Source organism: Hemitrygon akajei, unplaced genomic scaffold, assembly GCF_048418815.1.
Source record: "Hemitrygon akajei unplaced genomic scaffold, sHemAka1.3 Scf000046, whole genome shotgun sequence".
NCBI classification, from domain to species: Eukaryota; Metazoa; Chordata; class Chondrichthyes; order Myliobatiformes; family Dasyatidae; genus Hemitrygon; species Hemitrygon akajei.
In genome coordinates, this window is record NW_027331932.1 from 6,447,787 (window position 1) to 6,580,100 (window position 132,314).

General features: G+C 48.6%; 4 protein-coding genes across 4 annotated transcripts in view; 1 reads left to right on the forward strand and 3 right to left on the reverse strand.

The window, feature by feature from the left end:
- The window catches only part of LOC140720706 (oxidized low-density lipoprotein receptor 1-like), a 36,376-nt gene extending 4,983 nt beyond the window's left edge, over positions 1-31,393 (forward strand). Inside the window, exons 4-9 of the mRNA XM_073035537.1 lie at positions 17,535-17,648; positions 21,676-21,891; positions 23,412-23,554; positions 24,043-24,107; positions 30,488-30,581; positions 31,248-31,393. Coding sequence (XP_072891638.1) covers positions 17,540-17,648; positions 21,676-21,891; positions 23,412-23,554; positions 24,043-24,107; positions 30,488-30,581; positions 31,248-31,367 — 747 coding nt within the window. The 5' untranslated portion in view covers positions 17,535-17,539 and the 3' untranslated portion in view covers positions 31,368-31,393. The remainder of the gene's footprint in view (positions 1-17,534; positions 17,649-21,675; positions 21,892-23,411; positions 23,555-24,042; positions 24,108-30,487; positions 30,582-31,247) is intronic.
- An 18,049-nt stretch (positions 31,394-49,442) lies between these two features.
- On the reverse strand, positions 49,443-59,873 carry LOC140720742 (C-type lectin domain family 17, member A-like). Its single transcript, XM_073035571.1, has 6 exons — positions 59,807-59,873; positions 59,623-59,694; positions 53,750-53,866; positions 52,377-52,538; positions 50,023-50,165; positions 49,443-49,615 (listed from the first exon to the last, which is right to left on the reverse strand). The coding sequence occupies exons 1-6, from the start codon at positions 59,871-59,873 to the stop codon at positions 49,547-49,549; spliced, it is 630 nt and encodes a 209-aa protein (XP_072891672.1). The 3' UTR covers positions 49,443-49,546.
- An 8,339-nt stretch (positions 59,874-68,212) lies between these two features.
- On the reverse strand, positions 68,213-99,748 carry LOC140720743 (uncharacterized). The gene is made up of 9 exons (XM_073035572.1): positions 99,682-99,748; positions 96,300-96,419; positions 88,373-88,492; positions 86,177-86,296; positions 85,235-85,351; positions 84,372-84,470; positions 70,283-70,425; positions 69,776-69,840; positions 68,213-68,675 (listed from the first exon to the last, which is right to left on the reverse strand). Exons 1-9 carry the CDS (start codon positions 99,746-99,748, stop codon positions 68,480-68,482), a joined length of 1,047 nt encoding a protein of 348 aa, XP_072891673.1. The 3' UTR covers positions 68,213-68,479.
- Positions 99,749-124,632: 24,884 nt separating this feature from the next.
- On the reverse strand, positions 124,633-132,180 carry LOC140720770 (early activation antigen CD69-like). Its single transcript, XM_073035605.1, has 7 exons — positions 132,065-132,180; positions 128,672-128,788; positions 127,475-127,681; positions 126,929-127,071; positions 126,211-126,275; positions 125,529-125,723; positions 124,633-124,863 (listed from the first exon to the last, which is right to left on the reverse strand). The coding sequence occupies exons 3-6, from the start codon at positions 127,647-127,649 to the stop codon at positions 125,534-125,536; spliced, it is 573 nt and encodes a 190-aa protein (XP_072891706.1). The 5' UTR covers positions 127,650-127,681; positions 128,672-128,788; positions 132,065-132,180; the 3' UTR covers positions 124,633-124,863; positions 125,529-125,533.
- Positions 132,181-132,314: the final 134 nt, after the last annotated feature.

Here is a 132,314-nt window from a genome sequence, read left to right on the forward strand (position 1 = left end):
ACTAGTGGGGTACCGCAAGGCTTGGGTACTGGGACCGCAGCTATATTCAATAAACATTAATGATTCAGGTGAAGGGATTAAAAGTAGCATTAGCAAATTTGCAGATGACACAAAGCAGGGTGGCAGTGTGAAATATGAGGATGTTAGGAGAATGCAGGGTGATTTGGACAGGTTGGTTGAGTGGGCAGATGCATGGCAGATGCAGTTTAACGTGGATAAATATGAGGTTATCCATTTTAATGGCAAGAACAGGAAGGCAGATTACTATCTGTATGTTGTCAAGTTAGGAAAAGGGGAAGTAAATCGAGATCTAGGTGTCCTTGTTTATCAGACATTGAAAGTAAGCATTCAGGTACAGCAGAGAGTGAAGAAAGCTAATGGCATGTTGGCCTTCATACCAAGAGGAATTGAGTAGAGGAGCAAAGAGATCCTTCTGCAGTTGCCCAGGGCCCGGGTGAGAACACACCGAGAGTATTGTGTTCAGTTTTCGTCTCGAAATTTGAGGAAGGACTTTCTTGCTATTGAGGGAGCGTAGGTTCACGAGGTTGATACCCGGGTTTGCGGGACTGTCAGGTGTTGAAAGATTGGAGTGACTGGGCTTGTATACACAGGAAATTAGAAGGATGAGAGGGGATTTATTGAAACATATAAGATTATTAAGGGATTGGACACGCTTGATGCGGGAAACATGTTCCCGATGATGGGGGAGTGCAGAACCAAGGCCACAGTTTAAAAATAAGGAGTCGGCCATTTAGAACGGAGTTGAGGAAAAACTTTTTCACCCAGCGAGTTGTGGATCTATGCAGTGCTCTGCCTCAGAAGGCAGTGTAGGCCAATTCTCTGGATGCTTTCAAGAAAGAGTTAAATTGAAGTCTTAAAAATAGCTGAGGCAAGGGATATGGGAAGAAGGCAGGAACGAGGTACTGATTGTGGATGATCAGCCACGATCACAGTGAATGGCGGTGCTGTCTCGAAGGGACGAATGGCCTACTCCGGCACCTGTTGTCTATTGACTATTGTCTGTTTCTAAAGGAATAGATTATAGGAGCAGGGATGTGATGTTGAGGCTCTATAAGGCACTGGTAATACTCACTTGGAGTACTGTGTTCAGTTTTAAACTCTTATTTAAGAAAGGATGCGCTGACGTTGGAGAGAGTTCAGAAAAAAATGACTAGAATGAGCCCGGGAATGAGAGGGTTAACGTATGAAGAACAGTTGATCGCTCTTGGACTGTACTCCTGGGAGTTTAGAAGAATGAGGGGGGACCTCACAGAAACATTTCGACTGTTGAAAGGCATGGACAGAGAGGATGTGGCAAAGTGGTTTCCCAAGGTGGGGGGGGGGGTTCTTATTTTGTTTTTCAGCCAGAGGGTGGTGAACCTCTGGAATTTGTTATCACGGGCGGCAGTGCAGGGCAAGCCATTGGGTGTATTTAAGGCAGAGATTGATAAGTATCTGAGTAGCCAGGGCATCAAAGGTTATGGTGAGAAGGCGGGGGAAGTGGGACGAAATGGATGAATGGATCAGATCATGTAAAATAAATCGCGGAGCAGACACGAAAGGCCGAATGGCCCACCTCTGCTACTTTGTCTTATGGTCTTATGGTCTTAAGTGCATCCAGCTGCAGCTTCTAACACTCCGCGTTGAGGAGTTAGAGATGGAACTGGATGAACTCAGGGTCATTCGGGAAGCCGAGGGTGTGATAGAGAGGACATATTTGGAGAAGGTTAACCTGCACTGTAATTCGAAAACAATCGAAAACATCACCCCGTATGCATAACACCCTCCTTCGGCAAAATGTCTGCCCAACTCCGTCAAACTCTCTGTTTCCTGCACTACTCCCCGTCTCCAGTACACCACTCCCGTCTCCGTCAACCATCCCTGCGTTCCAAGAAACCCCGTCTCCGTGACCCAAACCCCCTCCTGTACACTTCGCCGTCTCCATCATCCCGTACGTACATATACGCCCCTTCTCCATCTCGGTGATACACTCCACCCGCTAAACGCTCCCCAGCTACGTCGTCCCTCCACTCTCCTCCCACTCTGTGACACAGGCAATTGTGCGGAGTATGATGGAGAGATGATGGCTGGTGTTTCACCTCCCACCGTCCCATGGATATCGATCGCCAGGATCTGAATCTCTCCACAACTCTGCATGCACAGGCCGGTCATGTGCTTCCGCACCACTTGCATCAGTGTCTGCATTCTCACCACCCTTTCCCTGGCCTCCTCTCTCCTCCCCTTCCTTCCTCTAACGGCAGCACACAATCCGCTCACACACACACACCATCTCCGAGAGACTCACACAGTTCAAGACTACTGGAAAGCCGAAAATCTAGGTATTGGTGAGTGGGGAGAACGGAGGAGGGAGAGGGTTTCGTACTTTTGCTGACTCCGGTAGGGTGTGCTGTGATGGTGCGGGAGGTACTTCACATGTCTGACCCCGGGAGAGATATGGGATAATATTTAGAGAGCTTCGCTGTTATCTGACCTTGGGAGTGTGTGTTGGGACGGTGTGGACGGAGCTTCACTCCGTGTAAGATTTCCGAGTGTCTGTTGGGACAATGTGGAGGGAGCTACACTCTGTGTTTGACCACGGCAGTGTGCCATGGATCGTTGCGGAGGGAGCGTTCATCAGTGTATGTTTCCAGGAGTGTGCAATGGGATTGTATGGAGGAATTCTTGCTCTGTCTCTGAGTACTAGTCGTGGGTCAATGGATTTCGGCGTTTAAGCAGACTCCAATCCTAGATAGGGAGCAAAATATGGTAACTCACATGTTCAGCTCCAACGGCTGCAATCTGAACACCCTTTCTGTGGCCACAATCTCCTCCCCTTCCTTTCCCTTTTCTCAGCACACCATTCCTTCTCTATGATTCTTAAGTGAGTATGTGAGCAGCATATATGTACAAATGGGAAGCTGGTTTTGCAAAGTGAGGTCAGGGATTTAGCTATTAAATTAAAGGAGAGGTCCACTACCCGCCCCAGTGTGCCCAGATATATGACAACCATACAGTTTAGCACGAGCTGTGGGTGGGAGGGCTCCGAAAATTGGAATCATAGAATTTTTCTCCATGGAAGTTGGGATTTGTATAGAAGAGATGGAAAACGGTTTACACATAAACTAGAGGAGAACTGATATCCCAGCGGGAAGGTTTGTCAGGACTGTGCATGAGAGTTTTTTGGAGAGTTGCTGAACTTGAGTTGTGGACATTACTGAGAATTGGGTGTAGGAGGAGCAAGCAGGACAGCACGATCTTTCGGGTTTCCCTATTTTTAGTCGTGAGAAAGAGGAAGAAATTGAAGGATGAGGGGTGACATTACTAGTTTGAGAAATTTTTACTGCAGTGGACAGTCAGGGCAGGCGAGAAAATTCGACTAAGTGAGGCTTTACGGGTGGAAATGATGAATAAGAAATTTATGGCAATGTTGCAACATAGAACATAGAATAGAACGACCCATTACAGGCCCTTCAGCCCACAATGCTGTGCCGACCCTTAAACAATGCCCCCCCCCATATAAACCCCACCTTAAATTCTCCCATACACCTGTCTAGTAGTCTCTTAACTTTCACTAGTGTATCTGCCTGCACCACTGACTCAGGCAGTGCATTCCACGCACCAACCACTCAATGAGTGAAAAAAAAATACCTTCCTCTAATATCCCCCTTGAACTTCCCACCCATTGCCTTAAAGCCATGTCCTCTTGTATTGAGCAGTGGTGCCCTGGGGAAGAGGCGCTGGCTGTCCACTCTGTCTATTCCTCTTAATATCTTGTGCACCTCTATTATGTCTCCTCTCATCCTCCTTCTCTCCAGAGAGTAAAACCCTAGCTCCCTTAATCTCTGATCAAATTGCATACTCTGTAAACCAGGCAGCATCCTGGTAAATCTCCTCCGTACCCTCTTCAATGCTTCCACATCCCTCCTATACTGAGGCGACCAGACTGGACTCAATAATCCAAGTGTGGCCTAACCAGGGTTTTATAGAGCTGCATCTCCACATCGCGACTCTAAAACTCTACCTCTCGACGTATGAAAGCTTACACCCATAGGCTTTCTTATCTACCCTATCTATCTGTGAGGCAACTTTCAGGGATCTGTGGACACGTACCCACAGATCCCTCTGCTCCTCTCCACTACCAAGTATCCTCCCATTTGTACTCTGCCTTTGAGTTTGTCCTTCCAAATTATACCACCTCACACTTCCCCGAGGTGAACGTATCTGCCACTTTTCACTGGGAAATGAATAATCAAGCGTAAACGTCCAATCGGAAGGACAGACAGGTGGGCAGAGGGGGTGGGGTGGCTCTGCTGGTGAGGATTGAAATTCAGTCCCTTGCGAGATGTGACATAGAAACAGGCGATGTAGAGTCAGTATGGATAGAACTGAGAAATTGTAAGGGCAATTTGTCATCACCTTTGTTCCTGATGTTTCTTACATTGTCGTACACGCACTTTAGCCCTTCTACCTAACTACCTTTACAACCTTTATTCTGTTTCTCTTTCCTCAAATGCCAGATCTGGATTTACTCCATGCACTGTACTTGCAGCTCTCGCATGACCTCTATCCTTCTCCACCTCACCATCTGCGCGAACACTCTGGTTCCCATCCCCCTGCAAATCTAGTTTAAATCCCCGGTGCAGTACTAGCAAACATTCGCGCAAAGATGTTAGCCCCCACCAGTTCAGGTGCAACCCGTCCCGTCGGTACAAGCCCCACCTTCCCTGGAACTGGGCCCAATTGTCCAGAAACATGAAGCCATCTTTCTTCCACAAACTCCTTAGCCACGTATTCAGCTGCATTAGCTTCCTGTTTTTGGCCTTACTAGTACGTGGCACGGGTTGCAATACTGAGATTGCAACCATGGAGGTCCTGTCCTTCATCTTTGCACCCAACTCCCTAAACGGCCGCAGGGGTAATTTACTCATTCTGTCTATTCCCTTTCCCCCTGCTAACAGTCACCCAGCTACCTGCCTCCTGACATTTCGGGGTAAATGTCTCCCTGTAACTCCTGTTTATTTCTGCCTTTGCCTCCCGAATGATCCGAAGTTTATCGAGCTCCAGCTCCAGTTCCATAACTCGGTTTGTCAGGAGCTGCAGCTGGATGCACCTTTGCAGGGGTGGTCATCAGGCACATTTGTGCTCGCCCGGACTTCCCATATCCTGCTAACGGAGCACTCGACTGCCCTAACTGCTGCCTCCATTACCTACTCCTAAAATAATTAGATTAATTAAAGGAGATTATCCGGCCTTACCTCACTGGGAGCAAGCTAGTCCTCAGCATCTGCTCGCCAAAGCCTCTGGAGCCAATGCCTTCCTACCCTGTCTCCCTCCACTACGTCCCCCGCTCTGTTAATCTGCTCGCTTTTTAAACTCTCCCGCTGCCTCACGGGCAGACTTTCACGCGCTTGCGCAGTCGTGCCCCGTTCAAGCAGCCGAAGTCATGCTTTGGAGATATGATGTGGTGGCCATTACAGAGACTTGGATGGCTCAGAGACAGGAATGGATACTTCAATTGCCGACCTTTAGATTTTTCAGAAAGGACGGGGGGGGGGGGCAAAAGAGGTGTGGGCGTGGCACTGTTGATCAGAGATAGTGACACAGCTGCAGGAAAGGTGGACGCCATTTAGGAATTATCTCGGAGATTCTTAGGGTGAAGATTGGGAACAGGAAAGGTTCAATACCTTTACTGGGTGTTTATATATATATATATATATATATATATATATATATAGGCCGCCAAATTGTAACAAGAATATCGAGGAGCAGATGAGGAATCAAATCCTGTAAAGGTATGATAATAACAGAGTAGTCCCGATGGGAGATATGAATTTCCAAAATATCGATAGGCATCTCCCTAGAGCAAGAGGTTTAGAAGGGATGGAGTCTGTTAGGTGTGTTCAGGAAGGTTTCTTGACACAATATGTAGATAAGCCTGCAGGACGAGAAGCTTCTTGATTTGTTATTGGAAAATTAACTGGTCAGGTGCTAGATCTCAGTGAGATCTCGCTATGGAAAATGATTTTGGTGATCATTGTGATGACTTGCAGCAGACTGAAAAGCTTGAGCACGTAGATATTAAAAAAGAGGATGTGCTGGAGATTTTGGAAAGCATCATTTGGAAATGTCGTTGGGCCCCTATGAGATGTTCCCAAGGATACTCTGGGAAGTAAGGCAGGAGGTTACTGAGACTTTGGCGATGATCTTTGCATCATCAATGCGGACGGGCGAGGGTCCGGAGGATTGGTGGGTTGCGGATATTATTCCTTTATTCCAGAAAGGGGGTAGATGCAGCCCAGGAAATTCCAGACCAGCGATTCCTACCTCAGTGGTTGGTAAGTTGATGGAGAAGATCCTAAGAGGCAGTGTTTTTGCACATTTGGGGAGCTATAATATGTTTAGCAATAGACAGCATAACTTTGTGAAGGGCAGGACGTGCCTTATGAGCTTGACAGGAGCCCATGGAATTACGGGAAAGTTACATACTTGGATAGAGCGTTGGCTGATTGGCAGGAAACACAGAGTGTGAATAAAGGGATCCCATTCTGGTATGCTGCTGCTTACCTTTGGCGTTCAACAGGGCTCTGTGCTGTGGCCGCTACTTTTTACGTTGTATAGCACCGATTTGGATTAGGTAATAGATTGCTATCTGGCAAAGTTTGCTCATGATTCAAAATGGGTGGAGGGGCAGGTAGTGTTGAGGAAACAGAGAGTCTGCAGACAGACGGATAGATTGGGAGAATGAAATACAATGTTGGAAAGTGCACGGTCATGCACTTTGGTAGAAGAAAGCTTGCACAGAGATTTGGGCCAGTTAGAAGAGGGTGCTGAACGATGGCAGATGGAGTTTAATGCTGATAAATTTGCGGAGCTACATTTTGGTAGGAATAATCCAAATAGGACAGACATGGGAAATGGTAGGGCATTGAAGAATGCAGTAGAACAGAGTGATCTAGGAATAATGGTGTATAGCTCCCTGAAGGTGGAATCTCATGTGTATAGGGTGGTGAAGAATGCTTTTGGTATGATGACCTTTATAAATCAGACCATTGAGTATAGGAGTTGGGATGTAATGTTAAAATTGTACAAGGCATTGGTAAGGCCGAATTTGGAGTATTGTGTACAGTTCTGGTTACCGAATTATAGGAAAGGTATCAACAAAATAGAGAGAGTACAGAGAAGGTTTACTAGAATGTTACCTGGGTTTCAGCACCTAAGTTACAGGGAAAGGCTGATCAAGTTAGGTCTTTATTCTTTGGAGCGTAGAAGGTTGAGGGGGGACTTGATAGAGGTATTTAAAATTATGAGGGGGATAGATCGAGTTGACGTGGATAGGCTTTTTCCATTGAGAGTAGGGGAGATCCAAACAAGAGGAAATGAGTTGAAAGTTAAGGGGCAAAAGTTTAAGGGTAACACGAGGGGAATTTCTTTACTCAGAGAGTGGTAGCTGTGTGGAAAGAGCTTCTAGTAGAAGTGGTAGAGGTAGGTTCGGTATTGTCATTTAAATTAAAATTCCATATGTATATAGACAGGAAAGGAAGGGAGGCTTATGGGCTGAGTGTGAGCCAGTGGGATAGGTGTGTGTAAGCGTCAGCACGGACTAGAAGGGCCGAGATGGCCTTTTTCTCTGCTGTAATTGTTATGTGGTTATATGGTTAAATAAACGTGCAGAATATAATTTAAATAAGGAGAGAATTCAATATTCTGAGATTTAACTGGACTTGGGGGTCCTCGTGCTGGATACCCTTAATGTTAACCTTCAGGTTGAATCGTTGGTGATGAATGCGAATGCAATGTTGACATTTATTTCTAGAGGAATAGAGTACAGGATCAAGGATGCTATGTTGAAGCTCTATAAGGCACCGGTAACACCTCACCTGGAGCACTGTGTGCAGTTTTGGGCTCCTTATTTAAGAAAGGATGTTTGGACGTTGGAGAGGGTTCAGAGAGGATTCACTAGAATGATTCCGGGAATGAGAGGGTTAACATATGAGGAACGTTTGACCGCTTTGGACTGTACTCATCGCAGTTTAAAAGAATGAGGGGGGGGGGGGAACTGATAGAAACATTTCTAATGTTAAAAGGCATGGACAGAGTTGATGTGGCAAAGTCGTTTCCCATGGTGGGGGAGTCCAGTACGAAAAGACATGACTTAAGGATTGAAGGGCGCCCATTCAGAACAGAGATGCGAAGATTTTATTTCATCATCCAGAGGGTGGTGAATCTGTGGAATTTGTTGCCACGGACGGCAGTGGATTTCAAGTAATTGGGTGTATTTAAGGCAGAGATTGATAGTTATCTAAGTTGCCAGAGCATCAAAGCATAACGTGAGAATGCGGGGGAGTGGGACTAAATGAGAGAATGGATCAGCTCATGATAAAATGGCGGAGCAGATTCGATGGGCCGAATGGCCGACTTCTGCTCCTTTGTCTTATGGATGCAAAACTGGGCTGAGAAGTGGCAGATTGCGTTCAACCCAGGTCAGTGGGAGGTGGTTCATTTGTGTAGGTTTAATATAACGGCAGAATATATTACTAATGGTAAACCTTGCAGTGTGGACGATCAGAGGGATGTTGGAGTCCGAGTCCATCAGACACTCAGAGCGGCTGCGCAGTTTGACTCTGTGTTTAAGAATACGATGCAGTGGTAATCATCAACCGTGCAATTGAGTTCAAAAGCGAGAGGTAATGTTACAGCCCTATAGTAAACCGGTCAGACATTCCCCCCCCCCCTCCCTTTGGAGAACTGTTCTCAGTTCTGGTCAACACACTACAAGGATAATGTGGAATCTATAGAAATGGTGCAAGGGAGCTTTACAAGGATTTTGCCTGGGTTAGGGAGGGTGCCGTTTAGTAATAGTTTCAGTGAACTCACAGTTCTCTCCTTGCAGCGACGGAGGATGTGAGGTGACCTGACAGAGGTGTATAAATGATGAGAGGCATTGATCGTGTGGATCGTTAGAGACAACGCCACCAACATTACTCTCTTCGGCAAGGTTATTCACAACTCCTTGTACATTATCATGCAAACCGCCATATAGCTGAACGCAATCAAACTGCTCAGAGGTGTTCGCGGGTTCCACATCATCCTCCAGTGTAGTCTGCAAACTGGACTTGTCAAAAGCCTTGTTAAATTCCATGAAAGTCGCATCTACTATCCGTGCGTGACCTACCTTCCCCGGTCAAATCAGACCGACAACTCTCCCTGGGTCTCACGCCATCTGATAACTCCCTCCCCTTCGATGTTCCACGCTCCCAATCTCCTCCGCTGTTTCCCTCTCTCACCACTCCAGTTCATGTCCGTCTCTCCCAACCTTCCATCTCTCAGGGTGTCTACCATCTGGGATATTCTTAATGGACATGTCTATGTTTATTACACATACCAATGCAAAAAATAGCTCATACACAATCAAATCAGCCGGTCATCTCTCCCTGGGTCCCACATCATTACTCCCGAAGGATTTACCCTGTTTTACCGATTTGGACTGTAAAAGAATCCATCCCGGGGTCAAACAGAAATAAAGACACAGACATCGGTGTACGGTTAAACCTTGAATAGGTGATCACGTTGTCTCACGACTCCGCCAGTGTCAGGTTATGTCTTAAATTTATACAGTGAATTTTGGGCAATAGCCAACAGCCAGAAATATTCAGTGAGCGATTTCAAGAAGCACTTGTTAGATATCAGACAGTCTACGAATGCTTCTGGTCGGTGTACAAAATTAGAACTGCACGTCTGCAGTCAGTTCCTCTTTTACCAAAACAGTGTTGGACAAAAGTTAACATTACCTCATTCTTGGTATGAAATGCTGCTAGCTTTTGTCAGCTCGCACAAGCAAGGCAGCCTCTGCATCTTATCATGTGACCTTCATTAACTCAATCTTCAGCCAGTACAGCTTGGTAAAAGCATTTGCTTTTTTCACTTTCAGACAAAGTAACTTATCATGAGAACGTAGGATTTCGAAGCAAAACTAGACCATTTGTCTCATTTAGTCTGCTGCACCATTTCATAGTGCCTGATGCGATTTACCTCTCAGCCTCAATCCCCTCCCTTCTTCAAGTATTCCTTCAAGCCCTGACCAATCTAGTCTTTGCCCTCTGGTCTTCGACTCCCCCACCATATAATCTATCCGCTCCACACCCACTCGATCAAGAAATTTAAAGATTCAATAGATTTCAATGGATTCTCCCTTCTTCCTTCTAAATTCCAGTGAGTGCAGGCCTAGAGATATCTACCACTTCTCATATGACGCCCTTCAATCATGGAATCATGTTTGTGAACCTCGTTTGAACCCTCTCCACTTTGAGCAACATATGTCTAAGATAAGAGGCCCAAAACTGTTCACAATACTCCACGTGAGGCCTCTCCAGTGCTTTATAAAGTCTCAGCATCACACCTTTCCTTTTATAATCGAGTCGAAATGCTGACGTGCATTTGCCCTCCTCACGACAGACTCAACCTGAGAAGGTTACATCATCGGCACAACATTGTGGGCTGAGGGGCCGGGAATGTGCTGTAGATTTCTATGTTCAACCTGCAAATTAAACTTTGGGGAATCCCCACAAGAACTTTAAAGTCCACTTGAATCTCTGATTTGTTTTGTGTTTTCTCTCCATTTATAAAATATTCAATGCTTATAATTTGTCCTTAAGATTGACCAAACATCTTTCAACACAGCGGTACATCTGCCATTTCTTTGCCTTGTCTAAGCACTTCTGTAGCCCGTCTACTTCCTCAAACCTACCTGCCCCTCCACTTACCCTCATACCGTCTGTAAACTGTGGAGCCATGTTCATGGAGCTACATACACGGACAGTAAGCTCCCTCTGCTCATCGACACTGTATTGTCTTTAATAGTGTGCTATATCTTTCTATTTGCCCGGGTTCAACTCATCTGCCATTTCTCCAACCACATCTGCAAGAGATTTCAGCAGAGCAGCAATTGATTTCGTTTCTGGGAAAAGATGAGGAAGGTGCAGGACATGCGTATTCCAAAAAATGAAGAAGTACTCAGTAGTCAAGAAGTATTCGATTTTGGACGAAAAGGGAACTCAAAGGACTTGTAAAAGCTAAAGAAAGGGCTTACAAGAAAATAAAAAATAGTGGGAATGCAGTCATCGGTTCGGCTCGCGGCTTCATCCGGGTGATGGTAGCCCCCGGACCGAGAAACTTTCGAAATCTCGTTTGGGTGGATGCTGTACGATGTTTAAAAACTGTACACAATATGAGAGTAAACGATTGAGCTTTAAATTTGTATTTTAACTATATGGTTAGTAAAGCAACATAAGAAAATAAGGAAGGGGCACGTTCTCATGAAACAGTCTAATATTCCAACGGTGGGGCTCACAGTGTCGTCCATTTGTTCCCTTCGACCTCTCCCGAGCGTAGGCGACCCTCTGATCCACTCTCCTCAGACCGCTCCGTCCAGCGGTCATAGAAACATAGAAACTCAGAATGCCTAGATCACATTACAGGCCCTTCGGCCGACAAACTGTGTGAACATGTCCTTACCTCCGAACCATCCAGCCCTTTTACAGAATGGACTTCCAAATTACCTAGGCTGACCAATAGTTCTCTATTTTCCTGAGCTCCATGTACCTGTCCAGGAGACTGTTAAAAGTGTTTGTCGTGTCGGGCTCCACCACCGTGTACGGCAGCGCATTACGCGCACTCACCACTCTCTCCGAACAAAAATAAAAATACCCCTGACATCCCCTCTGTACCTGCTTCTAAGCAGCTTAAAACTGTGCTCTCTCGTGCCATCCATTTCACCGCAGGGAAAAAAGGCCTCTGACTATCCACACGATCAATGCCTCTCATCATCTTATACACCTTATCAGGTCATCTGTCATTCTCCGTCGCTCCACGGAAAAGATGGCTGTGTTTACTCAACTTATTCTCATAGGGCAGGCTCTGCAATCCAGACAACATCCTTGTAAATCTCCTCTGTACCCTCTCCACGTCTTTCCTGTATAGAGGCGGCCAGGACTGAGCACAGTATTTCCGATGGGGTCTGACCAAGGTCCTTTATAGCTGCAACATTACCTCTCGGCTCCTAAACTCCATCTTACGCTTGATGAAGACCCCATATGCTACCTTAACCAAAGAGACAACCTGCGCCGAAGCGTTGAGTGCCCTATGGACTCGGACCCCAAGATCCCTCCGATCCGCACACTGTCGAGAACATTACCATTACTACTATATTCTGTCATCTTATTTTGACCTACCAATATGAACAAACTCCCACTTACCTGGGTTGAACTCCATCTGCCACTTCTCAGCCGACTTTTGCATCCTATGAATGTCCTGCAGTGAGCTCTGACTGACGTCAAAATTGGGGGTATCTACAACAGCCCCAACCCTTCTATCAACCGAATTTTAAGAAACCACACTTCCACATTCTCATCCAGGTCATTTATAAAATCAGGAAGAGTATGGGTCCCAGAACAGATCCCTGAGGAACTCCACTGTTCACCGGCCTCCATGCCGAATATGACCCGTCCACAACCTCTCTTTGCCTTCTGTGGGCAATCCAGTTCTGGATCCACCAAGCAATGTCTCCTTGGGCCATCTTTCTCCTTACATGGGATAAATTACCATATGCTCGGTGAAATCAATATACACTACATCTACTGCGCTACCTTCATTATTTCTTTTCAGTCACATCCCGATAAATATTCAATCAGTCTCGGAAGGCACGACCTGCCTTTTACAAATCCTTATGACTTACTGATCAGATTAATCATATTATGCCTCTACAATTGTTCATAAATCCAGCCTCTCAGGATCTTTTCCGTCAACTTACCAACCACTGAAGTACGATTCATTGGTCTGTAAGTTCCTGGGCTATCTCTCCTCCCTTTCAAAAATAAAGGAACAGCATCCGCAACCCTCCAATCCTCCGGAATCTCTCCCGTCCCCATTGATGGTACAAATATCATCGTCAGAGGCTCAGCAATCTCCTCGCTCGGATCGCGCAGTAGCCTGGTCGTCCTTTCCAGGTGACCCACGCAACCTGATGCTTTCTAAAAGCGACAACATATCGTCTTTATTAATATCTACATGGTCATGCTTTTCACTCCGCTCTATGTCACCCTGACAATCGGCAGAATCCTTTACCCTAGTGAATACTGAAGCAAAGTATTCATTATGTACCTCTGCTATCTCCTCCGGTTCCATACACATTCTTCCACTTTCACACTTGATTCGTCCTAATCGCTCAAGACTTATCCACTTGTTCTTCACATACTTATAGAATGACCTGAGATTTACATTAATCCTATCCTCCAAAGTATTCTTATAGTCCCTTCTGGCTCTCGTAATTTCTTTCTTAAGCTCCTTCCTGCTAGCTGTATAATCTTTTAGATCTTTGTCATCAAGTAGTGTTTTGAACCTCTCGTAAAGCCTTCTTTTCTTCTTCATTAGATGTATAGCAGCCTTTGCACGCCACGGTTCCTGTAGCATACCATCCTTTCCCTTTCTCATAGGAACGTACCTATGCAGAACTCTACGCAAATACACCCTGAACAGACAAGTGTGAGGCATTGCACTTTGGAAGGAAAAAACGAGTTAGAACTTACAAGGTAAATGGTAGGGTACTGAGGAATGCAGTAGAACAGAGGGATCCAGGAATGCAGACAGAAAATTTCCTATAAGTGGCAACAAATGTCGATAGGTTAGTATAGAGAGTTTTTGGTATATAAAACTTTATAAATCAAAGTTTTGATATAGGGCCTTTATAAATCAATGTATTGAGTATCGGAGTTGGAATGTGATGATGATGTTGTATAAGACATTGGCGAGGCCGAATTTGGAGTGTTGTGTGCAGCATTCGTCACCGAATTACATCAACGATATTAAATAAGGTTGAAAAAGTGCAGAGAAGGTTTACAAGGATATTGCCGGGACTTGAGAAACAGAGTTACAGAGAAAGGTTGAATAGGTTAATACTTCATTCCGTGGAGCGTAGGGGAATGAGGGGAGACTTGATAGAGATGTATAAAATTATCATGGGTATAGATAGAGTGAATGCAAGCAGGCTTTTTCCACTGAGGCGAGGGGAGAAGAAAAACAGAGGGCATGGGTTAAGGGTGAAGGGGGGAAAATTCAAAGGGAACATTGGGGGGGACTTCTTCATACAGAGAGTGGTGGGTGTGCGGAATGAGCTGCCAGATGAAGTGGTAAATGCGGGCTCACTTTTAACATTTAAGAAAAACTTGGACAGGTACATGGATGAGAGGTGTATGGAGGGATGTGGCCCAGTTGCTGGTCAGAGGGACTAGGCAGAAAAATGGTTCGGCACAGCGAAGAAGAACCAGAAGGCCTGTTTCTGTGCTGTAATGTTCTGTGGTTCTATGATTCTATTAGTCCCCCTCCAGTTCAGCTGCAACCCGTCCCCTCTGAACAGGTTCCACATTCCCTGGAACAATGCCCAATTTTCCAGAAACATGAAGCCCTTCCTCCTGCACTAACTCCTTAGGCATGTATTTAGCTGCATTATCTTCCTATTTATAGCCTCACTAGCACGTGGCACGGTTCACAATATTGAGATTGCCACCGTAGATTTTCTGTCCCTCAACGTTGCACTAAACTCCTTAGACTATCTTTGCAGGACCTCGCCCTCCTTCCTATTCACTTCTTTGGTCCAAACATGGTCCACGACATGTCCAGCACACAGGCTTGCTCTACTTCGAGCTCATCCTGATCAAGATCCTTTTCACTTGTGAACACTGAAGCGAAGTATTCATTTAGGAATTCCCCAACCTCCTCCGCTTCAAGGCACATGTTTCCCTATTTATCCTTTAGTTTATCCTTCGTTCTTGTCATCCTCCTATTCTTCACGTACGCATAGTACGTCTTGGGGTTCTCCTTAATCCTACATGCCAAGGCTTCATGCCCCCTTCGAGCTGTCCTAAGTCCTTTCTTTAGGCTCCTTGCTGGCGACCCTATATTTCTCATAAGCCTGGCTTATATCTTATATCTCACATATGCTTCCTTTTACCTCATGACGAGTTGCTTCACGTGTTTCGTCGCCACGGTTCCCTTTTCCTACCATTTTTCCCTTGCTTCAGTGGGAAAAACCTATCCTGAACTCAGCTCAAGTGGTCCCTAAACTTCTCCCACATTACTTTTGTGCTTTCCACTTTGAACATCTGGTTCCAATTTACTCTCGCTAGATCCTGCCTCATCACTTCAAAGTTAGCCCTTCCACAGATAAGCACTTTACCATTTCGTCTGATTTTATCCCTCTCCATAGCAATGCTGAATTTAAAGGGGTTGTGGTCACTCTCACCAAAATGCTACCCCACCAAGTGGTCTGTCACCTGACCAGGTTCATTAACCAGAACTAGATCCAGTATAGCCTCTCCTCTCGTCGACAGGTCCACATACTGTGTCAGGAATCCTCTTGAACACACCTGACCAATTCAGCTCCATCTATCCCCCTGCATTCAGGAGGTGCCAGTCAATATGAGGGAAGTTGAAATCACCCATAACTGCTACCCCGTATTTCCTGTTCCAATCTAAAATCTGCCTATCTATCTGTCATCGGTGTCCCGAGGACTATTTGGGGGCCTATAGACTACTCCCAGCATAGTGATTGATCCCTTCCTATTTCTGACTTCCACCCAGACTGACTCCGTGGACACTCCTTCTGCAGCGTCCTCACCTTCTATAGCCGTGATACTATCCCTGACCAGCAATGCCACTCCCCAACCTTTTTCTGCTCCCATCCTATTCTTTTTAAAACACCTGAACCCCGGGACCTGCACCATCAAATCCTGCCCTTCCTCCAACCAAGTTTCAGTAACGGCCACAACATCGTAGTTCCACGTACGACTCCATGCTCCAGGTTCATTCTCCTTGTTCCTAATAATCCTAACATTGAAATAGACAAATTTGAACCCCTTTAACTGGCTACAATTATGTTTTGTCCCCTGTCTATCCTTCCTCATCAACTCAGAAGTCATAGCATCATGCCCTTGTCCTTCTACCTTAATCCCTGCACTCACATTCTGATTCCCACTCCCATGCCAAAGTAGTTTAAACCCTCCCTAACAGCTCTAACAAACCTGCCCGCCAGGATATTGGTCCCCCTGGGATTCAAATGCAACCGTCCTTTTTGTATAGATCACACCCGCCACAAAAGAGGTCCCAATGATCCAGAAATCTGAATCCCTGCCCCCTGCTCCATTCCCTCAGCCACGCAGTTATCCTCCACTTCATTCTATTCCTATTCTCACTGTCGCGTGGCACAGCTAGCAATCCCGAAATTACCACCTTTGAGGTCCTGCTTTTCAACTTCCTTCCTAACTCCCTGTAGTCTTCTTTCTAGATCTCTTCCCTTTTTCTACCTATGCCATTGATACCAATATGTACCACGACCTCTGGCTGTTTTCGCTTCCACTGCAGGATACCTAGGACGCGATCAGAAACATCACGGACCCTGGCAGCAGGGAGGCAAACTACCACCTGGGTTTCTTTCCTGCGTCCACAGAATCGCTTGTCTGATCCCCTGACTACAGAGTACCCTATCACTACTACCTTCCTCTTTTTTTTCCCTACCTTTCTGAACCACAGGGTCAGACTCTTTGTCAGAGTCACGACCAATGTCGCTTCCCCCAGGTAGGCTGTTCCCCCCCCCCACCCCGCAACAGTACTCAAACAGGTGTTCTCATTGTCAAGTGGTACATATGCAGGGGTACTCTCTAGTACCTTACCATTCCCCTTTTCTCTCCTGATTGTGACCCATTTCTCAGTCCCCCGTGGCCCCGGCGTATCCACCTGTCTGTAACTCCTCTCTATCACCTCCACACTCTCCCTGACCAGACGTAGGTCATCGAGCTGGATCTCCAGTTCCCTAACACGGTCCCTTAGGAGTTGCATCTCGATGCACCGGGTGCAGATGTGGCCTTCCGGGACGCCGGGAGACTCCAGGACTTCCCACATATGACACCGACCACAGAAAACTGGCATCACACACATACTACCCCCTTTTGCAATGAACAACTGCCTCACCTCGTCCCGTTACCGCCGGGGCCCGTGGACCCAAAGCCCTTTCATTCTTCTGCCCTATATTATATTATATTATATTATATTATATTATATTATATTATATTATATTATATTATATTATATTATATTATATTATATTATATCATATCGTTACGAGAGACACAGGGAGACCAGTCAGACGGTGTATTAGTCTAGAGCGGCGGAGACTGAGGGTGGAGGAAATACAGGTCGATATCATTATGAGAGATACAAGGAGACCAGACAGACGGTGTATTAGTCCAGAGCGGTGACAGGCAGGAGCGTGTACAGGGATTGGAGGGAGATGGATATTGCTTAGGCAGAAAGGATTTCACTGGTTTAGCACAAAATTGTGGCCGAAGGGCCTGTTCTTTACTGTGATTTACGTTCATTGCTCTTCAGGAGGGGAGATACTGATTTGAACTCAGGGAGTGGGAAAAGCAGGGGTGGATTTGATCAGGGAAAAGGACGATTAACAAAGTCAAGGAACGATTTTTCCACAGACGACATGGGAAGCGATCAACCCGCAAGGAGAGACCGATCAGACTCAAGCATCTGGTTAATCTGCGTTTTAACAGCGGCCCTCATTATCACGGGTATCTGCTGGAGGATTCATGGTGAGTTTCACTAAGGTCGCAACGACCAATCCGCAGAGAATAAAAATGGCCACTGTAACAGCGACACATTCCTAACATTACACCGAAACACCTTCACTCTGATACCAAGACACCCCTCACTGTAGTACTGAAGGGCCGCTTACAATGACTACGACACATCCCTCACCGTGACCTCGACAGAACACTCATCAGCACATCGCTCAACGTGATACCGGCACACAACTGACAGCCATAGTGCCATAGAACGTTACAGCACAGAAACAGGCTTTTCGGCTCTTCTTGGCTGTGCGGAAACATTTTTACTGCCTAGTCCCACTGTCCTGCCCCAGACCATATCCTTGTATGCTCCTTTCATCCAGGTACCTGTCCAAGTTTTTCTTAAATGATAAAAGAGCGACTGCATTCACCACTTCAAATGGCCGCTCATTCCAGACTCCCACCACTCTCTGTGTGAAGAAGCCCCAATAATGTGCCCTTTAAATGTTTCCCCCTTCACCCTTAACCCACGCCCTTTGTTTCTTTTGTTCTCCCTTAACCTCAGTGGGAAAAAAGCCTGCTTGCATTCACTATACACACCGTAATTTTATAAACCTCTTCCAAATCTCCCCTCTTTCTTCTGTGCTCCAGAGAATAAAGTCCGAAAGTATCCAACCTTTCTCTGTAACTCAGTTTCTCAAGTCCTGGTAACATCCTTGAAAACATTCTCTGCACTCTTTAAACCTTATTAATATCCTTCCTCTAATTACGTGAACATAAATGCACCCAATACTCCAAATTCGGCCTCATCAATGTCTTATAAAACGTCGCCATAACAGTCCTTTGATTCATCAAGGACAATGTGCCGAAAGCTCTGTCTGTGACGCAAATTTTAGGGAATCATGTATCTCTATTCCCGGGATCCCTCTGTTCCACTGCACTCCTCAGTGCCCTACCATTTAACTTGTATGTTCTACCTTGGTTTATCCATCCGAGGTGCAATACCTCACACTTGTCTGCAGTAAACTCCATCTTCCATTTGCCATATCATTCTTCCAGCTGGTCCAAATCACTCTGCAAATGTGCTGATCCAATTCAGCACATTATCATCCAGATTATTGTTATAGATGACAAATAACATTGGACACAGCACTGTTCCCTGTGGAACACCACTAGTCACAAGCCTCCACTCAGAGAAGCAATCCTCCACTACCAGTATCTGACTTCCCCCATTGAGCCAATGTCTAATCCAATTTACTACCTCACCATGTATACCTAGCGACTGAAACTTCCTAACTAACCGCTCACGTGGGACCTTGTCAAAGGCCTTACTGAAGTCCATGTAGACAACATCCACTGCCTTCCCTTCATCCACTTTCCTGGTAATCTCCTCGAAAAACTCTAATAGATTGGTTAAACCTGATCCACCACGCACAGGACCATGTTGACTCTCCCTGATAAGTTCCTGTCTGTTGATCCTATCTCTTAGTACTCCTTCCAATAAGTTACATCCGACTGACGTCAAACATACCGGCCTATAATTTCCCGGATTTCATTTAGAACTGTTTCTAAATAACGGAACAGCATGAGCTACCCTCCAATCCTCCGGCACTCACCCGTGGATGCCAACATTTTCAATATATCTGCCACGGCCCCTGCAATTCTAACAATAGTCTCTTTCAAGGTCAGAGGGAATACTTTGTCCAGTCATGGGGATTTATCGACTCTGATTGCCTCAAGACAGCAAGCACATCCTCCTCTGCATCTTTGTTGGCTCCGTGACCTCACTACTTGTTTGCCTTATTTCCATGTACTCCTTGCTAGTTCCTTAGTAAATAGAGTTGCTAAAAAAAAATCTTCCCCATTTCTTTTGGTTCCATACATTGCCGACAACTCCGTTCATCAAGAGGACCAATTTTATCTCTTACTATCCTTTAGCTCTTAATATACCTGCAGAAGCTCTTTGGAGTGTCCTTCATCCTGACTGCCAAAGCAACCTCGTGTCTTCTTTTAGCCCTCCAGATTTCTTAAGTATTTTCTTGCACTTTTCATACTCCTAAAGCACCTTATATGCTGGGTTTCCCATAACTCTCTTATCTCTCTCTCTCTTCTCCTTTATCAGGTTTCCAATATCCCTCAAAAAACAAATTCCCTTTATCAAATTCACTTTGCCTTTAATCCTGACATGAAGTCACAAACTCTGCACTGTCAAAATTGCTCCTTTGAAGGCCTTAGTGCTGTCCCACAAGGATCGGTTCCGGCACCCCTACTTTTCGTGAATTTTATTAACGACCTGGATGTGGGGGTAGAAGTCTGCGCTGGGAAGTTTTCAAGCAACACGAAGTTTTCGTGGTGTTGTGGATCACGTGGAGGATTGTCGAAGATTGCAGAGAGACATTGATAAGATGCAGAAGTGGGCTGAGAAGTGGCAGATGTTCAACCCGGAGAAGTGTGAGGTGGTACACTTTGCAAGGACAAGCTCTAAGGCAGAGTACACTGTAAATGGCAGGATACCTGTTACTGCGGAGGAACAGAGGGATCTGGGGGTATATTTCCACAGATCCATGAACGTTTCCTCACAGGTAGATAGGGTAGTTAAGAAAGCTTATGGAGAGTTAGCTTTCATAAGTCGAGGGATAGAATTTAAGAGTCGCGAGGTAATCATGCAGCTCTATAAAACTCTGGTTAGGCCACACTTGGAGTACTGTGTCCTCTCTGGTCGCCTCAGTATAGGAGGGATGTGCATAGGTAACTGTACAGAGGAGATTTACCAGGATGCTGCCTGGTTTTGAGAGTATTCATTATGATCAGAGATTAAGGGAGCTAGGGCTTTACTCTCTGGAGAGAAGGAGGATGAGAGGAGACATGATAGAGGTGCACAAGATATTAAGAGGAATAGATAGAGTGGACAGCCAGCGCCTCTTCCCCAGGGCACCACTGCTCAGTACAAGAGGACATGGCTTTAAGGTAAGGGGAGGGAAGTTCAAAGGGGATATTAGAGAAAGGTTTTTTACTCAGAGAGTGGTTGGTGCGTGGAATGCACTACCTGAGTCTGTGGTGGAGGGAGATACACTAGTGAAATTTAAGAGACTACTAGACAGGTATATAGGGGAACCTGAATAGGGCGGTTATATGGGATGCAGGGTTTAAGGGTCGGCACAGCATTTTGGGCCGAAGGGCATTGACGTGCTGAAATATTCCATGTTCTAGGTTCTGTAAAACAGACACACACCTAACCGTGATAAAAACACGGACCCTACCGTAAGAAAATCAAGACTTGTCCTGACACCGACACGCCGTTCACCATAACATCAGCAATCCTGTCGCTTCAGCACGTTCACGACCTTCAACGAGACATATTTACACTGCTAACCGCGAAAAGGACACACACATGGCAATCACACTGACCGCAACGCACCCCTCACTAACATCGACATGTCCCTGACCGTGTTATTGATAAACTCCTCAAGGCGATCTGAAACACACTCTTCAGAATGACACCGGCACGCTCTTCACCGTGACACTGAGTTGCCGTATACCGGGACAACTTCACGCTCCTCAGCGTGAACCGCTCTGCACCGCATCGTGACAAAGACTCACGCGTCACTTTAACACCCTTTAGCAAGACAGTATCACCCTCAAAATAACACCGATGCACCTCTCACCGAGGAAATTTCCCGCACCTCGCCCTGACATAGGAAAACCCCTGAACGTGATACCGACTCCTAAATTCACACTGACTCCAACATAGTACTCTCCGTGACACCGTCTAACAGCTCAGCGTGACCCTCTCATACACAGCGTGGCCACGACATGTCTCTCACCGTGACAGAGACAAAACCAGACAAGAACGGACACATATACTCTACCACCGTGAAACCACTGGACATTGATATACCCTTCAGCGTGACACAGAAACGCCTCTCACTGTGACCCCAGCACATCCTTCACTGTGACACCCTTCACCGTGACACTGACACAACACTCTCTGTGACCCGTTCGGTAGCGTGACGCTGACTCACGTGTAAACATCCTTTACCATGTCTCTCAGTATCACAGATTCGTCAGTCTAAGATCACCACCGACCGAAACTACCATGAGTTAAACTCATCCCTTCAGTCCAAGCTTTCTGCGCTCAACTCTAATCTGTCCGATCTTAAAAGAATGCACAGAGATCTCCGTCACCAGTTCACTGAGGTGGAGACGAAGTACAGATCTGTCAACGAAACCAAGGCTCAAATCTGTAAATTGTTGACCAGCAGAAGAGGTGAGGCATCATCCCCCTCTTTCACCCGTTCCTCATCACAGGGCAGGCATGGAGAGAGGAAGCGTCACTCTGTGCTTGACATCGGGAGTGGGTGAAGAGATGGTATGGAGGGTGATTCACTCTGTGTTTGACCCGGTGAGTGTGTGATGGGGCTGCGTGAAGACAGTTTCATTCTATCACTGAATCCAGGAGAGTCTGACGAGACGTTGTGGAGGTGGATTCACTCTGTGTCTAACAGCGGGATCGTGTGTTGGGACATTGCTTAGAGCGGTTCACCCCATGTCTGACCCCTGAAGTGTGTTATGGCACCATGGAGACTGACTTCAGTTTGAATCCATGAGTGTGTGACGGGACAGTACTGCGGGGGCCTCACTCTCTGTCTGATTCCGACAGTGTGTGCTTCTGTCTATGTCCGAATCCCAGAGAGAGGAATGGGAGGGAACAGACGGAGCATCACTCTGTGTCTGAATCCGGAAGTGAGCGATGGGACGGTGTGGAGGGAGTTTCACTGTGTCTCTGGCCCCGGGAGTGTGCGATGAGAAGGTATTGAGGGTGCAACACTCTGTGCCTGATTCCCGGTGTGCGTCATGGGATGCTAGAGAGAGAGGGCATCTGTGTATGACTCCGGGACTGTGTGACAGGACAGTGCAGAGGGACGTTCATTCTATGTGACACCGGATTGTGTGAATGGATGTTGTGGAGCGAGTCTGAACCCGTCAGTGTGCCATGGGAGAGCGTTTGCGGAACCTCACTTTGTGTGAGAGCACAGCTGAGCGTGATCGGACGGTTGAGAGAGAGCTTCACTCTGTGACTCGCCAGGAGGTGTGTGATGTAAGGAGAGCGTAAGGAGGGAGATTTAGACTATGTTAGGCTCGGGAACGTGTGATGAGAAGGTGTGGAGGGAGATTCACTCTGTGTCTGACACCGGGAGTGTGTGATAGGACGATGTGGAGGGTGCCTCACTCTATGTCTGACCCCGGGAGTGTGTGATGGGACGGTGTGGAGGGAGCTTCACTCTGTGATGGACTCCGGGTGTGTGTGATGTGAGGGTTTGGAGGGAGATTCACTCGGTGTCTGTCCAAGGGAGTGTTTGATGGGAAGGTATGGAGGTAGATACACTCTGTGTCTGACCCCGGGAGTGTGTGATGGGAGGGTGTGGAGGGAGATTCACTCGGTGTCTATCCCCGGGAGTGTGTGATGGGAGGGTGTGGAGGGAGATTCACTCTGTGTCTGACCCCGGGAGTGTGAGATTGGACGGTGTGGAGGGAGCTTCAGTCTGTGTCTGACCCCGGGATTATTTGATTGGACGGCGTCTGTCTCCTGGCGGATTCACTGCTACTTGTTCGGAAATTCCTGAGCCAATTTGTCAAGGGACCGGTGGGGAGGGTGTTTCATTCTATACTTGACCAGGTGTGTGTGATGGGTCTGTGAGGATGGATCGTCTTTCGGAGTCTGACTCACAATGGATGTAATGGACGGTACGCAGTGAGATTCACTGTTTCTTTTTTCCCAATTTCCAGAGCAAGCGTTTTCCCAGAACTGGATCAGAAATGAAGGCCCCTGTTATTATATATCCACGGTTAGCACTTCCTACGATGAAGCGAAGCAGTATTGTTCGAAATCTGATTCTAAACTTCTTGAAATAAATTCAGCAGAAGAAGAGGTACGTGTCAGATCGACGGAAGATATATCCACACTAGAGGGAAGCTCCCTCCATACCGTTTGATGTCATACTTCCGTGGTCAGACGCAGAGTGAAGCTCCCACCTTCTCGTACCAGCACATACTCCTGCTGTCAGAAACGGATCGAATCTCCTTCACACCGTTCCATCACACTTGTCCGGTGTCAGACACATAGTGAGATTCATTCTACACCGTCCCATCACACACTCTCGGGGTCTGACACAGAGTGAAGCTCCCTCCTCATCGTCCCATCACACACCCCCGGGGTCAGACACAGAGTGAATCTCCCTCCTCATCGTCCCATCACACACTCCTGCTGTGAGGCTCATTCCACACCGTCACATCATACACTTCCGTGCCATTCTCTTTCAACACCATCCCTTCACCCTCTCCTGGGTGCAGACATAAAGGGACGCACCGTAAATATATTTTGAATTCAATCATTAATGATAGCAATTTAATTTCACAGAATTTTGTTACTAAAACTGTCCGCGACCAAGGCAATTCATACTGGATTGGAAAATGCAAAGACTGGTGAGATTTGGGATCTTGCAAGTTTCTGAGAAGAAAGTGGGTCGTCTGTTTGATACACGCTGCGAGAAGCGAGTGGGCAGTGGATTTAATTTGAGGACTTGCACAGGCTGCGGGAAGGTTGTGTGCAGTGGGATTAGTTTGTGGTCAGACACGGGTTGCTAAAGGGAGTCGACAGTGGTATGCGTTTGCGGACAAACAAGGGCTGTGGGTTGAGAGTGGGCATTCGGGGCGTTTTGGAGACAGAGAAAGTTCTGCGGTGAGAGAATGAGCAATTGGATTTGAGGATCGACAAGGGCTGTTGGTACTGAGTGTGCAGTAAAATTAATATAACCATATCACTACATAACAATTACAGCATGGAAACAGGCCATCTCGGCCCTTCTGGTACGTGACGAACGCTTACTCTCACCTAGTCCCATCTAACTGCACTCCATAACCCTCCATCCCTTTCCTATCCATATGCCTATCCATTTGTTTAAATGACAAAATGGAACCTGCCACTACCACTTCTACTGGAAGCTCGTTTCACACAGCTACCACTCTCTGAGTAAAGAAGATCCCCCTCGAGTCGCCACTGTACTTTTGCCCCCTTAACTCTCAACTCATGTCCTCTTGTTTGAATTACCCCTCCTCTCAATGAGAAAGCCTAACTGTGTCAACTCTATCTAACTCCCTCAAAATTTTAAATACCTCTATCAAGATCCCAATCAACCTTCTCCGCTTAAAGGAATAAAAATCTAACTTGTTCAACCTTTCTGTGTAACTCAGGTGCTGAAACCCAGGTAACATTCTAGTAAATCTACTCTGTACTCTCTCTATTTTGTTGACATCCTTCCGATAATTCAATGACCAGAACTGCACAGAATACTCCAAATTTGGTCACACCAATGTTTTGTACAATTTTACCATAACATCCCAACTCCAAAACTCAATGCTCTGATTTATAAAGACCAGGATACAAAAAGCTTTCTTCACCACCCTATCCACATGAGATTCCACCTTCAGGGAACTATGCACCATTATTCCTAGATCACTCTGTTATACAGAATTCCACAATGCCCTGCCATTTACCATGTATTTCTTATTTTGATGAGTCCTACCAAAATGTTGCAACTCACAGTTAACAGCATTAAACTCTATCGGCCATCTTCCAGCACACTCTTCAGGCTGGGCTAAATATCTCTGCAAGCTTTGAAAGCCTACTTCATTATCAACAACGGCATCTATCTTAGCATTATCTACATTCTTACTAATCCAGTTTACCACCCCATCAACCAGATCATTAATGTGTATGACAAGCAACATTGGACCCAGTACAGATCCCTGAGGCATATCTCTAGTCAGCGGGCTCCAACCTGACAAACAGTTATCTACCACTACTCTGCAGCATCTCCCATCCAGCCACTGTTGAATCCATTTTACTACTTCAATATTAATAACCTTTCGTGCGGAACGTTGTCAAAAGCCTGACTGAAGTCCATATAGACAACATCCACTGCTTTACCCTCATCAACCTTCCTCGTAACCTCTTCAAAAAATTCGATAATATTTGTCAAACATGACCTTCCACGCACAAATTCATATTAACTCCTTCTAATCAGACCCTGCCTATCCAGCTAATTATATATTCCATCCCTGAGAGTAATTTCCATTAATTTACACACCACTGACGTCAGACTTGCAGGCCGATAACTGTTAGGTTTTCTCTTAGTAACTTCCGTCAAGGTCCTAGGGGAGACTCTGTCAAGACCTGAAGACTTATCCACTTTTATATTTTTTAAAAACTCCAGTACTTCTTCTTCTTCAATCATCATATTTCCCTTAACTACCCTGCTTGTTTGCCTCACCTTACACAATTCAATATCCTTCTCCTCAGTGAATACCGATGTAAAGTAATTGTTCAAAATCTTCCCCATCTCGTTTGATTCCACACATGGCTATTCCCTCTGATTCTCTAAGAGACCCATTTTATATTTCACTATCATTTTCCTATTAATATAACTGCAAAAATCCTTTGGATTTATTTTCACCCTATTTGCCAAAGCAACCTCATATCTTGTTTCAGCTTTTCTAATTTCTTTCTTAAGATTCTTTTTACATTCTTTACATTCCTTGAGCACCTCATTTACTCTATGCTGCCTGTATTTATTGTAGATCTCTCTCTTTTTCCGAACCATCAATATCCCTTCAAAATGATGGATGTCTCAAACTTTTAAACTTTCCTTTCAACCTAACAGGAACATAATCATTCTGTACCCACAGAATTTCAACGTTAAATGATCTCTATTTCTTTATTACATCCTTCCCATAAAACAAATTGTCCCAATCCACTCCTTCTAAATCCATTCGCATCTCCTCAAAGTTAGCCTTTCTCCAATCAAAAATTTCTACCCTGTGTCCAGTCATTTCCTTCTCCATAATTATATTGAAACTAATGATATTGTGATAACTGGACCTGAAGAGTTCCCCAAATCTTACCTCCGTCACCTGACCTATGTCATGCCCTAACAGGAGATCCAGAACTGCCCTTTCTCTAGTTGGTACCTCTATGTATTGCTGCAAAAAACTATACTGCATAGATTCTACAAACTCCAAACCATCCAGCACTTTTACAGAATTGGCTTCCCAGTCCATGTGTGGAAAATTAAAATCTCCCGCAATCACAACCTTGTGCTTACTACAAATATCTGCTATCTCCTTACAAATTTGCCATCCAATTCTCGCTCCACATTAGGTGGTCTAGAATTGTTACAACACCTTTCCCATTCCTCAATTCCCCCCAAATAGCATCACTAGACGAGCCCTCTAATCTATCCTGAATTCACACCGCTGCAATATTTTCTCTGACAAACAAGGAAATCAACGAATACTTATTTGCCAATCACACCCATCCTGCAACCATAATTCACTAATTGCTACAGCATCATATTTCCAGGTATCAATCCATGCTCTAAGCTCATCCACATTTCTTACAATGCTCCTAACATTAATATAGATGCATTTAAGAAACTCTCCACCTTTCCTCTATGTTTTTCCCAAACGGTACAAACAAATTTATTATCTTTTTCTTCCTTCTCTCCTACATCTTCTGTCTGAGCGTACCCCTTCTCTATCACCTGCCTATCCTCACTCGCACACTGTCGACAAGCTTTCTCTATTTGTGAAATAACTCTCTCCTAGTTTCTTCAAATTGATTCACACCCCAACCATTCTAGTTTAAAGACGCCCCAGTAGCCTTAGCAAATCTTCCCGCCTGGTGGTATGTCCCCTTAGAATTCAAATGTAACCCGTACTTTTTGTGCGGGTCACACCTGCCATAATGATGATCCCAGAAATTTGAATCACTGCCCCCTGCTCCAATTCCTCAGCCACGCAGTTATCCTCCATCTCATTCCATTCCTACTGTCACTGTCGCGTGGCACAGTCGGTAATCCCGAGATTACTAACATTGCGGTCCTTCTTCTGAACTTCCTTGCTAACTCCCTATGGGAACTGACATGGGCTGTGGGAAGAGAATGCGAAGTGGGAGTCTTTTGGTGGTTAACTCAGATCTTTATGGGAAGGCTAGGCATTGGGATTATTTTGGGGACTCGCACTTGGTCTTGTGGTGAGAGTGGGAATCGCAAGTATTTTGGGGACCAGCACGGGGCCGTGGGGAGAGAGTGGACCTATGGAGCTCTTCTGGGAATTGACCCTGGTTATGGTAGAGAGTGAGGAGTGGGAGCACTTTGGGGCCTGGCACATGTCTGTGGGGAGAAAATGAGGGAGGGGTGTACTTTGGGGACAGACACAGATCTGTGGGGAGAGAATGGTTCAGTGGGAGTACTCTGGGGACTGAGACACGTCCGTGGGGAGAGCATGGGAAGCGGGAGATGTTTTGGTGACTGACACAGGCCTCAAAGAAGAGGGTTGTGGGATTATTTCGATGACCGGCACGGGGCTCTGGGGAGAGAGTCAGGCAGTGGGTGTAGTTTGGACTGACACTGATCTGTGGGGTGGGAGTGGTGAGTGTGAGTACTTAGGCAGAAAACACAGGCCTGTGGGGAGACAGTAAAGAAGTGGGAGCATTTTGAGGACTGACATGGGGCCTTGTAAGACACTGGCGCTGTGGGAATATTTTGGGGACTGACATGGACCTGTGAGGAGAAGGTTGGGTACTGTTATTATTCTGGACACGGACACCGATCTGTGGGTAGAGAGTTGGGCTGGGATTACTTTGGTGACTGACGCAGGGCTGCAGGGAGAGAGTGGGTGCCACAGGTCCATGGTGTCCACAGGTCACAAAAGAGGTCCCAATGATCCACAAACTTGATTCACTCCTCCCTGCTCCAATCCTTCAGCCATGCATTTATCCTCCACCTCATTCAATTCCTACTCTCACTGTCGTATGCCACAGGCATTGATACCAAGATTCCTACCTTTGCGGTCCTTCTTCTCAATTCCCTTCCCAAACTCCCGACATTAACCATTCAGGACCACTTCCCTTTTCCTACATGTGTCATTGGTACCGATATGTATCACGACCTCCGGTTCCTCACCCTCCCAGTTCAGGATATCCTGGACGCGATCGGATACATCCCGGACCCTGGCACCAGGGAGGCAAAGTAACATCCGGATCTCTTGACTGCGTCCACAGAATTGCCTATCTGACCCCTAACTATCGAGTCCCCGATTACTACTGCCTTCCTCTTCCTTTCCCTACCCTTCTGAGCTACAGGGCAGGACACTGTGCCATTGGCACGGCCACTGTCTTTTACCCCAGGTAGGTTGCCCCCCCAACAGTTTTCAAGCAGGAGTATTTATTGTCAAGGGATACAGTCACTGGGGTACTCTCTAGTAGCTAACTCTTGCACTTCACTCTCCTAACCGTGACCCACTTGTCTGCCTCCCGTGGCCCTGGTGTGACCACCTGCCTGTAACTCCTCTCTGTTATCTCCTCACTCTCCCTGACCAGACGAAGGTCATCGAGCTGCATCTCCAGTTCCCTAACACGGTCCCTTAGGAGCTGCAGCTCTGCGTACCTGGTGCAGCTGTACACGTCCGGGAGGCTGACAGACTCCAGGACCTTGCACATCCGACACCGAGAGCAGCAACCTGCCCTCACACTCATAATTTCCCCTTTTTAAAATTAAAAACTAAACCTACCTTGCCACGCCCTTTTCCGCCTAAGCCCGTTGAGCCAAAGCCCTTAAGCCTTCACTCTGCTCCCGGCTCACACCGCTGCCCGCAAAACGACGCTGCCCGCTGAGGCTGTGTTCCTTTTAAATCTTCCCCGCTTCACTGCCCAACGTCACACGCCTGCGCAGTCCCGCCTCTCTTAACTCCGATGAGAAGAAGAAAAAATCAAAATGGCTCCCGCCGCACTCCCGTTCGGATCCTCAGACATCCTTCTCCAAATGTGGGAACTGACATGGGCTGTGGGGAGAGAGTGCGAGAGTGAGTCTTTTGGTGATTGACACAAATCTTTAGGGAGAAGGCGAGGCATTGATATTATTTTGGGGACCCGCACGGGGCCTTGGGGTGAGAGTGGATCTATAGAGCTCTGTTGGGAACTGACCCAGGTTGTGGGAGAGAGTGAGGCAGTGGGGGCACTTTGGGGCCTGGCACATGTCTGTGGGGAGAGAATGACGGAGGGGTGTACTTTGGGGACAGTCACTGATCTGTGGGGAGAGAATGGTTCAGTGGGAGTACTCTGGGGACAGAGACACGTCCGTGGGGAGAGCATGGGAAGCGGGAGATGTTTTGGTGATTGACACAGGTCACGAAGAAGAGGGTTGAGCAGTGGGATTATTTCCGGGACCGGCACGGGGCTGTGGGGAGAGAGACAGGCAGTGAGTGTAGTTTGGACTGACACTGATATGTGGGGTGGGAGTGGTGACAGTGAGTACTTAGGCAACAAACACAGACCTGTCGGGAGACAGTAGAGGAGTGGGACATTTTGAGGACTGAGATGGGGCCTTCGAAGACAATAGCGCTGTGGGAATATTTTGGGGACTGACACGGGCCTGTGAGGCGAAGGTTGGGTATTGCTATTATTCTGATCTCTGATACCAATCTGTGCGTAGAGAGTGGGGCAATGTATTACTTTAATGACTGACACATGGCTGCAGGGAGAGAGTGGGTCAGTGGGAGTATTCCGGAGACTGACACAGGGCTGCAGGGAGAGAGTGGGTCAGTGGGAGTATTCTGGAGACTGACACAGGGCTGCAGGGAGAGAGTGGGTCAGTGGGAGTATTCTGGAGACTGACACAGGGCTGTGCTGCGAAAGTGGGGTTGTGGGGCATGTTGGGGTGCCAAGGGTCGATGGCGAGGGACAGTATCAGTGCTTTTGGGGACTGACAGCTGGAGGTGCGTTGAAATTGTTTACCCCTCCTTGACAGGGAAGTGGCTTCGAATGTCATGTTCCGGATGTACGGTGGATTCCCCGAGTGTGGTGTATGTAGATCGTACACTGAGCGTAAACCTTGCGATCAGGTTCGTTATCTCTTCATCTGTGAGAGGTCTGCACCGTTGTGCCCGGTTATTTCTGAAAAGATCCAGGATCTCTGTCAACAACCAGTGAGACCGACTTGAATATAACGATAAAACCCTCTTTCTCCTCCATTTCTCTTAACCACTTACACTACCCCTTCCGCCGCGCTGCCCCTCACCCTTTCCCTATTCTCCTCTTTCCTTCAAATGCAATCTTGCTCAACATCTCGAACTCTCTTTACCGTCGTCGATCTAAAGTCTCTCTCCCATCCCTCTCTACTCCTGCCTCCTGTGTTTCATCCCCATTTTCCTCACCCCGCTTTCTTGCCTCCCCTTCCCCCCATTCCCCCTTCTATTCCCGGACTCTCCCTCGATTCTCTACTCCGTCTCTACCACTCTCCCCATCCCACTGTATCCCTTTAATCTAACCCAACTCGTTCCCCGCTTCTGTCTTTAGCTACTCTCACCTCAATCATGTGCGTTAATTCTCTCGATACCCTAGTCCTGGGGAAATAGAGTGCACGCATTCGCCTGATATGTGTCCCTCGTGGTTTTCTACACCTCTGTAATGTCACGGTAAAAAGTCTCAGCATTTCCAGCCTCGCTCCATAACTCAGTCCCTCCTGTCCCGGCAGCATCCTCGCAAATCTCCCTCTGTAATCTTTCCAGTTCGTTGAGATTTCTCTTAGAGCAAGGCAAGCAGAACTGAACTCCATACTCCAAGTGCGGCCTGACCGACGTCATCTGCAACTGCAACGTGACCTCCGACCCCCGTACTCAGTGTCCTGACTGATGAAGGCCAGCGTGTCAAATGTCCTGTCCTCCTGTATCGCATCTTTTCTGCCGGATTCACGGTCTGTTTTATTATCTGTGACGTAGACTACCTGAGTTTTTTTTTGAAGTATCAGTAGGTCTCAAATATGTAAAATTAATGTCAAATGCAAAAAGCTAATAAATGCCGCAAAATGTGGAGGTGGTGCTGATGCGTTCAAGAATATGCTGGCGGAGGGGAAGAAGGTGTTCCTGGTTCATTGAGTTTTCAGACTCCAGTTCGTCGTCAACCCTCCTTCCCAGCCGACCATCCTCGTCACCGTCATCCACGACTTCCCCTACAGCCTTCCCCGTTTCCGCCAGCGCCATCTTCTTCCACACACCCTGTCTCCATCACCCCTCCGTCCACTACACTCCGTACCGTCTCCTTTATCTCCTACTGCCCCAACTCCTCTCCCCGTCTCCCTAACCCGCTCCATCCCCTGCAGATCCTCCACGATTCCATTAACCCTCTCCCTCCTCCACACGTCTCCCTCTGTCTCTGTTTAGATGGAATAATGGGGAGAAAGGGGGAGAGGTGACGTCTGGTGTTACAATACACAGCTCCCTTCCACCGGTTATCGATTTCTCGTTTCTGGGCCGCTGCACTGTTCTTTGTGAGCAGTTGGTTTGGTTCGCCAAAACATCATCCCACTGAAGGCTATCTCCGCACCGCGTCAGTGCTCCCACCACCCCCTACTCCATTTCGCTCCTGTTCCCTGCACACCCTCTGAACACAAACACACGCACTTTCTCCGAGCCGGAGTCACAATTCAAGACTGCACGAACGGCCGAGTTCTGGGAATTGGTGAGAGGGAAGGAGCTTCTGAACATAGGAGTTTCTGAAGGGAGCCGAGGGAGTAAGCTTCAGATTGTGTCTGAACCCGTGTGTGTGGAAGTTTATCTCTTTGAAACTTCAAGGAGGAGTCTTGTGGAGAGATAACGGCCGTTGGTGTTTGTTCAGTTTAATTATTCTTTCTTTCTTTATAATCCCACCATCAGAGCAGAAGCAATCTCTGGCAGGAGAGTTGAATGCTCGCCTTGTGGGTTGTGGGAAGGCAGGGAGACCTCAAGAGTTCCTGACAACTTCGTCTGTAAAAAGTTCATCCAGCTGAACCTTCTAACACACTGCGTTACAGGGTTGGAACTGGAACTGGATGAACTCGGGATCATTCGGGAAGCTGAGGGGGTGATAGGGAGGACATATAGAGAGGTATTTACACTCAAGGTGTAGGGTTCAGGAAACTGAGTGACGGACAGGAAGGTGAAAGGGGTTAAACAGTCAGCGAGAGTGCAGAGACCCCTAGTGGCCAACCCGCTCAAAAAGAGGTACGCCACATTGGATATTTCTGAATGGGAGGAGGGACCAAGCAGGGGAACTCTGGCAGTGAGAATGGTTCTGTGCCTCGGTAGGGAGTGGGTGAAATATTGCGAGCTGTCTCGTAAGGGTTGTCTTTGTTAGGGGACTGGGAAAAAGGTACTGCGGACGAGAACGAGATTCCTCGATGGTGGGCGGTGGTTATCATCACCATTATATAGGTAGGGAAAGGGAGCCGGTTCTCCAAACTTATGTATGTGCAGGTGTGGACGAAATTAGAAAGAATATTCATTCTTGGTATTGACTGTGAGCCTCATACTGTGAAAGGACCACTGGCATAGTCTTCTTAATCAGTTAAGAAAGTTTCCTGAATCAGTGGATAGAAAGTCCCAATGAGAGAGTGCAATACTTGATCTCATCCTATCGAATAGGACACGCCAGGGGACAGAAGTTTGTGTCGGGGACCACTTTGCATCTAGTGATGGTAATTCCATTAGATACAAAGTAATTATGGAAAAGAATAGGTGTAACCTAGAGTTAAGTTTCTTTTTGAAGTTTCTAACAATACGAGACGCAAATAGACTTGATAGCTTGTATCTTTTACCCCCAGGGTGGAAATATCTAATACCAGAGGACCTGCATTAAGATGAGAGGGGGTAGGTTCAAAGGAGATGAGTTCGGCAAGTTTTAGTTGTCACAGATATTGGCGGGTGATTGGAAAGTGCTCGCAACGCTGGTGGTGGAGGGAGATCTATAGAGGCGTTTAAGTGACTCTTCAACAGGCATATGGGTGTGCAGGGAATGGAGGGTGGCGGATGTTGTGTCGGCAGCAGAAATTCAGTTTAATTGGTATATCACAACTCTTGGACAGAAGGTTCTGCTCTGTTGTGTGATTTACGTTCTTTTCTCTGTAGAAAGAGCCGAGTGATTTGAGCTCATCTGGCGGGAAGAGCAGAGGGTAGGGTACAAAAAGGAATTTCACCGATGGCATAGGCCGTGAAAAAGACACACACCGACACCATCTTCAAAGGGACACTGAAAAACCCCTTACAGTGTTTCTGTGTCACCGACACAACCCTCGTCGTGATACTAACACGCCCCTCATCGTAACACCCACACACTGACAGACCCTGCACTGCAACTACGAATCTTCCTCGCTGTGTGCATTACACACACCCCCTTCACAAAACCCCTCCCCGAATATATCAAACACTCCATCTCCATTACTGCTTCTCGTCCCTCACACATTCCCTCCACTACACCACTACCGTCTCCGTCACCCGTACCTCCCTTACAAGCTGCCCCGTCTCCGTGACACAGTCCCTACCCTGCACACATTCTCCGTCTGGGTCATCCCTAACATTCACTACGCCCCTCCCCGTCCGCGTGACCCATCCCATCACTTAAACCCGGACCCGTCTTCGTCAACCTCTCCTTCTCCTGCACTACTCCCTGTCTCTGTCACACACTCCTTACACAACACAGATCACTTTCAGTCAGCAGTTTTTCCCTTACAGGCTACCACGTCTCCGTGTCCTATTCCCTCCCCTGCACACGTCCCGTCTCCCTGATCCACTGCTTTTCCTACAGCTCCGTTACCTCCACAGTCCCCTGAAGCTATTCCCATCTCCGTTTCAGTCCCATTCGCCTCTTTTACTGTGTTCACAGGCAATTGTGGGGATTATGAGGGAGAGATGACGTCTGTTGATACACCTCCCGCCTTCCGCCGGATATCTCTCAGCAGCTCCTGAGCGCCTCCACAACTATGCATGCACAAGCTGGTCGTGTGATTCCAGCACTAGTTGAATCAGTGACTGCAATCTCACCACACATTCCCTGCCCCCCGCTCCTCCCTTTCTTTCCTCTTCCCTCAGCATACAATCCAGTCACACAAACCCCATCTCCGAGAGTCACACACAATTCGAGTCTGCTGGAACGCCGAAGAGCTCGGTATTTGTGAGAGAGGAAAACGGAGGAGGGAGAGGGCTCCGTACTTTTGCTGACTCCGGTAGGGTGTGCTGCGATGGTGCTGGAGGTTCTTCACATGTTTGACCCCGGGAGTGTGACGCGATAATATTTAGGCTTTTGACAGGCTGCGTTCTGACAAAGATGTACGTGGCAATTTGGAGCTCAAGTGCTGCATAACCTCATTGGAAAAGGTTATGTGATGCGAATATGAGAAGTTCTGAAGGAGAGAGGGACTTTGGTGTACAAGGCTTGGGTCCACACACTGTGAATGGGACCGAAGGCGCCAGTGCTCTCAATGGGACACTGAAAAACGCTTCAGGTGACACTGCCACATGCCCCACCGTGACGGCGACACGTCTTTCATCGTGACACCAGTGCAAAGACATGCTCCGCCTCGTAGCACTGACACACTCCTCCCCGTCTCCATTATGCCCTTCCCTCTATAAACACTTCCGATCTCCCTGACTCACGCCCTTGCCTGCACAACTGCCATTCTCCGTCATCCCTTAACTCCATCCTCTAAGCCCCCCCTACCCCCCGCCGGCTCAGTGATCAACTCTATCCCCTAGAGAACTCCACATCGTAGAGTTTACACCTGCCCCCTTTCACAGGTTATTAAATTCTCGGTTCTGAGTTTCTCCACAGATCTGAATGCACAGGCTGATCGTGTGGATCGACACCACTCGCTCCAGAGTCTGCAATCTGAGCACTCTGTCTGTTGGCTTCACACTCCGGCCTCCCCGCCTCTTTCCTCAGCAAACCATCGGGTCACACGCATACACAGTTCCCGAGAGGCACACACAATTCGGGACGAATGAAAGCCGAAGTGCTGGGTATTGATGAGAGGGGTGAGTGGGGGACGGAGGGAGTTTCACCTGTTTTTGACTCCGTTAGAGTATGAGGCGATGGTTCGTCGTTTAATCAGACTCCAGACAGCGGCAGGGAACTAGAAAATGGGAACTCCCGCATTCTGCGGAGCGCATGGAAAACTGTACTTTACCGAAGTGATGGGGTTTGAGCAGCGAACAATCACGGAACGGGATGCATCAGCAAGTGGAAACAAACACAAGGCAGCGGCAAGCGGAGCGGCCATTGTTGGAGAGGACAGTATCGGACTGGTCATTTGAGCCTTTATCATTTCGATGCATCAGCGAGGAGAGGCTTGAGCGAAAACTGGCATCAAAATGAGGAAATATATATATATTTATATTTGCCGTTTACTCATAGTTTCCTTCTCGATTATACTTAAGTTGGTGTGTGGGCAACCGTAGGTCATTGTCCATATAGGTACCAATGACATCGGTATGAATAGGGATGTGGTTCTAGAAAGTGAGGTCAGGAATTTACCTGTAAATTTGATGTCCCGGACCACCACCCATTCCACTGAGGCCAGACTAGCGCTAGGGTTTTCTTTGTTAGGGGGAACAGAGAAAAGGTACTGCGGACGAGAACAAGGTCACTCAATGGTATGCGACCGTTAAAGGTACCTGCAGGAAGAAGGAGACGGTTCTGTATGTGCTGGCGTAGTCAAAAAAGTAGAAAGAACATACAGTTTAACAGGTGGATGAAGCGTTAGGGTCGGAAACAGGGCTTCAGATATGTGGATAATTGGGCTGTCTTCCAAGGAAGGTGCGACCTCTACAGGCGAGAGTATTTCATTTCATTTCAATTCAATTCAATTTCAGTTTATGACTTCAAAAAGTGGAACAAATTAAAGGAGGAGGGGTGACATGTCACCGCAGTGCTCTGTCAGGATAGGACATGAGAACTCGTCAACATCAGGCCCTTATGGGTGGAAATGAGGGATAAGAAATTAATGACCATGTTCTTGGGGGTAATTTCTATATAATTACGAGAGACACAGGTAGACCAGACTGCCGGTATTTTTTTTACTGGACCGGAGTAGGCTGAGAGGAGAATAGATAGAGGTCTACATCATTTAGAGAGACAGAGATAGACGAGAGAACCTTTCTTACCTGGGATGGAAATGTCGAATACCGCAGAGTTTAAGGAGAGATGGGGTATGCTTATAGGAGCTGTGATGGGCAACGTCTTGCTTACACAGAGAGCGTGTGTGACTGGAATGTGCTGCCAGGGTTTGTGGGTGAGACAGATCGATAGAGTTGTTTAAGTGCTCCTTTGACAGACGCGTGGATGTACAGGGAATGGAGGGAGATCGACTTTGCGTAGACAGAAAAGATTTAGTTATTTGGTTTAGCACATGATTGCGGGCAGAAGGGTCTCCTTTGTTCTGTTGTCTCATTTCACTGCTCTGCGGGAGGGGAAGAGAGAGAGATCTGAACTCAGAGGGCGGGAAGAGAAGGTGTGGGGTGGATCAGGGAATATGACGATGGATTGATAAAGACAAGGAACGAATTTTCACAGACGACATGGGCAGTGAACGACGCACAGGGAGAGGCTGATCAGACTCAAGCATATGGCTAATCTGCGTTTTATCAGATACCTCAGTATCACGAGTATCTGCTGGAGGATTCATGAAGAGTTCAACACCGGTCACACGACTAAACAACAGAGGGAAAATACAGTCACAATAACAGCGACACATTCCCAACAATACCCCGAGCCACCCTGCACCGTGATACCAACACTCCCCTCGTTTAAGAAAAGGACAGTAAAAACGCTTTATAATTATATAAAGCGGAAACGGAGACCGGAGGTGTTTATGGAGGGAAGGGGATAATGGAGACGCGGAGGAGTGTGTCAGTTCTACGAGAAAGGGCGTGCCGGTAAATTGGTGTCACGGTGAAAGACGTGTCACCGTCACGGTGGGGCGTGCGGCAGTGTCACCGTAAGCGTTGTGCAGAGTCCAATTGAGGGCGCTGGCGTTCTGTTCCATTCACAGTGTGTGTTACCAAGCCTTGTACACTAAAGTCCCTCTCTCCTTCAAAACCACACTATTCACAACACAATCCGTTCCCTTTTCCAATGAGGTTAAACAGCGCTTGGGCTCCAAATTACCAAGTACATCTTTGCCAGATCACAGCTTGTCCAAAGCCTAAGTATTATCTCATCACACTCCCGGCGTCAGACATGTGAAGTACCTCCCTCAGCGTCGCAGTACACTCTATTGGACTCACAGTGCGAAGCTCCCTCCCTCCCCCGGTCTCCCCACTCCACCAATAGCCAGCACATCGGCCTTGCGGTACTCTCGAATTGTGTGTGAATCTCGGAGTTAGTGAGTGTGTGTGTGTGTGTGTGTGTGTGTGTGTGTGTGTGTGTGTGTGTGTGTGTGTGTGTGTGTGTGTGTGTGTGTGTGTGTGTGTGTGTGTACATAATGCGTGAATGTATTTTCTTCATATTCTACATATGCTTGCTGTCTTTCTATTTTATACATATTGTGTGTGCTTTGTGCCACGTGGAGCTGTCGGTATTGCAATTAACAGCCAGGTCCTGGCTGTATTCTGGGCACATCTGAATTTCTCATTCCAACCCTACTGTTAAACTGAAATTTCTTTTTTATTTTTGGCCACACCTGCACATACATAAGTTTGCAGAAACGGCTCCCTCTTCGTCCCTATGTACTGGTGTCTATAACATAGGCAACATAGAAACATAGAAAAATCTACAGCACAATGCAGGCCCTTAGGCCCAGAAATCTATGCCGAACATGTCCCTAACTTAGAACGACCCAGGGTTTACCCATAGGCCTCTATTTTTCCAAGCTCCATGCAGCCAGCCTGGAGTCTCTCAAAAGACCCTATCGTATCCGCCTCCGCCACCGCCGCCGGCATCCCATTCCACGCACTCACCACTCTACGTAAAAAAAACTTATCCTGGCGACTCCTCTGTACATACTTCCAAGCACCATAAATAAATGCGCTTTTGTGCCATCCAGTTCTGCTCTGACAAAATGGGTCTGACTGTCCACGCGATAAGTACCTCTCGTTATCTTGTACACATCTATCTGTTCACCGCTCATCATTCCTAGCGACATCCTTGTACTTTGGGGACCACATACCATTGAGAAATCTCGTTCTCGTCCACAGTATCACTTTTCTGTTCCTCTAACAAGGAACACTGTATCGATACAGCTCGCCACATCTCACCCCATTCCTTTCTGAGCCATAGAACCATAGTCAGTGCCAGAGACCTGACCGTGAGACTTTCCTCTGCTTGGTCATTTGCACCTCTCTCCTCCCATCCAGAAGTATCCAACGTGGTCTACCTATTATTGATCGGTTTGGCCACAAGGGGTCTCTGCATTGGTTCTGGCTGTTCATCCCCTTTCACCTTCCTGTCTGACACCCAGATTCCTGTATCCTACACCTTGGCTGTAAGTACATACATCTCTATATGTCCTCCCTATCACCCGCTCAGCTTCCCGAATGATCCCGAGTTCATCCAGTTCTAGTTCCAACTCTGTAACGCAGAGTGACAGAAGGTGCAGCTGGATTACCTTCTTACAGGTGAAGAGGTCAGCGACTCCAGAGGTCTCCATGCCCTCCCACATCCCGCAAGGAAAGCAGTCAACTCTTCTGTCAGGCATGCTTATTGCTCTTTCTAACTGTAATTATAAACGAAACAATTAATAAAATGAAAAACACATTTGCCAACAGTTTTGTGCCTTCTCTCACCGGGGACTCTCCTCCTTACAGCATCAAATTGATAAGCCCTCCATCTTTCACTTCAAATACTGTTTACTCTAACAATGGCTGCTGCGATTGCCCACCTCTTTACTCCGAGGTACGCCTCCTCTGCTCCGGTTCATCACACGGATACAGATTCAAACAATGAACGAAATTCACCCCACACCGTCCCATCACCCAGACAAGGGGACAGGCACAGATTGAAGCTCCCTCCCCCGGTTCCGTCATACCCTCCGGGTTCAGAAGCTGCTTTCCTCTCACCACGCCCAGCACTCCGTCGTTCCAGTAGTCCTTCATTGTGTGTCTGTCTCGGAGACTATGCGTGTGTTTGTGTTCAGATGGTGAGCAGGGAAGAGCAGAGAAGTGGGGGAAGTTGAGAGGAGAGTGAGTAGGGACGTGGTGTTGAGACAGTGGTCACTGGAAGAAAGTGGTGTGGAACCGCATGACAGGCTTCTCCACACAGAGCAGTGAAAAGGATCAGAACCGAGAGATCGACATCCGGAGGAGGGGGTTGGGTTTTGTAACACCAGATGTCACTTCTCCCCCTTCCTCCTCAGAATTCCAGACGAACCGAGGGGTGTTGAGGAGCAAGAGGGTTGATGGAACCGTGGAGAGTGTAGGGGACAGAGCGGGTCAGGGGGACGGGGCGAGGAGATTGAAAGGAGGAGATAACGGAGACGACAAGGAGTGTAGGGGATAGACTGTTGATGGAGACGGGATTGGTAAAAGAAGATGGCGGTGATAAAAATGAATGTAGAGAAGATCGTTATCGGGTTTAGGGTGTGAGGGTGTGGTAGTGTAACACCAGACGTCTCCTCTCCGTCATACTCCCACAATTGCCTGTAAACCCAGAGAGGGAGGAGAGCGGAGGGACGACGTATTTGTTAGGGGATTGAGGAGGTAACGGAGCCAGGAAGGTGGGAGATACGGGAGAAAGGGCGTGTGCGAGGTGGGGGAAGAGGGCCAATGTGTCACGGAGACGTGGTAGCCTGTAGCGGAGGGAAGGATGACTGAAAGTGAATTTGTTTTGGGTAAGGAGTGTGTGACAGAGACAGGGAGTAGTGCAGGAGAAGGAGAGGTTGACGAAGACGGGATCGGGTTTAAGCGATGGGGTGGGTCAGGCGGACGGGGACGGGTGTAGTGAATGTTGTGGATGACCCAGACGGAGAATGTGTGCAGGGCAGGGGCTGAGTCCCGGAGACGGGGTAGCTTCTAAGGGAGAAACGGGTAACGGTGACGGGAGTGGTGTAGTGGAGGGAATGTGTGACGGGGACGATGAGTAGTGAAGGAGAGGGAGTGTTTTACGGATACGGGGAGGGGTATTGTGGAGGGAGGGTGTTATGAACACAGCGAGGATGTTTCCCTGTTGCAGTGCAGGGTCTGTCAGTGAGTGGGTGTGACCATGAGGGGCGTGTTGGTATCACGAAGAGGGTTGTGTCGGTGACACAGAAACACTGTAAGGGGTTTTCCAGTGTTCCTTTGAAGATTGTGTCGCTGTGTGTCTTTTCCACGGCCTTTGCCTTCAGCGAATTGGGCGTTCCCTCTGATTGCCGATAATTCGTCAAGTTCCTTGTTCTACCCAACCCCCTGCTCTTCCCACCCGATCAGCTGAAATCACTCTGCTCTTTCTGCACAGCAGAGAACGTAAATCACACGACAGAGCAAACCCTTCGGCCCGAGAGTTGTGATATACCACTTAAACTGATTTCCTTCTGCCGACACAACATCCGACTCCCACCATTCTCTGCCCACCCGCGTGCCTGATAAAGAGGCACTTAAACTCCTCTATGGATTTCCCTCCACCGCCAGCGCTGCCAGCAGCACGTTCCAGTCACCCCCCAATCTCTGTGACAACAAAAACTTGCCAAACTCATCTCCCTTGAACATACCCTCTCTCACCTTAATGCAGGACCTCTGATATTAGAGATTTCCATCCTGGGGGAAAAAGATACAAGCTATCTGGTCTACTGGCGTCTCGTATTGTTATAAACCTCAAAACGAAACTTAACTCGACGTTACACCTTTCCTTTTACATAATTACCTTGTATCTAATGGCACTCTCATCACTAGATGCAAAGTGATCACCGACACAAACTTCTGTCACCTGGCGTGTCCTATTCGATAGGATGAGATCACGTCTTGCACTCTCTAATTGGGACTTTCTATCTACTGATTAAGGAACGTTTCCTAACTGATTAAGAAAACTATCCCAGTGGTCCTTCCACAGTATGAGTCTCACAGTCAATATCAAGAATGTTAAAATCACCCAATGTCACAACCTGATGTCTCTTACAGCAGACTCCGAACACTCCACAGGTTTGTTCCTCTAAATCCCCAGGACTGTTCGGTGGTCGATAATGAAGCCCCATGAACGAGTTCATACCTTTCTCATTCCTCACTTCCACCTTTACAACCTCTGACTTCCACTCAAATCAAATTTCCCGCCACTTTCCCTTTTATTTGGCTCATCTCACACACACACACACACACACACACACAGAGAGAGAGAGAGAGAGAGAGAGAGAGAGAGAGAGAGAGAGAGAGAGAGAGAGAGAGAGAGAGAGAGAGAGAGAGAGAGAGAGAAACAGTGAGTGAAAATCTCTGCACAGCGTCCCATCCAACACTCCTGGGTTCAAACACAGACTGAATATCCCTCCGCCCCACATCATAGACTCCCGGGGACTGAAACAGAGTGCATCTCCCTCCGTGCCTTCATAGCACACACTTCCGGGGTCAGACTGAATAAAGCTCCCTCCACACCATCCCATCACACACTCTCGGGTTCAGACACCGTGAAGCTCCTTCCACACTGATCCATCACAAAATCCCGGGGTCAGGCACAGAGTGAAACTCCCTCCACACAGTCGCATCACGTGCTCCTGAAGTTAGACACTGGGTGACGCATTCTCCGGACCGCCCTATCGCACACAACCGGGTTCAGAAACAAATTGCAACTTACTCCCCCGGATCCCTTCAGAAACTCCGATTTTCCGAAGCTCCTTCCCGATCACCAATCCCCAGAACTCCGCCGTTCAGGTCGTCTTGAATTGTGTGTAGGCTCGGAGAATGTGCGTGTGTTCGTGTTCAGAGGGTATTGCGGGAACAGGAGGGAATTGCAAGAGGCTGTGGTTTTGGTGGGAACACGGACATGGTGGTGAGATAGCAATCACTGGGATGAAGTTTTATCGAACCAAACGATCGGCCTGTTCACATAGAACAAGGCAGAGGCTAAGAACCGTGAGATCGATATCCGTTGGAAGGAGACTGGTGTAACACCGGACGTCACCTCATTCCGTCCTCCTCGGAATTCCATATGAACAGAGAGACGGAGACGTGTACAGGAGGGAGAGGGTTAATGGAACCGTGGAGGACTTGCAGGGCATGGAGCGGGTCAGAGAGACAGTGAGTGGAGTTGGGGAAGGAGGAGAGTACGGAGACGGCCGGAGTGTAGGGGACGGAGGGGTGATGGAGACAGGGCGTGCAGAAGAAAATGGCTGTGGCGGAATCGGGGAGGGCTGTAGGGACGTCCTGGCTGACGGTGACGAGGATGGTCGGCTGGGAAGGAGGGTTGATGACGGACAGGAGACTGAAAACTCAATGAACCAGGAACACCTTCTTCCCCTCCGCCAGCATTTTCGTGAACGCATCAGCAACACCTCCACATTTTTGCGGCATTTATTAGCTTTTCGCTTTTGACATTAATCTTACATATTTGCGCCCTACTTATTCTTCAAAAGAACAAATCTCAGGTGGTCTAAGTCACAGATAATAAAACAGACCGTGAATCCGGTAGAAAAGATGCGATACAGGTGGACAGGACATTTGACACGCTGGCCTTCATCAGTCAGGACACTGAGTACGGGAGTCGGAGGTCACGTTGAAGTTGCAGATGACGTCGGTCAGGCCGCAGTTGGAGTATGGAGTTCAGTTCTGCTTGCCTTGCTCTAAGAAAAATCTCAACGAACTGGAAAGATTGCAGAGGGAGATTTCCGAGGATGCTGTCCGGACAGGAGGGACCGAGTTATGGAGCGAGGATGGGAATTCTGTGACTTTTTTCGGTGACCTTACAGAGGTGTAGAAAACCACGAGGGACACAGATCAGGCGAATGCGTGCACTCTATTTCCCCAGGACTGGGGTATCGAGAAGATTAACACACATGATTGAGGTGAGAGTAGCTACAGGCAGAAGCGGTGAGCGAGTTGGTTTAGATAAAAGGGACACAGTGCGATGGGGAGAGTGGGTAGAGAAGGAGTAGAGAATCGAGGGAGAGACCGGGAAGAGAAGTGGGAATTGGGGGAGAGGGAGGCAAGAAAGCAGGATGAGGAAAATGGGGATGAAACAGAGGAGGCGGGATTGGAGAGGGTTGAGAGAAAGACTGTACACGGACGAGGGTAAAGCGTGGGAAAGGTGGTGAGACAGATTGCCATAGACGAAAAGAGTAACGCTAAGGGTAAGGGTGAGGGGCAACGGCGCGGAAAGAGTAGTGTGAGAGGTTGAGAAATGGGGGAGAAAGAGTGTTTTATCATTATTTTCAAGTCAGTCGCACTGGTCGTTGACAGAGATCCCGGATCTTTTCAGAAATATCCGGGCACAAAGGTGCAGACTTCTCACAGATGAAGAGCGTACGAACCTGATCGCAAGGTTTAAGCTCACTGTAATATGTACATACACCGCATTCGGGGTCTCCACCTGACATTCGGAACATGACATTCGAAGCCACCATCCTGTCAAAGAGGGGTAAACAATTTCAACGCACCTCCAGCAGTCAGTCCCCGAAACCACTGATAACTCCCTCGCCATTGACTTGTATCACCCCAACATCTCCCATAACCCCACTTTCCCAGCACAGCTCAGTGTCAGTCTCCAGAATACTGCCACTGACCCACTGTCTCCCTACAACAGTGTGTCAGTCACCAAAGTAATCCCTTGCCCCATGCTCTACCCACAGATCGGTGTCAGTGTCCAGAATAATAACAGTACCCAACCTTCTTCTTACAGGCCCGTGTCAGTCCCAAAAATGTTCCCACAGCGCCAGTGCCCCCAACGCCCCGTGTCAGCCCTCAAAGTGCACCCGCTCCTTTACTGTCTCCCCATAGGCCTGTGTTTTCTGCCTAAGTACTCACACTCACCACTCCCACCCCACAGATCAGTGTCAGTCCGAACCACACTCACTGCCTGACTCTCTCCCCACAGCCCCGTGCCGGTCCCTGAAATAATCCCACTGCTCAACCCTCTTCTTAGAGACCTGTGTCAATCACCAAAGCATCTCCCGCTTCCCATGCTCTCCCCACGGACGTGTCTCAGTCCCCAGAGTACTCCCACTGAATCATTCTCTCCCCACAGATCTGTGACTGTCCCGAAAGCGCACCCAACCCTCATTCTCTTCCCACAGACATGTGCCAGGCCCCAAAGTGCTCCCACTGCCTCACTCTCTCCCCCAACCTGGGTCAGTTCCCAAAAGAGCTCCATAGCTCCACTCTAACCCCTAGGCCCCGTGATAGTCGCCAGAATAATCCCACTGCCTAGCCTTCTCCGTAAAGATCAGTGTCAACAATCAAAAGACTCCCACATCACACTCCCTTCCCACATCCCATGTCAGTTCCCACATTTGGAGAAGGAAGTCTGATGATCAGGACGGGAGCCATTTTGATTTTTTTCTTCTTCTCATCGGATTTATGAGAGGTGGGACTGCGCAGGCGTGTGACGTCAGGCAGTGAAGCGGGGAAGATTTAAAAAGAACACAACCTTACACAGCGTGCAGCGTCATTTTCCCGGAGTGAGCCGGGAGCAGAGTGAAGGCATAAGGGCTTTGGCTCAATGGGATTTGGCGGAAACGGGCGAGGCAAGGTAGGTTTAGCTTTCAATTTTTCCTGTTATTCCAGGAAAGGGGGAATTATGAGTCTGAGGGCAACTTGTTGTTCGTCTTGTCGGATGTGGGAGTTCCTGGAGACTCCTAGCCTCCCGGACGTACACATCTGCGTCAGGTACGCCGATCTGCAGCTCCATAGGGACCGTGTTAGGGAACTGGAGCTGTAGCTCGATTACCTTCGTCTGGTCAGGGAGAGGGAGGAGATGATAGAGATGAGTTACAGGCAGATGGACACACCGGAGCCACGGGAGGCTGACAGGTGGGTCACGGGTAGGAGAGGGAAGGGGAATAGTCAGGTAGTAGAGAGTTCTCCAGTGGCTGGACACCTTGTCAATACGTACTCCTGTTTGAGTACTGTTGGCGGGGACGACATTTGCCATGCTACCGGCACAATGAGTCCGGCCCTGTAACTCAGAAGGGTAGGGAAAGGAAGAGGAAGACAGTAGTAATAAGGTACTCGATAGGTAGCGGGTCAAATAGGCCATTCTGTGGACGCAGTCAGGAGACCCGGATGGTAGTTGGCCTCCCTGTTGCCAGGGTCCGGGATGTTTCTGATCTCGTCCAGGATATCCTGAAGTGGGAGGGTGAGGAACCAGAGGGCGTGGTACATACAGGTACCAATGACATACGTAGGGAAAGGGAAGTGGTCCTGAAAGGAGAATATAGGGAGACAGGAAGGGGTTGAAAAGAAGGACCGCAAAGGTAGGAATCTCGGGATTACTGACTGTGCCACGCGACAGTGAGAGAAGGAATAGAATGAGGATGAGAATGAGGTGGAGGATAAATGCGTGGCTGAAGGATTGGAGCGGGGTGTAGTGATTGAAGAATCTGGATTACTGGGACCTATTTTGTGGCTGGTGTGACCTGTATAACAAGGACGGGTTACACTTGAATCCTAAGGGGACAAATATCCTGGCGGGGATATTTGCTAAGGCTACTAGGGAGACTTTAAACTCGAATGGTTGGGGTTGGGAATCAATTTGAAGAGACTAGGAGAGAGGAGGTTAGTTCATAAAAGAGAAAGCTAGTAGACAGTGTGTGAGGGAGGATAGGCAGGTTATAGAGAAGGGGTGCGCTCAGAACCAAGATGTAGGGGAGAAACAAAAAAAATAATAAAGGTGTTTGCACCGTTAGGGATAAGCAGAGAGGAAGAGGTGGAGAGTTTCTGAAATGCATCTATTTTAATGCTGGGAGCTTTGTAAGAAAGGTGGATGAGCTTAGAACATGGATTGATACCTGGAAATATGATGTTGCGGCAATTAGTGAAACATTGTTGCAGGAGGGGTGTGATTCGCAAATAAATATTCATGGATTTCGTTGCTTCAAGTGCAATAGAATCAGAGGGGCAAGAGGGGGAGGTGTTGCATTGCTTGTCGGAGAAAATATTACAGTGGTGGTTAGGCAGTATGATTAGTCGGCTCGTCTAGGGAGGGTATCTGGGTGGAACTGAGGAATGGGAAAGGTGTAGTAACATTTATAGACCACCTAATGGGGAGCGAGAATTGGAGGAGCACATTTGTACGGAAATAGCATATATTTGCAGTAAGCACAAGGATGTGACTGTGGAAGATTTTAATTTTCCACACAAAAAGTCTGGATGGTTTGGATTTTGTTGGCTGTATGCAGGATAGGTTTTTTTGCCGCAATACAGAGAGGTATCAACGACAGATGGGGCGATGTTGGATCTGTTGTTAGGGAATGAGATAGGTTAGATGACGGAGGTATGTGTTGAGGAGCACTTCGGGTCCAGTAATCACAATACCATTAGTTTCAATATAATTATGCGGGAGGATAAGTCTGGACACTGGGTTGAGATTTTTGATTGGAGAAAGGATAACTTTGAGGAAATGCGAAAGGATATAGAAGGAGTGGATTGGGACAATTCAGTAATCACAATACCATTAGTTTCAATATAATTATGGGGGAGGGTAAGTCTAGACACTGGGTTGAGATTTTTGATTGGAGAAAGGATAACTTTGAGGAAATGCGGAAGGATATAGAAGGAGTGGATTGGGACAATTTGTTTTATGGGAAGGATGTATTAGAGAAATGGAGGTCATTTAAAGTTGAACATTTGAGGGTACAGAATCTTTATATTCCTGTTAGGTTGAAAGGAAAGGTTAAACGCTTAGAGAGCCATGGTTTTCAACTGATATTGGAAGCTTGGTTCGGAAAAAAGAAAGAGATCTACACTAAATATAGGCAACATGGTGCAAATGAGGTGTTCATTTATAAATATAAAGAATGTTAAAGAATCTTAAGAAATAAATTAGTAAGCTATAAGAAGATATGAGGTTGCTTTGGCACGTAAGCTGAAAATAAATCCAAAGGGTTTCTACAGTTATATTAATAGCAAAAGGATAGTGCAGGATAACAGTGGTCCCTTAGATAATCAGAGTAGACAGCTATATGTGGAGCTGAAAGAGATGGGGGAGATTTTAAACAATTTCTTTTTATCGTTATTCACTGAAGAGAAGGATATTGAATTGTATAAGGTAAGGCAAACAAGTAGGGTAGTTATGGAAACTATGATGATTAAACTAGGGGAAGTACTGGAGTTTTTAAAGAATAAAAAAGTTGATAAGTCTCCGGCTCCTGACAAGATATTCCCTAGGACCTTGAGGGAAGTTAATGTAGAAATATCAGGGTCTCTGACAGAAATACTTCAAATGTCATGAGAAATGGTGATGGTGCCGGAGGATCAGCGTTTAGCTTTTTGGTTCCATTGTTTATAAGTGGTTCTAAGAGTAAACCTGGCAACTATCGGCCTGCAAGTTTGACGTCACTGATGGGAAAATTGATGGAAAGTAGTCTTAGAGATGGTACATATAATTATCTGGATAAACAGGGTCTGATTAGGAGCAGTAAACATGGATTTGTGCGTGGAATATCATGTTTGGCAATTCTTATTGAGTTTTTTTGAAGAAGTTACTAGGAGAGTTAACGAGGGTAATTCAGTGGATGCTCTCTATATGGACTTCAGTAAGGCCTTTGATAAGGTTCCGCACGGAACGTTAGTTAGGAAGGATCAATCGTTCGGTATTAATATTGAACTCGTAAAATGGATTCAGCAGTGGCTGGATGGGAGATACCAGAGAGTAGTGGTGGATAGCTGTTTGTCAGGTTGGAGGCCGGTGACTAGTGGTGTGCCTCTGGGCTCTGTACTGGGTCCAATGCTGTTTGTCATATCCATTAACCATCTGAATGGTGGGGTGGTAAATTGGATTAGTAAGTATGCAAATAATGCTAAGATAGGTGCCGTTGTGGATAATGAAGTAGGTTTTCAAAGCTTGCAGAGAGATTTAGGCCAGCAGGAAGAGTGTGCTGGAAGATGGCAGATTGAGTTTAATGTTGATAAGTCTGAGGTGCTACATTTTGGTAGGACTCATCAAAATAGGGCATACATGGTACATGGTAAATGGTATGGCCTTGAAGAACGCAGCACAACAGTGATCTAGGAATAATGGTGCATAATTCCCTGAAGGTGGAATTTCATGTAGATAGGGTAGTGAAGAAAGCGTCTGGTATGCTGGACTTGATAAATCAGAGCAATGATTATAGGAGTTGGGATGTTATGTCAAAATTGTACAAGGAATTGGTGAGGCCAAATTTGGAGTTTTATGTCCAGTTCTGTCACCGATTTATAGGAAAGAGGTCAACATAATAGATAGAGTACAGAGGAGAATTACTAGAATGTTACCTGAGTTTCAGCACCTAAGTTACAGATAAAGATTGAACAAGTTAGGTCTTTATTCTTTGGAGCGTTGAAGGCTGAGGGGGGAATTGATAGAGGTATTTAGAATTGCGAGGGGGATAGATGGAGTTGACGTAGATAGGCTTTTTCCATTGAGCGTAGGAGAGATTCAAACAAGAGGACAGGAGTTGAGAGTTAAAAGGCAAAAGTTTAAGGGCAACACGAGTGGGAACTTTTTTACTCAGAGAGTGGTAGCTGTGTGGAACGAGCTTCCAGTAGAAGTAGTAGAGGCAGGTTCGATTTTGTCATTTAAAGTAAATCGGATAGGTATATGGACAGGAAAGGAATTGAGGGTTATGGGCTGAGTGCAGGTTGGTGGGACGAGGTGAGAGGTAGCTTTCGGTACGGACTAGAAGGGCCGGAATGTCCTGTTTGTTTCCGTGCTGAAATTGATATATAGTTATATGGTTATATTAATTTTACTGCAAACTCTCTCCCCACAGCACTTGTCAGTCCGCAAACTCATACCAATACCCACTCCCTTTAGCAACCCGTGTCTGACCACAAACTTATCCCACTGCTCACAACCTTCCCGCAGCCTGTGCCAGTCCCCAAAATAAATCCACTGCCCACTCGCTTCTCGCAGCCTGTAACAATCCGACGACCCACTTTCTTTTCAGGAACTTGCAAGATCCCAAATCTCACCCGTCTTTGCATTTTCGAATCCAGTATGAACTACCTTGATCGCGGACAGCTTTGTCAACAAAGTTCTGTGAAATTAAGTTGCTATCATTAGTGATTGAATTCGAGCAAAATTTAAGGAGCGTCCCTATATGTCTGACCCCAGGAGAGTGTGAAGGGATGGTGTTGAAGGAGCTTAATTCTGTGTCTCAGCACAGAAGAATGTGATGGCACGGTGTGGAGGGAGCCTTATTCTGTGTCTGACCCCGGGAGTGTGTGATGGGACCTTATGGAGGGAGCCTCACTCTCTGCCCGAACACGGAAGTGCGTGATGTGACGGTGTGGAAGGACCTTTACTCTGCGTCTGACCCCGGGAATGTATAATGGGACCGTGTGGAGGGAGCTCTATGTGTCTGACCACGTGAGTGTGTGATGTGACGGTGTGGAGGGAGCTTCACTCTGGTGTGGATATATCTTCTGTCGATCTGACACGTACCTCTTCTTCTGCTGAATTTATTTCAAGAAGTTTAGAATCAGAGTTCGAACAATACTGCTTCGCCTCATCGTAGGAAATGTTAAACGTGGATATAAAATAAGACCGGTTTTCATTTCTGATCCAGTTCTGGTAACACACTTGCTCTGGAAATTAGGAACAAGGAACAGTGAATATCCCTGCCAAAGTCCATTACATCCGCTTTGCGTCAGGCACAGAAAGAGGATCCCACCTCACCATCCCATCACACACAACTGGTCAAATTGAGAATGAAATACACTCCTCACCGGTCCCTTGACAAATTTGCTCTGGAAATTCCGAACAAGTAACAGCGATTCCCTTACATCCGTCCATTGCATCCATCTGAAAAGAGACATATAATAGGGATCCCTACACACCGTCCAATCACACAATCCTGGGGATAGATACAGAGCGAATCTCCCTCCACACCGTTCCAGCACACACTCCCGGAGGTCGGACACGGCATCACACACTTCCGCGGTCAGAAACAGAGTGAATCTGCCTCCATACCGAACCATCACACACTCCTGGGTTCACACAGAGCATGCAACTCCCTTCCACACCGTCGCATCACACACTCCCGGCTTCAGACATTGAGTGAAGCTCCCTCTTCCCCCGTCACATGGCATACTCAAGGGGTCAGACACTTCCTGAATCTCCCTCCACACTGTCCCATCACACATTTCCTGGATCAGACAGAGTGAACCTACCTACACACCGTCCCATCACACACTCCCGCGATCAGACATAGTGTGAAATTCCCTTCATACCGTACCATCACACATTCCTGGGATCTGACACATAGTGAATCTCCCTCCGCACAATCCCATCACACACTCCCGGGGATCGGACAGAATGTATCTCCCTCCACATTGCCCCTCCACACACTCCCGAGATCAGACTCGCAATGAAACTACCTCGGCACCGTCCCATCACAGGCATCTGGAGTCAGTTATAGAGTGAAGGTCCCTACAGGCCATCCAATCACACACTTCCTGACTGGTCAGGCACAAATTGAGGTTCTATCCACCATGTCCCGTCACACATTCTCGGGGACAGACGAAGAATGAAGCTCTTCTCTCACGGTCTCATTATACTCTCGGGGTGTCAGACACAGAGTCCTTCCACACTGTCTCATCACACACGACCGTTGTCAGCCTCAGACTGAAGCTTTGTTCCCACACTTTCCCAACACTCCCGACCTCCGTGATTAGGTAGGAAATGGAACACTCTCTGCACCATCCCGCCGCATACTCCCATCGTCAGACACAGTGTTATCGTCACCAAGTGACATCAAATAACATAGGAGTCAGAGAACTAGCGAAGCTCCCTACATAACGTCCCGTCACACACTCCCGAGTCTAACACAGTGTAAATCTCCCTCCTTACGGCCTCCTTACATCAAACACCTCCTGGCGTGTCACAGAGTGAAGATCTCCCTCAACCGTCCCATCACGCTCAGCTGTGCTCACTCACAAAGCGAAGTACTGTCCACGCTCTCCCATGGCACGCTGACGGGTTCAGACTGACTCCACAACATCCAACCATACAATCCGGTGTCACATAGAATGAACGTCCGTCCGCACTGTCCCATCACACAGTCCGGAGTCAGGCACAGACGCTCTCTCTCTCTCTCTACGATCCCATTACAAATTCCGGGAGTCAGACACAGAGTGATGCTCCCTCCACACCGTCCCATCACACACTCCCGGATTCAGACACAGAGTGATGCTCCCTCCACACCGTCCCATCGCACACTCCCGGATTCAGACACAGGGTGATGCGCCCTCTGTTCCGTCCCATCTCTCACTCTGGGATTCAGACACAGACTGAAGCTGGCTCTCCACGGTTCCATCACACACTCTCGGATTCAGACACAGAGTGTAGCCCCAGCAGTACCGTCCGGTCACACACTCACGGAATGAAACTGAAACTCTTTCTACACGGTGCCAATACACACTCCAGGGGTCGGAAATAGGGTGAACCTCTCTGGACAATGTCCTAACACACAATACTGCGGTCAGACACATAGATGTCCCATCAGACATTCCCGGAGTGTGACATGGAATGAAGCTGAAATGTTACGTCTCACAATCTCGTGGTCAGACACAGAGTGAATCCACCTCCACAACGTCCCATCAAACTCTCCTGGATTCAGTGACAGAGTGAAACCTCCTCCAAGCAGCCCCATCACCACTCACCGGGTCAAACACAGAGTGAATCACACTCCATACCATCTCTTCACACACTCCCGATGTCAAGCACGGAGCGACGCTTCCGCTCTCCATTACTGCCCTGTGATGCGGAGCGGGTGAAAGAGGGGGGTGATGCCTCACCTCTTCTGCTGGTCAACAATTCACAGAATTCACGGAGTTCGCTGTGCATTTGTTTAAGAACGGACAGATTAGAGTTGAGCCTAGAAATCTTGGATTGAAGGGTTGAGTTTAGCTCATGGTAGTTTCGGTGGCAGGTTTCCTCAGACTGACGAATCTGTGATACTGAGAGAGATGGTGAAGGATGTTTAGCGTTTACAGTGACACGTGAGTCAGCGTCACGCTACCGAACGGGTCACAGAGAGTGTTGTGTCAGTGTCACGGTGAAGGGTGTCACAGTGAAGGATGTGCTGGTGGCACAGTGAGAGGCGTCGGCGACACATTGAGGGACGTGTCTGTCTCACTCTGAGGGTTATTTCAATGTCCCGATGAAGGTTTTGTTATTACTACGGGGTTCTGCGTCAGTATCGTGCGAGCATGTCCGAGTTGCTGTGACTGGCGTGTCAGTGTCACTGTGAAAAGAGATTCTGTGCCCCGGCGGGAGGTGTGCCGGGTCACAATGAAGTGTATCTCGATGTCAAGGCAAGGAAAAATATGTCAGGATGAGGGTCCTGGTAGTGTCACGGTGAGTGGAGTATCTGTGTGGGACGCGCTGTTCTCTTAGAGCAGTGTATGTCTGTGTCACGGTGAGAGACATGTCATGGCCACGGTGTGTGCGAGAGGGTCACGCTGAGGTGTGTTTCGGTGTCACGGAGAGAACTCTGTCGGTGTCATTGTGAATTTAGGTGTCGGTATCACGTTCAGGGGTTTGTCTGTGTCAGGGTGAGGTGTGGGTAATTGTCTCAGTGAGCGGTGCATCGGTGTTATGTTGAGGGGTGATACTATCTCGGTGAGGGGTGTTACAGTGACGTATGAGTCTTTGTCACGATGCGGTGTGGAGCGGATCACGTTGAGGAGCGTGAAGGTGTCACGGTGTACGGTACCTCAGTGTCACGGTGATGAGCGTGTCGGTGTCACTGTGAGCTGTGTTTCGGTGTCGCCTTAAGTAGTTTATCAGTGACACAGTCAGGGACATGTCGGTGTTACAGTGAGGGGTACGTTACGGCCAGTGTGTCTGCCGTGTGTGTCACGGCGATGTTCGTGTCAGTGTCGCGGTCAGGAGTGTATCTGCGTCTCGCTGAAGATCGAGACCGTGCTACGGTAAAAGCATTGTTGATGTTATGGTGAATGGCGTGTCGGTGTCAGGACGAGATTTGATTCAGTTACGGTAAAGGCCGTGTTCTTATCACGGTTAGGGGTGTGTCCGTGTAATGGTAATAGATTTTATTCGGGGTCACGGTGAGGGGCGTGTTGGTGTCACTGAGTGTTTTAAAATAACAATTCATTCCACTCTCTTTATTTACGGTCTGACTCCAGTCGGAGACCGTTCCACTCACCATGGATCGAGAGACCGGTCACTGTCACGATGAGAGCGGACGTAACTACACAGAGTAGGCAGATCTGACGGTACGGTCTATTTCCAATCTTCACTTTCGACTTCCGCTCTTGCGCAGCTGTAGAGAGACCATACGACCATAAAACCATAAGATATAGTGGCAGAAGTAGGCTATTCGGGCCATCGAGTCTGCTCCGCCATTCAATCATGGGCTGATCTAATACTTCTGGTCATCCCCACTCCTCTGCTTTCTTCCTATACCCTTTGAAACGCTGTTTCGTCAAGAACCTATCTATCTCTGCCTTGAATGCACCCAATGACTTGGCTTCCACAGCTGCTCGTGGTAACAAATTCCACAGATTTTCCACCCTCTGACTAAAGTAATTTCTCCTCATCTCAGTTCTAAAAGAACGCCCTTCAATTCTGAACGTGTGCCTTCTCGTCCTGGAATCCCTCACCACGGGAAGGAACATTTCCATATCTAGTGTTTTCAGGACTTTTATCATTCAGAATGTTTCTATGAGCTCCCCCCTCATTCTCCTGAACTCCAGGGAATACAGCCCAAGAGCTGCCTTATACGGTAACCCTTTCATTCCTAGAATCTTTCTCTTGAATCTTCTCTGAACTCTCTCGAATGCAACGAAGGGGAAATCATGCTTGAATAATCTTCCGCAATTTTTTAAGGATGTAACTATGAAAATGGACGAGGGAGAGCCAATGGATGTAGTGTACCTGGACTTTCTTAAAGACCCCACATAGGAGATGAGTAGGTAGAATTAGTGCACATGGCATTGCGGGTAGAGTACTAACGGATATAAAATTGGTTGGCAGACGGGAAGCAAAGAGTGGGAAAAAACGGGTCCTTTTCCCAATGGCAGGCAGTGATTAGTTGAGTACCTCAATGCTCGGTGCTGGGGCCGCAGCTATTTACAATACACATTAATGATTTAGATGAGGGCCTAAAAGTAACATTAGCAAATTTGCCGATGACACAAAGCTGGGTGGCAGAGTAAAATGTCAGGAATATGTTATGAGAATGCAGGGTGACTTTGACAGGTTGGGTGAGTGGACAGATGCATGGCAGATGCAGTTTAATGTGGATAAATGTGAGGTTATCCACTTTGGTGGCAGGAACAGGAAGGGATATTAATATCTGAAAGGTGTCAAGTTAGTAAAAGGGGATGTACAACGAGATCCAGGTGTTTTTGTACATAAATCACTGAAAGTAAGCATGCAGGTACACCAGGCAGTGAAGAAAGCTAATGGCATGTCGGCCTTCATAACAAAGGCAGTCGAGCATAGCAGCAGAGAGGTCCTTCTGCAGTTATATAGATCCCTGGTGCGACCACACCTGGAGCATTGTTTTCAGTTTTGGTCTCCAAATTTGAGGAAGGACATTCTTGCTATTGAGGGAGTGCAGCGTAGGTTCACGAGGTTAATTCCCGGGGTGGCGGGACTGTCATATGTTGAAAGATTGGAGCGACAGGGTTTGCATACACTGGAATTTAAAAGGATGAGAGGGGGTCTGATTGAAACATATAAGATTATTAAGAGATTGGATACGCTGGAGGCAGGAAACATGTCCCCGATGTTCGTGGATTCCAGAATCTGAGGCCACAGTTTAAGAATGAGGGGTAGGCCATTTACAACAGAGTTAAGGAAAAAACATTTTTACACAGAGAGTTGAGGATCTATGGAATACTCTGCCTCAGAAGGCAGTGGAGGCCAATTCTTTGGATGCTTTCAAGAAAGAGTTAGATAAAGCTCTTAAAGATAGCGGAGTCAAGGGATATGGGAAGAAGGCATTAACGAGGTATTGATCGTAGATGATCAGAATTTACTTTCCCAAGTATAGATTGGCATCTCCCTTGAGCAAGGGGTTTAGATGAGGTGGAGTTTGTTAGGTTGTTCAGGAAGGTGTCTTCACACAATAGGTAGATAAGCCTACAAGAGAAGAGGCTGTACTTGATTTGGTATTGGGGAATCAACGTGGCCAGGTGTCAGAAATCTCAGTCGGAGAGTATTTTTGAGAGAGTAATCATAATTCTATCCCCTATACAATGGCACTGGAGAGAGACAGGAACAGGCAAGTTAGAAAAGCTTTAATTGGAGTAAGGGGAATAATGAGGGTATCAGGCAGGAAATTGGAAACTTAAGTTAGAAACAGATGATATCAGGGAACAGTACGGATGAAATCCGGCAAATGTTTAGAGGATATTTGTGTGGAGTTCTATATAGGTACTTTCCAATGAGATTGGGAAGATGTGGTAGGGTACAGGAACAGTGGTGCACCAAGGCTGTAAAGTCCAGTCAAGAAGAAAAGAAACAGCTTGCAACAGGGTCAGAGAGCTAGGTAATGTTAGAGATCTAGAAGATTGTAAGGCTAACAGGAAGAAACTTAAGAGGGAAAATAGGAGAGCCAGAAGGGGCCATGTGAAGGCCTTGGCGGGAAGGATTAAGGAAAACCCCAAGGGATTCTACAAGTATGTAAAGAGCAAGAGGATAAGATGTGAATGAATAGGACCCATCAAATTGGACAGTGGGGAAACTGTGTATGGAACCGGAGGAAATAGCGAAGGTACTTAATGAACTCTTTGCTTCAGTATTCACTGTGGAAAAGAATCTTGGTGACAGTGGTGATAACTTGCAGCAGACTGAAAAGCTTATGCACTTAGATATTAAGAAATCGGATGTGCTGGAGATTTTGGAAAGCATCAAGTTGTATAAGTCGCCGGGACCCGATGGCATGTACCCCAGGTTACTGTTGGAGGCGATGGAGAAGATTGCTGAGCTTCTGGTGATGATCTTTGCATCATCAATGGGGACGGGAGAGGTTCCGGAGGATTGAAAGGTTGCGGATGTTGTTCTTTTATTCAAGAAAGGGAGTAGAGATAGCCGAGGAAATTATACAAAAGTGAGTCGTACCCCAGTGATTGTTAAGTTGATGGAGAAGATCCTGAGCCGTAGGATTTGTGAACATTTGGAGAGGTATAATATGAATAGGGGTAGCAAGCATGGCTTTGTCAAGAGCAGGTTGTGCGTTACGATTGAATTTTATGAGGATGGGACTAAACATTGATGAAGGAAGAGCAGTAGATGTAGTGTATATGGGTTTCAGCAAGGCATTTGATAAAATAACCCATGCAAGGCTTGTTGGGAAAGTAAGGATGCATGGGATCCAAGGTGACATTGCTTTGTGGATCGAGAACCGGCTTGCCCACAGAAGGCAAAGTGAATGTAGACTGGTCATATTTTGCATGGAGGGAGCTCACCAGTGGAGTGAATCAGGGATCTGTTCTGGGACCCTTGCTCAACGTGATTTTTAAAAATGACCTGGATGAGGAAGTGGAGGGATGGGTTAGTAAGTTTGCTGATTACACAACTGTTGGAGGTTGTGTGGACAGTGTGGGGGGCTGTCTGTGGATACAGCGGGGCATTGATAGGATGCACAACTAGGCTGAGAAGTGGCAGATGGATTTCAACCCAGATAATTTTGAGGTGGTTCATTTTGGTAGGTCAAATAAGATGGCTGCATATAGTATTAATGGTAAGACTATAGACGATCAGAGTGATCTTGGGGTCCGAATCCCTAGGAAGCTCAAAGCATCTGCCCAGGTGGACTCTGCGGTTAACATGGCGTTCATTAATCGTGGAAGTGAATTCAGGAGCCAGGAGGTAATGTTGCAGCTCTGTAGGACCTTGCTAAGACCAACCTTGAGTTCCGTGCTCTGTTCTGGTCGCCTTACTATAGGAAGGATGGGGAAGCCGGAGAAACGGTGCAGAGGAAATTAACAAGGATGTTGCCTGGTCTGGGGAGAATGCCTTATGAGAATAGGTTGAGCGAACTTGGCCTTTTCCCCTTGGAGCGAAGGCGTATGAGACAGAGCTGACAGAGGTGTAAAAGACGATGAGAGGCATTGATCGTTTGGATAGTAAGAGGCTTTTTGCCAGGGCTGAAAGAGGACATAGGTTTAAGGTTCTGGAGAGTAAGGTACATAGGAGTTGTCAGGGGTAAGTTTTTTTTACTCAGAGAGTGGAGAGTGCCTGGAATGGACTGCCGGCAACGGTGGTGGTGGTGGTGGTGGCGAATACGATCGGTGTATTTTAAGAGGCTTTTAGATAGATACATGGTGCTTAGTGGAATAGAGGGCTATAGGCAAGGCTAGTAATTTCTAAGGTCGTGACATGTTCGGCATAACCTTGTGGGCCGAAGGGCGTGTACTGTGGGGTTTTCTATGTTTCTATGATTACCTAGATGGCATTCCGTCTATGGAACCAGCTGCCAGAGGAAGTGCTCTAATCAGGTGTACCAGAATCTTGGAGAGTTGTTTGCATGACTCGTGTCACTGTCCAGAATTACGTCACTTTGCGACCACTGACCTGTCTGTGCAGTGATTGGATGCTCGCCTGGCCGCGAGGTGGTGCGATGATCCTCAGACTCAGCAATGAGCGGTTCGTCTTTCGGAAATTTCAGTTCTGCGTAGGTGGAGGTCAGACCGTCTGAGGGAGAGAGATAGAGAATGTGTGTGTGGTGGCGAGAGAGAGAGAGAGAGAGAGAGAGAGAGAGAGAGAGAGAGAGAGAGAGAGAGAGAGAGAGAGAGAGAGAGAGAGAGAGAGAGACAGACAGACAGACAGACAGACAGAAGGAAATGGTTGGACAGACGATGGTGACAATGGGTGTGGAAATGGAAGAAAATGCGGAGAGAGAACGGGGAGAGGCAGGGTAGAGAGAGGGAAGAGGAGTACGAGAAAGATTATGAGTGAAGGAGCTGTAACAGGGGTGAGAGAGAGAAAAAGTGGGGAGAGGTAGATGAGAAGACAAGGTGGACGGGGGAAGAGACAAAGAGAGCGAGTGAGACAGAGTGAGAGAGGGGAAAAGTGAAGTATAAGAGAGACCAGAGGGAGCGCGAAGTAGAAAGAGAGGAGGGGTGGATAGAGGAAAGGAGTGTGTGTGGAGTGGGGGTGTGGAAAATGGGGGGGTAGCGAGAGCGGATGGACACGGAGATAGATTGAGAGAGATAACAATGAACCAGAGGGTGCGGGAAGAGGAAGAGCGGGAGAGGGGCTGTGTGAAAGAGGGGCTAGAGTAGAGCTTTTGAACAGTGAAAGAGAATGAAGGGGAGAGTGAGCAGAAAGACTGAGATGAGGGAAAGAGAGGAAAAAGAAGGGGTTGAGAAATGGAGGGAGGCAAGAGGGCGTAAGGTGAAAGTCGAGAGAGAAGCGGAATAGGGGAGAGAGGTGTGAGAAAAAATGGAGAGAGAGGATGAACAAGAGGGAGGGGCGAGAACGGGAGAAAAGATGGAGAGGGCTAGTGAGGTAGTAGGAGAAAGAGGGGAACGAGGAGAGTGTGGGAGGCGGAGAAGGTGAGAGGGAATAGGAAATGGGGTAAAAAAGAGTAGAGTGAGGTTACAATTTTATACAGCGCCCCTCCCACTGTGCTCTATCTTCATCCGTCCTCCCTCGGTGTTTCCTACTCTCTGCAATTCCTACAGCGCTCCTTTCCCATTACCCACTGCTCAACACCCCTCCCGCAGAACAACCTCTGCACCGCCCTTCCTATGACATTCTCTCTTCACTGACCCCTCCCACAACACTCTCTCTTCATCCTATTCCATAGCGCTCCCTCTATAGCGCATCTCCCCAGGTCTGTCTCCACTCCCCTGCCCCATGTGCAGGCTCCGCGCCAATAGGCCAGCAGAGCTGTCGCCTGATCGCCTATCCCACCGTTCAGCTGGGGACAGAACAGTGAACGTGATGTGTTCGTGGGTTCCCTCTGACTAATCGTTAGGGTCAATTGAGCGCTTCCCCTGAGATCTCCCCACAGGAACGAACACATCACCCAAAGACAGTCAAACTGACAGAGATGAAACTGACCTCCACCTGACCGGTCCCGGGGAACAGAGGTGGTCCTGAGATTAAGTTCCACGTACGATACATCAGGTTCAGCTGGGGACAGAACAGTGAGAGTCAGTGAGGCGCACTCCACCTGTCCGATCACACACACCCGGGATCAAACACAGAATGGAGCTCTCTCCCCCCGTTTTTCTGACAGACTCACCGTTGGAAGGAGACTGTGGGCCCGTTTTGGCGAACTTCATATTCACGTAAGTCTTGCCGTCGTCCATCTTGTACAGGACTCTCTGCGTCTCTGAGCTGAAAACGACCGTTGTCAGAGGAAACCCGTGATGAGAAGGCGGTCAAACCGACACCAGCAGACACCAGGTGGATAGCTGATAAAGAGAGGAACCGAGAGCAGGGGGAGGAAGTGCAGGCTGGCAGAGAGATTCAGGACGTGGGAAAGCCTTGTCGAGAGAGATTAGAGCGGCGAGTGTTGGGAGATTATCGATAATGGGGAGAAAGGGAGGGAGGGGATGGAGGGGAAGATTAGGGGTCAGCGGAGAGGGAGGTGAGCGGCAGTGTACAGAGTGTAGAGGGGTGAGAGAACGGGGAGTGTGTGGAGAGCAATGGAAGGTCAGCTTGACGGAAATAGGAAAACAGGAGTAGGGAGGAGGGATGTAGAGATTAGAGGGTGAGGAGATTCGGTCAGAGATTGGGAGCGAGAGGGAATAAAGAGGCAGTGAACGGGAGAAAGAGAGGAAACCCCAAGGAATTCTCTCTCTCTCTCTCTCTCTCTCTCTCTCTCTCTCTCTCTCTCTCTCTCTCTCTCTCTCTCTCTCTCTCTCTCTCTCTCTCTCTCTCTCTCTCTCTCTCTCTCTCATAAACCTCCATTCTTTTCCTGTCAATATACCTATCCAATTTTACTTTAAATGACAATACCGAACTACCTCTACCACTTCTACTGGAAGCTCGTTCCACACAGCTACCACTCTCTGAGTAAAGAAGTTCCCCCTCATGTTGCCACTAAACTTTTGCCTTTTAACTCTCAACTCATGTCCTCTTGTTTGAATCTCCCCTACGCTCAATGGAAAAAACCTATCCACGTCAACTCGATCCATCCCCTCATTATTTAAAATAGCTCTATCAAGTCACCACTCACCCTTCTACGCTCCAAAGAATAAAGACCTAAATTGCTCAATCTTTCCCTGTAACTTAAGTACTGAAACCCAGGTAACATTCTAGTAAATCTTCTTTGTACTCTCTCCATTTTGTTGATATCCTTCCTATAATTCGGTGACCAGAACTGTACACAATACTCCAAATTCAGCCTTACCAATGCCTTGTACAATTTTAACGTTACATCCCAACTCCTATACTCAATGCTCTGATTTATATAGGCCAGCATACCAAAAGCTTTCTTCACCACCCTATCCACATGAGATTCCACCTTTAGGGAACTGTGCCCCATTATTCCTAGATCACTCTTTTCTACTGCATTCTTCAATGCCCTAACATTTACCATGTACGTCCTATGTGGATTATTCCTGCCAAAATGTAGCACCTCACACTTATCAGCATTAAACTCCATCTGCCATCGTTCAGCCCACTCTTCCAACTGGCCTAAATTTCTCTGCAAGCTTTGAAAACCTACGTCATTATCCACAACGCCACCTACCGTAGTATCATCTGCATACTTACTAATCCATTTAACCACCCCATCATCCAGATCATTTATATAAATGGGTGCTCCACTTGCACTGACATATTTATTTGCACATGCTAATGAATCCGGTTCTCTGATTGGTTGTTGATCAAATGCCGATACTTTCACCGTACTGCTTTTAATGCACACTCGCCAAACGAGTGAGAGACCATTTTTTTGTTTTTTACTCCCTTCGTTTAACTAGAGCCTGTTGAAACGACGAAGATTCTCTGACCTATGGCTATGAGTCAGACACGGAGCGAAGCTCCCTCCATGCAATCCCATCACAACCCTTCTGGAATCAGACACGGAGTGACGGTCCCACCGCAAAGATCCGTCACATATTTCGGGTGTACTCAAGAGTGAAGATCCCCCCCGTACGATCCAATCACACACTCCAGAGTCAGAACAATAGTGAAGAACCCTCCACAGCATCCCTTCACCCACCCGCGGGGCTAAACGCTGGATGAGACACCCTCCACTCCTTAGGTCAGACAACATGTTGTGATGACTGAATATTAACCGTTCATTCTCTCCCGGGGTCAGAAATGCAACGTGCCCCCTGCAGGATTGCACCTCATCCTGCCGTAATGCGAAACGCCCTCCCTCCAACCACACCCCCCTCCACTCTCCCCGCTCAGCAATTCCCAGCACTCCGGCGTTCCAGTAGTTTGGAATTGTGTGCGTCTCACGGAGATTGCGTGTGAGTATGTGACCGGGTGACGTGGTAGAGGACGTGTGGCCGGCAAAGCTGTGGGTTACCTGTAGCTCTCTATTTTCCTAAACTCCATACACCTATCCAGGTATTTCCTAAAAGACCCTATCGTATGCGCCTCCACCAATGACACCGGCAGCCCATTCAGTGCACTCACTACACTCTGCGTAAAAAACTCACCCCTAACATGAACTCTATATCAACTTCCAAGCACTTTACCACTATGGCCTCTCTTGTTAGCAATTTCACCCCTGGGAAAAAAAAAAACAAAATCTCTGACTATCCACACGATCACTGACTCTCATCATCTTATACACCTCTGTCAGGTCACCTCTCACCCTCCGCAACTACAAGGAAAAAAGGCCGAGTTCACTCAACCGATTCTCATAAAGCATGCTCCCCAATCCAGTCAACATTCTTGTAAATTTCCTGTGCACCGTTTCAGATCTTTCCTGTAGTGATGCGACAAGATCTGAGTACAGTACTCCATTACGTCTTGGCTCCACGATTGACGAAGGCCCATGCTTTCAGAACTAAAGGGTCAACATGCGCAGCATCTTTGAGTGTCGTATGGACTCAGAAACCAAGAGCCCTCTGATGCTCCGCAACGCCAGGTTTTACTATTAATACTATATTCTGCCATAATATTTCACCTACCAAAATGAACCAGTCACACTTATCTGTGTTAAAGTCCATGTGCAACTTCTCAGCCCATCCAATCAATGTCTCCTTGTATCCTACAATAGCTTTCCATCGAATTACAGCATCCCCAACCGTTGAGTCATCAGCAACCATCCACTTCCTCTTCTAGATCATTCGTAAAAATCAGGAAGGGTAGGGGTCCCAGATCCCTGAGGCACACCACTGATCAGCGACCTCGATGGATTTCCAGTTCCAAACGCCGAGTGTTAGGAGCTGCATCCGGATGCAATTCTCACAGGTCAAGTTATCAGGGACACTGGAGATCTCCCTGCCATCACACATTCTGCAAGAGAAGCATTCAACTCTCCTGCCAAACATGTCTTTTGTTCTAATTGAACAATTGTAAAGAAGAAAAAAAATGAGAACAAACTCACCAACAATAACCCCTGTCTTATCTTTATTTCCCGCTGCTGATAAACTACTCTTAGTCTGGCCTCTACTCATTGACCTGTATGACACGGGTGACCCTACCAATAGCCAAAGCATAAAGCCCTAACTCCAGCCAACACGGCCCTCCAGGCCACTGAGGCACACAAGCCTCCAACCCACAACAAGCTTGAGGTTCTCTTGGAGGGGCACCACACCCACCTCTGGGTGGGTGGTGGAGGCTGATGCATTAGGTACTTTAAAGAGACGGATATGGACATTGGGTAGGCAGAAGGATTAGTTTAGTTGGGCATTTGATTATTAATTTAATTGGTTTGACTCAATATTGTGGGTCGAATGGTCTTTCCTGCGGATGGTGATGATTGGTTGATTTTCAAACAAAGACAAGGCGCTGGTTTTTAATTCACATGTTTCCCGCACCCGAACTCCGAGTGACCTCCATACCATGGCATCACACACTCCCGGTGTCAGACACAGAGTGAATCTCCCTCCACACTGTCCCGTCACGCACTACCGGGGTCAGACACAGAGTGAATCTCCCTCCACATCGACCCATCACACACTCCCGCTGTCAGACATAGAGTGAATATCCCTCCACACCGTCCCATCACACGCTCCCGTGGTCAGACACAGGGTGAATCTCCATCCACACCGTCCCATCACACACTCCCGGGGTCAGACACAGAGTCAATCTCCCTAAACACCGTCCCGTCAGACACTCCCGGGGTCAGACACAAAGGGAATCTCCCTCCACACCGTCCCAGCACGCACTCCCGGGCGCAGAGACAGAGAGAATCTCCCTCCACACCGTCCTGTCATACACTCCAGGGGTCAGACACAAAGTGAATCTCCCTCCACACCATCCCATCACATACTCCCGGGGTCAGACACAGAGTGAATCTCGCTCCACACCGTCCCGTCACACACTCCCGGGGTAAGACACAGAGTGAATCTCCCTCCACACCGTCCCATCACGCACTCCCGGGCGCAGACACAGACTGAATCTCGCTCCACACCGTCCCTTCACACACTCCCGGGGTCAGACACAAAGTGAATCTCCCTCCACACCGATCCCATCACATACTCCTGGGGTCAGACACAGAGTGAATCTCACTGCGCACCGTCCCGTCACACACTCCCGGGGTCAGACACAGAGTGAATCTCCCTCCACACCGTCCCGTCATACACTCCTGCGGTCAGACTCAGAGTGAATCTCCCTCCACACCGTCGCTTCACACACTCCCGGAGTCAGACACAAAGTGAATCTCCCTCCACACCGTCCCATCACATACTCCTGGGGTCAGGCACAGAGTGAATCTCCCGCCACACCGTCCCATCACCCACACCCGGGGTCAGACAAGAGTGAATCTCTCTCCACAGCCCTGTCTTATCTGTAGTTTCCTCTTTTAATGAAACCACTCCCCTGATTGGTTGTTGTACAAACAGACGCGAGGCGCTACTTTTTAATGCGCACATTTTCCCCGCTCCCGATGTCTGTTTAGAGACTGTGTCAACGCCAAAATTATACGGGTCTGTGACTCCGTCAGTCAGACACAGAGCGAGATTCCCACCATACTGTACCATCACACACTCCCGGAATTATACACTGAGTGACACTCCCTAAGCAACGATACAGCACACCCACCCGTGGTCAGACATAGGGTGAAGCTCCCTCCACTCTGTACCTGGTACAGACACAGAGTGAGATTTATTCTTCCCCGTCGCGTCACACACTCGCGGTCAGACATCATGTGTCATTCTCTCCACCCATTCATTTCGAGAGGATGATAATGCAAAAGCAAGGATGGAATTTTATCTCCTAATAAAAACTGTGAGGCCACAATTCCAGTGTTTTGAGCAGGTTGGGATCCCTTCTCGAACAGAGTATGTGTTCATATTGGAAAGGGTTCAAAGCGGGTTCACTAAAATGATTCCAGGATTGAATATTTGTCATATGAAGGGAGTTTGATGGCTCTGGGACCTGCGCTCGCTGGAATTCAGAAGAATGAGGGATGACCTTATTGAAAATTCTCGGATGGAGAAATGTCATTACAGAGTGGACGTGGAGAAAATGTTCCCTATTTTAGGGGAGTCTAGGACCAGAAGACACAGCTTGATAATAGGAGGATATGATTTGATTTTCCTTCGCCAGAGCGTGGTGAACCTGTGGAATTCAATGCTGAAAGCAACGGTGGTGGCCCAGCCATTCGATATATTTAAGGCAGGGATTGAAAAATATTTCATTGTTCAACGCATGAAGGGAGACAGATGCTAATGGATCTCTGATTGGTCAGGGCATGAAGGGAGACAGGGAGAAGGCGGAGAGGAAAATGGATCAGCCATGATGAAATGGCGAGCAGACTCGTTGGTTTTAATTGAAGTTCCTGGGTTCCTGGGTATCAGCAACTCAGAGAGTCTATAGTCGCCCAACGCGTTCCTGCAGACACGAAGAACAGAGGCAAATGTTCAAGTTTCGACACGTCCAGCATTTCGGCTTTCCAGTCGGCACGGATTCTGTGTCTGTCTCAGAGATCCATGTGTGTGCGACCAGGTTTAGAGCAGACAGATGAGTAGCGACGAGGAGGGGAGGGAGGGCAGTGAAGGGGAGTTGAGATTGCAGTAACTAGGAGGAACCAGACGACGGGCCTGCCCACACGGAGTGGTAGAGAGGCTCAGAAACGTGAGCTCGATATCGTTGAAACACTAGACGTTAACACCGCAATTCCGTTCGAACACAGGCAGGAATGCTTTTGAGGTTGTGGGGGGGGGGGGGCGGGATGGGTGACAGAGCACGGGTTCTGTAGCAGAAGGGGCCGAGAACGGAGAATGGGCATCGGAGAGGGAGGGAAGGACGGAAAAGCGGAGGGAAGTAGGTGATGAAGGAGTTGACGGAGACAGAGAGACAGAGAGGGGTGTGGATAAGGGTTAAGATGACGGAGATGAGAGGGACTGCAGGGGAGGTTGGACTCTCCGAGGACATCTGCAAACTCACTCTTCTGCAGTCGGAATTTCCCACCTGCTTCAAACGGGCGACAATCACACCAGTGCCTGAGAAGAGTAGAGAGCTGCCTCAGCTGCACTCGTCCAGTGACACTCACAGATACTATGATTATGTGCTTTGAGAGGCTGGACATTCCTCGGCCTATCCAGAGTCGGCATCCTCTTCAGCAAAGGCGTGACGGCTGTAAGTTGACGAACTCCAGTTGGACATTACAACACTAACGTCAGGCTGCTGTTGGATGACAACAGCCCGGCGTTCAGCATCATCATCCCCTCAGTTCTAATCCACAAGCCCCAAATTTTGGGCCAGTGAACCTCCCTCTGCAACTGGGTGATTGAGATCTTCATAGGGAATTCTCAGTCAGTGCAGATTGGCAGTGACGTCACCGATCTACAGGTGGTGTTCAGGAAGCAGAGAGGCTACGGAAGGGTTCGGAAAGATTGGGCGAATGGGCAAAAATGCGGCGGGCGGATTGCTGTGTTGGGAGATGTATGACCATGCACTTTGGTCCAACAAATAGAGGATTAGTCTATGTTTTTAAATGAAGAGAAAATTCAAAAATTGAGGCGCGTAGGGACGTGAGGGATCTCATTCAGGATTCCCAAAAAGTTAACTTACAGGTGAAGTCGGTGGCGAGGAAGGGAATACAATGTTAGTATTCATTTCAAGAGGATTATCAAGGATGTAAAGCTGAGGCTTTATGAAGCACAGGTGAGACCTTACGGAGTAATGTGAGCGGTTCCGGGTCCCTTATCTAATCCGGCTGGATGTGCTTGCATTGGGAAGTGATTAAAGGAAGTTCACGGGAATGATTCTGGGATTGAATCGCTGATGATATCAGGAGCGTTTGATGGATGGAACTCAGAAGAATGAGGGGGCGGGGGTAGGATTGCTGTTTTTGAAACCGATCGAATGATTATAGGCCTCGATAAAGTCGATGTGGAAAGAAGGTTCCCCGTGTTGGGACAGACGAAGACCAGTGGACCCACAACGAAATGGAGATCCGTCCTTTCAGAACGGAGATTGGGAGGAATGTATTTAGCCAGAGTATGGTAAATCTGTGGAATGGATTACACAGTCGGCTGTATTGGGTGTATTGAAGTCAGAGGTGAACAGATTGTTGATTACTCAAACCATGAGGAAATACGGTGAAAAGGCAGGAGATTGGGGCTGAGCGGGACCTGGATCAGACATGATGAAATGGCGCAGCAGAATCGATGGCCTAATTGTGCTCCGATATCTCATGGTCTGATTTTAGGTTCCTGTGTTGCCGGGTGTCAGCATCTCAGTGGATCTGTCCTGGTGGGACCAACACATGCATATAAACACGCAGAAGTCTCATGTTCCCGACTGAACAGCGCCAGGCTTCCAAATGTCGGCACGCCCATTCCCCGGAGTGTGGAGTGCTGACACTTTCCCTTTAAAACTCATTATTACCCGTCAACGTTGCTTCATGGAAAGTCTGTCATTGACGCCACCGAGCTGAGCACTCAGTGCTCAACCGTAGGAAATCCATTTCGAGAACTATTCTTTGCGATATAAACTTTTCGAGTCTGCGTTGCAGTGGATTCCAGACCATACTCTACACTTCCCATCACCACCATAGGTCTTTCATTACAGAAGGAATTACAGTGTTTGAATTTGGAGAGCATTTGATCTTTCATTGAAGATGAGAAAGTGATCGCAGTGAGCATTCTGACTTGTTGCATCGCCGCCTGGTGTGGAGGCTGCAGTGCCGAAGGTCACCAGAGGCGGCAGAGTGGTGGAGACTCAACCAGCTCCATGACGGCCACAACCCTCCCCAACATCGAGGACATCGTCAAGATGCGATGCCTCGACAAGGCGGCATCCATCAGTGAGGCCCTCACCCCGGGGACAAGCTCCCTGCACATGACTACCATGTGGAAAAAGACACAGAAGACTGAAAGCTCAACGATCCTCGAATACCTTCTTCACCTACGCATCATACTTTTGAAAATAGGAGCACCGCCTCGACATTTTTGCCGGACTTTTTTTTTAACTTTTTGCACCTTACATTAATTTTACATTCTTGCCACGTACTGATACTGCAAAGATACAAAGCTCAAGGCGGTAAGTTACGGAAAATAAGTCAGGTGGTAAACATGCGATACAGTCCTTTGATGCTGGGAGAGGGAGGCTAGAAAGTGACAGGAAGGAAACTGGGGATGAAATAGGGGGAGATGGCAGGGGAGGAGTTATGAGAGAGAGCGCGAGTTTGGAGGTTCCAGGGCAAACAGAGAGCGAGATGCCGAGTAGGAGTGCCATAGGTAGAAAGAGAAGAATAGGGTAAGGGGGGAGGGACAAAGGAGATGGGGTTGTCAGAGTCTGTGAGGGAGTTGTGCTGGGGGGGAAGAGTTTGTTGTCACTAGATTTCAGTCGGCCCCACGGGCTTTTGACAGAGATCCCGGATCTTTTCAGGAATATCCGGACACAAAGGTGCAGGCTTCTCACAGATGAAACGGTGCAGATCATCTTTGCAACTGCTAATCCGAGGAGATTTACATTCACCGCATTCGATCTTTCCAGCGTTCACCTTGTACACGACGTTAGAGGCCACTTCCCTGTCAAGGAAGGGAAAACAACTTCAAAAGAGAAAACACTACTGCAGCACAGTCCGGTGTCAGTCCCCAAAATACTCCCACTGAACCAATCTCTCCTCACCGACCGGTGTCAGTCCCCAAAATACTCCCACTGAACGAATCTCTCCTCACCGACCGGAGTCAGTCCCCAAAATACTCGCACTGACTCAATCTCTCTTCACCGACCAGTGTCAGTCAGCAAAATACTCCCACTGACTCAATCTCTCTTCACCGACTGGTGTCAGTCCGCAAAATACTCCCACTGACCCAAGCTCTCCACACCGACCGGTGTCAGTCCCCAAAATACTCCCACTGACTCAATCTCTCCTCACCGACCGGTGTCAGTCCCCAAAATACTCCCACTGACCCAGGCTCTCCTCACCGACCGGTGTCAGTCCCCAAAATACTCCCACTGTCTCAATCTCTCCTCACCGACCGGTGTCAGTCCCCAGAATACTCCCACTGACTCATTCTCTCCTCACCGACTGGTGTCAGTCCCCAAAATACTCCCACTGACTCAAATTCTCCTCACCGACCGGTGTCAGTCCCTATATTACTCTCACGGACCCAACATACCTGTACCACTTCCCAAAACACTCTCACTTACCCACTGTCTGCATCCCTGTGTCAGCCCCAGATTAATCCCTTGCCCAACCCTCTACCCACAGAGTTCTGACTGTCCCCAAAATAGCCCCACTATCCCCCTTCCTTGCTACAGGCCTGTGCAACGCCACAAATTACTTTCAAAGCCCCGGCATCGCCCCACTGCCCGTGTTAGTCCACAGGATGCTCCCTCACCCGGAATGACTCCCCACGGCAACATGTCCGTCTCCAAACTAATCCCACTGCTCTAATATCCCCACAAGCATGTCTGTTTCACTACAATACTCTCACTGATCTACTCTCTATCTCAAGGCTGCTGGTCTGTCCGGAAAATACTTGCAGCCCCCACTCTAACCCCAGCCCTGTGCCCTCAAACAAAGTAATACCACCGTCCGCTCCCTTCTCGCATCCCGTATCAGTCCCGAATAGAACCCACGGCCCGTTCTTTCCTCAAAATCCTATATGACCAGATATCTCACCCAGTTTTGCATTTTCCAATCCAGAATGCTCTGTCTTGGTCGCCGACAGTTTTGGTAATAAATTTCTGTGAAATTAAATCGCTGTCATTAATAATTGAAATCGAGCACAATCTAAGGAGCGACATTCACTGTGTGTCTGACCCCGGGAGTGTGTGATGTGACGAATTGGAGGGAGTTTCACTCCGTCTGTGACAAGTGTGTGATGTGACGGTCTGGAGGGAACTTCACAATGAGTCTCACCCCGGGAGTGTGTGATAGGACAGTGTGGAGGGAGATTTACTCTGTGTTTGACCCCGGGAGTGTGTGATGGGATGGTGTGGAGGGTGATTCACTCTGTGTCTGACCCCGGGAGTGTGTGATGGGACAGTGTGGAGGGAGATTCACTCTGTGTCTGACCCGGGAGTGTGTGATAGGACAGTGTGGAGGGAGATTCTCTGTTGTCTGACCTCGCGACTGTGTGATGGTACGGTGCGGTGTGGATAAATCTTCCTTCGATCTGACACATACCTCTTCTTCTATTAAATTTATTTCAAAAAGCTTTGAATCCAAGTGAGAACAAAGTTCTTTCGCTTCACCGTAAGGCATTGTAAACGTGGATATGAAATAACACCGGTCTTCATTTCTGATCCACTCCTGGGCACACGCTTGCTCTGGAAAGCAGGAACAAAGAAGAGTGAATCTCCCTCCGCACCGTCCCATCGCACACTCCCGGGGTCAGACACAGAGTGAATCTCCCTCCACACCGTCCCATCACACACTCCCGGGGTCAGACACAGAGTGAAACTCTCTCCACACCGTCCCATCACACACTCCCGGTGTCAGACACAGACTGAATCTCCCTACACACCGTCCCATCACACACTCCGGGGGTCACACACAGAGTGAATCTCCCTACACACCGTCCCATCACACACTACCGGTGTCAGACACAGTGTGAATCTCCCTACACACCGTCCCATCACACACTCCGGGGGTCACACACAGAGTGAATCTCCCTAAACACCGTCCCATCACACACTACCGGTGTCAGACACAGAGTGAATCTCCCTACACACCGTCCCATCACACACTCCCGGGGTCAGACACAGAGTGAATCTCCCTCCACACCGTCCCATCACACACTCCTGGGGTCAGACACAGAGTGAATCTCCCTCCACACCGTTACGTCACTCACATTCGGGATCAGAGCTTCTCCGCTCGTCTTATCGTACAGAGAGAGATTCTCTCCCCGTGGCGCCACAATATCGCACTAACTGGTACAGACACTAGGGTTCTCTCCTGTCACACCGTCCCTTGACGCTCTGCCCGCATTCAGACAATGGGCCGTTCTAGCCCCAAGGCTCTTCGCTCATTCCCGAGATCAGCAACAGACTACCGCGTCCTCTCCCTCTCTGCCTTGTGATTAGGAGCGGGGGAACTTGGGATGTTACCTTTCTGCTGGTCAGCAGTTGGCAGATTTAATCCTTGCTTTCTTTGAGATTTTTGCTCTTCATATCGATATGATTTAGTTTGTCTCGGAGATCAGTTTGCGTTTGATGCTGAACAGGGAGATTTGTGCACAGGACGGAAGGTTGTTTTCCAGGACTAACAATTTGTTTTCAAGAATGGAGAGCTTGCTTTCGAGGACAAACAGTTTGCTTTCCAGGATGGAGACGTTGTTGTTGAGCGCCGAAACATTCTTGAGACAGGTCCTTGGATCCAGTAGGGAATCTCAGATTTCCTGGTTTTAAGGGTTGAGTTCAGCTCGTGGATTTGCAGCTGACGTTGATGCTGGGTCCTGTTCATCTCCTGATATTTTTCCAAAAGACTCCGGTATTTTTGATCGGAGGCAATCAGACACTGACGGATTGGTAACTCTGAGAGTGATGGTGAAGGGGGTGTCGGCTTCACGGTGAATCATGTTTTGGTGCCACAGTGAGCGGTGTGTCGGTGTCACTTTGATGGGTGTGAGTGGGAATAACGGGATCCTTTTCTGGTCGGCTGCCAGTGACTGGTCGTGTTCCAAAGGAGTCGGTGTTGAGACCGCTTATGTTTATGTTGTATAGCAATGATTTAGATGATGGAATTACAAGATCACAAGACAAAGGAGCAGAAGTAAGCCATTCGGCCCATCGTGTCTGCTCCGCCACTTCACCATGAGCTGAACTATTCTCCCATCTCGTTCCAATTTCCGTGGCTTTTTACCCATTTCCCTTGATACCCTGACTAATTAGATACCCATCAATCTCTTCCTTAAACATCCTCAATGATTGGGCCTCCACAGCTGCATGTGCAACTAATTCCGTAAACCCACGATTCTCTGGCTATATAAAAAAAAACTAAAATAAAATAAAATAAAATCCTCATCGCTGTTTTAAATGATACTTTGGCCGCTTGTCCTGGACTCACCCATCAAGGGAAACAGCCTTTCCACATCTACTCTGTCCAACCCTTTCAATGAGATCCCCTCTCATTCTTCTATGCTCGAAGGAATGCAGTCCTAGAGCCGATAAACGCTCTTCATATGTTAGCTCCTGCATTCCATGAATCAGCATCGTAAATCTTCTCTGAACTCTCTCCAACATCAGTACATCCCTTCTAAGATAGGGAGCCCAAAACTGCACATTGTGTTCCAAATGAGTTCTCACCAGTGCCCCATAGCGTCTCATCAACACCTCTTTAATCCTATACACGATTCTTCTTGAAATGAATACCAACATAGCATCCGCTTTCCTTACTGCCGATCCAACCTGGTGGGTATCCTGCACTAGGACCCCCCAAGTCCCTTTGCACATCCGATTTTTGGAGTTTCTCCCCATCTAAATAATAATCTTCCCGATTATTTCTTATTTCTTCGTCCAACTGTACATTTCTCAACATTACATCTTATCTGCCATTTATTTGCCCTCTCTCCTAAACTGACCAACTCTCTGTGCAACATTTCCGTTTCTTCAACACTCCCTGCTCCTCCACCTATCTTGATGTCATCCGCAAATTTAGCCACAAAACTATTTAATCCGTAATCTAAAACATCGAAAAACAGTGGAAAAGGTAGCGCCCCAAAACACCGACCCCTGCGGAACACCACTTGTAACCGGCAACCAAGCAGAATAGGATCCCTTTATTCCCACCCTTTGCTTTCTGCCTATCATCCAATGCTCTACCCATTCCTATATCTTTCCTGTAATTCCATGGGCTCTCATCTTATTAAACAGCCTCTTATGCGGCTCCTTATCGAAGGCCTTTTGAAATCCAAATAAACAAAATCCACAGCCTCTCCCTTGTCAATCTTATTTGCGATTACCTCAACGAATTGCAATGGGTTGGTGAAGCAGGATCTTCCCTTCATGAAACCATGCTGGCTTGGGCCTATCGTCATGTACCTGGAGGTATTTCATAACCTCCTCCTTGAGAATTGACTCCAATCACTTTCCAACTACCGATGTCAGACTAATAGGTCTGCAGTTTTCTCTTTGCTGCCTCCCTCCTTTCATAAATAGCGGAACGACATTTGCGACCTTCCAGTTCTCCGGAAACATGCCAGAGTCTATTGATTCCTGGAAGATCATTTCCAATGCCTCCACAATCTCCAAAGCCACCTCCGCCAGAACCCGTGGGTGAACTTTATCCAGTCCGGGAGGCTTATTTATCCTTAGACCATTTAGCTTCCCAAGCACTTTCTCTCTAGTAATCTTGTCTGTACGTAATTCTATTCTCTGAAACCGCTGGCTATCAGGTATGTTGCTAATGTCTTTCACTGTGAAGACTGATGCAAAATACCCATTTAGTTCCTCTACCTTCTGTTTGTTACAATTTCTCCAGCAGGATTTTCAATCAGTCCTATATCTACCCGTGTCGCTCTTTTACTCTTCATATGTTAAAAGAAGAAACTCTTAGCATCCTTTTTATGTAAATTGCCAACTTTCTTTCGTAATTCTTTTGCTTCTACTTCTCCTTGCTGTCTTGATCACGGCAATAGGCAGAGTGACAGAGGACCGTTCGCCGTGGTCTTCTTTATTCAGTTTAACCTCTCCAACGGTATCTAAAACGATATATCGATTTCTGGGGGTTGGGGGAGGGACCTGTCACAGCGGTGCTGCCCACTATCTCATATAGGTATTATCAATCACCTCCTCACTTACCCTAATGGGATGAAGGTAATCAATTTGCAGCTCCTGATCTCTAATACGGTCCTTAAGGAGCCTCATCTCAATGCACCAGCTGTAGATGCAATCCTTGAGGAGGCTGGGAGTCTCCCAGAGTCCCCAAATCTGGCATTCCTGGTCAACACTAATCCTGGATTATACTTCCTTCATTTGGAGAAGATTTGGAGAAGGAAGCCAGGTGCGCGGAGCTGCAACTCCTAAGCGACCGTGCCAGGGAAATGGAGCTGCAGCTCGATGACCTCCGTCTAGTGAGGGAGAGTGAAGAGTTGATAGAGAGGAGTTACAGCAGGTGGTCACACCGGGGCCACGGGAGGCAGACAAGTGAGTCACGGTTAGAAGAGGAAGAGTTTAGGTACAAGAGAGTACCTCAGTGGCTGTACCCCTTGACAATAAGTACTCCTATTTGAGTACGGTTGGGGGTGGGGGGGGGGCAGCCTACGTGGAGGAAGCAACAGTGGCCGTTCCTCCGGCACAGAGTCCGGCCCTGTAGCTCAGAAGGGTAGGGAAAGGAAGAGGAAGGCAGTAGTAGTAGAGGACTCGATAGTTAGAGGTTCAGATTGGCAACTCTGTGGACGCAGTCAGGAGACACGGATGGTAGATTGCCTCCCTGGTGCTAGGGTCCGGGATGTTTCTGATCGCGTCCAAGATATCCTGAAGTGGGAGTATGAGAAGCCAGAGGCCGTGGTACATATAGGTACCAATGACATAGATAGGAACAGGGAAGAGGTCCTGAAAGAAGAATATAGGGTGTCAGGAAAGAAGTTGAGAAGAAGGACCACAAAGGTATTAATCTTGGGATTACTGCCTGTGCCACGCGACAGTGAGACTAGGAATAGAATGATGTAGAGGATAAATGCGTTGCTGAGGGATTGGAGCAAGGGGCAGGGATTCAAGTTTCTACATCATTGGGACCTCTTTTGGGGCAGGTGTGACCTGTATAAAAGGGACGGGATGCACTTTAATCCTCGGGGGAACAATATCCAGGCGGGGAGATTTGCTACTCGAGAGACTTTAAAATAGACTGGTTAGTAGTGGGAATCAATTTGAAGAGACTAGGCGAGAGGAGGTTTGTTAAATAGAGAAAGCTTGTAGACGGTGTGTGAGGGAGGTTAGACAGGTGATAGAAAAGGGGTGCGCTCAGACGGAAGATGCAGTGGAGAAGAAAGAATAATAAAGATATTAATGTTGTTTGCACCGTTAGGGATAAAAAGAGATTCAGAGGTGGAGAACTACTTTAATGCAGTTACTTTAATGCTAGGAGTATTGTAAGAATGGTGGCTGGGCTTAGAGCGTGGATTGATACCTGGAAATATAATGTTGTAGCTATTAGTGAAACATGGTTGCAGGAGGAGTGTGATTGGAAACTAAATATTCCTGGATTTCGTTGTTTCAGGTGTGATACAATCGGAGAAACAAGAGGGGGAGGTGTAGCATATAACCAGATAACAATTACATTACTTAAACAGGCCATCCCAGCCCTTCAAGTCCCTGTCAAACGCTTACTCTCACCTAGTCCCGATGCGCCGCACACCATTCCTTTCCTGTCCATATACTCAACCAATTTTACTTTAAATGACAATACCGAACCTGCCTCTACCACTTCTACTGGAAGCTCGTTCCACACAGCTACCACTCTCTGAGTAATGAAATTTCCCCTCGTGTTGCCCTTAAACCTTTGCCCCCTAACTCTCAACTCATGTCCTCTTGTTTAAATCTCTCCTACGCTCAATGGGAAAAAAAAGCCTATCCACGTCAATTATATCTATCCTCCTCATTATTTTAAATACCTCTATCAAGTCCCCCTTCAACCTTCTACGCTCTAAGGAATAAAGACCTAACTTTTCAAACTTTCCCTGTAACTTAGGTGCTGAAACACAGGTAACATTCTGGTAAATCTTCTCTGCACTCTCTCTATTTTGTTGACATCCATCCTATAATTCGGTGAACACAACTGTAAACAATACTCCAAATTCGGCCTTACAAATATATTGTACAATTTTAACATTACATCCCAACTCCTAAACTCAATGCTCTGATTTATAAAGGGCAACATTCAAAAGCTTTCTTCACCACCCTGTCCAAATGAGATTCCAGCTTCAGGGAACTATGAACCATTATTCCTAGATCACTCTGTTCTACTGCATTCCTCAATGCCCTACCATTTACCATGTATGTCCTATTTCGATTATTGCTACCAAAATTTAGCACCTCACACTTATCAGCATTAAACTCCATAAGCCATCACTCAACCCTCTCTTCTAACTGACCTAAATCTCTCTGCAAGCTTTGAAAACCTACATCATTATCCACACCGCCATCTATCTTAGTATCATCTGAACACTTACTAATCCAATTTACCACCCCATCATCCAGATCTTTAATGTATATGGCAAACAGCATTGGATCCAGTACAGATCCTGAGGCACACTACTAGTCACTGGCTTCTTTTCTTTATTATGTACTTTATTATGTAGTTTCCTGCACTTTTTATACTGCTCATACACCTTATTTGCTCCGTTCCCCATACCTGTCCTATATCTCTCTCTCCTCTTTTTTTATCCCTCAAAAACTATCGTTCCTTATTCTTATTCACTTTGCCTTTAATCCTGACAGGAACATTCATACTTTGCGCTCTCAAAACTTCTCGTTTGAAGGCCTATCATTTACCAATTAAACCCTTGCCAGAGAACAACCTGTCCCAATCCAAGCTTTTTAGAGCCTTTCTAATTTCTTCACATTTGGCCTTTTTCCAGTTTAGTGCCTCAAATCGAGGACCAGGTCTATCTTTATCCATGAGCAAGTTGAAACTAATGTCGTTATGATCACTAGACCCAAAGTGTTCCCCTACACACACTTCCGTCACTTGTCCTAACTCGTTTCCTAATGGGATACCTAATATTGTATACTCTCTAGCTGGTACCTTTACATATTGATTTTGAAACCTTTCCTGAACATATTTTACAAACACTAACCCGTCTTTACGTTTAACAGTATGGGAATCCCAATCAATATGTGGAAAAATTAATCCCCTACTATCACAGCTTTATGTTTCCTGCAGTTGTCTGCTATCTCTCTGCAGATTTGCTCCTCCAATTCTCGCTGACTATTGGGTGGTCTACAATACAACCCCATTAATGTGGTCATACATTTCCTGATTCTCAGCTCTACGCACTTTGCCTCCGTAGACAAGCCCTCTAATCTGTCCTGCCTGAGCACTGCTGTAACATTTTCCCTGACTAGCAATGCCATCCCACTCCTCCATCCGTCTTCACTTTGTCTCTATCGCGTCTGAAGCATCAGAACCCTGGAACATTAAGCTGCCAGTCCTGCCCCTCCTGTAGCCAAGTTTCACTAATGGCGACAATGCCATTATTCCACGTGTCAAACCACGCCCTCAGCACCCCAGGTTTCTCCACAACACTCCTCGCATTCAAATATACGCTCGTCAGAAGATTATTAGCAACACACACAACCCTTCTATTTCAAACAGCATGAACTTTTAACATCATTTATTTTCACCCCGCTCCACTATCCGCTGCGGCACTGTGGTTCCCATCCCCCTGCAAATCTAGTTTAAACCCTCCCCAATAGCGAGCAAACGGCCCTGCAAATATATTGAATCCCCTGTAGTTCAGGTGTAACACCTCTCCCCTGTACAGACCCAACCTGCACCAGAAGAGGTCGCTATGATCCAAAAATCGAAAACCCTGCCCCCTACACCAGTTCCTCGGCCACGTGTCATCCTCCAGAGAATCCTACGCTTACCCTTACAAGCACGTCGCACAGGTAGCAATCCTGAGATTACTGCCCTTAAGGTCCTGCACTTTAACTTCCTACAAGCTGTCTAGTCTCATTCCTCAGGACGTCCTCACTCTTTCTTCCTACGACATTGGTACCGATGTGTACCATGACATCTGGCTGCTCATCCTCCCACTTGAAAATACTGTGCACGCGATCAGACATCCCTGACCCTGGCACCCGGGAGGCAACAAAACATCCTGGAGCCTCTGTCGCGACGACAGATCATCCTGTCTCTACCTGTAACTTTCGATTCCCCCATCAGTACCGCTCTCCACTTGTTCCAACCTCCCCTCTATACGCCAACGTACTCACACGTCCCACTCTCTCCCCACAGATCAGTGTACGTTCCCAAGGTAAGCTCAGAGCCTTACTCTCTCCACAGAGTCCCGTGACGGTCCCCAAAGTATTTGCAATGCTCAAACTCCTCCCTAAGCCTCTGTGTTAATTCAACTACACACTATCTTACAACAGCCCGCGTCGGTTCCCAAATTAACCCCAGCTTCTGGGAAAAAGTTTGCTCTGGAATTTCCGAAAAAGTAACAGTGAATCTCCATCCGTACGGCCGAGAGTTAGGCATAGAATAGGGAGACCTCCACACCGTCCCTTCACACACTACCGCGTTCAAACACAGAATGAATCTCCCTCCACGCTGTCCCATCACACACCCCGGGTCAGACACAGAGTGAATCTCCCTCCACACCGTCCCATCCCACACTCCCGGGGTCAGACACAGAGTGAAACTCCCTCCACACTGTCCCATCACACACTCCCGGGGCCAGACACAGTGTGAATCTCCCTCCACACCGTCCCATCACACACTCCCGGGGTCAGACACAGAATTAATCTCCATCCACACCGTCCCATCACACACTCCCGGGGTCAGACACCGAGACAATCGCCGTCCACACCGTCCCATCACAAATTCCCGGGGTCAGACACAGAGTGAATCTCCTTACTGACCGTCCCATCACACTCTTCCGGGGTCAGGCACAAAGTGAATCTCCCCCCACACTGTCCCATCACACACTCCCGGGGTCAGACACAGAGTGAATCTCCCTCCACACCGTCCCATCACACACTCCCGGGGTCAGACACAGAGTGAATCTCCCTCCACACCATCCCATCACACACTCCCGGGATCAGACACAGAGTGAAGCTCTCTCCACACCGTCCCATCACACACTCCCGGGGTCAGATAAAGAGTGAATCTCCATCCGCACCGACCCATCACACACTCCCGGGGTCAGACACAGAGTGAATCTCCCTCCACACCGTCCCATCACACACTCCCGGGGTCAGACAGAGTGAATCTCCCTCCACACCGTCCCATCACACACTCCCGGGGTCAGACACAGAGTGAATCTCCCTCCACACCGGCAAGTCACAGTCTCCCGGGTTCAGACACACAGAGAATCCGCAACGACCTATCACACGACCCTGCTATATGAAAAAGAGCGAAACACCATCCAGTCACTGTTCCCGGTGTCAGACCCCTCCCTCCAAACGCATTCACCCACCCCACTTCCCGCCATTCATTCTCATCACGCGCACAATTTGTCAAAGACAGAGACCCATCATACGCACACGGGGTGAGACACAGATTCAAGCTGCAGGCACAGCTTCCGATAATACACAGTCTTGGTCAGACATAGTGTGAATCTCTCTTTCCACGTCCCCATCACACACTCCACGGAAAGAAACTTCCTCAGTACAGACGAGAAACAGACATAGACACAGAATGTAGTATAGTGCACGATAGTACAGTTCTTTCAGCACACTATGTTATACCGACCCTTGAACCCTGTCTCCCATATATCACCCCACCTTAAATTCCAACATAAACCTAGTAGTCGCTTAAATTTCACTTGTGTTTCCGACTCCACCTCTGATTCAGACAGCGAATTACACGCACCAGCCACCTCTTGAGTTAAGAAAACCTACCTCTAATATCCCTCTTGAACTTCATACCACTTACCTTAAAGCCGTGTCCTCGTGTATTGAGCAGTGGTGCCCTTGGGATGAGCCGCCGGCTGTCCACTCTATCTATTGCTCTTAACGTCTTCCATACCTCTATCATGTCTCCTCTCATACTTCTCCTCTCCAAAGAGTAAAGCCCTAGCACCCTTATTCTCGGATCATAATCCATACTCTCTAAATCTCCTGTGTACCCTTTCCAATGCTTCCACATCATTCCAATAGTGAGGCGAACAGAACTGGACACAGTACTCCAAGGGTGGCCTAACAAGAGTTTTATAAAGCTGCATCATTACCTCGTGACTCTGAAACTCTATCTCTCGACTTATGAAATCTAGCACACCATAAGCTTTCTTAACTACCCTATATACCTGTGGGGCAACATTCTCGGATCTATGGACAAGTACCCCCATATCCCTCTGCTCCTCCACACTACTAAGTGTCCTGCCATTTACTTTGAACTCTGCCTTGGAGTTTGCCTTTCCAAAGTGTACCACCTCTCACGTCTCCGGGTTGAACTCCATCTGCCACATCTCAGTCCACTTCTGCATCCTATCAATGTCTCTCTACAATCGTCGACAATCTTCTACACTATCTACAACATCACCGAACTTTGTGTCGTCTGCAAACTTGCTAACCCACAATTCTACCCAACATCTAGGTTATTAATAAAGACCACGAAAATTAGGTGTCCTGGAACCGATCCTTATGGGACACCACTGGTCACAACCCTCCAATCCAATCTCTTCCCTTCACCACAACCCTCTGCTTCTGCAGGCAGGTCCATTCTGAATTCACCTGGTCAGGTTTCCCTGGATTCCATGCCTTCTGACTTTCTGAATAAGCAGACCGTGTGGTACCTTGTCAAATGCCTTACTAAAATCCATGTATATCACGTCTACTGCACTAACCTCATCTATATGCCTTGTCCTCCTCAAAAAACTCTATCAGGCTTATTAGACACAGTCTGACATTCACAATGCCATGCTGACTGTCCCTGAACAGATCATGATTCTCCAAATAGTAACAAATTCTATCTGTTAGAATATTTTCAACAGCTTTCCCACCACAGACGTAAGGCTCACTGGTCAATAATTACCCGGACTAACCCTACTAACTTATTTGAAGAAGGGGAAAATATTCGCCTCTGTCCAGTTCACTGGTGCCATTCCCAGGGACAACGAGGGTATAAAGATCCTAGCCAGAGAGTCAGCAATCCCTTCGGTGGAGCAGCCTGGGGAATATTATTTTAGGCACTCGGGACTTATCCGTCCTAATGTATTTTAATAAATCTAACACCTCCACTCACTTAATATCAACAATGCTGTAGATCTTAAACCTCACTCATATTGTCCTCACCGTCATCAAGTTCCCGCTCATTTCTGAATACCGAAGAGAAATACTCATGAGGACCTCCCTGAATTCCACAGTCTCCATGCACATCTTTCCACCTTTATCTCCAATCGGTCCTGCCTTCACTCCCATTATCCCATTGTTCAATGCCGTTAAGGCATTGAAGAATGCCTTAGGCTTTTCCTTTACCCACCTCGCCAAGGCCTTCTCATGCCTCCTTCTTGCTCTCCTCAGCCCCTTCTTTCGCTCCTTTTTTTGCGACTCTAACTTCCTCAATAGAACGATCTGATCCTTGCTTCCTAAACATCATGAATGCTGCCTTTTTCCACCTGACCAGATTTCCCATCTCACTTGACACCCATGGTTCCTTTACCCTACCATTTTTATTTTCCTGACCGGGAGAAATGTATCCCTTATATCCTTCAAGAGATCGCTAAACATCGACCACGTGCCCATAGCACATGTCCCGGCAAAAACATCTTCCCAATTCACACCAGCAAGTTCTAGCTTTATAGCCTCATAATTTGCCGTTCCCCATTAAAAAAATATCCTTTCATCTCTGATTCTATCCTTTTCCTTGATAATGCTAAAGGCCAGGGAGCGGTGATCACTGTCCCCCAGATGCTCACCTTCAGAGTTATGTGACCTGACTCGGTTCGTTACCTAATAGTAGATATTGTATGACATTCCCGCTAGTCGGCCTGTCAACCTACTGTGACACTGAACAAACTCTGCCCATCTTCACCATTGGAACTAATTAGGTGTCAAATAAATATTAGGGAAGTTAAAGTCACCCATGATAACAACCCTGTTATTTTTTGAAGAATTCAAAAATCTGCCTCCCAATCTGTCCCTTGGTGACTCTGCTGCTGCCAGGGTGCCTAAAGAATATTCGCAAACGAATAACTGCTCCCTTCCGGTTCCTGGCTTCCATCCATACTGACTCAATAGAGGATCCCGCTACATTACCCGCCTTATCAATAGCTGTAGTAGTATCCCCTACCGGTAATGCCACCCCTTCTCCCAGTTCCACCCCCTCTCTATCCCTCTTAAAACACTGACATCCAGGAATATTGAGAATCCAATTCTGCCTTGGTGCCAGCCAAGTCTCTGTAATGGCCTCTACATCGTACTTCCATGTATGTATCCAAACTCTCAGTACATCAACTTTGTTCCTGATGTTTCTTGCATTGAAGTAAACAACATTAGTCCTCCTACCTTACTGCCCTTACACCCTTTATTCTGCTTCTCTTTCATCAAAGCCTCTTTATATGTTAGCTCTGGGTATACTCAATGCACTATACTTGCAGTTCTTGCATGACTTTTATCTTCCACCACCTCACTATCTGTAACACTCTGCTTCCCCTCGCCGTGCAAATCTAGTTTACAACCCCCGGAGCAGCATTACCATACCTTCCCGCAAGGATTTTAGTCTCCTTACAGTTCAGGTACGTTCCCTACTCGATTCCCTGGTCCACTTGTTCCCCCCCCCCCCCCACATCCCTTCCCACCGATCTCCCTCCTTGCACTTATCCTTGTAAACGGAACAAGTACTACACCTGCCCTTACACTTCCCCCCTCACCACCATTCAGGGCCCCAGACAGTCCTTCCAGGTGAGGCGACACTTCACCTGTGAGTTAGCTGGTGTGGTATACTGCGTCCAGTGCTCCCAGTGTGGCCTTTTATATATTGGTGAGACCCGACGCAGACTGGGAGACCGTTTCGCTGAACACCAACGCTCGGTCCGCTAGAAAACTCAGGATCTCCCAATGGCCGCACATTTTAATTCCACGTCCCATTCCCATTCTGATATGTCTTTCCATGGCCTCCTATATTGTCAAAATGAATCCAAACTCAGGTTGCAGGAACAACACCTTATATACCGGCTGGGTAGCCTCCAACCTGATGGCATGAACATTGACTTCTATAGCTTCCGTTAATGCCCCTCCTCCCCTTCTTACGCCATCCCTGGCATATTTAGTTGTTTGCCTGTTCTCCCTCTGGTGCTCACCCCCCCCCCCCAATTTCTTTCTCCTGAGGCCTCCCGTCCCATGATCCTTTCCCTTCTCCAGCTCTGTATCCCTTTCCAGCTCTTAGCTTCATCCCACCCCCTCCGGTCTTCTCCTATCATTTCGCATTTCCCGCTCCCTCCACTACTTTCAAATCTCTTACTATCTTTCCTTTCGGTTAGTCGTGACGAAGGGTCTCGGCCCGAAACATCGACAGTGCTTCTCAATGTAGATGCTACCCGGCCTGTTGTGTTCCACCAGCATTTTGTGTGTGTTGTTGTTTGAATTTCCAGCATCTGCAGATTTCCTCGTGTTTGCTCTCGAGATTCTCGATCTCTCCCACAGAACCTCTTATCTGCCACCGTAACTATCACTACTGTTCTCCTCCTTTCGCTCCTTCGCTTCGGAGCTGAGGGTCCAGTCAGAGACTTGACCACTGCAACTTGTCCCTGGTAGGTCATACCCACCAATAGTATCCAAAACGGTATACTTATTGTCGATGGGAACGGCCACAGGGGTGCTCTGCTCTTCCTGTCTATTCCCCTTCCCTCTCCCGACAGTCACCCAACTACCTGTCTTCAGACTCCTAGGAGCGTCTATCTCCCTGAAACTCCTGTCTATTTCTGCCTCTGCCTCCCGAATGATCCGAAGTTCATCCAGCTCCAGCTCCAGATCCCTAACACGGTTTGTCAGGTGCTGCAGCTGATGTACCTTTTACAGGTGTAATCATCAGGGACAACTTTGCTCGCCCAGACTTCCAATATCCCGCAAACGGAGCACTCGACTGCCCTAACTGCTGCCTCTATTACCTAATTCTAAACTAATTAGATTAATTAAAGGAGCTGACCCGGCCTTACCTCACTGGGAGTAAGCTCGTTCCCAGTTTCTGCTCGCCGAAGCCTCTCAAGCCAAACCCTTCCTATTCTGTCTCCCACTACTCCGTCGCCCGCTCCGTTAATCTTTTTTAAACTCTCCTGCTGCCTCCGAGGCCGACCTTCACGCGCTTGAACATCCCGTTCAAACTGCCGAAGAAATGTCCTTCCCCCTCTCAATCTGCTCGTGTTCTTAGCTCTCCCGCTGTCTCAGAATGAGAATGATTGTCCCTCTAAGGCCTCACAACACACCACAGAGCAAAGTGTCAGACACAGAGGGAAGCTGCCTCCACGCGGCCCCATCACACACTCACCGGGTCAAACACAGAATGAATCACCTTCCATACTATCTCTTCACACACTCCCGATATCAGGCACAGAGTGACGCTTCATGCCTGCCCAATGATGAGGAGCGGGTGAAAGAGGGGGATGATGCCTCACCTCTTCTGCTGGTCAACAATTCACAGATTTGAGCCTTGGTTTCGTTGACAGATCTGTACTTCGTTTCCATCTCAGTGAACTGCTGACGAATCTGTGACACTGAGAGAGACGGTGAAGGATGTTTAGCGTTTACAGTGACACGTGAGTCAGCGTCACGCTACCGAACGGGTCACAGAGAGTGTCGTGTCAGTGTCACGGTGAAGGGTGTCACAGTGAAGGATGTTCTTGTGGCACATTGAGAGGCGTCGGCGCCACTTTGAGGAGCGTGTCTGTGTCACACTGAGGGGTATATCAATGCCCCGGTGAAGGTTTTGTAGTTGTTACCATAGGGGTCTGCGTCAGTGTCGTGCGAGGTATGTTCAAGTTTTTGTAAGTGACGTGTCGGTGATTCTGTGCTCCGTCGAGAGGTGACCGTGTCAAAATGAAGTGTATCTCGATGACAAGGCGAGGGAAATCTCAGTGTGAGGTGCCTTGTGCTGTCACGGTGGGTGTAGTATCAGTGTCATGGTGTGGGGTGTGCTGGTCGCATAGAGAGTGATATGTCTGTTTCAAGGCAATGGTCGTGTCCATGTCGCGGTCAGGAGTGTATTTGCGTCTCGTTGAAGGTCGCGACCATACTACGGTAACAGGATTGATGATGTTATGATGCATGGCGTGTCGGTGTCAGGAAGAGTCTTGATTGTGTTACGATAAAGGCCGTGTTATTTTTATCACGGTTTGGGGTATGTCCCTGTTATGGTGATGGGTTTTTAATCGGTGTTACGATCAGAGGTGTGTCGGTGTCACTGTGGTGTTTTACAATAACCAATTATTCCACTCTCTTTATTTACGGTCTGACTCCACCGGGAGTCCGTTCCACTCACCGTGGATCGAGAGTCCGAACACAATCACGATGAGGGCGGACGTAACTAGGCGGAGAAGGCAGATCTGACGGTACGGTCTATTTTCGATCTTCACTTTCGACTCCTGTTCATGCGCAGCTGGGGAGAGAGCATACGACCATAAGACCATAAGATATAATAGAAGAAGGCCATTCGGGCCATCGAGACTTCTCCGCCATTCAAGTATGCGCTGATCAAATTCTTCCTCACATCCCTACTCCCCTGTCTTCTCCTCATACTCTTTGAAACGCTGGCTAATCAACGGCCTATCTATCCTTCCTTAAATGCACCCAATGGCTTGCCTTCGACAGCTGTTCGGGGTAAAATAATTCCACAGATTTACCACCCTTTGACTGAAGTAATTTCTCCGCATCTCAGTTCTAAAAGGATGTCCTTCAATCCTGAAGACGTGCCCTCTTATTCAAGAATCCCTTACCATGGGAAATAACATTTCCATATTTAATATGTTCAGGTCTTTCAACATTCGGAAAGTTTCTATGAGATCCCCTCTCATTCTCCTGAACCCAGGGAATACAGCCCAAGAGCTGTCAGATGTCCCTCATACGACAACCCTCTCATTCCCGGGATCATTCTCGTGAATCTTCTCTGAAACTCCTCTAATGTTAGTATATATAAGGAGCCCAAAACAATTCTAAGTTTGGTCTCACGAGTGCCTTTTACTGCATCAACATCACATCCCTCATGTTATATTCAATGCCTCTCAAATTCAATGTCAATATTTCTTTCACTTTCTTCGCCTCCAACTGAACATTTAGGGTATCTTGCACAAGTTTATGTACATCACAGACAGCAGGTCGAAAGATATCCCAGAGAAGTGGTCGAGGAGATGAATTAGAAATTTGAAAATCTTTGGCGAATTACACCTGATGATTCCAGAACGGCGTCACTGCTGTGAACTCTGACCTGTTTGTGAAGTTGTTGGCATCCCTCCTGGTCCCGTGGCAATGGGAGGACCCTCATCCTCACCGATGAGGGGATCCTTTCTCCAAAAGTTCAGCTTTGAGTAGATGGACTTCAGACAATCTGGCGGAGAGAGTCGGACAGGCAGATCAGGGAGAGAATGAGACAGGGTTAGAGAATGAGGGAGAGAGTTGCGGAGAGAGAGAACAGACAGCAGAAGAGAGAGATGGGGTAAGCGAGGGGGAGAGGGGATGAGAGACAGCGAGACAAATGGTTTTGGGGGAGAGAGAGGAGAGAGGAGGAGAGACTGTGAACGCGATAGACAGGGACGGGGAGAGAGCAATGGGGCAATGGGCTGGAAAATGCGAGAGCAATGCGGAAACAGAAGGAGGTGAGAAAGGGGAGAGAGTGAGAGACAGAGGGGGAGCGGGATGCCATTGGTTCTTACTGTTTTCAAATGTCAAAACGGGTCAAATATGACCCAAACAGTATGTAAGAGTTAAAGGATTGACTGTAGACGGGCCTTTGACAAAGTCTCTCTCATAGGAGAGCCATTTACAAGATTGCGATGAATGGGATTCACAGTGAATTGGCAATTCGGTTTCGGTTCTGGCTTGTCCACAGAACACAGAGGGCGGCGGACGTCCGTGACTGGTGGTGTCACCCACGATTCCGCACTGGGAACTCTGCTGTCTGTGGCCAAAACTTGTGAGAACCTGGACATTTAACAAGGCTTTGTGTGTTTAGAAGATCCTGCATCGGAGACCAGGAACAGGAGCCGAGAAGTAATGTTGCAGCTATATAGGACCCTGGTCAGACCCCACTTGGAGTACTATGCTCAGTTCTGGTCGTCTCACTACAGGAAAGACGTGGAAGCCATAGAAATGGTGCAGAGGGGATACATAAGGATACAAGGATATGCCTGGATTGGGAAGGCAGGCCTTAAGAGAATAGGCTGAGTGAACTCAGCATTTTCTCCTTGGAGATGTGTACAAGATGATGAGAGGCATTGATCGTGTGAATAGTCCGAGGGTTTTTCCCCAGGTCTGAAATGGTTGCCACAAGAGGAGACAGGTTTATCGTGCTGGGGAGTAGGTACACCGGAGACGTCACGGGTAAGTTTTATTTTACTCAGAGAGTGGTGAGTGCGTGGAAATGGCTGCCGGCAACAGTTGGTGGAGGCGTATACGATAGGGTTTTTTAAAGGGGCTTTTTGATAAGTACATGGAGCTTAGAGGGCTATATGTAAGCCTAGTAATTTCTAAGGTAGGGACATTTTCGGCACGACTTTGTGGGCCGAAGGGTCTGTATTCTGCTGTAGGATTTCTATGTTCTGTGTTCTAACTTGCACGGTCAACGGGAGGGACCATGGGAAACATTATGGAACGGGGCTAGAGATACAAGGTTGCTGAAAGTGGAGTCACAGATAGTCAGGAACCCTGGGGAGTGTTGTAGAACAGAGAGTCCCAGAGGTACAAGGTTGCTGAAAGTGGAGTCACAAATAGACAAGAACACTGGGGAGTGTTGTAGAACAGAGAGTCCCAGAGGTACGGGGACACGGTTCCCTGAAAGAGGAGTCACTGGTAAACAGGGAACCAGGGGAATGTTGGAGAACAGAGGGACCCAGGGGTACAGGTACACGGTCCCTGGAAAGTGGAGTCACGGGTAGGCAGGGCGGTGAAGAAGGCGTCAGTCGAGCCGCCCTTCGTCAGTCTGGGCAATGAGTACAGGAGTAGGGAGGTCACGTTGGAAATGTACAGCCGTCAGTGAAGCCACGCTTGGAGCAGAGTGTTCCGTTTCCCACGTCCTCCACCGGATAAACTGCCACTGAGCTGGAGACAGTACAGAGGAGATTTACCACGACATTGCAGGGACTCGAGTGACTGAGTTATGGAGACTCTATACTTTGGAGTGCAGAGATGACGTGAGGGAGTTGTGTAAAACCACATGGGCTCAGACAAGGTGAACGCACAGCGTAATCTTTCTCCAGGCTTGGACAATCGTGGACCAAAGCACTCTGGGATACGGTGACAGCAGTAAGTGGGGACAAGAGTGACAACTTTGTTTTTACCCAGACGGTGGTCCGTCTGTGGAAAAAGCTGCCAGAGGAAGTGGTCGAAGCAGATGCATTAGAACTTGAACACGTATGCGTAAAGCACGTGACCCCTTCAGCGTGACGGCATTATTGTGAACACTGACCTGCCTGTGCAGTCACTGACATAGCGGCGTGTCCCGAGGAAATGGGAGGATCTTCATACTCTTCCACGAGATATTCGTCTTTCGGAAGGTTCAGCACTGAGTAGGAGGAGTTCAGACCGTCTGAGAGAGAATGAGAGAGACAGAGAGAAATAAAAGGAGGAGAGACCGGCAGAGAATGTACTTTGCCTGTCGGCGGCGTCAACAGAGCTTTATGAAATGGGAATTCTCGTAGGTCTGCAGTGGTTATTTATAAAGGGGGCTTCGAGAATTTTAGACCATTGTACGTGGCCTGTCAGTGGCTGTAACCGGAACACCAATCGTGAGTTGGATAGCAGGGAATGTTCAGCCACAAAAGGGAGACACTGCCTAACGGAGCGGTCACCAAAAAGGAGCGGTTGTCAAAGGAGTGATCTGAGACAGGGTGGCAGGGATTTGGTACATTCTGGCTCCAGCGATATCGGATCGAGACGAGGTAAGCTACCTGTAGGAATAGAACAGGAAGTATGTCTGTAAGGCCGGTATTCTATACTGCGTGTTAGATGTGGGAAGTCCGGGAGATACCCAGCCTCCAGGACGGCCACATCCGCGCCTGGTACGACGAGCTGAAGTTCCTGTAGGGTAGGGTAGGGGACAGGAACCGTGGTGTACAAAGCCTGTAATGAATCTAGTCAAGAAGAAATGAAAAGCTTACAAAAGCTTCAGAGAGCGAGGTAAATGTTAGAGAACTAGAAACTTATAAGGCTAATGGGAAGGAGTTTAAGATGGAAATTAGTGGAGCCAGAATGGGCCATAACAAGGCCTTTCCGGGCAGGACTAAGGGAAACATTCTACAAGTATGTGAAGTGCGTGAGGATAAGACCTGAAAGAGTAGGACTATCAAATCTGATTGTGCGAAAGGGTGCCTGGAACCGGAGGAAATAGCAGAGGTACTTAATCAATACTTTACTTCAGTACTCACTATGGAAAAAAGATCTTGGTGATTGTAGTGATGACTTGCAGCGGACTGAAAAGCTTGAACATATAGGTATTAAGAAAAAATGATGTGCTGGAGCTTTTGGAAAGCATCAAGTTGGATACATCGCCGGGATCGGATGAGATATACCCCATGCTACTGTGGGAGGATAGGGAGGAGGTTTCTGACCCACTAGCGATGATGCCGAGGACTGGAGGTTTGCGGATGTTGTTCTTTTATTTAAGAAAGGGGGTCGAGATAGGCCAGGAAATTATGGACCAGTGAGTCTTACCTCAGTGGTTGGCAAGTTGATGGAGAAGATCCTGAGAGACTGGACTTATGAACATTTGGAGAGGTATAATGTGGCTAGTAGTAGTCAGCATGGCTTTGACAAGGTCAGGTCCTGCCTTACGAGCCTGATTGCATTTGGAGAAGTATAATGTGGCTAGTAGTAGTCAGCATGGCTTTGACAAGGTCAGGTCCTGCCTTACGAGCCTGATTGAATTTTTTGAAGATGTGACTAATCACATTGAGGAAGGAAGAGCAGTGGATGTAATGTATATGGATTTCAACAAGACATTTGATAAGGTAACCTATGTAAGGCTTATTGAGTAAGTAAGGAGGCAAGTGATGCAAAGTGGCATTCCTTTGTGGATCCAGAACTGGCTTTCTCGCAGAAGTCAAAGAGTGGTTGTAGACGTGTCATATTCTGAATGGCAGTTGGCCACCAGTGGAGAGCCTCAGAGATCTCTCCTAGGTCCCTTACTCTTCGTGATTTATTTTTTTTACATAAATGACCTGGACGAGGAAGTGGAGGAATGGCTTGGTAATTTTTCTAATGACACAAAGGTTGGAGGTGTTGTGGATAGTGTTGAGGGCTGTCAGAGGTTACAGCGGGGCATTGGTGTGATGCATAACTGGGCTGAGAAGTGGCAGATGGAGTTCAACCCAGATAAGTGAGAAGTTGTTCATTTTGGTAGGTCAAATATGATGGTAGAATATAGTATTTATTGCAAGACTCCTGGCAGTTTGGAGGATCAGTGAGATCTTGGGGATCGAGGCCTAACGACGCTCAAAGCAGCTGCGCAGATTGACTCTGTGGTTAAGAAGGCGTACGGTGTATTGGCCTTTATGAATCATGGGATAGAGTTTAGGAGAAGAGAGTTATTTTTGCAGATCCTTCCTATTAGCCTTACAATCTTCTAGGTCTCTAACATTACCTAGCTCTCCGAAACTTCTGTAAGTTTTTTTTTTCTTCTTCACTAGATTTATTACAACTTTTCAACACCACGGTTCCTGCACCCTACTGTAACTTCACTGTCTCATTGGAACGTACCTATACGGAACACTACACAAATATCCCCTCAATATTTCCCACATTTCTCGGATACTTTTCCCTGAGAACATCTGTTTCCAACTAAGCTTCCAATTTCCTGCCTGCTTGCCTCATAATTCTCCTGACTCCAATTAAAAGCTTTTCCATCCGTTCCTCTCTCTCTCCAATGCTAATGTAAAGGAGATAGAAATATGCTCATTTTCTCCAAAATGCGCTTTTTCTGAGAGATCTAACGCCTGAACTGGTTAATTACCCAATGCCAAATCAAGTACCGACTCTCCTCTTTCAGACTTATCTAAATATTGTGTCAATAAACCTTCCTGAACACACCTAACAAACTCGACCACATCAAAACCCCTTGCTCTAGGAAGATGCCTATCTATATTTGGGAAATTATAATCTCCCATCACGACAACTCTGTTATTATTACACTTTTCCAGGATCTGTTTCCGTATCTGATCCTTGATATTCCTGTTACTATTGAGCGGACTATTAAAGAAAAACACCAAGTAAAGTTATTGTATTGACCCCTTCCTGTTCCTAACCTCCAACCATTGAGATTCCGTAGACAATCCGTCCATGGCGTCCACATTCTCTGCAGCTGTGACACTATCTTCGATCAACTCTGCCACACCCACCTCTTTTGCCTCCCTGTCCTTCCTGAAACATCTAAAACCCGGCACTTAAAGGAACCGTTCCTCTCCCTGAGCCATACAACTCTCTGTAATGATCACCACGTCATATCTCCATGTACTCATCCACGCTCTAAGCTAATCACTTTGTTAACAGCTTTATCGGGTCAGCATGAGGTGTAGACAGGACCCATGGAGGGAAGGCTGGTTTCAGAGATGTGCTAAGCTATGTACGCAGTGCTCTGCAGTTTCTTACGGTCGCGGGTAGAGTAGTTTCTGTATTTTGATTGAGGAAGCAGGGAGCTTCATGTTAGCAGGGTGACAGACGTGATCTGCCGGGAACTCAGTAAGGCAGGTTAGTGTCTCCACTTTATAGGCTGCTCTGTAGAATGGTGTGGGTCACAGGGAGATTTGTCAGACTGATTTGTGCGGATTGGTAATGAACGTTGAATTTAATAAGTCAGTTCACAAGGTCCCAGATTGCAGATCGCTCTGAACGATGGAAGACAGGGAGATAGAGAGCGACGGAGAAATAATGGAGCAGATAGAACATGAGTGAGGAGGACGATAGGGAGATTGGATAATTGGCAAGTTTGCAGACGACTCAATGGTTGGTGGTGTTGTGGATATCGTGGAAGGTTGTAGAAGATGGCAGAGAGACATTAATAGGATGCAGTAGTGGGTTGAGAAGTCCCAGATGGAGTTCAACCCGGAGGAGTGTGAGGTGGTACACTTTAGAAGGACTAACTCCAAGACAGAGTACAAAGTAAATGGCAAGATACTTAGTAGAGTGGAGGAGCTGAGAGAACCGGGGGTACATGTCCACAGATCCCTGAAAGTTGCCTCGCAGGTAGATAGGCTGGTTAAGAAAGCGTATGGGGTGTTAGCTTTCATAGGTCGACGGATATAGTTTAAGAGACGCGATGTAATGATGCAGCTCTATAAAACACTAGTTAGGCCACACTTGGAGTACTGTGTGTCCATTTCTGGTCGTCTCACTATAGGAAGGATGTGGAAGCACTGGAAAGGGAACAGAGGAGATTTACCGGTAAACAGCTTGGTTTACAGAGTATGGATTATGATCAGAGATTAAGGGAGCTAGGGCTTTACTCTTTGGAGAGAAGGAGGATGAGAGGAGACATGATAGAGGTATACAAGATATTGAGACGAATAGATGGAGTGGACTGCCAGCGCCTCTTCCCCAGGGCACAACTGCTCAGTACAAGATAACATGGCTTTAAGTCAAGGGGAGGGAAGTTCAAGGGGGATATTAGAAGAAGGTTCTTCACTCAGAGAGTGGTTTGTGCGCAGAATGAACTGCCTGAGTCAGTGCTGGAGGCAGATACAGTAGAGAAGTTTAAGAGACTACTAGACAGGTATATGGAGGAATTTAAGGTGGGGGGGTTATATGGGAGGCAGGGTTGAGGGTCGGCACAACATTGTGGGCCGAAGTGCCTGTAATGTGCTGTACCATTCTATGTAATTCCATTTATTAACTAGGTCTGAGATTTTAAACCGCTCTAGAAGATGGCGTGCGACGCAGCGAGGGCTGGGTATCTGGATATACAATTGCCTTTGCTGTGGGGCAAAGCTTTAGGGTTTCAGAAGACTTCTCAGGCTGGATGCCCGTCACTAGCGGCGTTCACCAGCAGTTCGAGGGTGTGACCTTCGTCAACTATATCGACCATTTGTAGCAAATTATACAAGATGCTGCTGGTGAGCTTGCAGACGACTCTAACGTTGGTGGCGTTGTTAAAAGTGTAGACATTTCAGGGGGATATCGGTCAGCTGGGGAAGTGGGCTGAGCAGTCGCAAATGCTATTTAATTCGGACAAGGGCAAGCTGTTGTAGTTCAAGAAGAGAAAAAAAAGCGTCGGATTTTCACAGAGAACGGGTGCAACGCCGTGAAATGTTACACAACATAGGGGTCTAGGGGTACGGTACACAATTTCCTGAAAGTTAAGTCACACGTAGACAGGGCGGCGAAAAACGTGTCTAACGCGTCGGCTCTCGTGATTGGCTACTGAGAAGGGGAGGCAAGAGGTCACACTACAATTGCACAAGCCGTCGGTGAGGCTGCACTTGGAGTGCGGTGTCCCGGGGCCCGAGCGACTGAGTTGCAGAGAGAGGCTGGGCAGGTCGGGACAATATACCTTACATCGCAGGGGTGAACTTACAGTGGTGTATAAAACCACGTGGAGAACAGAACAGATGAATGTGCTGAGTAATTTTTTCTAAGCTTCGAGAATCGAGAACCAAAGCGCACAGGTCTAAGATAATAGCAGAAAGAGTTTCAACAGGGTAACCGAGTGACGACTTTTTTTTTAACACAAGCTGGAACGAGCTGCCAGAGGAAGTGATCGATGCAGATGCTTTAGGACTTGAATACGTGGGCATCGGGCACGTGACATATTCAGAATGACGTCAATATTGTGAACTCTGACCTGCTTGTGCAGACTCTGTTATTTCGGCGGGTCCCGAGGCAATGGGAGGATCTTCATTCTCATCGATGAGAGGTTCCTCTTTCGGAAGTATCACCACTGAATAGGTGGCGTTCAGACAGTCTACGAGAGAATGAGAGAGACAGAGAGAGAAATGGAGGAGGAGAGAACGTTAGAGAATGCGGTGAGTGCGAACAAGAAGTTTGAACAGAGTGAGAGGAAAAGAGAGTAACGAGAGAGTGTTAAGTGAGGCTGACAGACAGGGCTGAGAGGCAGGGAGAGGAGGTCAGCGAGAGAGTTAAGTCAGAGGAGAAACACGGGGAAATCGAGCAGGAGAGAAAGGGTGGAATGAGTGGATGGAGAGGGAAAGAGGGTGGGAGATGGGGGCGATGGGCGGGAATGGAGAGAATGGGAAGAGGGAAAAGGGAAATAATTAGGAGAGGGAGAGACGGATAGAGAAGAGGGAGAGAGGATAGAGTGAAGGGGGAGTGAGAAGTGTGAAAGCGATAGCGAAAGAGCGAAGGAGAGAGGGGTAGAGTGGTGGGAGGAGACAGAGGGACAGAGGGAGCGAGAGAGAAATGCAGACAGAGAGGGAAAAGACAGAGGATTCTGTTTGTACTATTTTGCTCCTCGTTCTATTATGGTATGAAACCCTCTTTTCTCACACATTGGATATATGACGAGATGGCGACTCGGGAATTTCTAGGCCGTCTCTGTATTCGGTTAGATGGTCGGCACAACATTGTGGGCCGAAGGGACTGTAATGTGCTATAGATTTCTCTGTTCTGTGTCCTGGTGATACATGCTTTCGTAACTCCCTGCCCATGGGGTTGGTGCAGAAGACGGATGGGTGGGGGTGGGTGAAGGTAGATTTTTGATGAAGCTGGCTGCTTTCCCGAGGCAGCAGGAAGTGCAGTCAGAGTCCATGGAGGGGAGGCTGGTTTCGGAGCTGTGAGTAGCTGTGTCCACAGAGCCCTGCAGCTTTTTTGTGGTCACGGGCGGAACAGTATCTCTGTATTATGAGTGAGAAACCAGGACGGTTCATCAGAACGGGGAAGTAGACCTGATGTGTGTGGGAACTCAATCAGACATTTCTCGCTTCCACTTTGTAGGTCGCTATGTATAATGGTGTGGGGACCAGGGGGATTTGACTGACTGATTTGCTCGGATTGGTGGGCATACCGCACACTGATTTAAATGCATCCATTCACAAGTTCCCTGAAGGCAGATAACTCCAGAAGATGGAAGAGAGGGTTGGGAGAGGCAGAGAAGGAACACTGAGCACTGATAGAGGGATGGAGAGGAGAAGATAGAGCGGGTGGATAATGGAAGAGGCAGGAGAATTCTAGGTGGTGTGAGACCCAGGGTGACTTGCCGGGATAATTTGACCAGGTAAGTCAAATTAGGCACGGAGATTAGATGGAGCGTAGATAGACTATAACACGGCGATTAGCAAGACCCAGATGGCTGTCTATTCTGGAGGAACATGTGGAAGCAAAGAGTTCTGTCTGACTAATTTTAATTGCGGTGGACGGATCAGGTCGGGATGGTAGTTGTTAGGTTCCAGATGGTATACCTTTCTGGAAAATCATTAGACCATAAGACCAGAAAAGCCGGGACCAGAACCAGAGAACCATAGAACATTACAGAACAGAAACAGGCTTTTCGGCCCTTCATGGCTGTGCCGAGACATTTTTCTGCCTAGTACCACTGACCTGCACCTGGACCATAACCCTCCATACACCTCTCATCCATGTACCTGTCCAAGTTTTTCTCAAATGTTAAAAGTGAGCCCGCATTTGCCACTTCATCTGGCAGCTCATTCCACACTCCCACCACTCTCTGTATGAAGGAGCCCGCACGATGTTCCCTTTAACCGTTTCCCCCTTTACCGTAAACTCATGTTCTCTTGTTTTTTTTTTCTCCCCTACTCTCAGTGGAAAAACCCTCAATCAACCTCATTCTTCTACGCTCATTCAACCTCATTCTTCTACGCTCCAGTGAATAAAGTCCTAACCTATTCAACCTTTCTCTGTAAGTCTGTTTCTCAAGTCCCGGCAACATCCTTGCAATCGAACAGGAGAGAGTGCAGAGGAAGATGTTGTACAGGACGTCGGTAAGGCCGCACACGGGGTACGTTATTCAGCTTTCATCGTCCTGCTCTAGGAAAGATGCAATCGAACAGGAGAGAGTGCAGAGGAAGATTTGCGGTGCCTCCAGAGACTGAGTTACGAAGCGAGGTTGCGCTGAAGGCAATAATATACCTTGTAGGACAGGGGTGACCTTTCAGGGGTTTCTAAAGCCACGAGGGGCACAGACAGAGTGAATACGCACAGCTATTTTCCAGAGACTTGGGGAATCGTGGACCGAAGCGCACAGGCCTGAGGTGAGATGGGGAAGAGATTTAATTGGAGAGCCGATCGACAACCTTTTGTTACCGAGATGGCGGTCAGTCTATGAAACGAGCTGACAGAGAAGCGGTCGAGGCGGATGCATTACAAACTTGGGTACTTGGGCCCATGACACGCCACTTCTCCACAATGACGTCATTGTCGAGATCACTGACCTGTCTGTACAGTGATTGGCCACTCGCCGGGTCCCGAGGCAACGGGCGATTCCACATCATGATCGCTGGGGGGTTCACCTTTCCCAATCATCAGCTCTGAGTAGGTGCAGGTCAGACCGTCTGGAAGACAAAGCGAGAGAAAGTGAGAGAGAGTGTTAGAGAATGGGGAGGTGGCGGGAGAGGGAAAAAGGGAATACGGACAGAAGACTAACAGAGGGGGAGAGAGGGATGGGAGACAGCAAGAGGGGTGAGGGAAAACAGAAGTGGAGAGAGGGTAAAAGTGATTGCTGGGGTGGTTGAATTATGCGTGATGGAAGTGGCAGAGTGAGGGAGGAAGAGACCAAGGGAGCGATAGAGAGAGGAAGAGTGCAAAGGAGAAAACGAGAGTGTAGAGAGAGGCAGAAAAGAGAGGGGTAAAGAGGGAGGGAAAGTGTGAGAGGGAGACAGGGGAAACGAGAGAGAGAGAGAGAGAGAGAGAGAGAGAGAGAGAGAGAGAGAGAGAGAGAGAGAGAGAGAGAGAGAGAGAGAGAGAGAGAGAGAGAGAGAGAGAGAGAGAGAGAGAGAGAGAGAGAGAGAGAGAGAGAGAGAGAGAATGGAACAGAGAGCGTCAGTGGCGGAGAGGGGTAGGTAGGAGGTGGTTGAAGGAGGGAGAGAGAGGGAAGGGGCTGTGATGGGGAGAACATGGAGAGAGAGGAAACGAGAGGGTGATACGAGGAGCAAAGCAGACGGAGGACGAGGGGGCGGAGAGTGGATGAGAAGGTTTAATAGAGAGGTAGAGGAGTAAGAGGGAAAGGGAAGGATAGTTTGGTTGAGAGAGAAATCGGGAGAAGGGGCTCAGAGAGGGGTATACTTTATTTTCCACGTACGATACATTAGTTTCAGATGGAAGAAAAACAGTGAGTATCAGAGACTACCTGAGGCTCTCTCAACACCGTCCCATTGCACACTCCCGGTATCACAAACACGGTGAAGTTCCCTTCACACCGTCCCATCACACACTCCCGGTATCAGACACACAGTGAATCTCCCTTCACACCGTCCCATCACACACTCCCGGGGTCAGACACACAGTGAAGTTCCCTTCACACCGTCCCATCACACACTCCCGGTATCACACACACAGTGAAGATCCCTCCGCGCAAGGGTCATTTACAGGGTCTGACTGCCGTGGTCAGACACAGTGAACTTCATGTAAGCCTCTCTGCGTCTCTGAGCTCAGAAGGGGAAGAGACCGTTGTCAGAGGAAGCCCGTTTTGACAAGAGAGTCAGATCGACACCAACAAGCAGCAGATGAACAGCTGGCAAAGAGAGGAAGCGGGATCAGGGGGTGGGGATGCAGCAAGTGTGGGTGGGGAGGGTATGAGGGTGTGCGAGAGGGTGATCGACTGAGATAGGAATAGTGAGAGAGGGGAGAAATGGTGGACGGATAGAGTGAGGAGATTGGGGGTCGGTAGTAAGAGTGGGAAATGTGTGGCCGTGGACTGAGTGGGTAAAGGGATGAGAGAAGAGGGAGTATTGGGATTGAGGTGAAAGAGGAGGGAAAGTAAGAGTGATGGAGATGGTTGAACCGGATTGGACGGGGTACAGGGTTACAGAATAGAGGCGGAGATGATTGGGAGAGAGAGGGAGAAAAGAGGGGGCATGTGAATGCGTAAAAGAGAGGGAGAGAGAAGGAATGAGGGAGCGGAGCGAGGGATAGGGAGGAGAGAGAGAGAGGGAAAGGGAATGTCAACGATGCAGGGAGACACAAATGGGGAGCTCGACTTCAAAGCGAGAGAATGTGAGACAGTATGAGTGAATGGGGGACAGCGAGAGAGTGGAAGAGAGATTACGGAAAGAAGAGGTAACACAAGGGGTGAGTGGGTGAGAGGCAGCAAGAGGGGTGAGGGTAGACAGAAGGGGAGCGAGGGTAAAAGGATTGATGGACTGGTTGACACATGCGTGATCGAATTGGGAGAGAGAGTGTGGAAGAGAACCAGGAAGCGATAGAGAGGGAAAGTGTGTAAAGGGGCGGGGAAAGCAGGAATAGGGGAGTAGGGAATGTGACAGAAGGGAGAGGATTGTGAAAGTGGTCAAAAAGAGAGGGAAGAGAGGGGGATCGGGATAGGGAGGTTGAGAGGTGAGTAGGGGAGAACGAGCGAGTGAGAGTGGAGAGCGAGGGACAGCGAGTGGGAGGGAAGAGAGGGGGAATCTGGGAGAGGGAGAGGAGACAGGGGGAACGAAGCAGATGCAAAATGGAACAGATAGCGTCAGTGACAGGGGAGGGGGAGGTAGGAGACAGGTTCAAAGAGAGAGAGAGGGAGAAGCGGCAGTGATGAGGAGAAAGGTGAAATGAGAGGCTGAGATGAGAAAAAAAGCGCACAGAGGACGATGGAGGGGAGAGTCGATGAGAAAGGGGCAAAGAGTCGTAGCGAGGGAACAGCGAAAGAGAAGGATAGTGTGGGTGAAAGGGAAAGCGAGATAAAGGGCTCAGGGAAGGTTTTGACGATAAATTCCACGTACGATACACTAGCTTCAGCTGGGAAAAAACAGTGAGTATCAGATGCTGCCTCAGGGTCCCGCAAAAACCGTCCAAAACACACACTCCCAGTATCACACACACAGTGAATTTCCCTCCACACCGCGCCAGGGCCATAGACAGGGTCTGACTGCCGAGGTCAGACACAGTGATCTTCCCTCTACAGCGTCCCGTCGCACAGTCCTAGGCCAGAAACTCCTTCCACACTGACCCATCAAACATTCCCGGGGTCAGACAAAGAGTGGATCCCCCTCCACACCGTCCCATCACAAAACTCCCGGGGTCAGACACAGAGTGAATCTCCCTCCACACCGTCCCATCACACACTCCCGGGGCCAGACACAGAGTGAATCTCCCTCCACACCGTCCCATCACACACTCCCGGGGTCAGACACAGAGTGAATCTCCCACCACACCGTCCCATCACACACTCCCGGGGTCAGACACAAAGTGAATCTCCATCCCCACCGTCCCATCACACACTCCCGAGGTCAGACACAGAGTGAATCTCACTCCACACCGTCCCATTACTCACTCCCGGGGTCAGACACAGAGTGAATTTCCCTCCCCACCATTCCATCACACACTCCCGGGGTCAGACACAAAGTGAATCTCTCTCCGCACCGTCCCATCACACACTCCCGGGGTCAGACACAGAGTGAATCTCACTCCGCACCGTCCCATCACACACTCCCGGGGTCCGACACAGAGAAAATCTGCCCCTGCATTGTTGCATCACAGCAGCGCCCCTCCCCCTCAGATGGCCAGACGTAGAGGGAAGTTCCTTCCCCACTCTTCCATCACACGCCCTTGTGGACAAACATAGATTTAAACTCCCTCCCTCCGTCTCTCTGCCCCACTCACCTCGAGAAGGAGACCGTGGGTACGGGTTTGCGAATATCACATTCATGTAAGTCTCTCTGGCGTCCATCCTGTCGAGGATTCTCTGCCTCTCTGAGCTCGGAAGGGGAAGTGACCGTTGTCAGTGGAAGCCCGTTTTGACAGTGAGTCAGATCGACACCAACGAGCAGCAGATGAACAGCCGACAAAGAGAGGAACCGAGAGCAGGGGGTGGGGATGCAGCAAGTGTGGGTGGGTTGAGGATGTGCGAGAGGGTGGTCGACTGAGATAAGATTAATGAGAGAGGGGAGAAATGGTTGGAGGGAGGAAATAAGGAGATTTGGGGTCGGCAGTCAGAGTGGGAACTGTGTGGCCGTGGTCTGAGTGGGTAAAGAAACGAGAGAAGGGGGAGTGTTGGGAGTGAGGTGGGAGGGAAGGGAAAGTAGGAGTGATGGAGATAGGGAAACCGGACGGGACGGGGTGGAAGGTTAGAGAAATAGAGGAGGAGATGATTGGGCAGGAGAGGGAGAAAGGAGAGGGCAGGTGAATGGGTGGAAGAGAGGCGGAGAGAAAGAATGAGCGAGCGGAGAGGGATACAGAGAGGAGAGAGAGGGTGGAACAGAGCGGAAAGAGGAAAGCAGGAAAGGGGAGGGATGAGGGAAAAGGAACGTAAACGATAGAGGAAGCGGCAAATGGGGGTCTTCGCCCTTCCCAATCATCAGCTCTGAATAGATGGATGTGAGACCGTCTGGGAGACAAAGCAAGAGAATGGGGGAGATCGAGAGAGGAGAAGAGAGAGTACGGAAAGCAGAGGTAACATAGAGGCTGATGGGAGACAGCAAGAGGTGTGAGGGAAGACAGAAGGGGAGAGAGCGCAAAAGGATCGATGTGGTGGTTAAAACATGTGTGATCGAGGGAGACAGAGAGGGTGGAAAAGACCAATAGAGCTATAGAGAGGGGAAGTGTGCAAAGAGGAGAGCGACAGCGGGAGACCGGTGGAGTGTGACAGAGGGGAGAGGATTGAGAAATTGGGCAAAAAGGGAGGGAAGAGAGAATGGGGATGGAATAGAGAGGTTGAGAGATGGGTAGAGAACAGGGAGAACGAGTTAGCGAGAGTGGAGAGGGAGGGACAGAGAGTGGGACGATAGAGAGGGGGATGAGGGAGACAATATGAGAGAGAGAGAGAGAGAGAGAGAGAGGGCGAAAGAGTCAGAGAGAAAATGGAACAAGTAGCGTCAGTGGCAGGGAAGAGGGAGATAAGAGCGAGAGGTTGAAGGAGCAAAAGAGAGGAAAGGGGCAGTGACGGGGAGAGAACGGAGAGAGGGGAAATGAGAGTGTGAGATGAGGAACAAAATAGAGAGAGGACAAGGGAGGGGAGAGTGGATGAGAAGCGGTGAGAGAGTAGAGGGGTAAGAGGGAAAGAGAAGGTAGGAGTGGGAGAGAGAGAAAACGAGAGAAGGAGGTAGAGAGGGCCTTGAATTCAGGTTCCACTCACAATACATTAGGTGCAGCTGGGAGAGAAACACTGAGTATCAGAAACAGATTGAAGCTTTCTCCGCCATATCTATTCACACGCTGCAGAAGTCAGACACAGAGTTAACTTCACTCTCCTCCGCACTCTCCAATCACAAACCCCCAGGGTAAGACACAGAGTTAACTTACCTCTCCTCCGCACTCTCCCATCACAAACCACCAGGGTCATATGCAGAGTTAACTTCCCTCTCCTCCGCACTCTCCCATCACAACACCCCAGGGTCAGACACAGAGTTAACTTCCCTCTACTCCGCACTCTCCCATCTCAAACCCCCAGGGTCATACACAGAGTTAACTTCCCTCTCCTCCGCACTGTCCCATCTCAAACCCCCAGGGTCAGACACAGAGTTAACTTCCCTCTCCTCCGCACTGTCCCATCTCAAACCCCCAGGGTCAGACACAGAGTTAACTTCCCTCTCCTCCGCACTGTCCCATCTCAAACCCCGAGGGTCAGACACAGAGTTAACTTCCCTCTCCTCCGCACTGTCCCATCACAAACCCCAGGGTCATACACAGAGTTAACTTCACTCTACCAGCACAAATCCCCAAGGTCAGACACAGAGTTAACTTCACTCTCCTCCGCACTCTCCCATCACAAACCCCCAGGGTCAGACACAGAGTTAACTTCCCACTCCTCCGCACTGTCCCATCTCAAATCCCGAGGGTCAGACACAGAGTTAACTTCCCTCTCCTCCGCACTGTCCCATCACAAACCCCAGGGTCATACTCACAGTTAACTTCTCTCTACCAGCACAAACCCCCAGGGTCAGACACAGAGTTAACTTCCCTCTCCTCCGCACTCTCCAATCACAAACCCCCAGGGCTAGACACAGAGTTAACTTCCCTCTCCTCCGCACTCTCCCATCACAAACCCCCAGGGTCAGACACAGAGTTAACGTCCCTCTCTTCCGCACACTCCCATCACAAACCCCCAGGGTCAGACACCCCAGGGTCAGACACCCAAGGGTCAGACAGCCCCAGGGTCAGACGCAGAATGCATCCTCTACCGGCCCTCTGCTGGATCCGCTGCCTTTCACGCATGTCGGTGGAGCTGAAGGAGGGAACGTCAGTGAGGTTGTTGAGGGGTCAGAGCGGAGAAAAAAGAGATTGGAGGGGGAGAAAGAGGGCGAGTGGCGAAGAGGTGGTGGAGAAGGAGAAGAAGACGAGCTCATGCCATGCCTGTCCGGTTGGGGGCTCTCCCTCCGGCCCAATGGAGTTCGACGTCATGCGATCTGGGAGATGCGGGGAGGATTGACGGAGATGGCGGGACGTCAGCGAACTCCTGACACCATTCCTCACTGCCACTCGCTCACTGTCACATATATTCAGCTCCTCTTCTCTTTCATCCAGCTCCCAAAAGCTCTTTCATCCTCTCCTTTCCCAAACTTTGCATCAGTCCCCTTGATCCCCTCTTTACTCATCTCTCTGTCGCCATCGCGTTCTCTCCCCCACCACCTCCCTCGGTTGCTCCCATATCATACTCCCCCTGCTTTTCTACTTCCCCAACAATTCGGCCTCTCTCTCCACCTCCCAGAATCACTACCGTACCTCCTCCCCTCCCTCTCACTATCTGCTTCTCCACTCTCCAACATCATCTCTTACGCTTTTCAGCTCTGTACCTCACCCTCCCTTCCTGCTCCCCCGCTACCTTTCTTCACCTCTTTAACTCATCTCCCTCCCCTCCCACCCACTGTCCATATCACACCCCTTCGTCTTTCTCTTCCTGTTCCACTTCCCCCATCCCCATCCTCCTCTCTCCCTCTTTATTTACACCACCCACCCTCCACCTCCCCTCACCCTCCCTTTCCCTACCCGTATCTCCCGCCCGCTGCATCCTTCCCTCCCTCCACGACAGAAAATCCTGCGAGCCACTCTCCAGCCCCACCCGTCCCCCGCTTCCCTCCCTTCTATTGTAACTCGGTGGTAGGAAGGATTTCCGATTATTCTCCGTGGGACTTCGTGGAGAGGCGAGGAGAGGAAGGTTTTGCATGGGAACATTCTGACATATGGGATTGGAGAGAGGGGGAGGGACCGACTTGCAAGCAGTATGGGAGGGCGGTATATACATGGAAGGGAAGGGAAGGGTGGAGATGGTTGGGAGGGATCGAACGTTTCGAGAGCGAGACAAAGTGCAACGGGACAAACGGAGGTAAGTTCCTGGCGGTGGGGGAGGAATGTTTGTGGAGTTATCCCGGGGGCGTGGTGGAACTTCCGGTCAAGATTGGGAGTGGAGTCCAGGGTGGAGGTGGGGCTTGACAACACAGGCGAGACACTATTTTTCTCCGTATCGAGGGCCCCTCGCTCAGAAGGAGAGTGAGGCTCTGCAAAAGAGGGTGAGATAGACGGGTTACAGTGGTGAGGACGGGAACATAGGAGGTGGGAAGGTTGTCGGTCTGGCTATCAATTGGGGGAATTCTGCCCCGTCACCCTATATTTCTCTGCTGCCGACTCTGACGGCGAGTCTCTGTCTCTCTGAGAAGGCTCGGGAAATCCGGTCAGGAACATCCCGACATGGGACGGCGCACGGTAAGGGGAGAGCAAGAGTGGATTCCTCTCCCCTTCCCTCTCCTATTCACTACATCTCCCCGTCTCTTCCAGCTCTCCCTCCACCCTCGCTGTCTCCCGCTCCTCTCGCTTTACCTCCTCAAGCTCCTTTCCCACACAGCCTTTAACTCCCTTCCCTATCCCCTCAATCTCCCTCTTACTCCCCCCTCCATCCTTGTGCTCCTTCCTCCCTGTGTCTCACTCTCTTTCCCTGCCCACTGGCCACGCCCTCTCCTTTTCCCTTCTACACACTCCATACCCTCTCTCCCTGTCACCAAAACCCCCACCGTCACCGTCACTTCTGCATCTCCCCCACTCGCTCTGCCCTACCCTCTCTAACTTTATCTTCCCCCTCTCCATCCCATCTCCCTGTGTCTCACTCTCCTTCCCTGCCCACTGGCCACGCCCTCTCCTTTTCCCTTCTACACACTCCATACCCTCTCTCCCTGTCACCATCCACCCCCACCGTCACCGTCACTTCTGCATCTCCCCCACTCGCCCTACCCTACCCTCTCTAACTTTATCTTCCCCCTCTCCATCCCATCTCCCTGACTCGCCACCATCAGTCTCTCTCACCTCCTCTTTCTCTCTCCCAGTCTCAAAGGCGGATCGACCCGATGCAGTAACGCAAGGTACCCCGAATTCAATAAAACCGCAAGCTCTTTATTCATAGCCTGCTATGGGGGGAGTTACAGACTGATCTCCCAAAGAGACAGTCCGGACACTGCCCTCCCCTCGCACACAATTCCACACAATTTATAACATTGATCATTACAGGAAATATAATTCCGCGAATTAATACAGTTTTAGAATAGTTTCGATCACATGCTAAGATACAATTAGTTTTAAAATCATTATTGGTTCGTAATAATTATTTCTGCCAAGGTTAGCTTGGATACAATCTCAGTTCCTTATGTTGACACCTCCCACTACTCTGCGCTGTCCTTCCCCTATTTAGTTATGTTATACCTCAAAAATGCTTTGTGCGACCAGATAATTCTTTATTTGGACAACTGACTAACGCTATTCGGGAACAATGTCTGGGAAATCGCTTGTTGCTGGGTAAGGTTCCCTTTTTGGCTGGGCAGCAGTCAACATAAGGTACCCATAAGGTCATTCATCATAAGCTCATCATTGTCTCTTACTCCCTTCTAATCTATACCCCTATTTACCTCTCTCTTTACTCCATCACCAGCACCCTCGCTCTTCTCTTTCCCCACCTTCCACTCTGTCGTAACTCTCTACCCTCTTTTTCGTCTCTGAACCCCGTCCATCACTGCCCAGATCCCCGTTCTCACCCTCTCTCTCTGACCCTCACTCTTGCTCTCCCCACTTTTCGCTCCCCATCCTTTCCCCTCTCTCCTCCCCACTTTCGCACCCTGTCCCTCTCTCTCTATCTCTCTGCCTTCCTTCTCAATCCGAGTCAATTTCCCTTGGTCTACACTTTTCATGCTCTCTGTATGGCACACTGCCTCCCCCTCACTATCCCCTCTCTATCCTGCATGAATTCCCCTAACCTGCCTCAATTTCGCTCCTCTCTTCAGCTCCCTTCCCAGCTCTAGCCCCTCTCTCCCTATGCCTTTCGATCTCACTGTCCTTCTCATATAGCCCTCTGTTTCTCTCTTCCCTCTCCCTTTCTCCACCACCCTCACACACATCTTCCTCTTTTCCCAATCTCTCCCGCCCGCACTGGAGTCGCACCCGACGGACATCTGATAAAAAACCGGCCGGCAGTTCTGTCCCCAGGAAAGGCGCCGCCCTCCGGACAGGAGGTGAAATGGCCGGACATTCCCTTCATTATTTTTACCATCGCAGTCGGGATCGGTCACATTCTCCATTGCAAGTCAGGTGCGAGGGGAATGGAGAGGGGATGTATGGATAGGATGGAGGGGTAGAGTGAACTCAGGTGGGATGAGGGAGGTTATATGGAGAAGATGAGAGGGAGGGAAGGTGAAAGAGAGAGACACAGAAACTCAGCACTGTCCAAGCACTCCCGATCGGGGGTCCGACACATACAACCATATAATCATATAACAATTACAGCACGGAAACAGGCCAACTCGGCCCCTCCAGTCCGTGCCGAACGCTTACTCTCACCCAGTCCCACCGACCTGCACTCAGCCCATAACCCTCCATTCCTTTCCTGTCCATATACCTATTCTTTTTTTAATGACAATATCTAAACTGGCTCTACCACTTCTACTTGAAGCTCGTACCGCACAGCTGCCACTCTCTGAGTAAAGAAACACCCCCTCGTGTTACCCCTAACTTTTTGCCGCTTAACTCTCAACTCAAGTCCACTTGCCTGAATCTCCCCTACTCTAATAGAAAAAGCCTATCCACGCCAAATCTTATCTATCTCTCTCATAATTTTAAATACCTCTATTAACTCCCCCCTCACCCTTCTACGCTACTATCAATAAAGACCTAACTTGTTCAACCTTTCTCTGTAACTTAGGTGCTGAAATCCAGGTAACATTCTAGTAAACCTCATCTGCACTCTCTCTATTTTGTTTACATCCTACCTATTATTCGGTGACCAGAAATGTACACAATACTCCAAATTTGTCCCACCAATGCCTTGTACAATTTTAACATTATATCCCAACTCCTATACTCAATGCTCTGATTTATAAAGGCCAGCATACCAAAAGCTTTCTTCGCCACCATATCCACATGCGATTCCAACTTCAGGGAACTCTGCACCATTATTTTTTGATCACTCTGTTCTACACAGAGTGAAGCTTCCTCCGCATTGTCCCATAACACACTAACGGAGTCAAGAAACAGGGCGAAGCTCCCTCTCTCCTCTCTCACCGATCACCTGCACTACGGCGATCCCGCCAAACCGAATTCTGTGTTTGACTCAGAGACAGTAACTTGTGCTCGACCGGATGTAGAGCAGAGGGAAGAGGAGGAGGGCAGAGAAGCGGTGTTGAGTTTGCAGCCACTGGGAGAAAGTGATGAGAAACCACACGACCAGCCTGAAAGGCGAGAAACACTCAGAACGGAGAGATCAATACCCCATTATCCCCGCAATTACCTGTGATTACAGTCAGGAGGGTGTTTGAGGGGAGGGGAGTGACAGAGCAGAGGTTCTGCAAGGAACGAGGAGGGATATTACAAAACCACCGTCAGGCAGCTGTTGGCGTTCAGCATCATCATGTGTCAGTTCTGATCCACAAGCTCCAGATCCTGGGCCAGTGAACCTCCCTCTGTAACTGGATGATGGACATCCTCATCGGGAATCCTCAGTCAGTCCAGACCGGCAGTGACGTCACCGATCTACAGGTGGTGCTGAGGAAGCAGAGAAGCTACAGAAGGGTTCAGAGAGATTGAGCGAATGGACAAAGAAGCCTTGGGTGGATTACTGTGTCGGGATGTGTATGGCCACGCACTTTGGTAGAAGAAATAAAGGCGTACACTGTTTTCTAAATGGAGAGAAAATAAAAAAAAAACTACTGAGGCGCTCAGAGACGCAGGAAACCTCGTACAGGGTTCCCTAAATGTTAATTTACAGGTGGAGCCGGTGGCGAGGAAGCTTTCATATCAAGATAATTTCAATTTAAAAACAAGTATGCAAAGTTTAGGCTTTATAGAACACTGGCGGACCTCACTTGAAGTACTGTGAGTAGTTTTGGGTCCCTTATCTAACCCGGCCAGATGTGCTGGCATTGGAAAGGATTTAAATGATGCTCGCCGGAATGATTCTGGGATTGAAACGCATTGTCCCCGCAATTCCCTTTGAACACAGGCAGGGAGCCGATTGATATGGAGGGTGGGGGGTGGGGGTTGGGGGTGACCGAGCACGTTTCTGAAGGGGATGATGCGGCTCTCGGAGAATGGGCATCGGAGAGGGAGGGACGGACGGTGAAGTGGAGGGGTGTAGGTGATGAAAGGGTTGCCGGAGACAGGGAGAAAGAGAGGGGCGTGGATAATTGAAAAGGTAACGCAGAGGAGAGGGACTGTAGCGGAGACTGGAGTGTCCGAGGACATCATCAATCTCTCTCTGCTGCAGTCGGAATTTCCACCTGCTTCAAAAGGGCGACAATCACACCAGAGACCGAGAAGAGTAGGGTGACCTGCCTCAACTACAATTGCCCAGTGACACTCACACCTACTGGGATTAAGTGCCCGAGAAGAGTAGGGTGACCTGCCTCAACTACAACAGCCCAGTGACGCTCACAGATACTGTGACTATCTGATTTGACAGGCTCGTCCTTTCCAGCGTCGACACCCTCTTTAGTAAAGACGTGACCGCTGTAATTTGACGAACTCTAGCTGGACATTACAGCAGGAACGTCTGGCTGCTGTTGACTGACAACAGCTCGGCGTTGAGACTCATCATGCCCTCAGTTCTGATCCACAGGCTCCAGATCCTGGGCCAGTGAACCTCCCTCTGTAACTGGATGATGGACATTCTCATCAGGAAACCTCAGTCAGTGCAGACCGGCAGTGACTTCACCGATCTACAGGTGGTGCTGAGGAAGCAGAGAGGCTACAGAAGGGTTCAGAGAAGATTGAGCGAATTGGAAATAAAGCGGCGGGTGGATTACTGCGTTGGGAGATGTATGGCCATGCACTTTGGTCGAAGGAATAGAGGCGGAGACTACTTTTTAAATGGAGAGAAAATTGAAAAAAAAAAAAGAGGCGCATAGGGACGTGGCAGTCCTCATGCAGGATTCCCTAAAAGGTAATTTAAAGGTGGAGTCGGTGGTGATGCAGCCAGGTACAATGTTAGCAGTCATGTCATGAGGATTAGAATATAAAAAAAACAAGGCCACGAAGCTAAGGCTTTATGAAGCACTGCTGAGACCTTACGGAGTGTTGTGAGCCGTTCGGGGTCGCTTATCTGATCCGGCCGGATGTGCTTGCATTGGGAATGGTTGAAAGGAAGTTCAGGGAATGGATTCCGGGATTGAAACGCTGATCAGATCAGGAGCGTTTGATGGCTGGAACTCAGAAGAATGAAGGGGGCGCGGGGCGGGTTGCTGTTGTTGAAACCGATGGAATTTTTAAAGGCCCCGATAAAGTCGACGTAGAGAGAAGGTTTCCCGTCATGGGACAGTCGAAAACCAGTGGAGCCACATCGGAATGGACGTCCGTCCGTTTAGAACGGAGATTGGGAGGAATTTATTTAGCCAGAGTATGGTAAATCTGTGGAATGTGCTACACAGGCGGCTGTGGAGGCCGACATTGGGGATATTGAAGTCAGAGTTTGACAGATTCTTGATTACTCAGACCATGAAGGAATACGGTGAAAAGGCAGGAGATTGGGGCTGAGGGGGACCCGGATCAGACATGATGAAATGGCGCAGCAGACTCGATGGCCTAATTCTGCTCCTAAATCTCATGGTCTGATTTTAGGTTCTTGTGTTGCCGGGTGTCAGCATCTCAGTTGGTCTATCCTGGGACCAGCACATTCATGCAAACACGGATAAGGTGTGATGCTCCTGACAGAACAGCGCCAGGCAACTAAGTGTCGGCACGTCCATTCCCTGGAGTTTGATGAAATGTCACTTCCCCTTTAAGGCTCAGACTGACAATTATTGCCCGTCCACATCGCTTCATGGAAAGTCTGTCGTTGACGTCCCCGTGCTGAGCACTCAGTGCTCAACCATAGGAGATCAATTTCGAGAACTATTCTTCGCGATATAAACTTTAGATGTCTTTTCTGTCGTCCTGTTTATTTCGAGTCTGCGTTTCAGTGTATTGCAGACCATACTGTACACCATAGATCTCTCGTTACAGAAGTAATTACAAATTGAGCAGTTTGAAACGATTTGGTCTTTCATTGAAAACTAGCAAGTGACCACTGGAACATGTGGCATCATCGCCTGGTGCGCAGGCTACAACGCACGAGGTCGCCAGAGGCGGCAGAGGAATGCGGACTCAACCAGCTCAATCACGGGCACAACTCTCCCCAGCATCGGGGACATCTGCAAGATGCGACCCTCGACAAGGCGGCATCCATCACTGAGGCCCCTCACCCCGGGGACAAACTCCCTGCTCATTGCTACCATCGGGAGGAAACACAGGAAACTGAAATCTCAAGGATTCTGGTACACCTCCATCCCCTCCGGCATCATATTTTTGAATGTATGAGCACCACGTCCACAGTTTTGCAGTATTTGTTCTCTTTTTGCATCTTACATTAATTTTACATTCTTGCGACGTACTGATCAAGCAAAGATACAAATCTCAGGGCGGATAAATCACAGATAATGAGTCAGGTGGTAAACATGCAATACAGTCCTTTGATACTGGGAGCGGGAGCCTGAAAGTGAGGGGAAGGAAAATGGGGATGAAATAGGGGAGATGGCAGTGGAGGAGTTATGAGAGAGAGCGAGTTTGGAGGAACGAGGGTAAAGAGAGAGCGAGATGCCGAGTAAGAGAGCCATAGGTTGAGAGAGGAGATTAGTGTAGGGGCGACAGGCGGAGCGGATGGGTTTGTCAGAGTCTGGGAGAGAGCTGCAATTGGGGTAAGAGAATGATGCCGCTTGATTTAAGTCGGCTTCACGGGTTTTTGACAGAAATCCCGGATCTTTTCAGGAATATCCGGGCACAAAGGTGCAGGCTTCTCACAGATGAAACGGTGCTGATCATCTTTGCAACTGACAAGCCAACTAGATTTACATTCACCGCATTCGAACTTTCCCGATTTCACCTTGTACTCGACGTTAGAGGCCACTTTCCTGTCAAGGAAGGGTAAAGAGTTTCAAAAGGGCTAACGCATCTCAAGCAGGAGGTCCTGTAACTGTCTCCAAAATACTCCCACTGACTCAAGCTCTCCTCACCGACCGGTGTCAGTCTCCAAAATAGTCCCACTGACTCAATCTCTCCTCACCGACCGGTGTCAGTCCCCAAAATACTCCCACTGACTCAATCTCTCCTCACCGACCGGTGTCAGTCTCCAAAATACTCCCACTGACTCAATCTCTCCTCACCGACCGGTGTCCGTCCCCAAAATACTCCCACTGACTCAATCTCTCCTCACCGACCGGTGTCAGTCTCCAAAATACTCCCACTGACTCAATCTCTCCTCACCGACCGGTGTCAGTCCCCAAAATACTCCCACTGACTCAATCTCTCCTCACCGACCGGTATCAGTCTCCAAAATACTCCCACTGACTCAATCTCTCCTCACCGACCGGTGTCCGTCGCCAAAATACTCCCACTGACTCAATCTCTCCTCACCGACCGGAGTCAGTCTCCAAAATACTCCCACTGACTCAGTCTCTCCTCACCGACCGGTGACAATCCCCAAAATGCCCCCACTGACTCAATCTCTCCTCACCGACCGGTGTCAGTCTCCAAAATACTCGCACTGAAACTCTCTCTCCCCACATACCTGTTCCAGTTTCCAAAATACTCTCACTGACCCATTCACCGCAGCCCTGTGTATGTCCCCAAATAATCCCTTGCCCAACGCTCTACCCACAGAGCTGTGTCAAAATAACCCCAGAATAACCCAAAATAACCGCACGATTACATCTTCTCCCCTCAGTACCCTGTCACTCCTGAAATTACTCCCAGAGCCGCAGCCTCTCCCCACGGAACGGTGTCAGTCCCCAAACTTAACCAGCTGCGCCACTCTCCTCATAGCCCTGTCGCATTCCGCAAAATACTCCCACTGACCCTCTCTCTCACTCTTAAGGCCGCGTGTCTGTCCCCAAAATACTCGCACTTCCCACTCTCACCCATCAGCTCCGTGCCTGTCCCCAGTATAATCCCATTGTCCAACCTGCTCCCTACGGACCTGCGTCAATCACCTAAACACTCTTACTTGGCACCCTCTTCCCACAGTCAATGTCAGCCCACAAATTAAACCAACTGTCCGCTCTCCACCAAGGGCCCGTGTCGGCCACAAACTAATCGCATTGCCTAATCTCACCCCACAGACCCGTGTCAGTCCAAAATTAACCGCAGTACCCCATTCCCAGTCCAGAGTGTCCGACCACAAATACTCCCACCAACGCATTTTCTCCCCACAGACCTATGTCAGTCCCCAAATTCCCACCCCCACCTTTCCACTTTCTTCACTCAGACATATTAATCGCACTGCCCAGTCTCTTCCTACAGGGGATGACAGGCGACAAAATACTCCTACTGCCTTACACTCGCCCCATTGACCTGTTCCTGTCCTGAAAATATCCCCAATGATCCAGCACTCACCATTGAATTGTGGCAGCCCCCAAAAGCACCACGTGCCACACTTCCGCCACAGACATGTGTCAGTTCTCAAAATTATTCCCACTGCCCAATCTCTCTCCAAAATCCGACATGACCCCAAATCTCACCCCGTTTTGCATGTTCCAATCCAGTATGAATTGTCTTCGCCGCGTACAGCGCTGTCAACAAAATTCTGTGAAATTAAATTGCTATCATTAATGATTGAAATTTACGTTTGGACGGTGTGGAGGGAGTTTCACTCTGTGTCTGACCCCGGGAGTGTGTGATGGGACGGTGTGGAGGGAGATTCACTCTGTGTCTGACCACGGGAGTGTGTGATGGGACGGTGTGGAGGGAGAATCACTCTGTGTCTGACCCCGGGAGTGTGTGATAGGACGGTGTGGAGGGAGATTCACTCTGTGTCTGACCCCGGGAGTGTGAGATGGGACGGTGTGCAGGGAGATTCACTCTGTGTCTGTCCCCGGGAGTGTGTGATGGGACGGTGTGTAGGGAGATTCACTCTGTGTCTGACACCGGGAGTGTGTGATGGGACGGTGTGGAGGGAGATTCACTCTGTGTCTGACCCCGGGAGTGTGTGATGGGACGGTGTGTAGGGAGCTTCACTTTGTGTCTACATTGGAATGTGTGATGGGGCGGTGTGGATGGAGCTTCACTCTGAGTGGATATATCTTCTGTCCATCTGACACATACCTCTTCCTCGTTTGAATTTATTTCAAGAAGCTTTGAATCAGAGATAGAACAAAGTTGCTTCGCCCCCTCTTAAGTACTTTCAAACGTGGATATGAAATAACACAGGCCTGCATTTCCGATCCAGTCCTGGGAACACGCTTTCTCTGCAAATCTGGAACAAGGAACAGTGAATATCCCTCCGTCTTGTCCATTACGTTCGCTGAGAGTCAAATACAGAAAGAGGATCACTCCACACCGTCCCAGCACACAAACCTGTGGTCCTAAACTGAGTAAATCTCCCTCCATACCATCCCTTGACACACTCGGGTGGGCAGACACAGTCCAACATTTACTGCACACCATCCTATCAGACACACAGTGCAGCAACCCCGTCACCGTCCCATCACTCACTTCCGTGGTTAGACAGAGTGAAACTGCCTCGTCACCGTCCCATCACAAGCTCCCGCCGTCATACAGAGAAAGCACACTGCACCCTGTCCCATCTCAGACTCCCGGGGTCACACAGACTGAAGCTCCCTCCACACTGTTCCGTTACAGTCTCTCGTGTCAGACACAGACCGAATCTCTATCCACACTGTCAAGTCACACATACTTGGGGTCAGAGAGAGAGCGCAGCTTCTAACAGAAACACCCGGTGTCAAACGCAGAGTGACGCTCCCTGTACAGCAATGCCAGACGCTGAGAGAAGCTGCCTCTGTATCGCAGTATCATGCACTCCCAGGTACACACACTAGGTGCCGCTCTCTCCACACCGTCTGATCACACACTCTCGGGGTAGGTCGTTCCGCCCACACCGTCCCATCATACACACACGGCGTCACTGCAAGCACACCTTCCCATTGCACATTCCCGAGATCAGCCTCAGATTGTAGATTCCTCTCCCTCTGACGTGATTAGGAGCGGCAGAATAGCTGATGTTATCACACCTTTTCTGCTGGTCAGCAGTTGGCAGATTTGAACCTTGGTTTCGTTGAGAGTTTTACACTTCAGTTCGAGGTGATTCAAGTTGTGTTCGATGATGGAGACGTTGTTGTTTTGGACGGAAATGTTCTTTAGACAGGTGATCTGAGAGATATCAAAGCGGGAATTCTCTGATATTATGGATTCAAGGGTTGAGTTCGGCTCGTGGATTTGCAGTCAACATTGGTGCTGGGTCCTGTTCATCTCCTGATGTTGCTCCCAAAGTCTCAGGTACTTTTGATCGGAGGCGAGCAGAGACTGACGGATCTGTAACACTGAGAGAAATGGTGAGGTGTGTGTCTGTGTCACGGTAATTCACGGGTCGGTCGTACAGTGAGGGGAGTGTGGGTATCACGTTAAGGGGTGTGTCCATGTCGTTGTCAGGGACGTGTCCCTATCACACTGAGGGCCGTGTCCGTTTCATGGAGAGGCGTGTGTCCGTGTCATGGAGAGGCGTGTGTCCTTGTCATGGAGAGGAGCGTGTCAGTGTCACGGTAAAGGCTGTTTCCGTGTTCCTGTGAGAGATGTGTCAGTGTCATGGTGAGAGGTGACTCTCGTCACTCTGATGTGATGGTGAAGGACATGTTGGTGTCACGGTGAAGTCGGTGTAAGTGTCACGCTGCGAGGTGTGTCGGTGCCTGAAGCGTTGTTGCAGGAGCCGGCGTCTAGATCTCTGTATCAGCTGGATTATTAATGACCCGCAGCACCCCGGGTATGTCCTGCACTCTCACACTGGATCTCTCACATAACGGCCGCCCCGGTTAAATCTATCTACTCTTTGTTAGCCATCGCAAATTGCCTAATCATAGAACATAGAACATTGAACATGGAATAGCACAGCACATTACAGGCCTTTCGGCCCACAACGTTATGCCGACCCTCAAACCCTGCCTCCCATATAACCCCCCACCACCTTAAATTCCACCATATACCAGTCTAGTAATCAATCACAATGACGGAAGACTGCAAAGAAATCCCAAACGGTCCGCCCACTTTTTAAACCTCTTGCTGTCTCTCCTCAAAACAAGCGACTGCTTGTGATGACTGAAGCCCGCCGACAAGTCCCATAGGGCCCCATGCACATTTTAAGTCTCTTGCTGGCTCAGCACGGATCAGCTGGGGACGTATTTACTGACTCTCCCTGCTTCACCCTGATGTTTTCACCTCCTTTGAGAAGACAACTGTCATCACAGAACTTTAGATTCCAGTTTAAGATCATTCTGATGAATCTGACATACTTCTGGCTGGGAGACAACAGCCTGGCACTCACCGGCAGTAAGACTAAAGAGCTTATTCTGGACATCAGGAAGGGTAAGACGAAGGAACACATACCAAACTTCATAGAGGGATCAGAACTGGAGAGAGTGAGCAGCTTCTAGTTCCTGGGTGTCAAGATCTCTGAGGATCTAACCTGGTCCCAACGTAGAGTTGTAGTTATAAAGAAGGCAAGACAACGGCTAAATTTTATTAGAAGTTTGAAGACATTCGGCGAGTCAGCACATGCACTCAAACACTTCGATAGTTGTACCGTAGAGAGCATTCTGACAGGCTGCAGCACTGTCTGGCACAGGACCGAAAAATGCTGCAAAAGGTTCTAAATCTTGTCCGCCTACTAAGTACCCAGGACAGTATTAGTGAGCGGTTTCCCAGGAAGGCAGCGCCCATTGTTAGCAGCCTGGTATGCCGTCTTCTCATTCTTACGATCATATGGAGGTACAGGAGCCTGAATGCACACACTCAGTGATTCAGGAACAGCTTCTTCCCCTCCGCCGTCCGATTCCTAAATGGATACTGAACCCTTAGACACTACCTCGCTTTTTAATATATAGTATTTCTCTTTTGCACGATATTTAATCTATTTAATATACGTATACTGAAATGTATTTATTTATTCGTTTGTTTATTATTATTATTATTATTATTATTATTATTATTATTATTATTATTATTATTATTATTATTATTATTTTCTATATTAAGTATAGTATTGCACGGAAAAGATAGGCACGTCAACCAAGAGAGCGGCTTGGCTTTGTTGGTAAAATATAAAATGTAATCAAATCATTGAAAAAAAATGACACAGGATCTTCAGCTGCAGAATCTTTGTGCATCGAGTCACGGAACTGCAAAGGATTCTTCCGATATATAAAATGTTAAAGAGAGCCGAGAGTAGATATTGGATCACAGGAAAATGATACTGGGGAGATAGTAATAGGCGACAGGGAGATGGCGAAGGAACTGAATATGTATTTTTTTCAGTATTTACTGTGAAAGACACCAGCAGTTAGGTTGAGATTCGAGACTGTCTGGATGCAGAAGTGAGTGACGGTGCCATAAATATAGAGAAGGTGCTTGAGAAACTGAGAGGTATGAAGATAGATAGTCATTTTGAATAGATGTTCTACACCCAGTGTTCTGATGGAGGTGGCTGAAGAGATCGTGGATCATTTCTAATGCTTCTTCAAGAAGCATTTGATTCTGCCATGGTTCCAGAGACCCGGAAGTTGCAGGTGTCACCCCATCCTTCAACAACGGGGAGAGGCCGTAGATTATTCAGTGTGTGATTTCGGGTTGGAGGCACATGATAAAATAGGCCAAAGTCACCATAGTTTCCTTAAAGGAAAATCGCTCATGATCAATACGTTGAAATACTCTGAAGAAATCGGGCTCTGGATGAGCAGGCAGACTCGGTGGATATTCTGTACTTGGATTTTCGGAATTCCATTGTTTGACAAGTTGCCACACTTGAGGTTTAGTAACAAGTTAAACGCCGATGTTATTACAGGAAAGGCACTGGAATGGATGGAACAGAGGCGGATTGGCAGGACGCAGAGAATGGGAATAAAGGGAGACCCTTCTGGTTGACGGCCGGCGACTCTAAATGTTCCAAAGTGTCTGAGTTGGGACCGCTTCTTTGTGCATTATATGTCAATAACATGGATGAAGGAATTGATGGCTTCACGTCCAAGTATGCGGACGATACGAAGACAGATGGAGGCGCGGGTAGTGTTGAGAAAGCGGAGAGGACAAAGATGGACCTATAAAGATGAGGAGACTGGCCAAGAATTTTCAGATGGAATGCAATGTCTGCTGTGTCGGGAAAAAAGAAAAAGCGTACATTATTTTCTAAACGGAGAGATAACCACAAAGGCGCTTGGGAATTCTCGTGTAGGGTTACCTGAAGGTGGATATGCTGGTTGAGTCTGTGGTGAGGAAGGAAAATGAGACGCTAGTATTGATTTCGAGCGGAAGGGAGTACAAAAGCAAGGATCTCATGTTGAGTCTTTGTAAAGCCCTGTGGAGGCCTCATGTGGGGTATTATGAGCAGCTGTGGCACCCTTATCTAAGAATGGATGTGTTGACATTGGAGACGATTCAAAGAAGAATCAGCAAAATGAGGCCGTGTCGCTGTAAGGGAACTATTGTTGTCACGTCGATTGGGGATTCGGAGTCAGCATGAAGGTGTTGGTGAGGGGCGTGTCCGTGGCCGTGTCGCTGTAAGGGTACTATTGTTGTCACGTCGATTGGGGATTCGGAGTCAGCATGAAGGTGTTGGTGAGGGGCGTGTCCGTGGCCGTGTCTCTGTAAGGGTACTATTGTTGTCACGTCGATTGGGGATTCGGAGTCAGCATGAAGGTGTTGGTGAGGGGCGTGTCCGTGACGTGTCGCTGTAAGGTTACTATTGTTGTCACGTCGATTGGGGATTCGGAGTCAGCATGAAGGTGTTGGTGAGGGGCGTGTCCGTGGCCGTGTCGCTGTAAGGGTACTATTGTTGTCACGTCGATTGGGGATTCGGAGTCAGCATGAAGGTGTTGGTGAGGGGCGTGTCCGTGGCCGTGTCTCTGTAAGGGTACTATTGTTGTCACGTCGATTGGGGATTCGGAGTCAGCATGAAGGTGTTGGTGAGGGGCGTGTCCGTGGCCGTGTTGCTGTAAGGGTACTATTGTTGTCACGTCGATTGGGGATTCGGAGTCAGCATGAAGGTGTTGGTGAGGGGCGTGTCCGTGGCCGTGTCGCTGTAAGGGTACTATTGTTGTCACGTCGATTGCGGATTCGGAGTCAGCATGAAGGTGTTGGTGAGGGGCGTGTCCGTGGCCGTGTCGCTGTAAGGGTACTATTGTTGTCAGGTCGATTGGGGATTCGGAGTCAGCATGAAGGTGTTGGTGAGGGGCGTGTCCGTGGCCGTGTCGCTGTAAGGGTACTATTGTTGTCACGTCGATTGGGGATTCGGAGTCAGCATGAAGGTGTTGGTGAGGGGCGTGTCCGTGGCCGTGTCGCTGTAAGGGTACTATTGTTGTCACGTCGATTGGGGATTCGGAGTCAGCATGAAGGTGTTGGTGAGGGGCGTGTCCGTGGCCGTGTCGCTGTAAGAGTACTATTGTTGTCACGTCGATTGGGGATTCGGAGTCAGCATGAAGGTGTTGGTGAGGGGCGTGTCCGTGGCCGTGTCGCTGTAAGGGTACTATTGTTGTCACGTCGATTGGGGATTCGGAGTCAGCATGAAGGTGTTGGTGAGGGGCGTGTCCGTGGCCGTGTCGCTGTAAGGGTACTATTGTTGTCACGTCGATTGGGGATTCGGAGTCAGCATGAAGGTGTTGGTGAGGGGCGTGTCCGTGGCCGTGTCGCTGTAAGAGTACTATTGTTGTCACGTCGATTGGGGATTCGGAGTCAGCATGAAGGTGTTGGTGAGGGGCGTGTCCGTGGCCGTGTCGCTGTAAGGGTACTATTGTTGTCACGTCGATTGGGGATTCGGAGTCAGCATGAAGGTGTTGGTGAGGGGCGTGTCCGTGGCCGTGTCGCTGTAAGGGTACTATTGTTGTCACGTCGATTGGGGATTCGGAGTCAGCATGAAGGTGTTGGTGAGGGGCGTGTCCGTGGCCGTGTCGCTGTAAGGGTACTATTGTTGTCACGTCGATTGGGGATTCGGAGTCAGCATGAAGGTGTTGGTGAGGGGCGTGTCCGTGGCCGTGTCGCTGTAAGAGTACTATTGTTGTCACGTCGATTGGGGATTCGGAGTCAGCATGAAGGTGTTGGTGAGGGGCGTGTCCGTGGCCGTGTCGCTGTAAGGGTACTATTGTTGTCACGTCGATTGGGGCTTCGGAGTCAGCATGAAGGTGTTGGTGAGGGGCGTGTCCGTGGCCGTGTCGCTGTAAGGGTACTATTGTTGTCACGTCGATTGGGGATTCGGAGTCAGCATGAAGGTGTTGGTGAGGGGCGTGTCCGTGGCCGTGTCGCTGTAAGGGTACTATTGTTGTCACGTCGATTGGGGATTCGGAGTCAGCATGAAGGTGTTGGTGAGGGGCGTTTCCGTGGCCGTGTCGCTGTAAGGGTACTATTGTTGTCACGTCGATTGGGGATTCGGAGTCAGCATGAAGGTGTTGGTGAGGGGCGTGTCCGTGGCCGTGTCGCTGTAAGGGTACTATTGTTGTCACGTCGATTGGGGATTCGGAGTCAGCATGAAGGTGTTGGTGAGGGGCGTGTCCGTGGCCGTGTCGCTGTAAGGGTACTATTGTTGTCACGTCGATTGGGGATTCGGAGTCAGCATGAAGGTGTTGGTGAGGGGCGTGTCCGTGGCCGTGTCGCTGTAAGGGTACTATTGTTGTCACGTCGATTGGGGATTCGGAGTCAGCATGAAGGTGTTGGTGAGGGGCGTGTCCGTGGCCGTGTCTCTGTAAGGGTACTATTGTTGTCACGTCGATTGGGGATTCGGAGTCAGCATGAAGGTGTTGGTGAGGGGCGTGTCCGTGGCCGTGTCGCTGTAAGGGTACTATTGTTGTCACGTCGATTGGGGATTCGGAGTCAGCATGAAGGTGTTGGTGAGGGGCGTGTCCGTGGCCGTGTCGCTGTAAGGGTGCTATTGTTGTCACGTCGATTGGGGATTCGGAGTCAGCATGAAGGTGTTGGTGAGGGGCGTGTCCGTGGCCGTGTCGCTGTAAGGGTACTATTGTTGTCACGTCGATTGGGGATTCGGAGTCAGCATGAAGGTGTTGGTGAGGGGCGTGTCCGTGGCCGTGTCGCTGTAAGGGTACTATTGTTGTCACGTCGATCGGGGATTCGGAGTCAGCATGAAGGTGTTGGTGAGGGGCGTGTCCGTGGCCGTGTCGCTGTAAGGGTACTATTGTTGTCACGTCGATTGGGGATTCGGAGTCAGCATGAAGGTGTTGGTGAGGGGCGTGTCCGTGGCCGTGTCGCTGTAAGGGTACTATTGTTGTCACGTCCATTGGGGATTCGGAGTCAGCATGAAGGTGTTGGTGAGGGGCGTGTCCGTGGCCGTGTCGCTGTAAGGGTACTATTGTTGTCACGTCGATTGGGGATTCGGAGTCAGCATGAAGGTGTTGGTGAGCGGCGTGTATGTGGCCGTGTCGCTGTAAGGGTACTATTGTTGTCACGTCGATTGGGGATTCGGAGTCAGCATGAAGGTGTTGGTGAGGGGCGTGTCCGTGGCCGTGTCGCTGTAAGGGTACTATTGTTGTCACGTCGATTGGGGATTCGGAGTCAGCATGAAGGTGTTGGTGAGGGGCGTGTCCGTGGCCGTGTCGCTGTAAGGGTACTATTGTTGTCACGTCGATTGGGGATTCGGAGTCAGCATGAAGGTGTTGGTGAGGGGCGTTTCCGTGGCCGTGTCGCTGTAAGGGTACTATTGTTGTCACGTCGATTGGGGATTCGGAGTCAGCATGAAGGTGTTGGTGAGGGGCGTGTCCGTGGCCGTGTCGCTGTAAGGGTACTATTGTTGTCACGTCGATTGGGGATTCGGAGTCAGCATGAAGGTGTTGGTGAGGGGCGTGTCCGTGGCCGTGTCGCTGTAAGGGTACTATTGTTGTCACGTCGATTGGGGATTCGGAGTCAGCATGAAGGTGTTGGTGAGGGGCGTGTCCGTGGCCGTGTCGCTGTAAGGGTACTATTGTTGTCACGTCGATTGGGGATTCGGAGTCAGCATGAAGGTGTTGGTGAGGGGCGTGTCCGTGGCCGTGTCGCTGTAAGGGTACTATTGTTGTCACGTCGATTGGGGATTCGGAGTCAGCATGAAGGTGTTGGTGAGGGGCGTGTCCGTGGCCGTGTCGCTGTAAGGGTACTATTGTTGTCACGTCGATTGGGGATTCGGAGTCAGCATGAAGGTGTTGGTGAGGGGCGTGTCCGTGTCCGTGTCGCTGTAAGGGTACTATTGTTGTCACGTCCATTGGGGATTCGGAGTCAGCATGAAGGTGTTTGTGAGGGGCGTGTCCGTGGCCGTGTCGCTGTAAGGGTACTATTGTTGTCACGTCGATTGGGGATTCGGAGTCAGCATGAAGGTGTTGGTGAGGGGCGTGTCCGTGGCCGTGTCGCTGTAAGGGTACTATTGTTGTCACGTCGATTGGGGATTCGGAGTCAGCATGAAGGTGTTGGTGAGGGGCGTGTCCGTGGCCGTGTCGCTGTAAGGGTACTATTGTTGTCACGTCGATTGGGGATTCGGAGTCAGCATGAAGGTGTTGGTGAGGGGCGTGTCCGTGGCCGTGTCTCTGTTAGGGTACTATTGTTGTCACGTCGATTGGGGATTCGGAGTCAGCATGAAGGTGTTGGTGAGGGGCGTGTCCGTGGCCGTGTCGCTGTAAGGGTACTATTGTTGTCACGTCGATTGGGGATTCGGAGTCAGCATGAAGGTGTTGGTGAGGGGCGTGTCCGTGGCCGTGCCGCTGTAAGGGTACTATTGTTGTCACGTCGATTGGGGATTCGGAGTCAGCATGAAGGTGTTGGTGAGGGGCGTGTCCGTGTCACTGTGATGAGCGTGTTGGTGTCAGAGTGAGGGCTGTGTCGGTGTCACGTCGAGGGGCGTGTCAGTGTCACTCTGAGTTTTTACGCGATTACCTCAATCCACTCCGTTTCTTTCCTGTCTGACTCCACACGCAGCCTGTTTGACTCACCATGGATCGAGAGCCCGGCAACTATCGGGTCGAGGACGGACGTAACGAGGCAGAGTAGGCAGATCTTACGGCACGGTCCATTTCTCGGCTCCTGTTCATGCGCAGCTGTGGAGCGACCATTCAGCGTGTGCGTGAATTCAGCCGTGACCCCCCAGTGGGATTGCCTTCCACCCGCCACCCGCGCTCTCTTCTTCCACCACGATCACCCCCTCCCGCCTCTCTCAATCTCATCCACTTTCCAGCCGGCGTCTTTGACAGTCCCAAATCCTGTACTCGGCAAAGACTGTCTAATGTCTGATTGATTTTTCGTAGTTGTATATTGTTCAGAGATTGGTAAATATTTGAGTAAAGATTTAAAGATAAATGTATTTTGAATACTGAGCTTTCGGCTTTGAGTCGGCCTGCCTACACGAGCCAGAGGATGTGGCGCATGAGACTTATTTTCGCTCGTGGTCTGAGACTAATCGTGTTCCGCAGTGACCTGCCCGGGACCTCTGGAATTTTTGATGTATCGGACAGACAAGGATGAAAATGGAGTTGGGTGGGTTGTAAACCTGCGAATCGCCCAAAGTTTGGTGATATTGTGGACTGTGTGGAAGATCGCCCACGGATTCAGTGGGATATCGATCAGTTGTAACTGTGGGTGGGGAAAAGGGAGATGGAGTTTAACCCCATTAAGTGTGAGGTTTTGCGTTTTGCCAAGTCAAATGTAAAGGGGCAGGGCAGAGTTAACGGCAGGTCATCCAAATGTCGACCGACAAAGGGAGCTTGCGTTGATAGTACAGGTAGGTAGGGCGTTAAAGAATTGACTTCTGACGGGCCTTTGACTATGTCCCTCTCATGGGAGATTGTTTCACAAGCTTGCGATGCATGGCCACCACGGTGAATTAACCATTTGGATTCCGAATCCACCGAACACAGAGGGTGGAGGCCGCTGATTGGACCTCAGTGACAAGTGGCGTGAGGCACAGATCCGCACTGAGGCCTTTGCTGTCTGTGAGAAAAACTCGGATGAAAACCGGGATAATAATGTGGGCTTTGTGCGTTCAAGGCATTCCGCCTAGTAGATTTGGAAATTAGATTATTATTATCACAGAGAGAAGACCGAGCAAGCAGTTCAGCACAGAACAGACTCACAGTATTTTCTGGAGTACATTCCCTCTGGTACTGGACAAAAAAAAAATGGTGCTGTCAGTCTACTCTGTTTTTCTTTCTCATAATCTTATATACCTCTGTCCTATCTCCCCGCATCTTCCGCCGCTCCAGGGAAAACAACCCAAGTGCCGCACCTCTCGTTGTAACACACGTCATCGAATCCAGGCGGCGTCCTGTTGACCCTCTCTGGAGGCTCTCCAAAGCCTCGACATCCTTCCGATAATGTGGTGACCGGAACTCTACACAATGCACCTGTCACTACCTAATTAGATTATTATTAAGCTGCAACACAACGTCGTGACTTGTTAACTTCTTACCCCGACTAATAAAGGCAACAAGCTGTCTGCCTTGTTAAACACCCCATCGAACTGTTTAGCCACGAGCAAGACATATGAACCAGGCGATCCCTCTGACAATCAACACTCCTTTGGGTTTTGGTTTCAATAGTGTCCTATCCTTAGCATTTGACATATAAAGGGGCGACATTTCGCGATTGACCGCGTTAAACTCCATCTACCAGTTCCCTAAACCGTATCTGTAACGGATCCATGTCCTACTGAATTCTTTGTCAGTCTGCTAAACGATCCACAACACAACCTATCGTTGTGTCATCTGCCACGCTACTAACCCACCCATCTGTATTTTCATCTAGTTCATTTATATATTGGGGAATGCGAAAGTTTGGGCACCCCTGGTTAAAATTTCTGTTCCTGTGAATAGCTAAGCGAGTAAAAGATGACCTGATTTCCAAAAGGCATTAAGTTAAAATGACACATTACTTTAATATTTTAAGCAAGATTACTTTTATTTAAATATTCATCGTTTACAGTTTCAATATAACAAAAAAGGGAAGTGGGCCCGAAGCAAATGTTTGGGCACTCAGCATGGTCAGTACTTAGCAACAACCCATTTGGCAAGTATCACAGCCTGTGAACCCTCTCTGTAGCCAGCTAAAAGTCTTTTAATTCTCATTTGAGTGATTTTCGCCTATTCTTCCTTGCAAAAGGTTTCTAATTCTGTGAAGTTTTTTGCACGTCGTGGACGCACTGCTCTTTTGAGGTCTATCCACAGATTTCAATGAGGGTTAGGTTTGGGGACTGTGAAGGCCATGACAATACCTTCAACGTGCGGCTCTTGAGGTAGTCCATTGTGGATTCTGAGTTGTGCTTAGGATAATTATCAGTTTTTTTTTTAAAGAATGAGTGATACTTACTTCCAGAAATTGCCTGAATAGAACTTCTTGAAGGAGGTGGAGAGGATGGGATAGAGCGGGAGTGAGGGGAGCCAGGGGGAGTGGATGATAGATGGAGGAGGAGAGGGAGTTGGGAGACAGGAAGGAGAGGAGGAGAGGGAGAGATATTGGGATATTCCCCGAGTATGGTTACCGGTCACTTTCCCTTTAAGGCTCTGACTGCCAATTATTGCCCGGCAGTAATTAAAGAGCTCGTACTGTATTAGCATTTCTAATGCTACGGGTTGTGATCTAATCTTTGGATTTTGTCTCTGTCGTCTTGTTTATTTCGAGTGTGAGTCTGAGTGTATTTCAGACCATTCTCTACACTTGCTTTCACCGCCACACATAGCTCTCTCATTACAGAAGGTGTTACAACGTCAGGAATCTGAGAGGATTTTGCCTTTCACTGAAGACCGGCAATTGTCTACAGATGGACGTTGGGAGCATTCTGACTTGCAGCATCGCCGCCTGGTGTGGAGGCCGCAAGGGACAGAATCACCGGAGGCTGCAGAGGGGTGTAGACTCAACCAGCGTCAAAGGCACCACCTTCCCCAGAATCGGGGACATCTTCAAGATGCGATGCCTCGAGAAGGGGGCATCCATCAGCGAGGCCCCTCACCCCGGGACAAGCTCCCTGCTCAATACCACCATCGGGGGAGGGGTACAGAAGCCTGAACACTCAACGCTTCGGAAACACCTCCACCCCTCCACCACCATATTTTTTTGAACGCCTGTGCACCACCTCCACATTTTTCAGTTTTTAATATATTTATTTTTGGTAGTTTACATTGATTCTACATCTTTGCGCCGGATCGATGCTGCAAATTAACAAATTCCAGGCGTTATAAGTTTCAGATAATAAATCAAACAACGATTCCTGAGGAAAACATCCGATAGGGTGGACAGGACACTTCACACGCTGGTCTTCACCAGTCACACTGAGTACAGGAGTCGGGAGGTCACGTTGCCGTGGTACAAGATGTCGGTGAGGCCGCCCTGCTTTAGGAGAAGAAAAAATGCCAGTGAACAGGATATATTGTACAGAAAGTTCTACGGGGATATTGCCGGCACTCGGAGGACTGAGTTATGGAGAGAGGGAGGGAAGGTTGGGACTTTATTCCCTGGAGCGCAGTTATAACCTGACAGAGTTGAATAAACCCGAGAGGGGCACAGACGGAGGGAATGCGCACAGACTCTCACCCAGGGTTGTGTTATCGGGAACCAGACGGCACAGGATTTAGGGGAGAGTGGTTGGAAAGCAGAAAGAGAGAGAGATCAGGGAGACGGTGGATTTAGAGAGAACGGAGAGGGGAGGGAGAGAGTTGGGTAGAGAGCGGGGGAAAAGGGGTTGAAATGGAAAAGAGGATTGCAGACGCAGCAGCGAAAGAACGGGCGGAGAAAGAGCGAAGGAACAAGGGGAGGAGAGGTGATGGAGGGAGAATTAGAGGGAGTGGGGAAGAGCGAAACGGGGGACGGGGGTATATCGACGAGGAATGGGATAGATGGTGTGAGAGGCTTTCTCGCTGTGGACTGGGGAGAATGGGGTTGCGACAAGTGGATGAGAATGGAGTAGGAGGAATGGGCAGAGGACGTCGGCGGGAAATTTGAGAGGATGGGGGTGCGAGAGTGGAGGGAAGAGAAGGAGGAGAAAGAGGGGTAGTCACTTGATTCAATTCGGCTCCACGAGCTGTAGACAGAGATCCTGGATCTTTAGAGGAATGTCCGGGAAAAGTGGTGCCGACTTCTCGCAGATGAAACGGCGATCACGACTGCAAGGAGAACCCCCTCCGGACGAATTGCAATTACTGCAGGCGGACATATCTGAGTACACCTCGTAAACGGTTCCAGAGGCCACTTTCCTATCCAAGAGGGTTCAACGATTTGAACAGAGACAAATTGGCTGCATCAGACAACACGAGACCGTCCCCAAACTAATCCATTACCCCAATGTCTCCCCACAGCCCTTTGTCAGTCTCCAAAATAATCCCACTGACCATCTCTCTCTCCATAGTCCTGTATCAGACTGCATACCAATCCAGCAGACCCACTCTCTCCCCACAGATCTGTTTCCGTCTCCATTAAATTCCCACAGTCCAGCCCGCTCCCCACGGCATGGCAGTCCCTAAATAAATCCCACAAGCACACTTTCGACCCGGAGTCCTCTGTCAGTCCCCAGATTAATCCCTTGCCCCTCCATTTTTCCACAGCTTCATGTCAGTCTACAAAAAGATCCCAGTGCCCCTCCCTTGACCCACTGGCCTACTTCAGTCAGGAAACTAATCCCACTTTCTCCCGTCAGGACGATGTTATTCGTCAACCCTCCCCACAGATCAGTCCAAATCTCACCCGTTCTCGCATTTTCCAACCCAGCGGGCACCGTTTCGGGACGAAAGAGCGTCGAGAACAAAACTCTATGAAGTTAAATTCCTTAGATTAATGCCAAGAATCGAAAACTATTTACGGAGCCTAATGCATTTTTTTTAAATTACAGCAGGAGTGTGTGATGGGAAGGTGAGGAGGGAGATTCACTCTGTGCCTGACCCCGGGAGTGTGTGATGGGACGGTGTGGAGGGAGATTCACTCTGTGTCTGACCCCGGGAGTGTGTGATGAAACGGTGTGGTGGGAGATTCACTCTGTTTCTGACCCCGGGAGTGTGTGATGGGACGGTGTGGAGGGAGATTCACTCTGTATCTGACCCCGGGAGTGTGTGATGGGAAGGAGTGGAGGGAGATTCACTCTGTGTCTGACCCCGGGAGTGTGTGATGGGAAGGTGAGGAGGGAGGTTCACTCTGTGCCTGACCCCGGGAGTGTGTGATGGGACGGTGTGGACGGAGATTCACTCTGTGTCTGACCCCGGGAGTGTGTGATGGGACGGTGTGGAGGGAGATTCACTCTGTGCCTGACCACGGGAGTGTGTGATGGGACGGTGTGGAGGGAGATTCACTCTGTGCCTGACCCCGGGAGTGAGTGAGGAGTCAGTGAACAGCTATCGCCACTCTTTGTCTCATCTTGGTAGAGGTTGAACACGTGTGAATAAGTCTTCTCTCCCGAGGTGACACATACCGCTTCATCCTTTGAACTGATCTCGAGAAGTCTTGAATCAAAGTCTGAACATTGTTGCCTCGCTCCATCGTAAGATGTTTTAAACGTGGAGAAGAAATAACACCGGTCACCATATTTTTCCCAAGCCTTGGAGCAATTTCGCTCTGGAAATAAGGAATTAGGATAAGGAATTATCAAAAACTCCTGTGGTCAGACTGAGAATGAATCTCCCTCCACACTCTCCCATCACACACTCCCGGGGTCAAGCTCAGAGTGAAATTTCCTTCCACACCGTCCGATCATATACTCCAGGGGTCAGGCACCGAGTGAAACTCCCTCCACCCCGCCCACCATCACACATTCCCAAGGTCAGACACCGAGTGAAACTCCCTCAAACCTTTTCATCAGACACATGGTCAGAGACAGTGTGGATCAATCTCCATCTCAATCCCTCCCCACCTCTCTCTCTCTCTCTCTCTCTCTCTCTCTCTCTCTCTCTCTCTCTCTCTCTCTCTCTCTCTCTCTCTCTCTCATTAGAAGTGGAGTAGAAGGGCGACATTGCCTCACCTCTGCTACTGGTCAGGAACTGGCAAATTTCACCCAGGCTGCTCTTAAGGAGAGAAAGATTCTGGAGACAGGAGCAGTCGATGAAATTCAGACGGGAATTGTCGGACATCTTGGATTCAACAGTTGAGTTCAAATTATGGAGCTGTTGTCCATATTTCGTCTGTGTCCTGTTCATTCCCTGATGCTGACACAGATAAATCTGTGACACTGAGAGAGATTGAAGTGACGTGTGAGTCTGCGTCACGGTGCTCGGCGGGTCGCGGTAATGGGTGTATCAGTGTCAAGGGGCGGTGCGGTTCACGTTGAGGGGCTGGTAGCTGTCACAGTGACGAATGTTGCAGTGAAGGTTTTGTGTCTCAGAGGGAGGTGTCCAGTTTCACAGGGCAGATCGTGTACGTGACCCGGTAAGATACTTGTCATTGTCAGGAGTGAGGGTTTTGACTCTCAAGCGGACGGTTGTGTGAATGTCACAGTGACGAGAGTATGTGACACCGTGAGGTGCGAGTCTTGTAAGTATCACGGCGATGGTTGATTCCATGTCACAGTGAGGGATGTGTTGGTGTTGCGGGGATGGGCGTGACGTGACACTGCGATACGTGAGGTGCTGCGGTGAGGGACGTGCCCTAACACTGCGATACGTTGTTCCGTGTCCGTGTGAGAGGTCTGGCGGGTTACAGTGAGGAGTATCTCGGTGTCACGGTGAGGGATATTTCGGAATCACAGTGAGGGGTTTGTCAGTGTCACTGTGCGTGTATTGTCTGTCTCATGGTGTCGGGTGTGTTTGTGCCACAGTGGGGAGTTTGCTGGTCTTAAGGAGAGTTGGAGCCTTGAGGAGTTTTTCAGTAACACGGACAGGGTCATCTCGATGTGACAGTGCGGGGTGAGTTGCTGTCACTTTGAGGGACATGTCTGTGTCACGGTGAGGGTCGCGTTCGTGTCGTTGTAAGGAGGTACCTGTGTCGTGTACAGGGTCATGCCAGTGCTGTGGGAACAAGATTACTGGTGTAATGTCGAATGGCGTATCGGAGTCAGACTGAGTCCTGATTGTGTAACGGTACAGGCCGTGTCTTTGACAGGATTAGAAGTGTGCCGCTGTTATAACGAAGGACGTGCGGGCATCACTCTGAGGTTTTATGATAACACTTCATCGCACTGTTTAATTCCGGTCTGGCTGGACCCTGAGCCCGTTTGACTCACCATAGATCGAGAGTCCGGCCACGATCGCAATGATGATGGACGCAACGAGGCAGAGTAGGCAGATCTTACGGTACGATCTATTTCCGATGTTCTCCTTCGGCTCCTGTTTCTGCGCACCTGCAGAGAATCCATTCAGCGTGTGTGTGTTAATTCGGCCATCTTGCGCACTGGGACTCCCTCCCACCCCCCTTCAGCGCTCTCTCCTTCCACCACGATCAACCCCTTCCTCTCAAAATCTCATCCACTTTCAGCCGTCATCGCCGAGTACAAATCCCTTGACTGAGCAAAGGCTGACAGGTGTGTGACGGATTCCAGAGATCAGTCAGATCTCCCCTGGGCCTCCTCCGCTCCAGAGGAAGCGACCCAGGTGTCCGACCTCTCGTCGTAACACATGCCATCGAATCCCGGCAGAGTCCTGTTAAACCTCTCCGGAGGCTCCCCAACGCCCTGAAATCCTTCCGATAATGGGATCAACAGAACTGTATACAACACGCCTGATTCAGGCTGAATTTTGAAGTTTATAAAATTGCAACATAACTCCCTGACATTTGTACTCAACGCCCCGGCCAATGAAAGCAACCAACCCATCAAACTCAGCCACGTTCAGGGAGCTATGAACATGGACCCCAGGATCCTCTGCCCATCTAAAACAAGGACATGTTCGGCACAGCTTTGTGCTCCGAGGAGCCGGTGCTATGCTGTAGTTTCCCTATGTTTCTATGTTTGAACAATATTTAGGGTCTTGTCTTTGATAGTGTGTCATTTCTTTCATTTGACCTACCAAGGTGCAATATATGGACGGCTGGTGACGTAGTGGCATCAGCGCCATTCTTTGGAGGGATGTGTCCCGAGTTCGAATCCAGACAGCTCCCTTGCACATTTCCATCCGTGCTGGGTTAAGCGTCGAGCTAGCAACTCGGCCTCGTAAAATCAATCATTTCTTTCATTTGACCTATTAAGGGGCAGCATTTTAGGTTTGTCCGGGTTAAATTCCATCCGCCCGGTCTCCAAACCATATCTGTAACTGATCTAGGTCCCACTGAGATCCTGGCCAGTCTTCTCCGCTCTTTACAGCACCAACCCTCTCCGTATGATCTGCAAACCTACTAACACGCCCATCTACAAATTCATCCAGATCATTTATATACATTTACGTGCCGACTGGTGATGTTGCAACTATATAGGACCCCGGTCAGACCCCACTTGGAGTACTGTGCTCAGTTCTGGTCGCCTCACTACAGGAAGGACGTGGAAACCATAGAAAGGGTGCAGGGGAGATTTACAAGGATGTTGCCTGAATTGGCTGACACGAAAGGGCGCAGTTTTAAATTGCTTGAAATTAGTTACAGTGGAGATATCAGAGGTAAGTTTTTTTTTTGTTTTTTTTTAAGCACAGAATGATGAGTGCGTGGAATGTGCTGCCGGCGAGGAAAGTGGAGGAAGGAAACGATAGGGTCTTTTAAGAGACTCCTGATTGGCTACATGGAACTTAAAAGAATAGAAGGCTCTGGTTTAAGCCTAGGTAGGGACCTGTTCGGCGCAGCTTTGTGGGCTGAAGGGCCTGTATTGTGCTGTATGTTTTCTATGTTTCTATACACATCATAGACAGGAGAGATACCGGTAACATCCATAGATACTCATCACTTCATAAGAGTAGAACAGCACAAAATAATCACAGAATGCGGAGTAAAGTGTCAAAGTTACAGAGAGAGGGCAGTGCAGGCAGCTGATAAGGTGCGGAGGGCCAAGACGCGTTATATCGTGAGGTCAGGAGTCCATCTGATCGTCCTAGGGGGCCGTTCGATAATCCGATAGAAACGGGGCAGAAGCCGTCCTTGAGACTGGTGGGACGTGCTTTCGTACCTTTCTCCCCGATGGGAGTCAGTGGGGCTGGGTTGGGTCGGGGTCTGTGGTTATGTTGACTGCTTCACCGAGGCAGCAGGAAGTGTAGACAGTGTCCACGGATGCAAACATGTAAGATTTCCATCTTTGGAGTAAGACAGCAGGGCGGCTGTTTAGGGCAGTGTACCAGACGTGATGGATAGGGACTTTAATGAGCTATTGTTGGGCTGCTCTGTAGAAGGGAGTCGGGCCAGGGGAGATTAGTCTGACCGATCTGATTGCGGAGACCCGTTTGTTGTGATTGGTAGATATAATATACGCTGAATTTAACAAGTCCAGTGACAAGGTCACAGGATGGAAGCTAAAAGTGCGTAAGGTAGGGAGAGATGACGAAGGAAGGAGCGGTGAGAGGGGAAGTGAGAGGCATAGCTAGAGGGAATGGAAGATAGAGGAGGGAGGGAGATGCTGGATGGCGCGACAACCAGGGAGATTTGTCGGGCTATTTTGCTCGGAAAGGACCGAACTGGCACGGGTAGTAGATGTAATCTACCTAGATATTAACAAGGTCTCAGATGGTACACTGCTCTGGAAGATGATGGTACAGGAGTTGGGAGGTCACGTTCCAGATGTGAACTCTTGTTCAGTGTTGGTAGCCCGGATGTAGGAAAGGCCACCGAGCTGGAAGGTTCAAGGATGTTGGACTCGGCGAAGTGAGGCATGGAGAGAGGTCGGGCAGGTCGGGATTTTATTCCTTGTCTCGCAGGGGTGACCTTACAGAGTTGTATAAAAATACGAGGGGCGCAGGTAGCGTGAACGAGCACAGACTTTCCTCAGGTCCGGGGTATCGGGAACCAGAGGGCACAGGATTGGGTTGAGAGTCGATGGCGTGGAGGGAGAGAGATGCGGGAGGGAGGGGTGTTAAAGAGGATGGAGGTAGACAGGGATGAGGGGCTAAATAGAAAGTGAGAGGGGTAGCACAGGGGTGGAGAGAAGGATGGAGAGAGGGGCGGAGGGGGAAGAGTGGGGAGATGCGGAGGAAGAAATGCATAGATGGGGAAACGTTTGTAGGAGATTAGTTAGGGAGAATCGGGAACTGAGTAGTGGAGGCGACTGGGGTAGGAGAGGGTCAGAGAGAGTGGGGTGGGTAGTGTGGGAAGATGGGGGATTGAGAGAAGAGCAGACAGACGGAGGAGAACAAGGATGTTGCCGGATTAGAGAGAGCAATTTATGGATAGAGATTGGGCAGGTTGGGACTTTAATTCTTGGAGTGCAGGGGTGACCATACAAAGGCGGATGAAACCACGAGCGGTAAATGCGTACGGTTATTTTCCGCAGACTTGGAGAATCGAGGAACAGAGTGCACAAGTCTAAGGTGAGAGGGGAAAGGGATTTAATTGTGGAGCGTGAGACAACCTTTCATTACCCAGATGGTGGTCAGCCTATGGGACGAGCTGACAGAGGAAGTGGTCGAAGCAGATGCATTAGAAACTTGGACACTTGGGAGAATGACACTGACCGCTCCAAAATGACGTCATTTCTGCGAACTCTGACCTGTTTGTGCAGTGGTTGACAGCCTGCCGGGACCCGAGGAAATGGGAGAATCTTCATCCTCATCGATGCGGGGTTCCTCTTTCCGAAATTTCAGCTCTGTGTAGATGGAGTTCAGACCGTCTGAGAGAGAGAGTCGGACAGGCAGATTAGGAAGAGATTGAGAGCGGTAGAGAATGGGAGAGGGAGAGGTCAGAGACGTGGAGACAGAAAGAAGGCGAAAGGGATGGACAGAGAGGGGAGAGCGCGATGT

What these genes read in the sequence shown, in the direction of transcription:
- LOC140720770 (XM_073035605.1), bottom strand. Translation starts at nt 127,649, where the DNA reads ATGAACAGGACACAGACGAAATATGGACAACAGCTCCATAATTTGAAC. An exon ending in GTTCCTGACCAGTAGCAGAG is followed by an intron (nt 127,072 to 127,474) that starts GTGAGGCAATGT and finishes CCTTATTTCCAG; the next exon opens with AGCGAAATTGCTCCAAGGCT. An exon ending in GTTGGAAAATGCGAGAACGG is followed by an intron (nt 125,724 to 126,210) that starts GTGAGATTTGGA and finishes CCTCTTGGATAG; the next exon opens with GAAAGTGGCCTCTGGAACCG.
- LOC140720743 (XM_073035572.1), bottom strand. Translation starts at nt 99,748, where the DNA reads ATGGACGCCAGAGAGACTTACATGAATGTGATATTCGCAAACCCGTAC. An exon ending in GCCAATCACTGTACAGACAG is followed by an intron (nt 88,493 to 96,299) that starts GTCAGTGATCTC and finishes ATTCTCTCTCAG; the next exon opens with ACGGTCTGAACTCCTCCTAC. An exon ending in ATTGGAAAATGCAAAACTGG is followed by an intron (nt 68,676 to 69,775) that starts GTGAGATATCTG and finishes CTTCCTTGACAG; the next exon opens with GGAAGTGGCCTCTAACGTCG.
- LOC140720742 (XM_073035571.1), bottom strand. Translation starts at nt 59,873, where the DNA reads ATGGACGACGGCAAGACTTACGTGAATATGAAGTTCGCCAAAACGGGC. An exon ending in CCGGGACCGGTCAGGTGGAG is followed by an intron (nt 53,867 to 59,622) that starts GTCAGTTTCATC and finishes GTCTCTCTACAG; the next exon opens with CTGCGCAAGAGCGGAAGTCG. An exon ending in TAAATTCAGCAGAAGAAGAG is followed by an intron (nt 49,616 to 50,022) that starts GTACGTGTCAGA and finishes TTAATTTCACAG; the next exon opens with AACTTTGTTGACAAAGCTGT.